The sequence below is a fragment of the Amblyomma americanum genome, chromosome 4 (genome assembly GCF_052857255.1).
Source record: "Amblyomma americanum isolate KBUSLIRL-KWMA chromosome 4, ASM5285725v1, whole genome shotgun sequence".
Classification (NCBI taxonomy): domain Eukaryota; kingdom Metazoa; phylum Arthropoda; class Arachnida; order Ixodida; family Ixodidae; genus Amblyomma; species Amblyomma americanum.
The window spans coordinates 83283439-83395402 of NC_135500.1; the positions used below are offsets into that span (position 1 = coordinate 83283439).

The 111964-nt window shown below is 47.2% G+C and overlaps 1 protein-coding gene, 4 long non-coding RNA genes and 2 pseudogenes across 10 annotated transcripts; 1 reads left to right on the top strand and 6 right to left on the bottom strand.

Moving 5' to 3' along the window:
• Positions 1-1542: 1542 nt before the first annotated feature.
• LOC144128099 (uncharacterized) lies at positions 1543-64117 on the top strand. Of its 5 annotated transcripts, XR_013313683.1 has the most exons (6): positions 1543-1727; positions 13889-13965; positions 22216-22374; positions 35686-35844; positions 49162-49320; positions 62626-64117. It is a non-coding gene; the product is annotated as an uncharacterized LOC144128099 (long non-coding RNA). The 5 variants fall into 5 exon arrangements; XR_013313685.1 differs by lacking the exon at positions 13889-13965 and having other exon boundaries at positions 1543-1777; XR_013313681.1 differs by lacking the exon at positions 13889-13965.
• Positions 7814-13528, bottom strand: LOC144128098 (uncharacterized; annotated as a pseudogene).
• Positions 13972-22217, bottom strand: LOC144128097 (uncharacterized). Of its 2 annotated transcripts, XM_077661181.1 has the most exons (5): positions 18765-22217; positions 18424-18598; positions 16651-16767; positions 14688-14741; positions 13972-14386 (listed from the first exon to the last, which is right to left on the bottom strand). In XM_077661181.1, the coding sequence occupies exons 1-5, from the start codon at positions 19064-19066 to the stop codon at positions 14294-14296; spliced, it is 741 nt and encodes a 246-aa protein (XP_077517307.1). In that variant the 5' UTR covers positions 19067-22217; the 3' UTR covers positions 13972-14293. The 2 variants fall into 2 exon arrangements, with proteins under 2 accessions (XP_077517307.1, XP_077517306.1); XM_077661180.1 differs by lacking the exon at positions 13972-14386 and having other exon boundaries at positions 14421-14741.
• Positions 29555-34055, bottom strand: LOC144128101 (uncharacterized). Its single transcript, XR_013313687.1, has 3 exons — positions 32235-34055; positions 31894-32068; positions 29555-30235 (listed from the first exon to the last, which is right to left on the bottom strand). It is a non-coding gene; the product is annotated as an uncharacterized LOC144128101 (long non-coding RNA).
• On the bottom strand, positions 43029-47531 carry LOC144128102 (uncharacterized). The gene is made up of 3 exons (XR_013313688.1): positions 45711-47531; positions 45370-45544; positions 43029-43709 (listed from the first exon to the last, which is right to left on the bottom strand). It is a non-coding gene; the product is annotated as an uncharacterized LOC144128102 (long non-coding RNA).
• Positions 56880-62629, bottom strand: LOC144128100 (uncharacterized). The gene is made up of 3 exons (XR_013313686.1): positions 59175-62629; positions 58834-59008; positions 56880-57172 (listed from the first exon to the last, which is right to left on the bottom strand). It is a non-coding gene; the product is annotated as an uncharacterized LOC144128100 (long non-coding RNA).
• Positions 64118-75679: 11562 nt separating the features above from the next.
• Positions 75680-77687, bottom strand: LOC144130211 (uncharacterized; annotated as a pseudogene).
• Between the last annotated feature and the right edge of the window lie 34277 nt (positions 77688-111964).

The following is a 111964-nucleotide window of genomic DNA, read 5'->3' on the forward strand; positions in this document are numbered from 1 at the left end:
AGAGGAAGAATAAACTTTATTGTGCTTTGTTTGTGAAAACATCCAAAGTTTCGCGAGGCCCTGTCATGTGGGTATAATTGCCAACATTCACATTTTGGCCTTTGCTATGGCAGTTCGGAATATTGGCATGTGAAAGCATATGAAGGAAGTGGCAGTGTAGCTGTATATTTAGGCATCCGGAGTTCTAGGACATGTCTTATTTGCTGATTCAAGTGGGAGGTTGAGGGTGTATCCCGGTGCAGTGCGGGGGGTTGGAGTGTGGAGGCCACCAAGAAAGGCCATAGTATTCAGTGGAGTGCAGCGGGAGTAGTGGCCCAGCTCTCCGGCGGTAGGAATAGAGCAGGAGTGTGGAGCTGACAGCAGATGTTCATTGCTCCTGTGCCATTGTGCTGAGTAGCAGGAAAGAGGAGGCTCCATTGAGGGCCCATTGCTTTCTTGCATGCAACACCCTGTTCAGTGTTTCTTCCAAGGTGTGAATGTTCAAATTATGTGCCTCAAGTTCGCCACTCTCATTTGCGATTTTTATAGCTGTACTGCGTCTATTAGATGTAAGTAGGTGGCTCACTGCTGCATAACTGGACTAGATTGTGTGATATAAGGCAGTGCCTGCATGCTAATGCAAGTTTTGAGGTGGATTTTTTGGGGGCTTCATCGCGATAGTCTGGCGGTAAGGCCTTCGCGGTTGGGGCTATCGTAGCAGATTTCTTCAGCTCTTATTTCAATCTCTTTGGGGCAGCCATCCAGCAGCCATGATCCACTATCCTTGGACTCGCACGACTACATTTTCGTTCACTCTGTCGTTTTGACAACTATTACGCGTTCCACATCCTGCCTACGTGCATTTTTTTTTCTGAAATGTCCGTTCCCCAATTGACGCTGATTTTTCTCTTTTGCGTTACACCAGTGATTCTGATTTCCAAATAGTTTGTTTTGGACTGCTCAAATGTGAAGCTGGAAACGACTCGCGAGTAAGCCGCGTTGGATGGATGCTCGGGCGGCGGCTCACGCCACCTAGCTGTGACGCGTAATTTCTGGCACGACCTTGATTGCCATGATCCGTCTTAGTGGGGATAAAATTTAATTTTTGCCCTGATTTTAGCTGCCAATCAGGCAGCTTCCGTAATATTGTGAATAAATCAACTCCGTTGCTTTGAACGAGGGGTGAAAGCCCTTTAACGAATGTATAATGTGTTCAGCTAGTTCAGGCGTTTCCTTACGTTGAGTTAGCACTTTGCGGCATCAAAAGTTCACTCACTGCGCCATTCGTCAATTTTTCCAGTGCTCCTGCACAGCATAAGCAAGACCTTTTCACGACCGCTGCACATTTTTTCTGGTTTTTATTGCGAGAACCATGACGATTCCATAATTTTCGATAACAAATTAGCAGCTGTTCACTCAACCCCTACAACACTGCTTCAGTCCACTTTGCCCCCTCGGACGTTATGTGCCATCTCTATTATGGCATGAACAGCATGTTTAACTTTGAAAAGGTAGCACAAGGCTAGAGCATGGCTACAGTGGCATGGCTAGAGGAGGCCATTGCCTCCTCTAGAATGGCTAGGCATGGCGCAGCGGCGCGGGAATTTTCTTTCCTCTGTGACCTCGGTAGAGAAATTGTCATGGCAGTGCCGTTCCTCAGTGGTGTTCATGAACTGTAAAGCCAAGGGAGCCTGTGGCCACTCGGAAGTGCAGCGACAAATGGTCCTGATTCACTTTGCGGCATGCAGGTAAGTTTTACGCGGCGGTTGCGGCGCCGTGGAGGACGCCATCTGTCAAGGTAGGAGTCTCATATGATATTTACATGCTGCACTTGGATATCCAAGTGCAGCAGAAGTAGGGTTGGGTTACTTAACGGAATTGCTTTGATGTGAACACTTCGCAAACTGATTCCGCAGTTGTATTTCGTCGTTGCGTACAAACCCTCCGTTTGCCTGCATTATTGGCCCGTGGAAGGCCATGTTTCTGTCAGATTTCGTCTTTAGCTTGGCCTGTTGCTGGTGATGACATGGGAGGACGAAATGGGAAAGCGTCGGAGTGTCCTGAAGTGGACTGCATCGCCTGGAAACGAACGGAGCGCGGATAGCAGTGCGCTGTTTATCCCTCCTGTCCGCGGGCCGTTTCTTTGCTTCCAAATGACAGCGTGCTTTTACGGGTGGTCGGAGGCGCTGCAAACACGTGCTTTAACTGTGCACACTACTCTAGTTCTTCGCTTATCTGACGTCCCTCTATAGGCGCTGTCGCTCTTAGCTGCGTGAGCCGCCTCGTTGAGTTTCTCGAACTCGCGTCGTTCTGCGGTTGGACGTCGTTATCGCTTTGACTGCGACACCGCTGTTTCAATGTTCGTGCGGAAATGACTTTTGAGAGACGCTAGCTCCGAAGAAACGCCTTTTGCATTTGAGGCTCGCTTCTTTGTAAAAGGTAGGCCTTGCAGGCTCTTTCGTAAGTGACCTAGCTTTGCCGGTAGGGAACCCTGTTCTTGGGGCTAGCTGTCCTGTATAGAATAGCAGTCATTGAAATTCGTTTTGTTAATAGAGCTAACAACCTGCTTAATGCTGGAAAGCCAAGAAACAAAAGTGTCATTCATTTTGTGCAGTAACTCTGCAGAGTTACTGAAAAGATTGCAGAAGATTCTGAAGCGTATATAACCATTCCTTCTTCTGTGACAGCCTCATTGTGAACAAGGGCCCCGTATGGGACCCGAAACGTCATTTTTCATCTTTCGACTTGGTCAGGGACCCAATTTTCATTTGTGAATAAATCAAACTCGGCAGAGTACATCACCATTTTTACTGTGCCTTTGCATTTGTAGCATGCATCTCATCTAGCCGACAAACTATATGCATGCATAGTTTACCTGAGGTGAAAAAATTTGGACAGTCCTGTTGATATTCGTTTTTTCAGAATTCGTCAGGCACAAATGCTTCTTCATTGGGCACTTCACCAGTCTGGAAGTGCCCTGCTTTTACTGGATCTTGTTTGCCGCCTCTTAGTGAAGTAAAATTTGAGCGGCTATATGCAACCTGCAATGGTCAGGTGGCGCTACTGAAGCACTGTTTTCAGGGCCACCAACACCGGCACCAAATTATTTGAGGCGGCCAACGCGGTTGGGTTGCTTTTGAGTCGTACGGCAGGAATTATGTCGGTCGTTATTTTTGGCGGTTTCAAGGCCACCGAAGACCTTCAGAGCTATTTCCGACCAGTGATACTAGTGAAAGGACACCGCGTTTTCATGAATGGTCACGTCTACAGTGTGAAAGAAGTTGACTGGAAGGACCTAGCCGCAAAGTGGAAGGACCTAACTGCCAAGTGTCTCTTAACAAAATAAACATGTTTACGATGTTGAGCTTTGCGTAACTAAACAAAGCTTTTTGTTTGTTCTTGCCTATGCTCATGCTTATTGCCCAAAACACTGAAAGAGAACAAAGTCGGCATGGGATTAATCAGCTGCTTTTGTTTGCTCCCAGCAGCAGCATATTTTCCTCGTGGTTTTGCTCCGCAATTTCACACGTCTTGTTCATAATCATGAATGCTTCACGATTATCGACTGCTTCTGTACATAATGGCAGGCACTGAAGTAGAAATCGGGCAATCTTGCAAGCTGCAGGTGATGTTCTGGTCGCCATTACCTTTAAATTCATGCAGTGCTGGTTGAAGTAAGTTGGAAGCGCCTATTGGTCCATGGATGGATAGATAAGGCTGAACCCTTTAAATCGGGCACTAGTTCAAACCACCTAGCGATGACTTGTGATATTTTACTCTTGTCTTGATTTTAGTCACCAATCAGATAACCTTCGCTTGGTTACTTCTGCGTGCTTAAAATCTACTTTTCCTTCACTGTCCTTAATTCAAATGCTTTGCATAAATCAGCCCCGCTGCTTTCCACTGCAGGGTGAAGTCCTTCACAGAAAAATATCAAGTGTTCAGCCATTTCCTCCTCTCCACAAGCACCACACAATGTATGTATCTCGTGGTACCTGACTCTGTATGTCTTAGTCCGCAAAGCTCCCGTCCTGGCCTCAAACAACAAAGAGCTTCCACTACAATTATCGTAGATATTTTCTTTGGCAATTTCTTGCTTAAAGATCCTGTATGTTCCCAGTGCCGATTTCGTCAGCATCCCTGTTTTCCACAGAGCTCTCTCTGTTTCTTTAACTTTTTTCTTAACCAATAATTGCTAATTTGCCCCCGACTGCTGTCCAGATATTTGTCAATTTTCTAGTTCGCTTTCTCCATTTCGTGTCAACATTCTTTATATGTACAGGTATCTGAAAACTTTCCTAGCCCACTGCTTTTCCACCATTTTTCTTAATCATTCCTCAAATGATATCTTACTGCTAGCTTCTCTGGTCTGGAACGATGCCCATCCCATATCACCCTGTACCTCCTGATTTGGTGTATTGCCATGTGCTCCGAAAGCTAGCCTCTGTACGCCGTGTTCTTTGATTTCTAACCTTGCTTGAACATCTGGCCTCATGCACAGGAACGCATTGCCGACAGTCAGACAAGGAACCATCACCCCTTTCCAGATTCCTCTTGCCACTTCATACCCGTTGTAATTCCATAGTGCCTTATTTTTCATGACAGCTGCATTCCTACTAGCTTTATTCATTACATATTTTTCATGCTCTGTCAGATACTCAGCACCGTTATTTATCCACACCCCAAGATACTTGTACTCATCCACTACTTCTAGTGTGAACTCCTGTATTCTATGCTCGCCGCCCTCATGGTTAAATATCATGACTGCAGATTTTTTCTTACAAAACTTGAAACCTAATCTATCTCCCTCTGTACTGCATATGTCTAACAACTTCTGCAGGTCTTCCTTGTTGTCAGCCATTATCACTATATCGTCCGCGTATATTAGTCCCAGTAATGTCTGTTTAATCAATTCCCCTTGCTTGAAAAAAGATAGGTTGAAGCCTAGTCCGCTCCCCTCTAGCTTGGCCTCCAAACCTTGCAGGTACAACATGAACAACAAAGGGGACAGAGGACATCCTTGTCTACGCCCCCGCTGTATCTCTACAGGCCCTGATACATTTTTTTCCCATTTTATGAGCACTCTGTTACCTCTATATATATCTTTTAAAAGATTAATTACTCCATTTTCCACATCCAATGTGCCCAATATGTCCCACTAATGCTCCTGAGTAACGTTGTCATAGGCTCCCCTAATATCCAGAAATGCTAGCAATAAGGGCCTATGTTCCTTTTCCGAAATTCCTATACACTGTGTCAATGAAAATAGATTGTCCTCCAACCTCCTTTGTTTCCGGAACCCATTCTGTAGTTCCCCTAACACCCCCTCGTTCTCCACCCAAGCCTGCAGTCTATCCTTTATAATTTGCATCACCACCCTGTAAACCACAGATGTCACTGTTATGGGGCGATAGTTACTTACGTCTGCTTTGTCCCCCTTTCCCTTATATATCATGTTCATTCTACTTAATCGCCATTCATCGGGGACTTTCTCATCCACTGTCATTTTGTTCACGACCTGTATTAATGTTTGCTTGGATTTTGTTCCTAACTTCTTTATCAACATAATCGGGATACCATCTGGTCCTGTTGATGTGCCACTAGGAACCTTTTTCTCTGCCCTTTCCCACTCTCCTTGCTCAAGTGAAGCTATTGCTATAACTGGTCTATCCTCCTTCGATAAATTATGTACCACGTGCTTTGCTGAAAATTTTTCCGTCATCCTTGTTCCTATGTGTTTTATTGCTTCATCCCCTTCTAGTCGAATACCCTCATCTGTAACAATAAACCTTTGTTCTAGCCTAGTTTTATTACTCATTGCATTCAGATGTTTCCAGAACTTTTGGGCTGCTTTTCTATCCTTTTTATTTACTTTTGACATCCATTGGGCACCCTTTCTTCTAATTTTCTCATTAATCAAATAGGATGCGTCCCTTCTACACTTAATGTATCCCATTTTCTGTCTACTTCGGGTTTTGGTTCCCCCCTCTTCTTGGAATATCTGTGTTCCCTGGATGCTTCCTTGCGCTTTTCTATTGCCCTCTTGACCTCCTCATCCCACCAACTCTTGGGTTTGCATCTTTTCCCTTTTAGCTTTACTCGCACCTTAGCTAGCTCTAGCTCCAGTAATCGAGTTAATTTGGTATAAGTCCATTCTGTTTCACTATCCTCAAAAATTACTTTCTCGATTTGTTTGGCTGCTACTTCCAATTGCTTTTCTGAGTAAAAATTTCCCCCTGATTGTTCATCTTGCTTCAGTCCTACATTGCTTTTTCTTCTGAAGCTCAACTTGATACGCTTGTGGTCACTACCTAGACTTCTGGAACCATCTTCATCTATGCTCATTACCCCTAATCTATTATACATCCTCTGTGACATTAGTGCATAATCTATCGTCGAGTGCAGACTCCCCGCCTCCCATGTTATGAGCCCCTCACACTTCTCAGTGCTGTTGCATACAACTAAATCATGCCTGTCACACATGTCCTGCAGCATGCTTCCTGTCGAATCCGTGTACCCATCCAGGTCTTCTATGTGTGCATTCATGTCGCCTAATATAATTATCTCGCCCTGTCCTCCTAGCTCATCAATGTCGCTTGCAATACATTCTAACATTTTCCTGTTTTCCTCTTTGGCATTAACCCCTGTCCACAGGTATACAAAGCCAAGGAGTGTTTGCTTGCCTGCCACTGTTCCTTTTAGCCATAAATGTTCCCTGCATCCCAGTCTAAGCCTTTGAAAATTCATACTTTTATGAATGAATGCCCCAATTCCACCTCCCTTTCTGCTGCCCTCTGTTCTATTGCAATATTCCCATGCGTAGTCTGGGTTACGGGGTGGTTGCTCCATGTCTCTAAGATGTGTTTCCACTAAACCATATACCATTAATTCCTCCTGTCTTAACTATTCTTCTATTTCCTCCCATTTCAGTCTATTCCTGCCACATTGCATGTTACTGAAACCTATATCTGAATTAACGTGGCCCTGGCGCTTGCGTCTATTTCTTCTCCTATGGTTCCATCGTCCCTTTGATCTTGGTTCTTCATTCTCTACACTGGTTCCCGCAGAGGTCTGGGTCCCCCCAAAAAAGCTGTTGCCTGGCGACCTATCCTACTGCCCACCCTCTTGCCAGTGGCACCACCGTAGTGAATGCCATCCTCTGTAAAAGGGTGGGGCCTGACCACGTACACTTCCCTGTTGACTTCCATCACCTAGTATCTTGGTCGTCGACTCAATAACGTAATTACCCGGTTAGCCTCAACGACCCTCCTTTCGGTTTCGCCAGCCTGCCTCTGGACCTCTGGGATTGTGCATATGGTCACATGCACACTCTCAGAGGCCTCTCTAAGCCTACGCATCCCCACCTCCAACTGCGTCTCAAGATTCTGGCTCCTCCCCTGCAGTACATCATTGAGACCAGCATGGATGACCACAAGGTGTTCGCCATCCATGCTGCCCACCACCACCTCCCGGGCTCTGGCCATTGCATCCACCATGCACTTTCCCGACTGAGCCTCCACCTGCACCCGCCTGTCTGCCTTCACTGCCGTCAGAACGCCTCCCTCAACCCTCGCTACATTCGAGTCCCCGACCACCAGAACTCTCCTGCGCCCCAAACGTCCGCTTCCTAATTCCATCTGTTGGCCTCCAGAAGAACCGACAACTGAGCTAGTTGGTGCATCTTTAAGCCGTGGTAAAAACAGCGCAGCGACGACAGCGCTTGTCCGTCTTCTTCTGTCTTCTCAGCGCTTGTCCGTCTTCTTCTGTCTTCTCTGTGTCTGTCGTCGCTGCGCTGTTTTTACCACGGCTTAAAGAGGCTGTTGGCCTCCGGATCGCTCTAGCTGGCTCTCCTGCCGCTGTACGCTATTGTCGCGAGTTTCCATGCCCGCTTTAACCTTTTTCATTTCGTTCTCATTTTTCTCACTCAATGCTCGCTGCACTACAGCACTGTACGATCGACGAGCCTCGTCCCCCACCTGACACTTCTCCGAACGGGGGTGCCCAGCCAAAGCCTCCTAGAATACTTTCAGGCCTGCGCACTCGCTCCGTGACGTCACGCACCTTGACCGAGCAGTGCGGGAAAGCATCTGCCGGCGTCGCGCGCAGTGCATGCGGCACGCAAAGCTCTAAACATCTAAACATCTAAACTTTTTTAATTTTCTCTCTTGAGCTGCGGCCTTCTTAGCCGTTAGCAGGTCCGTCTTCATCTGGACGTAATTTTTCATGTAGGTGTTTGTGGCAGGCCACAAAATGTTGGAAATCACTTTGTCCGGGTGATGTCCGTTGCAGCAAACATCCAACTCTTCGTCATCGCTCAACAAGTGCTTCAGTAAGCAAAGGAGCTGCTCTCTCTGATGGTGTGTGGAATGGAACTGCGCGGCGTTTTCTTTTGTCGTGAATTTTTCAAGCACAATTTCTGTGTGCAGAACAGCGTTCACAACGACAGGCTGCGGAAATTTGAGCGCTCCTCTAGTGAGCCCTTGAATTAGACAGTTCTCGTCCGGTGGAATGTCCCTGTCCTCTCTAGTCAGGTTTCTTGCACAAGCTTCGCAAGGAAGTTTGTTCAAGGCGGCGTGGGCGCAGAAACCAGCTATGTAAATTATTGCGGGCAAACTTTGCTTCTTTGAATTGATGTCATCCCATGTAACCGTGATGTTGTATTGGTCTTGCAATTTTCTGCCTTCAAATGTGATGGTGCTGGACTCTGAGAGTTCTTTCATATCTGGAAATACCAGTGAGTCTTGAAGACGCAGTTTGGTTTCCGACTCAAATATTTGCTGAACAGAAATATGATAATTGGATCCAGCAAGCCGGCGGTAACGTCCAAACCTGCTCTCGAAACTATCTGTTTGAAATTTCCCCAGCAAGACATATTCAAAATTAAGCTCTTCGAGACAGTACCTGCCGAGTTCTATCAACGCATATGATGTCAGCCGGAGTGCTGCATGAGTTTCTGGAGTCAGTGAACCAGAACGGCTGCCACTCATCTTCAGGTCATTCCATGTGTCCAACCAGTCTACAAATTCACCAAGAAATTGCAGCTGCACACCAGTCATGTTTCTGACAGGCTCCTGATAAGGATCTCTGAGGTGTCGGCCCTTTGATGGTGTTTTTGTGTTCACGATGCACCACCACCTGTGTATTAAATCAATGAACTCCGCAGTATCAGCGGCATAAGGAAAGCCGGGTTTCGTACCGGGAGTCTTCAGAGCTTGTGCTACAAAAGGATTGATTACTTTGAGCGCAAGTTTCACATTTTGACGCTCAATATTTGTTGGGTGCAAGGCCTTGTATGTTAGTCCATAGGCAAATTTAGACAGGTTGTGTCGCTCTGAAGTATACAGGTCCCGAAGCGTCTGAAACGAAGCTTTTTTTATGTCAAGCTTTGATTCTGTGCTTTTAAACTCTGGATAAAGAAAAGATGTATCTGGATTTTTTTGATTGAGCCAATTGTTCCTAATGCACTTTAACAGGTGCACAGGATCCACCGCAAAAAACAACGGCCGTGCATTGTCTGCCGGATGAGGATACACTATGTCAATTGCTTTTTTCTTGGAAAATAATGACATTACTTTTCTGTTTATAGAATTGTTATCCCTTACAACCGCAATAACCTTGAGACCGGCTTTTTCAAGCCCTAAAATAACCTTTTTGAGGACTTCATGCAAGTCACTTGCCTCAATGCTGAAAACTGGCAAGATATGTGCCACATCTTTGTGTCCAGAAAGCAACGACTGCATCATAAATACGTGCGCAGTTTTGGCAGCTTCAGAGGAGTTGGATGCTGTTCCCGTGAGGGAACCTCCCTTATACTCAAAATATTGCTGTATATGGATCTCATCTATCATAAGTGTTACCGTCCTCTCATGGGGTTTCAGAAGATTTGCTTTTTTTGTTATATAACTTAAAAAACCCTGATCACTTTGCTCTGCCGCAGGGCTAACGTTGTATTTGTTACAGAGTCTGGTGATTGTACAGGGATGAGGCAAGATCAATTTTCCAGAGCTGCGAACAAATTTGTACGCATGTGGGGAAATTGTGAAAAATATGCTTGACAAGATGACAAGCTCTGAAGAATATCTAAATGCAGTCCGTTCTCTGTTGAGCAGATGAAGCTGTTCTTTTAGAAATCTTAGGGTTTCCATCTTTTCCACTGGCAGAAGGTCATCACTTGAAAGATCATCAAGAAGAGAAAAAAGTAATTGAAAGCAGGCTTTCAGTTTTTCGTCTTTCTCGCAAAGGTCGGGTGCTTTGAACTGCTGCACACTTTTGAGGACGGATTCCAAACTGCGCATGTCTTCAAGTCTGTCGGGAACTGTCATTTCACCACCGCGCAGCTCAACTTTTCTCCAAAAGGCTGATACCTTCAACGAATTATTTACTACCACGGAGCGTTCGATTTCTGGGGGGCTGAATTCTCGTTGACGTGAAAGAATGCTACGGCGGCGTCAGTTTTTCGCATCACCCAGAAGTCTGGGACGTGAAGACCTTCAAGGAGAGACAGAAGTTGCCCATACGACGAGACTTTGTTCCTGCGCTCCTCTTCTTCATGTGTCGCAAGTGACATCTCGATGGCGTCTTGCAGACGAGTTGCTTCGCGTCGTCTCTGTTTTGCATCGGGCTCCTCACGAATCGGTGCAGAATTAGACAAGTATGATGCGCAATTTGGCAGTATCGTAGGTACCGCGTCAGGAGTGAGTCGGGTGAGGTTCATCGCAACTTCTATTGTCTTTCCATCAGCATCTGTGTACGATGTTGTAGACCGGAGGTATTCGGGCTTAAAATGGAGCTCGCACACCTGCATAAAAGAGGAATGTTCCCTTTGAGTATATGAAATTTTTCTACGTCCTGTTTTCTTTTTTTCTTTTGCGATGTAAGTGCTGTTGTTACTACCACAGATTGGCTAATTACTGCTATTGGTGCTGCTTATAAGTGCTGCTGTATGTCAGTTAACTGCCATTAACTGCAGCACGCCGTGTATCGAACTGGTTGCATGCCGTATGCTTAATGCATCCGAATGTATATTATCATTTGACATTAACCGTGATTGACATATGGGAAAATTATATTACCTTTGGATCCCGCAGTGTGTCGATGTCCAAATCATCACGCCGGATGGCCTGCTTCCATTTTATCCTCCGGTCGTCTTTTGGGAATGAGAAGACACGGACCTTCGGACCGCCGTCATAATTTCCACGGCAGTTCGGCACGCAACAGCGGCCCATCCTGGACTGCCGGAACTTTCACTGACACTTTCACGACGCAGATATGCAGCACACAACACACGTTTGCAGAAGGAAATCAGACCACGCTACGAAAAGAAACACGTGCTTAGCTTCAGAGTCAAGCTGCCGTGACAGGACACTGCACGCAGCACGTGTGTACTGACAAGCCTAGGCGGTAGTGCACCAACTTGTTTGACCGGTCACCCTACTGCCCGACCGGTCAAGGTGGGGTGACGTCAAAGGGTGCGAGGAGGAAAGTGCGGAGGCCTTAAAAAATTCGAGGAGGCTTTGGCCCAGCCGGCCGCGACCTGAGCGCTTCAACCTGTTTTTCTAGCTGGGTCCGCTTTTCCCGCTCTTCTTTAATCTCGCCTACCATTCGCTTCAACAGGGCGGCATTATTCTCCTCCTTTTTAATCAAATCGGCGACCTGAGCTTCCAGCTTAATCCGTGCCTCTCGTTCGACCTGCCGGTCCGCATTAAGTGCATTAAACCCAGCTTCCCATTCCCCTTTTAACGCATGAACGGCGTCCCCAAACCGCTTGCACATCTTACACACGAAGCTAGCCTCACCCGCCTCGGCTAATCTCCCGAACCCTGTCCCATCTAAGTAACACCAACGGTCGCACTCCTGGCACTGTACTAACTCCCCGTCCTTGTCCTCCTTAACTTTCCTAGCTTGCTGATCCATCGTCCGGCCGACTACGCCTTGTGAAAGCCCGCCAAAATTCCTATGCCGATTGCCCTCGGCCCTACGCAACGTAAAAGCACACGTAAAAACGATAAGCAGCAAACTGGCACCCCACACGTAGCTGCTGACTGCGGTTGCTGAGAAGCGGCGGCGGCCCGATAACGCAATCGCATTCTACGGGAAGCTCAAGCGTCCAACAAGTTTTCTTTTTACTTTCAAATGCGCACTCGGCGCTGAAGGGAGCGTTGGTAGTTGATGGAAGGGCCGCTGTTCCAGTCGAGGCGGCACCCCCATTCGGAACGGCAGCGGTGCCAGGGAGTGTCAGTAGCCGATGGAAGAGCCAACGCCATTCGCGTGTAGTTTCTCTTTGACTCTGACGCATTTGACTACAGCCGGCCGTGTTTCACAAGTGTTTAATGTAGTGCTTCATCAGTCATCATTTGTGCTCCAGATCGGGCAAGTGGCCGGCACTCGTTCATGGCTACATTCAAGATGGCTGCCATTCTTTACGCCGAAGAAACAAACAGCTGCCCGGCGGGCCACAATTTCGACGTTTGCAACGGGTGATACAGGTGTGGCAGCTGCAGCAAGGCAAAATTTTCAGCTGTTCCATGATCTCCATGATCTCCATCAATAAATGAAGCTGTGACTCACCGATCCATCCTCTGGTAGATGGAGAGGTGTCCAAGAAGAAGATTCCATAATGTGCTCCTCAGCTTGATATGCAGGCCACTCACACACTTAAAAATTCATTGGTTTATTGATTCATCATTGCATACAATATACCATGCAGATCAGTTGGTAGATATTAGTAAAAATTGCCACGGCGAAATCAAGCTAAGTTCATTCACACAGTCTGGGTGCCTGCACATGCTGTGTTAAAGATTATGCTAATAATGCATGCTGTGGATGGGCCACTCACGCTATCAAATACGCTCTTGGCATATGCACAAGCATTTGACATTCATGGTGTTGAATTCTGCTTCAGAAATAGGCACATTTGACAGGCCCATTTACAATTACTGGCCTCCTTCTTCGTGGCGTCCCAACAGAGGCTGGGGCGGTTGGCAAAGTCGGAAGTTCCTGCATAAGATAAACTGTTTAGTAATGCAGCCCACCTTAGAATGCCTGTTGCCCGGTTCTCCTCCGCCATGCATCAAGGCATAAGAAGGAAAGCAGGACATGAGGCTAATCACAAAATTACTCGGCATGCCCACTACTGGGCCACGCAACAGCTTCAGTGCATATGTACTCAATGCCTTTCGATGTCACTGCAAAAGAAAAACGCTCGCACATTGTTAAACTCGTATCACCTAGCATGTTAAGGTAATGTTATATGTCTACACATTTTATTTTTTTTATACACTCAGTGTTGCAGAAATAAAGCAGGGTTAATAGCACAACTGTGTAGAAGCGTGAATACTTACAGCTTTAAAAATTATTGTATTAAATTTTGTGTCGTGCAATCTCTTTTTCTGAATGCCCACTGGAACTGACGTTAAAGAGGTTGGCATGTACCCATATAAGAAGTATTTCATGAAAACTTATACAAGGAACAACTGAAAAAGAAGAAAACATGACAGTACAAATTTTTCATGTAGCACGCATGCCAGTTTGCACTGAATACTTTCTACATAGCTGTCAATGACCATGTCCAAAATCAGTAAAACCAGTTTGGAATAACAGGAGAAAATTTTTTGAAAAGATATCACTGACCTGGTGTAGTATGTCTTGCATAGCCAAATTTTTCTTGATACTGACAGATTATTTGTAGTGGAACTCTGACGAGATGACTATATTGATTTGTGTAACGAACATAAGCAATGAAGGCACATGAAAGAATATTGTGGCAGTTACTAATGTGCTTATGTGGTTCCACAAAAAGGTACCATCCTATATGAAGGATCTTTGCAGAACCTACTGCACTCTGCTACTGTCTCCGGTAAGCACGGGGCCTGACAAACAACTGCAGGTTCTACTACACTTTACATTGCAGAATTGCAACGACATCCTACCTCATGCAGTGAATAAACCTGGATGGAAACCACACAGGACGATATGAAACTTACTGGTGTAAGTTGAAAGGCTTGAGATGGCCCTGGCAGAATGTCCTGCATTGTGGCCACATCCATAGATGCCTGTAAAAAAATTTTGTTCAGGAGAAATGTGTGTGTACCGAGACATAACAAGCGTTCAGTTTTAAGCACCTAGTGAAAAGTGGAGAAGCATCACACTACTAGACCGTTTTGAGTTATGTCTGAAGGAATAAAGATATGACTGGTGTGCTGAGGTGGCTTGGTCAAAACTTCCTCTGAGCCTGCGCCAGGAAGCTTTCTTTTACATAAAAATTCACCCGTTTCGTGACTCGTGCTGCGAGATAAACTCAGACACTGTCAATCTTCTAGCAGTTGCTGTCACAAAATGGTATATCGTAACATACCTGTTGTGATGGGCCTGGTAAAGTTTCCTGGCTTTCAGTGACATCCATAGGTGCCTGTGAAAAAAAATTTTATTCTTGAGAAATATGCTTCTACCAAAGAATAAGATGTATTCAGTTCTAAGCAACTACTGAAAAATAGAAAAGCATCACACTGCTAGGCTGTGTTTTCAGTTCTGTCAAAAGGATTATAAAAACTGACTGTGTTGAGGCGATTCAGAGAAAACTTCCTCTGAGCCAGTGCCAGGATGCATTCTGTTACAGAAATCTTTTTTTTGGTCGCTCGTGCTGCGACATAAACGCAGACACTGTTGTTCTTCGAATTGATGCAGTCACAAAATGGCATATTGTAAAATACCTGTTGTGATGGGCCTGCCAAAGTCTCCTGGCTTTCAGCGACATCCATAGGTGCCTGTAAAAAAAAATTTATTCTGGAGGAATGTCATCATCGTCATCATCAGCCTGACTACGCCCACTGAAGGGTGAAGGCCTCTCCCATGTCTCCAATTAACCCTGTCCTTTGCCAGCTGCGGCCACCGCATTCCCGCAAACTCCTTAATCTCACCCGCCCACCTAACTTCCTGCCACCCCCTGCTACGCTTGCCTTCTCTTGGAATCCACTCTGTTACCCTTAAGGACCAGCGGTTATCTTGCCTTTGCATTACGTGCCCTGCCCAAGCCCACTTCTTCCTCTTGATTTCAACTAGGATGTCATTAACCCACGTTTGTTCCCTCATCCACTCTGCCTACTTCTGGTTTCTTAACGTTACACCTGTCATTTTCCTATCCACAGCTCACTGTGTTGTCCTTAACTTAAGCTGAACCCTCTTTATTAGCCTCCATATTTCTGCCCCATAGATGAGTACCGGTAAGATACAGCTGTCGTAGACTTTTCTCTTGAGGGATAATGGTAAACTGCCATTCATGATCTGGGAGAACCTGCCATATACGCTCCACCCATTCTTATTCTTCTAGTTATTTCCCTTTCATGATCTGTATTAGCGGTCACTACCTGCCCTAAGTAGGCATATTCTCTTACTACTTCCAGCACCTCGCTACCAATTGCGAACTGCTGTTTCTACTTTGGTTTTCTGCATATTATTTTTTAGCCCCACCATTCTGCTCTGCCTGTCTAACTCATTGATCATGCTTTGCAGTTCTTGTCCTGAGTGGCTTAGCAAGGCAATGTCATCAGCGAATCGCAAATTACTCAGGTATTCTCCATTAACTCTTATCCCCAAATGTTCCCATTTCAGGCCGCGGAATACCTCCTGTAAACAGGCAGTGAATAGCATTGGCAAGATCGTGTCTCCCTGCCGGACACCCTTCCTTATTGGAATTTTATTGCTGACTATATGGAGGACTATGGTAGGCGTGCAATCGTTATAAATATCTTCCAATATTTTCACATAACACTCATCCACACGCTGATTCTGCAGTGCTTGCATGACAGTTGAGGTTTCCACTGAGTTAAATGCTTTCTCGTAATCAATGAAGGCCATATATAGGGGTCGGTTATAATCTGTGCATTCCTCTATCACTCACTGATAGCGTGAACATGATCTATTGTTGAGTATCTTTTACGAAAGCCTGCCTAATTATTTGGTTGATTAAAGCCTAAGGTTGTCCTGACTATTAGTGATTACCTTAGCAAATACTTAGTAGGCAATGAACAGTAAGCTGATCGGTCTGTAATTCTTCAAGTCCTTGACGTCTCCTTTATAAAGATAATGTTAGCATTCTTCCAAGCTCCTGGTACTCTCGAGGTCACAAGGCATTGCATATATAGGATGGCTAGTTCTACTAGCACAATCTCCCCTCCCTCCTTCAACAAATCTGCTGTTACCTGATCCTCATCAGCTGCTTTCCCGCTTTTCATTCCTACTAAGGCTTCCGTTACTTCCTCTTCTCTTACTGCTACGGGATGTCCCATTGCTGTGCGCTGCGGCTTCTCTCATTAACGTTCTGATTGCATTGGCTACTGCATAGATTTTTGTCTCTTTGGCTATTTGATATCTTATCCATATTGCTAATGATAGTGCCCTCTTTGTTAACGCATACATCATGTACCAAGCATACAAGGTGTTCAGCTTTAAGCAGCTAGTGAAAGATGGAGGTGGAGCATCACACTTTAAGACTGTTTTGAGTGCTGTCTGAAGGGTTAAGAAATATGATGACTAGTGTGTCATGGGATTCGGATAAATCTTCTGGTGAGCCCGTGCCAGGAAGCAGTGTTTGTAGCTCCTACTCCAACATATACACAGCCACTGTGATGCTTTGAATAGCTGTAGTAGTCACAAAACAGCGCTGTTTGAAAATACCTGTTGCAGTGGAGACGCTGGAGATGTGTGACTTTGTGTTAGTGCTTGCTGGGCGCCATGCTGAGCAGTGGCAGCAACAGCTGTGCCATCGCCTGGCTGCTGTGAAAGGGGTTCCTGCTGTAAATGAATAATGAGGTGCATCACATGCTCGCAGTGGAACGCCAGCCTTAGCTAAAAAGATGCATGTAATTCAACAGACAGATGTACCAGCATGTAATTCAACAGACAGATGTACCAATCTGAGACTGTCAATATGGAACACAGCCAGTGGGCGAGAGTGCACCCATTTCTTAAGAAAGCAACAGCAGAGAAATGCATTGTTAGTACAGCAGGTCTACCATATTTTTGAGAAGGGAGAGTGGGGTGTCTCTCCTCAGGCTCACCCAGCTATACCCCATGAAGTGTGTATGCTATGTGTATGAGGAATTATATATGCAGAACTGCCGTATCTGTATAATAAGGGAGCTAATTATACTCATTGGCATCCACCCAAGCGGCTAAAGGAAAGCTATAAATTGTTTCCACAGAAACTTCGCAAAAAAAACGGGATTCCCCTAAACATTTGGCCAAGCTTTCTGCCTGTGTTTTGTCTTTTTTTCTTTGTCTCATGCTTCCCTTTTTCCTTATGTGTATGACATTTACCGTATTTACTCGCGTAATTTGCGCCCGCACATAGATTGTGCACCCCAAAAAGTTCAAACTTTTAACCCGATAAAAAAAAAAACTACTCGCACATTTTGCGAACTATGCTGAGCCAGACCACCAGCATGTACGCGGGTGCGAACTGTGCCGTTTACCCGGCTTGCTCGCGCTGGCGGTCGCTGTCCCGGACGAACAGTTGCGCGCGCTCCCGAATCCAAAAATACCGTACCGTTTGCTATACGGTTTGCCGCTAGTCAGTCGGGCCACACGCAAGGGCCCCGTTTTATTGCCCGTTATCTCCTCCCACGGCTGACTTCGCGATTGAATCTTTGCGCGTTTATTGCTTTGAGCTAAGCACGTGCGGTGCCGTCATGTCATGCCACCCCGCGGGGAGCTATAGCGTGGGGAAGGGGGGGGGGGGGGGGGACGTGTCAACCTTGTTGCCATGGGGCGAGGGGTGCCAACCTTTTTTTAGGACATGTTCGGATAACTCGCTTGCGTGTAAATTGCGCACCCTCTTTTTGGAGTCCTAATTAAAGAAAAAAACGTGCGCAAATCACGCGAGCAAATACGTACGGTGCTCTATGCCTTATGGAACTTCTTTGTGATTTCCTTTGTAAACGAACTATAGTTTTAAGGAATTACAGTGCTCTCTCAGTGACACTTCCCAGGTGCTATGGCCGAGATGACAACAAAAAATGCACCGCCTACTGCTAGGCGCAAACATTTGCACACTACAAGTAATAATTAAATAGAAATGATGCCCCAAGGAAAACTGTGGTGTGCTCGATGCTCTTTTTTTTATTTTCTTCTAATGATGGAGTGCGTAAGCTAATAAATAAATAATCATGTACAGTAAGCAGAATTTCACCAGAGCCATATATAAACCGCAGCCAGTTTAGGAGTATAATGACACAATTACTTTTTATCAGTGCAGGAGTACTGTAGCCGCGCTACTCGATCATAACGTCTAGCTAAAGCCATTTATTCACAAATCGTTCTATTTCTTGCACGAACACCTAAAACATCATATTGAACGCATGCTTATGCAGTCAAGTTATAATAAAGCACCTTCTCAATAAGAGCATTTCTTTCCAATCTCTTGAGAATGTATAGAAGGTGGATCCTCACCTGAAGGGGGACGGCATCCGCACGTATACGAACTACGAGCAGCGACATCCGATCGAAGTGCTCGGGCAGGAAATGTTTTGAACATACGCAGGTCCATTTTGCTGGCTCCCAGTCTCTTTGGCCTGGTCTAACGGCCTCAGTCCACTGCCTCCTTCGCTCTGGATCTTTCGGAAACCTGTTTGAGAACAATACTATTCACTGCACTCGGACAAAGAGCCACCAATAAGGCCGGGGCGGTACGAATACCACATTCACGCCGTGTCGTGCGTTATGTTCTGCGAGCATGCATTTTACTCATTACGCATTCAATTAAATACGAAAACAAAATGCAGTATACTTACGTGTGGAAAGTGACGCCCGGTTCTTGTCCTGGCGTGCGCGACCGACACCCAGGAACGCAGCAGCTGGGCATCGCAGCGTCTTTGTTGTCAATGGAAGCAGAAGTCTCACTTTCCGCCGTGTCTGACAGCTGCCGACAGCTTGGCGCGGCGCGAAATCGTCTGCTCGCGCCGCTCGCGTTGATCTTCGCGGCGCTCGCATGCCATTGGCTGAGAAAACGGCCAAGTGTCATGGCAGAGCCCTCGCTTCCGGCTTCAAAAAAATGTGACGTAGCAGCCTCTCCTCTTTTCCTTCTTTCCTCCATGTTTGTGGCCGTCAGCGTGAAAACATGGCGTGAACTCTCATGTCGATGGCAGTAGGGATTGCTGACGATGACCTCGGGAAAAGGGCAGTTTTGGTTTCACTTTCGAAGCGCAGAGTCGAATTTTCTCTTGTGGCGTCACAAAACCACTCAGTTAAGTTATTTAAAGGTCGCGAAAATAATACGGTTTTACCTGGAGGCATTTTGACGTCCTCTATGTGGCTTTGCAAGGTCCTTTCCTCTGGAAGAGGCCAGCCAGTTTCCCGCAGGTACTCGTAACCACGAGAGCCACATTCAAGTCGCAGCTTCAGTGCTCCTTCCACCGTAGCTTTGGTGCAGGATGAACCTCTCATGGTGCCCTTCCCCAGCATATAGATCTGGTCTTCTGCGAGAAGGCGTCCCAGGGATTCTCTTAGCTGGTCCCGTTCAGACTCAGCCTTTCTCCGTCTCTTTGCCTCCAAGTCTAGACGGCATTTCATTGCATCTAATTCATCGCAGTCAGAATTACCCAAGTCATTTCTTTCTGATGAAGTAGCTTCAATGAGGCCTGATGAAGAATCATTTTGCACACTGTCATTCAGTTTGTCTTTCCAGAAAACTTGCAAGCCAGTCTAGCACAGGTTCAGAATGCTTTTCTTTTAACCAACGCTGCAAAAGACAACCAGCAGCAGCACAAACCTTTCTCTTCCAAAAGGTGAATGTCACCTTGGCTGCCAGTGTCGGTTTCAAGGCCTGGCTGCGCTTCATTCCCTTTAAGTGAGGAGTGGTTAACATTGGGGCCTGCAGAATAACAAAAGAAACCCTCGAATTTTATGATCAAAATCGTTTGAATTGTGGGAGTTCTTTCTAGGCCGTCGAGCCTCCTTTGAGGTCTAGGCCGTGAACTCTGAGCTCCCGGTATTACACACCGTGCGCGGCCGTTCTCGCGGCGGCGCAGCGGAAATGCAAAATAAACGCATCACGGAACAGGACGCTTTGCCCGGGACCAAAGGTTTATTGGTTCTCCCAAAGTCGCTGACTGCTTGAAGCTTGATCTGTGACCCTTGCAGTCTGGCTTGGTCGTGCGGCTAATGGGTCAAGATGGCGACAACAAAGAGGGAAGAAGGGGCTGAATTACCTGACGTCCTCTCGCTGTCGCAGCTCGTTGAAGTCTCCCTTCGGCCATGGCTGGTATCCGCCGATCTCGGCGCACTTGCCCATTGTCACATTCGGCCAATCAGCGACTGCTCCGGCGGCACCTGGTGGTGCGCGCTTGCGACCGGTTTCGAGCAAGGAGGCGGCTCAGTGCTCTCGAGCAGACCCTCTGGCTACTTGCCCGTGGGGAAGGAGGAAAGCGTCCGCTTTCCTACGTCTCCACGGTGCGCCTCGCTGGCCAGGGAGCGGTACGCCACTCCGAAACTCCCACACTCCTCCTCCCTAAAGACCGAACGTCCCCTGGTGCTCCTGGGGATGGCGTCGCGGCAGGAGGCTCGCTCCCTGGCCCGGGTTGTGCGACCAGGACTCGGGGCTCCGGGGCGACAGCCATCCGGGCCCGAACCACCTCGGCGTCGAGGTCGCTCCCCTCCAGATGCTGCCGGTGGTAGCGGGAGGCAACGTGCGTGCGCCGGCTGACGACCAAGCCACTGCACTCCGGCCAGTACGCGGCCGCCGGCTCCGGTGGCATCACGGCTTCCGGGTCGCCGCCAGGTGGTCCGCGATGGTGCTGCCCCGGAAAATGCAGGGGACCGGCTCCCACGCTAGGCCCGCCTCCACTTGCAGCTGCCGGTCCCACGACGCCACGCTTACGTAGGAGCAAGGTGATCAATGGTCGTCTGCCTGTTTTGGAATTCCCACGTGATTTGTCCCTCACATTTAGTTTCTCTATATACAATAACTGGGGGAGGGGGAAAAGATTGATAGGAGAGCGTAGGCGTGCAGTCGCAGTGTCAATGCCAGTTGGCATATGCTGCCCTCCCAGGCCTAGAGGCGGCAAGAGAGGCCGTTGCCTCCAGGAAGGAGAGGAGGTGCCGGAAGGCCTTGGTGGGATGGTGGCCGCCAGGGAACAGGTGTTCCAGTGAAGAGCTGGGGAGGCCCGAGGTGTGGAAGCCCACCTCCATGATGGACTTGGCAGGCATGAAGGCAGGGCATTCACACAGCAGGTGCTGGGCTGTCTCCGCTGGGTCGTTGCACAATGTGCACCCAGGGGAGGCAGTATGGCCGAGACGGTAAAGGCGAGAGCTGGTTTAGGTGCAGCCCACCCTGAGTCTTTTGTGCCGGTGCTGCGCTCCGCTATTTCAGCACGCCGCGACCGTCTGCACTATTAGGGTACTGCCGCACCTAGCAGCTAAGAAGCTCTTAGCTGTCTCATAAGTGATTCCTTCATTTTTATTTTTGTCGTTGCTGTAAAAAAGAAATGTGCAAGTTTGTGCATGCCTTAGGCTACAATTTATTTGCTTTATATATATATATATTTTTTTTTTCAGAACACCTTACTGTCAAGAAAGTTAGTGGTTCGAGCTGCTAATCCAGTTTTTTTCTTAATAAACAATTTAGCATACAGCCGCCAATTTCACAATATAATATTTGTCATTATATAAAAAAACTGATTAGTTAATTTCAATTAATGATCTAATTATTACGCTCTATCACGTACGTGATGTCCACCTCTCGGTAAAACCCAACTGCACAGACCGCACATGCGTATATCTAGTTTTTAAACTAGAAGTTCTTTAAAGGTGGAAAAAAAAAAACACCGTCTTCTGCTCATTGTGGTAGCTTTATTATATATTGTGTTTCGCTTAAAACTTTCACACACAGGTATAATGACACTCACAATAATGTTGCTCTGTTAAGTTCTACCACGTGAGTTAGCATTTGCCTGCATAAATGAAGTATTTGTACGGCTAGTCTGACCATTACAGTAACAAACGATGAGACACCAGCAATGAAGTGTTTGCAAACCATTTTTATTGCTTTTGGGATAAAACTTACTTGTTCTTAAGCGTTACTGCTTTCCGGGCTGCGGCCTTCTGCTGCGCATTGTCTTGTATGGCGTCATTTCTTAGTTTGTAAAAGTTGTTTAAAACAGTGTTGGCTGCAACGCGAACTACCAAGCGCAGGAGAGTTTGTGCAGTGTGGCCATTTTCACATGTCTCAATGTCATTTTCTTCCAGGAGGCAAATCGTCTGTGAAATCACTACACCACGTTGATTACTACAGGAGAGAAAATGTTCCATGTTGGCTCCGAAAGACGACTTCTCTGGAACTAGTTTTGTTATCAGTACCATGTGAACTGTCAATGGCTGGGGAAACTTGAGCCCTCCTCTTGACAGGTTAGCTATCATGACAGTGTTTTCCGCTTCGATCTCTCGATTTTCAATGACCAATGTGCTGAAGCAAGTAGAACATGAAAGCCTCTTTAAAGCAGCATGAGCAGCATATCCTGCAATGTAAACAATAGCATCCGTGTCAGAGTGGGCACGTGTAATATTGTCGTCGCTGACAGCCACAGAAAAGTTGCACGCCACAAGATCTTCACTTACGTCTTCACACTTTGTTTCCTCGCGTGGTAATGTCAAAAGTTTTTGAAGACGAAGCTTCTCACATTCGTAGAGCTGACGCATGGAAATGTGGTACTGTGATCTTGCCAGCTGGCGGGTAACTGCCGAACCGGTCTTCTAGCACGTCCGTCTGAAATTTGCCCAGCAGAACATACTTGAAGTGAAGTTCCTCTAAGCAGTAGCGCGAGAGTTCTACCAGATAATAGCATGTCACTCGCAAAGCACTGTGTGTCTCTTTCGTCAGCGAGCCACTGGTGATGTTGATTCTCCCCCAAGCGTCCAACCAGTCGACAGCGGCACTCAGGAAAACTGTGTGTCATCAACAGACCTTACAGGGTCTTGCACGCTGTCCTTTAGCCTGTGGCCTTTGAAAGGGGTCTTAACGTTGACTATTTGCCACCATGTGAGGATAATGTCAATGAAAAGAGCAGTCAACTCAGCTTGAGGAATCCTGAACGCGGAACCATGTGTTCTGAGGGCATTTGACACAATCTGATTAATGACGCCGAGAACGAGCTTTACATTTTGCCGCCCCATTGAAGTTGGATTCACGGCTTTTGTGTTCAGTCTGTAAGCAGCCTTCACAAGCGACGTCTTCTCTGAAGAATAAAGCTGCTGCACAGCTGCGAAAGAAACAGCTTTCATACGAGGAGGCCCGTCAGGCATTGTTCCACTCAAGTCCATTTCAGAGAAATAGAGGCATGTTCCAGGGTTTTTCTGGTTAATGCAATTGTTCCTGACGCACTTCAAGAGATGAACAGGATCGACCACGTAGAAAAAAGGACGAGTGTTATCGTCTGGATGGGGATAGACAGTGCTATGTCAACTCCCCTTAGCCTGATTCTAACACAGGGTGCGCTCCAATATTCCCAAGTAGACAGCTACTTAGACGTCTAGCCGGACAGCCGCCATCTTGGGATGTGTTCGATTTCTCACAAAGCCGTCTAAGATGACTGCTTCGCCAAAGTCTACATTGATGCAGGCTAACTTGCTGTCTAAAGATGGCAGAGCTGATGTACGCGAATGAGCGAGTCGTGCTCTTGCAGGTGTCGGACTGTACCCGGAGTATAGGAATGGAAAAATTTGAGTCATTCCATTATGTTATTTGGTAGGTCCAGTGCAGCTTTGGGGAGCTGCAGGCTGGTCTGCCAGTGGGGGTGGCCAGGGGGGGTCTGCTGGTGTTGGCCTGGTTTTGAGGGCCTGGGCGTAGGACCCTGCCCTGTCCGGAGGTTGGTTCAAATGGCTCTCTGGAAAACAGGTTCTGGTGTGGCAGTGATGGCTGCCGCCACCCGTCGTTCTTCTTGCCAGCGGCGACATGCCGGATTGTCTGTGGGATGGGCCCCTCCACAGTTAGTGTACCGGGGTACTGGAGCATCACAGGCACCAGGCCCATGGTGGCATCCACAGCGGCGGCAGAGTTGCGGTAGAGTGCAGCTGGCCGTGACATGGTCAAGGCGGCCACATCAACCTCACTGGATGGGACGCGGGAGGGCCGGACGGACAGGCAGTCACAGCTTGTAGATTGCCACGTGAGGTGGCAGCTGTGGCGCCCCTAAGGTGATCTGGAGGGTATTGGGCTAGCCACGACGTACCCCCAGGATAGGCACGGAGCACTCCAGGGCTGCAGGCAGGTCAGCATCCCCCAGGTCAGCAGGCACGCCATGGATGAAGCTCATGGAGGTGCCCTTGTTCGCAGCAGGTCGTGGCCGGACTGTTATCCGGCAAGGCTGTGGATGCCGAGAAGAGCCCCCATTGCCTGTGTGGTGAGTACATCCACGGCAACAATGTTACATGAGGGTTGACCTTCACAAAGGAGACTCCCGGTGTGGAGGAGAGCTCCACAGCTATGCGGAACTCTTTCAGTGTTGCTGGAAGGAGCCACCTTTTGTTCCGGGGACGGAAAATGATAGTCCCCACTTGACTATCCTTTTTCTCAGGGGGGAGAGGGGGGTGGTGTGGACACCGATGGCACCCACAAGATTCTTGGACGAACCATTCCCCTTCCTCTGTGCCTTGGTTAGCAGAGGAGGAAGTATCCACAGCTGGGTGGGTGCTAGAAGGCTCGTCAGGGTTGGTGTCCTCTTGCGAGTCCTCAATATGATACTCAGAGGACTGAAGGGTGCCCTACTGGTTCAGTGTCCTCTGCTGGGAGGGGCGGGAAGTGAGCCATTTCCGTTCCTGGCAGGCAGGAAACCTGGAGCGAGAGGGGGGGCCGATGAAAGAGGCCCTTGACGATCATAGCATTATCTTTGATCATCAGTGCTGTTTTCGCAAGGGCTACTCATGCGACACCCAACTTGCCGATTTTATTTACGACATACATGCACTGACTGATGCTGGTTTTCAAGTTGAAGCAATATTTTTCGATTTTTCTTAAGCATTTGATCGCATTCCTCACCAAAGGTTGTTAAACTTTCACAGCTGAACGTTCACTCTTATATTATTGCATGGATAGCTGATTTCCTCTCATCTAGAATCCAGTTCACAGCAGTTAACAACTCAAGCTCATGTTTTGCTAATGTTATGTCTGGAAGCCAGTTTACTTTTTCTCATCTATATTAATGATTTACCCAGTTACATGACGTCTATAATCAGGCTATTTGCTGATGATTGCGTGCTTTATCGATGTATAACCTGCAACGCTGACAACCAATTACTGCAGTCTGCTCTAGAAGCGATAAGCACATGGTGTTCTAATTGGTTAATGCCATTAAATCTTTCCAAATCTAAGGTCATGTCATTCACCAACAAGCCTCATGTTCCTATCACCTACTCTCTTCATAGCTATAGTGTAGAACTCTCCACATGTTACAAGTATCTTGGCGTGAACCTTCAGTCTAACTTATCATGGAAGCATCACATTAATCTCACTCTTGCCTCCGCTAATCATACTTTCGGACTTCTCAATTATAATTTGAAAGAGGCCGCAACACATGTAATAAAAAACTTGCGTATACCACATTATTCAGTCCGAAACTCTTAATACACGTCTGCCATTTGGGATCCTCATCAGACTTATATCATAAGTAACATCAAAGCCTTGCAAAAAACTGTGCTGCGCGATTCATCTTTTCTGATTATTCATGTTACACCAGTGTCACCTCATGAAGTTTACAGCCGAGTAAGAAAATTTCCTGCCTATCACTTTTCCGTAACCTTTATCACCATCCTTCCCTTCATGGTGAATTCTTTCAGCCACTGCCTGTTACCTTTCCATGTCGTGATCATCCTCACATAGTTAAGCACATTAACTACCAGTAATTCCACTATGCATATTCTTTTTTATCGTGCACAATAACTGAACTTTACCATCACACACTGCCATATGTGACCTAAATAAGTTCCAACACCTTAATCACGCATGTTTCAACAACTAAAAAGGTTTTTTTCAGCGTACTGTCTTCTGTCTTGTCTTCTTTTATTTTTCATATATACTTCAGCACACTTTTTCCGGCGTTGTCTTTTCCTTGCGGTGCTGTTATCTGTTCCTAAAATTCTGCTGTTATGTGCATTGTTCCGAATCTTCTTGTGGATGTCTATTTTTCATTTATACTTGTGAAACCACAACGGTGGCCAAGTGGTTGAGCATCCGTCTCGTATGCGGGAGGTGCGGGGTTTGGTCCCCAGTGCCGCCGGATATTCACCGTTGATACAATGGGTACAAGCTTTCCCCTGCTCTGGTGCTCGGCTTATTTAGGGTGAAATGCTTGGGAAATAGGTCTTTGACCCCAACTTGAGAAAAAGAAAATTACCTTGTGTCATGGCGCTCTTTGGCCATAGATGCCTTTGCGCCATAAAAAGAAAAAGATATTTGTGATTTCGCCAGTTTGGTTTATTACATTATTATAACCTTGAAACAATGTCTTGTACCCGCTTCCACCCCCCCCCCCCCCCCATGTAATACCCTCGGATGAGGGCCTTTGGGGATATTTTGAATAAATAAATAAAATAAATATACTAAACATTCATTATGAATGCTCAGTATTTGTTGGTTTGCGTTCATGATACAACAGCATGTGATTACTAGTAGTAGTGTGTATTTTAAAATTAACAAAAAGGAAGGTAAAAGATTTTTGCCAGTCCCGGCATCTGCCATCGATACTGTAGCACCTGAGCTGGGGCAGCGGAAATACAGGACAGCAGGCAGTTTGAAGAAGTGAAATGAAAGAGGTGAGCGGACAGTGAGAAAGGATAGAGGAAGAGGTGATAAATACACTATTTACATAGTACATTTGTACAAGTCGCGTGCGTGCAGAGTTAACTAAAGAACGGAAAAACATGTGCACAACAGTTTGCACTCAACAGCTGGAGCAGGGTGCCCAGCTGTTAATCGTCCTAGGTTGCACATGCGGAGCGTTCGGTCACTCCACGGCACTACCTGACGCAAAACAGACGGGACGTCAAGCCCCTCTGTTCGAGAAGTGCACAGAGGCTCACCAAGGTTCGCTCACGGGTGCGCGCACTGCCCTGCAGCCACAATACCGATATTTTACAGGCATAATTTCTAATCAGTAAACATGCATGTGCACTACAAGAGTAGTATGTGAATAAGGAGTGGATGCAGGTCACCAGTAACATCACTGTTGCTTTCAGAGTATTTAAGAATAGAAAGCACAGTGCAAAACACAGGATATGAAAGATTTGTGAAAAATTGCATTTATTATTTTTTTGCAACTACCTTTGTAGCTATGCTCAAGTCATTCAAACAGGTTACTACTTTAGCTCAAGTGTTTTACAATCCGGTCAACATCGGAGTTCAGTTTTGTTGCCACTTTTGTGTAATTTATATGTAAACAGTGTCTTCTGATATCACTCATTTTAGGTTATTTCATATGCATACATTACCATTCATCTCTGTAGTCACTTCTCTCTTAACTTTGCTATGGCCTGTTCAGAAGTGGACACTCTTCTTTTATAAACTGGTAATGAAACAACCAAATCTCTGCCGATCAGCAAAAAACTAAGCGTCTGTTTTTGTAGCTCTCATGAAAAGCTAAAGATTTTGCCACCTTATGCCAGATTTGCCAGATTTATGCAAAATGTTTCAGTTGCCTGCAAGGTGGTTCACCAGGGCATTCCTTACTGCTGCTACTCCCGACGGCTCTAATCGGCTACTCGTGTATACTGGTTGGGGACACCTTTCGTTTGCGCTTTGCACCGCACTCATCCATCCTGCATCACACTGATCACTGAATTGCTTGCAGACGTGTAGCACACAAGCAGCTCGGACCACAATGTTCACATTGTGAATATCGCACTCGACGCCCTTTAACAGCATTCGGAAGCGTGCCTTAGCACGTCCAAACGCATTTTCTACAACACATGTCTGGCACTTGATATATGGTAGTTGAAGGTCTGTGCGGGCGACCCAGCAGTTCCAGGAAAGGGTTAGGGTTTCATTACATGCCTCTGCAGGGCGAACGCTTGGTCAGCAAGACGCACTGGACCAACTTGCACCCCTTGAATTGTCTTTGTTTCAAATTGAAACAGATCTCTGTCTAAAATACGGGGAAGTCGTGAGATCTGAAACACTGCAGTCATTATTTCTTCCAAGACTCCCACTGTTGGTGTACAAACACTTGTACCTGTGTTCAACCACAGCGAGGAGGATGATGCTGTACCACCGTTTATAGTTAAAATAATCTGTCGCCTCTTCCTTTGGAGGGCACACCTCGATGTGGCAGCCATCCAGGGGCACCAACACCTTGAGGAAAGCCACGAACTGCAGCGAACTGGCGCATGTGCTCCTGCAATTCATGCAACTTTGGGAAACCCACGAATTGCGCTTCCAAGTTGTGCACAATTACGGCGCAGAACACGCAGAATATCATGTTCACGGAGGCAGGGCTCACGCCAAAAAGGTTTGCTACAGTCCGCTCTTCAGCTGACGTTGCGAGGCGGAAAAAGCCAATCGCCACGCGTTTTTCCAGAGCAGTTGCCTTTCGCATGCTGGTGTCTTGCCGACGCATGTTCTCGCAAACGCCCACAATATAGTGAAATGTGGCGTGGTTCATACTGAAATTATCGCGGAAGCCGCTGTCCGGAAGATAGGGCAGCGTCGTCTCGTACCACGAGTTTGGGCATGGATACATCCATAACGCTCGCTGCCGCGTGCACTGAAGAACCGCCGCCAACAAAAGGCGTTTCGATCGCCTGCTTTTCGTTTTCAGCATGTCGATTTCGGCGCTCAGAGGCTGCATGCGGAGGCGTTGAAGTGCTGCCTGATGCGTAGCGAAAGCAGCCCAAAATTCAACGTCGGCGTCGTCCCCACCATCCGCCACAGGCCCGCGTGAAGCCATCGCTGCCTGAATGCTGAATGTTAACACACACACACTCACAATACACGATATTGCACACACAGAACGTAAGCAGGCAATTAGACTCCGCACGTGACTGCACCGATCACGTACACGAGGTGCGCTTGCAATCAAAAGAGGCCCAATGCTCCCACGACGGCTCCCAGCAAAGTAGTGGCTACAAGTGGCTATTATGTCGGCTAAAAAGTCAGCTAAAACCATCGTTTGTAGACTTTTTGCTTTTCGTTAATGTCCGCCACATGCGTAACCAAAGCACTGCCCCGCAGGGGGTAGCGTGATAAACAACCATTTTTTCTTTCATTTATCCTTTTTAAAGTAACCGTATTTAATAATACACTGGTATAGGTGCAGTCACAAATTCTCAATGGAGGTGATCACATGGTGGTTTCCGTCACACCAACCGACATGCCCAAACTGCGTGTAAGCGCGGCCAACTACGGCCTGTGCTAACCATAGTTAAGTCCTATAACCTCAGTTAAGCTTAACTATAGTTAGGCTGCCCATGTAAAGAGGGTATTATGGGCACAAATTAGCAGAGCCATAGACTTATTTCGAAAAAGAGCAAACTGAGGCATTCTTCTAAGCAAGTGCGAAAAGCCATGGAGAAAAAATGAGCATTCTTCCAAGCTCCTGGTACTCTCGAGGTCACAAGGCATTGCATATATAGGATGGCTAGTTCTACTAGCACAATCTCCCCTCCCTCCTTCAACAAATCTGCTGTTACCTGATCCTCATCAGCTGCTTTCCCGCTTTTCATTCCTACTAAGGCTTCCGTTACTTCCTCTTCTCTTACTGCTACGGGATGTCCCATTGCTGTGCGCTGCGGCTTCTCTCATTAACGTTCTGATTGCATTGGCTACTGCATAGATTTTTGTCTCTTTGGCTATTTGATATCTTATCCATATTGCTAATGATAGTGCCCTCTTTGTTAACGCATACATCATGTACCAAGCATACAAGGTGTTCAGCTTTAAGCAGCTAGTGAAAGATGGAGGTGGAGCATCACACTTTAAGACTGTTTTGAGTGCTGTCTGAAGGGTTAAGAAATATGATGACTAGTGTGTCATGGGATTCGGATAAATCTTCTGGTGAGCCCGTGCCAGGAAGCAGTGTTTGTAGCTCCTACTCCAACATATACACAGCCACTGTGATGCTTTGAATAGCTGTAGTAGTCACAAAACAGCGCTGTTTGAAAATACCTGTTGCAGTGGAGACGCTGGAGATGTGTGACTTTGTGTTAGTGCTTGCTGGGCGCCATGCTGAGCAGTGGCAGCAACAGCTGTGCCATCGCCTGGCTGCTGTGAAAGGGGTTCCTGCTGTAAATGAATAATGAGGTGCATCACATGCTCGCAGTGGAACGCCAGCCTTAGCTAAAAAGATGCATGTAATTCAACAGACAGATGTACCAGCATGTAATTCAACAGACAGATGTACCAATCTGAGACTGTCAATATGGAACACAGCCAGTGGGCGAGAGTGCACCCATTTCTTAAGAAAGCAACAGCAGAGAAATGCATTGTTAGTACAGCAGGTCTACCATATTTTTGAGAAGGGAGAGTGGGGTGTCTCTCCTCAGGCTCACCCAGCTATACCCCATGAAGTGTGTATGCTATGTGTATGAGGAATTATATATGCAGAACTGCCGTATCTGTATAATAAGGGAGCTAATTATACTCATTGGCATCCACCCAAGCGGCTAAAGGAAAGCTATAAATTGTTTCCACAGAAACTTCGCAAAAAAAACGGGATTCCCCTAAACATTTGGCCAAGCTTTCTGCCTGTGTTTTGTCTTTTTTTCTTTGTCTCATGCTTCCCTTTTTCCTTATGTGTATGACATTTACCGTATTTACTCGCGTAATTTGCGCCCGCACATAGATTGTGCACCCCAAAAAGTTCAAACTTTTAACCCGATAAAAAAAAAAACTACTCGCACATTTTGCGAACTATGCTGAGCCAGACCACCAGCATGTACGCGGGTGCGAACTGTGCCGTTTACCCGGCTTGCTCGCGCTGGCGGTCGCTGTCCCGGACGAACAGTTGCGCGCGCTCCCGAATCCAAAAATACCGTACCGTTTGCTATACGGTTTGCCGCTAGTCAGTCGGGCCACACGCAAGGGCCCCGTTTTATTGCCCGTTATCTCCTCCCACGGCTGACTTCGCGATTGAATCTTTGCGCGTTTATTGCTTTGAGCTAAGCACGTGCGGTGCCGTCATGTCATGCCACCCCGCGGGGAGCTATAGCGTGGGGAAGGGGGGGGGGGGGGGGGGGGACGTGTCAACCTTGTTGCCATGGGGCGAGGGGTGCCAACCTTTTTTTAGGACATGTTCGGATAACTCGCTTGCGTGTAAATTGCGCACCCTCTTTTTGGAGTCCTAATTAAAGAAAAAAACGTGCGCAAATCACGCGAGCAAATACGTACGGTGCTCTATGCCTTATGGAACTTCTTTGTGATTTCCTTTGTAAACGAACTATAGTTTTAAGGAATTCAGTGCTCTCTCAGTGACACTTCCCAGGTGCTATGGCCGAGATGACAACAAAAAATGCACCGCCTACTGCTAGGCGCAAACATTTGCACACTACAAGTAATAATTAAATAGAAATGATGCCCCAAGGAAAACTGTGGTGTGCTCGATGCTCTTTTTTTTATTTTCTTCTAATGATGGAGTGCGTAAGCTAATAAATAAATAATCATGTACAGTAAGCAGAATTTCACCAGAGCCATATATAAACCGCAGCCAGTTTAGGAGTATAATGACACAATTACTTTTTATCAGTGCAGGAGTACTGTAGCCGCGCTACTCGATCATAACGTCTAGCTAAAGCCATTTATTCACAAATCGTTCTATTTCTTGCACGAACACCTAAAACATCATATTGAACGCATGCTTATGCAGTCAAGTTATAATAAAGCACCTTCTCAATAAGAGCATTTCTTTCCAATCTCTTGAGAATGTATAGAAGGTGGATCCTCACCTGAAGGGGGACGGCATCCGCACGTATACGAACTACGAGCAGCGACATCCGATCGAAGTGCTCGGGCAGGAAATGTTTTGAACATACGCAGGTCCATTTTGCTGGCTCCCAGTCTCTTTGGCCTGGTCTAACGGCCTCAGTCCACTGCCTCCTTCGCTCTGGATCTTTCGGAAACCTGTTTGAGAACAATACTATTCACTGCACTCGGACAAAGAGCCACCAATAAGGCCGGGGCGGTACGAATACCACATTCACGCCGTGTCGTGCGTTATGTTCTGCGAGCATGCATTTTACTCATTACGCATTCAATTAAATACGAAAACAAAATGCAGTATACTTACGTGTGGAAAGTGACGCCCGGTTCTTGTCCTGGCGTGCGCGACCGACACCCAGGAACGCAGCAGCTGGGCATCGCAGCGTCTTTGTTGTCAATGGAAGCAGAAGTCTCACTTTCCGCCGTGTCTGACAGCTGCCGACAGCTTGGCGCGGCGCGAAATCGTCTGCTCGCGCCGCTCGCGTTGATCTTCGCGGCGCTCGCATGCCATTGGCTGAGAAAACGGCCAAGTGTCATGGCAGAGCCCTCGCTTCCGGCTTCAAAAAAATGTGACGTAGCAGCCTCTCCTCTTTTCCTTCTTTCCTCCATGTTTGTGGCCGTCAGCGTGAAAACATGGCGTGAACTCTCATGTCGATGGCAGTAGGGATTGCTGACGATGACCTCGGGAAAAGGGCAGTTTTGGTTTCACTTTCGAAGCGCAGAGTCGAATTTTCTCTTGTGGCGTCACAAAACCACTCAGTTAAGTTATTTAAAGGTCGCGAAAATAATACGGTTTTACCTGGAGGCATTTTGACGTCCTCTATGTGGCTTTGCAAGGTCCTTTCCTCTGGAAGAGGCCAGCCAGTTTCCCGCAGGTACTCGTAACCACGAGAGCCACATTCAAGTCGCAGCTTCAGTGCTCCTTCCACCGTAGCTTTGGTGCAGGATGAACCTCTCATGGTGCCCTTCCCCAGCATATAGATCTGGTCTTCTGCGAGAAGGCGTCCCAGGGATTCTCTTAGCTGGTCCCGTTCAGACTCAGCCTTTCTCCGTCTCTTTGCCTCCAAGTCTAGACGGCATTTCATTGCATCTAATTCATCGCAGTCAGAATTACCCAAGTCATTTCTTTCTGATGAAGTAGCTTCAATGAGGCCTGATGAAGAATCATTTTGCACACTGTCATTCAGTTTGTCTTTCCAGAAAACTTGCAAGCCAGTCTAGCACAGGTTCAGAATGCTTTTCTTTTAACCAACGCTGCAAAAGACAACCAGCAGCAGCACAAACCTTTCTCTTCCAAAAGGTGAATGTCACCTTGGCTGCCAGTGTCGGTTTCAAGGCCTGGCTGCGCTTCATTCCCTTTAAGTGAGGAGTGGTTAACATTGGGGCCTGCAGAATAACAAAAGAAACCCTCGAATTTTATGATCAAAATCGTTTGAATTGTGGGAGTTCTTTCTAGGCCGTCGAGCCTCCTTTGAGGTCTAGGCCGTGAACTCTGAGCTCCCGGTATTACACACCGTGCGCGGCCGTTCTCGCGGCGGCGCAGCGGAAATGCAAAATAAACGCATCACGGAACAGGACGCTTTGCCCGGGACCAAAGGTTTATTGGTTCTCCCAAAGTCGCTGACTGCTTGAAGCTTGATCTGTGACCCTTGCAGTCTGGCTTGGTCGTGCGGCTAATGGGTCAAGATGGCGACAACAAAGAGGGAAGAAGGGGCTGAATTACCTGACGTCCTCTCGCTGTCGCAGCTCGTTGAAGTCTCCCTTCGGCCATGGCTGGTATCCGCCGATCTCGGCGCACTTGCCCATTGTCACATTCGGCCAATCAGCGACTGCTCCGGCGGCACCTGGTGGTGCGCGCTTGCGACCGGTTTCGAGCAAGGAGGCGGCTCAGTGCTCTCGAGCAGACCCTCTGGCTACTTGCCCGTGGGGAAGGAGGAAAGCGTCCGCTTTCCTACGTCTCCACGGTGCGCCTCGCTGGCCAGGGAGCGGTACGCCACTCCGAAACTCCCACACTCCTCCTCCCTAAAGACCGAACGTCCCCTGGTGCTCCTGGGGATGGCGTCGCGGCAGGAGGCTCGCTCCCTGGCCCGGGTTGTGCGACCAGGACTCGGGGCTCCGGGGCGACAGCCATCCGGGCCCGAACCACCTCGGCGTCGAGGTCGCTCCCCTCCAGATGCTGCCGGTGGTAGCGGGAGGCAACGTGCGTGCGCCGGCTGACGACCAAGCCACTGCACTCCGGCCAGTACGCGGCCGCCGGCTCCGGTGGCATCACGGCTTCCGGGTCGCCGCCAGGTGGTCCGCGATGGTGCTGCCCCGGAAAATGCAGGGGACCGGCTCCCACGCTAGGCCCGCCTCCACTTGCAGCTGCCGGTCCCACGACGCCACGCTTACGTAGGAGCAAGGTGATCAATGGTCGTCTGCCTGTTTTGGAATTCCCACGTGATTTGTCCCTCACATTTAGTTTCTCTATATACAATAACTGGGGGAGGGGGAAAAGATTGATAGGAGAGCGTAGGCGTGCAGTCGCAGTGTCAATGCCAGTTGGCATATGCTGCCCTCCCAGGCCTAGAGGCGGCAAGAGAGGCCGTTGCCTCCAGGAAGGAGAGGAGGTGCCGGAAGGCCTTGGTGGGATGGTGGCCGCCAGGGAACAGGTGTTCCAGTGAAGAGCTGGGGAGGCCCGAGGTGTGGAAGCCCACCTCCATGATGGACTTGGCAGGCATGAAGGCAGGGCATTCACACAGCAGGTGCTGGGCTGTCTCCGCTGGGTCGTTGCACAATGTGCACCCAGGGGAGGCAGTATGGCCGAGACGGTAAAGGCGAGAGCTGGTTTAGGTGCAGCCCACCCTGAGTCTTTTGTGCCGGTGCTGCGCTCCGCTATTTCAGCACGCCGCGACCGTCTGCACTATTAGGGTACTGCCGCACCTAGCAGCTAAGAAGCTCTTAGCTGTCTCGTAAGTGATTCCTTCATTTTTATTTTTGTCGTTGCTGTAAAAAAGAAATGTGCAAGTTTGTGCATGCCTTAGGCTACAATTTATTTGCTTTATATATATATATATATTTTTTTTCAGAACACCTTACTGTCAAGAAAGTTAGTGGTTCGAGCTGCTAATCCAGTTTTTTTCTTAATAAACAATTTAGCATACAGCCGCCAATTTCACAATATAATATTTGTCATTATATAAAAAAACTGATTAGTTAATTTCAATTAATGATCTAATTATTACGCTCTATCACGTACGTGATGTCCACCTCTCGGTAAAACCCAACTGCACAGACCGCACATGCGTATATCTAGTTTTTAAACTAGAAGTTCTTTAAAGGTGGAAAAAAAAAAACACCGTCTTCTGCTCATTGTGGTAGCTTTATTATATATTGTGTTTCGCTTAAAACTTTCACACACAGGTATAATGACACTCACAATAATGTTGCTCTGTTAAGTTCTACCACGTGAGTTAGCATTTGCCTGCATAAATGAAGTATTTGTACGGCTAGTCTGACCATTACAGTAACAAACGATGAGACACCAGCAATGAAGTGTTTGCAAACCATTTTTATTGCTTTTGGGATAAAACTTACTTGTTCTTAAGCGTTACTGCTTTCCGGGCTGCGGCCTTCTGCTGCGCATTGTCTTGTATGGCGTCATTTCTTAGTTTGTAAAAGTTGTTTAAAACAGTGTTGGCTGCAACGCGAACTACCAAGCGCAGGAGAGTTTGTGCAGTGTGGCCATTTTCACATGTCTCAATGTCATTTTCTTCCAGGAGGCAAATCGTCTGTGAAATCACTACACCACGTTGATTACTACAGGAGAGAAAATGTTCCATGTTGGCTCCGAAAGACGACTTCTCTGGAACTAGTTTTGTTATCAGTACCATGTGAACTGTCAATGGCTGGGGAAACTTGAGCCCTCCTCTTGACAGGTTAGCTATCATGACAGTGTTTTCCGCTTCGATCTCTCGATTTTCAATGACCAATGTGCTGAAGCAAGTAGAACATGAAAGCCTCTTTAAAGCAGCATGAGCAGCATATCCTGCAATGTAAACAATAGCATCCGTGTCAGAGTGGGCACGTGTAATATTGTCGTCGCTGACAGCCACAGAAAAGTTGCACGCCACAAGATCTTCACTTACGTCTTCACACTTTGTTTCCTCGCGTGGTAATGTCAAAAGTTTTTGAAGACGAAGCTTCTCACATTCGTAGAGCTGACGCATGGAAATGTGGTACTGTGATCTTGCCAGCTGGCGGGTAACTGCCGAACCGGTCTTCTAGCACGTCCGTCTGAAATTTGCCCAGCAGAACATACTTGAAGTGAAGTTCCTCTAAGCAGTAGCGCGAGAGTTCTACCAGATAATAGCATGTCACTCGCAAAGCACTGTGTGTCTCTTTCGTCAGCGAGCCACTGGTGATGTTGATTCTCCCCCAAGCGTCCAACCAGTCGACAGCGGCACTCAGGAAAACTGTGTGTCATCAACAGACCTTACAGGGTCTTGCACGCTGTCCTTTAGCCTGTGGCCTTTGAAAGGGGTCTTAACGTTGACTATTTGCCACCATGTGAGGATAATGTCAATGAAAAGAGCAGTCAACTCAGCTTGAGGAATCCTGAACGCGGAACCATGTGTTCTGAGGGCATTTGACACAATCTGATTAATGACGCCGAGAACGAGCTTTACATTTTGCCGCCCCATTGAAGTTGGATTCACGGCTTTTGTGTTCAGTCTGTAAGCAGCCTTCACAAGCGACGTCTTCTCTGAAGAATAAAGCTGCTGCACAGCTGCGAAAGAAACAGCTTTCATACGAGGAGGCCCGTCAGGCATTGTTCCACTCAAGTCCATTTCAGAGAAATAGAGGCATGTTCCAGGGTTTTTCTGGTTAATGCAATTGTTCCTGACGCACTTCAAGAGATGAACAGGATCGACCACGTAGAAAAAAGGACGAGTGTTATCGTCTGGATGGGGATAGACAGTGCTATGTCAACTCCCCTTAGCCTGATTCTAACACAGGGTGCGCTCCAATATTCCCAAGTAGACAGCTACTTAGACGTCTAGCCGGACAGCCGCCATCTTGGGATGTGTTCGATTTCTCACAAAGCCGTCTAAGATGACTGCTTCGCCAAAGTCTACATTGATGCAGGCTAACTTGCTGTCTAAAGATGGCAGAGCTGATGTACGCGAATGAGCGAGTCGTGCTCTTGCAGGTGTCGGACTGTACCCGGAGTATAGGAATGGAAAAATTTGAGTCATTCCATTATGTTATTTGGTAGGTCCAGTGCAGCTTTGGGGAGCTGCAGGCTGGTCTGCCAGTGGGGGTGGCCAGGGGGGGTCTGCTGGTGTTGGCCTGGTTTTGAGGGCCTGGGCGTAGGACCCTGCCCTGTCCGGAGGTTGGTTCAAATGGCTCTCTGGAAAACAGGTTCTGGTGTGGCAGTGATGGCTGCCGCCACCCGTCGTTCTTCTTGCCAGCGGCGACATGCCGGATTGTCTGTGGGATGGGCCCCTCCACAGTTAGTGTACCGGGGTACTGGAGCATCACAGGCACCAGGCCCATGGTGGCATCCACAGCGGCGGCAGAGTTGCGGTAGAGTGCAGCTGGCCGTGACATGGTCAAGGCGGCCACATCAACCTCACTGGATGGGACGCGGGAGGGCCGGACGGACAGGCAGTCACAGCTTGTAGATTGCCACGTGAGGTGGCAGCTGTGGCGCCCCTAAGGTGATCTGGAGGGTATTGGGCTAGCCACGACGTACCCCCAGGATAGGCACGGAGCACTCCAGGGCTGCAGGCAGGTCAGCATCCCCCAGGTCAGCAGGCACGCCATGGATGAAGCTCATGGAGGTGCCCTTGTTCGCAGCAGGTCGTGGCCGGACTGTTATCCGGCAAGGCTGTGGATGCCGAGAAGAGCCCCCATTGCCTGTGTGGTGAGTACATCCACGGCAACAATGTTACATGAGGGTTGACCTTCACAAAGGAGACTCCCGGTGTGGAGGAGAGCTCCACAGCTATGCGGAACTCTTTCAGTGTTGCTGGAAGGAGCCACCTTTTGTTCCGGGGACGGAAAATGATAGTCCCCACTTGACTATCCTTTTTCTCAGGGGGGAGAGGGGGGTGGTGTGGACACCGATGGCACCCACAAGATTCTTGGACGAACCATTCCCCTTCCTCTGTGCCTTGGTTAGCAGAGGAGGAAGTATCCACAGCTGGGTGGGTGCTAGAAGGCTCGTCAGGGTTGGTGTCCTCTTGCGAGTCCTCAATATGATACTCAGAGGACTGAAGGGTGCCCTACTGGTTCAGTGTCCTCTGCTGGGAGGGGCGGGAAGTGAGCCATTTCCGTTCCTGGCAGGCAGGAAACCTGGAGCGAGAGGGGGGGCCGATGAAAGAGGCCCTTGACGATCATAGCATTATCTTTGATCATCAGTGCTGTTTTCGCAAGGGCTACTCATGCGACACCCAACTTGCCGATTTTATTTACGACATACATGCACTGACTGATGCTGGTTTTCAAGTTGAAGCAATATTTTTCGATTTTTCTTAAGCATTTGATCGCATTCCTCACCAAAGGTTGTTAAACTTTCACAGCTGAACGTTCACTCTTATATTATTGCATGGATAGCTGATTTCCTCTCATCTAGAATCCAGTTCACAGCAGTTAACAACTCAAGCTCATGTTTTGCTAATGTTATGTCTGGAAGCCAGTTTACTTTTTCTCATCTATATTAATGATTTACCCAGTTACATGACGTCTATAATCAGGCTATTTGCTGATGATTGCGTGCTTTATCGATGTATAACCTGCAACGCTGACAACCAATTACTGCAGTCTGCTCTAGAAGCGATAAGCACATGGTGTTCTAATTGGTTAATGCCATTAAATCTTTCCAAATCTAAGGTCATGTCATTCACCAACAAGCCTCATGTTCCTATCACCTACTCTCTTCATAGCTATAGTGTAGAACTCTCCACATGTTACAAGTATCTTGGCGTGAACCTTCAGTCTAACTTATCATGGAAGCATCACATTAATCTCACTCTTGCCTCCGCTAATCATACTTTCGGACTTCTCAATTATAATTTGAAAGAGGCCGCAACACATGTAATAAAAAACTTGCGTATACCACATTATTCAGTCCGAAACTCTTAATACACGTCTGCCATTTGGGATCCTCATCAGACTTATATCATAAGTAACATCAAAGCCTTGCAAAAAACTGTGCTGCGCGATTCATCTTTTCTGATTATTCATGTTACACCAGTGTCACCTCATGAAGTTTACAGCCGAGTAAGAAAATTTCCTGCCTATCACTTTTCCGTAACCTTTATCACCATCCTTCCCTTCATGGTGAATTCTTTCAGCCACTGCCTGTTACCTTTCCATGTCGTGATCATCCTCACATAGTTAAGCACATTAACTACCAGTAATTCCACTATGCATATTCTTTTTTATCGTGCACAATAACTGAACTTTACCATCACACACTGCCATATGTGACCTAAATAAGTTCCAACACCTTAATCACGCATGTTTCAACAACTAAAAAGGTTTTTTTCAGCGTACTGTCTTCTGTCTTGTCTTCTTTTATTTTTCATATATACTTCAGCACACTTTTTCCGGCGTTGTCTTTTCCTTGCGGTGCTGTTATCTGTTCCTAAAATTCTGCTGTTATGTGCATTGTTCCGAATCTTCTTGTGGATGTCTATTTTTCATTTATACTTGTGAAACCACAACGGTGGCCAAGTGGTTGAGCATCCGTCTCGTATGCGGGAGGTGCGGGGTTTGGTCCCCAGTGCCGCCGGATATTCACCGTTGATACAATGGGTACAAGCTTTCCCCTGCTCTGGTGCTCGGCTTATTTAGGGTGAAATGCTTGGGAAATAGGTCTTTGACCCCAACTTGAGAAAAAGAAAATTACCTTGTGTCATGGCGCTCTTTGGCCATAGATGCCTTTGCGCCATAAAAAGAAAAAGATATTTGTGATTTCGCCAGTTTGGTTTATTACATTATTATAACCTTGAAACAATGTCTTGTACCCGCTTCCACCCCCCCCCCCCCCCCCCCCATGTAATACCCTCGGATGAGGGCCTTTGGGGATATTTTGAATAAATAAATAAAATAAATATACTAAACATTCATTATGAATGCTCAGTATTTGTTGGTTTGCGTTCATGATACAACAGCATGTGATTACTAGTAGTAGTGTGTATTTTAAAATTAACAAAAAGGAAGGTAAAAGATTTTTGCCAGTCCCGGCATCTGCCATCGATACTGTAGCACCTGAGCTGGGGCAGCGGAAATACAGGACAGCAGGCAGTTTGAAGAAGTGAAATGAAAGAGGTGAGCGGACAGTGAGAAAGGATAGAGGAAGAGGTGATAAATACACTATTTACATAGTACATTTGTACAAGTCGCGTGCGTGCAGAGTTAACTAAAGAACGGAAAAACATGTGCACAACAGTTTGCACTCAACAGCTGGAGCAGGGTGCCCAGCTGTTAATCGTCCTAGGTTGCACATGCGGAGCGTTCGGTCACTCCACGGCACTACCTGACGCAAAACAGACGGGACGTCAAGCCCCTCTGTTCGAGAAGTGCACAGAGGCTCACCAAGGTTCGCTCACGGGTGCGCGCACTGCCCTGCAGCCACAATACCGATATTTTACAGGCATAATTTCTAATCAGTAAACATGCATGTGCACTACAAGAGTAGTATGTGAATAAGGAGTGGATGCAGGTCACCAGTAACATCACTGTTGCTTTCAGAGTATTTAAGAATAGAAAGCACAGTGCAAAACACAGGATATGAAAGATTTGTGAAAAATTGCATTTATTATTTTTTTGCAACTACCTTTGTAGCTATGCTCAAGTCATTCAAACAGGTTACTACTTTAGCTCAAGTGTTTTACAATCCGGTCAACATCGGAGTTCAGTTTTGTTGCCACTTTTGTGTAATTTATATGTAAACAGTGTCTTCTGATATCACTCATTTTAGGTTATTTCATATGCATACATTACCATTCATCTCTGTAGTCACTTCTCTCTTAACTTTGCTATGGCCTGTTCAGAAGTGGACACTCTTCTTTTATAAACTGGTAATGAAACAACCAAATCTCTGCCGATCAGCAAAAAACTAAGCGTCTGTTTTTGTAGCTCTCATGAAAAGCTAAAGATTTTGCCACCTTATGCCAGATTTGCCAGATTTATGCAAAATGTTTCAGTTGCCTGCAAGGTGGTTCACCAGGGCATTCCTTACTGCTGCTACTCCCGACGGCTCTAATCGGCTACTCGTGTATACTGGTTGGGGACACCTTTCGTTTGCGCTTTGCACCGCACTCATCCATCCTGCATCACACTGATCACTGAATTGCTTGCAGACGTGTAGCACACAAGCAGCTCGGACCACAATGTTCACATTGTGAATATCGCACTCGACGCCCTTTAACAGCATTCGGAAGCGTGCCTTAGCACGTCCAAACGCATTTTCTACAACACATGTCTGGCACTTGATATATGGTAGTTGAAGGTCTGTGCGGGCGACCCAGCAGTTCCAGGAAAGGGTTAGGGTTTCATTACATGCCTCTGCAGGGCGAACGCTTGGTCAGCAAGACGCACTGGACCAACTTGCACCCCTTGAATTGTCTTTGTTTCAAATTGAAACAGATCTCTGTCTAAAATACGGGGAAGTCGTGAGATCTGAAACACTGCAGTCATTATTTCTTCCAAGACTCCCACTGTTGGTGTACAAACACTTGTACCTGTGTTCAACCACAGCGAGGAGGATGATGCTGTACCACCGTTTATAGTTAAAATAATCTGTCGCCTCTTCCTTTGGAGGGCACACCTCGATGTGGCAGCCATCCAGGGGCACCAACACCTTGAGGAAAGCCACGAACTGCAGCGAACTGGCGCATGTGCTCCTGCAATTCATGCAACTTTGGGAAACCCACGAATTGCGCTTCCAAGTTGTGCACAATTACGGCGCAGAACACGCAGAATATCATGTTCACGGAGGCAGGGCTCACGCCAAAAAGGTTTGCTACAGTCCGCTCTTCAGCTGACGTTGCGAGGCGGAAAAAGCCAATCGCCACGCGTTTTTCCAGAGCAGTTGCCTTTCGCATGCTGGTGTCTTGCCGACGCATGTTCTCGCAAACGCCCACAATATAGTGAAATGTGGCGTGGTTCATACTGAAATTATCGCGGAAGCCGCTGTCCGGAAGATAGGGCAGCGTCGTCTCGTACCACGAGTTTGGGCATGGATACATCCATAACGCTCGCTGCCGCGTGCACTGAAGAACCGCCGCCAACAAAAGGCGTTTCGATCGCCTGCTTTTCGTTTTCAGCATGTCGATTTCGGCGCTCAGAGGCTGCATGCGGAGGCGTTGAAGTGCTGCCTGATGCGTAGCGAAAGCAGCCCAAAATTCAACGTCGGCGTCGTCCCCACCATCCGCCACAGGCCCGCGTGAAGCCATCGCTGCCTGAATGCTGAATGTTAACACACACACACTCACAATACACGATATTGCACACACAGAACGTAAGCAGGCAATTAGACTCCGCACGTGACTGCACCGATCACGTACACGAGGTGCGCTTGCAATCAAAAGAGGCCCAATGCTCCCACGACGGCTCCCAGCAAAGTAGTGGCTACAAGTGGCTATTATGTCGGCTAAAAAGTCAGCTAAAACCATCGTTTGTAGACTTTTTGCTTTTCGTTAATGTCCGCCACATGCGTAACCAAAGCACTGCCCCGCAGGGGGTAGCGTGATAAACAACCATTTTTTCTTTCATTTATCCTTTTTAAAGTAACCGTATTTAATAATACACTGGTATAGGTGCAGTCACAAATTCTCAATGGAGGTGATCACATGGTGGTTTCCGTCACACCAACCGACATGCCCAAACTGCGTGTAAGCGCGGCCAACTACGGCCTGTGCTAACCATAGTTAAGTCCTATAACCTCAGTTAAGCTTAACTATAGTTAGGCTGCCCATGTAAAGAGGGTATTATGGGCACAAATTAGCAGAGCCATAGACTTATTTCGAAAAAGAGCAAACTGAGGCATTCTTCTAAGCAAGTGCGAAAAGCCATGGAGAAAAAATGAGCATTCTTCCAAGCTCCTGGTACTCTCGAGGTCACAAGGCATTGCATATATAGGATGGCTAGTTCTACTAGCACAATCTCCCCTCCCTCCTTCAACAAATCTGCTGTTACCTGATCCTCATCAGCTGCTTTCCCGCTTTTCATTCCTACTAAGGCTTCCGTTACTTCCTCTTCTCTTACTGCTACGGGATGTCCCATTGCTGTGCGCTGCGGCTTCTCTCATTAACGTTCTGATTGCATTGGCTACTGCATAGATTTTTGTCTCTTTGGCTATTTGATATCTTATCCATATTGCTAATGATAGTGCCCTCTTTGTTAACGCATACATCATGTACCAAGCATACAAGGTGTTCAGCTTTAAGCAGCTAGTGAAAGATGGAGGTGGAGCATCACACTTTAAGACTGTTTTGAGTGCTGTCTGAAGGGTTAAGAAATATGATGACTAGTGTGTCATGGGATTCGGATAAATCTTCTGGTGAGCCCGTGCCAGGAAGCAGTGTTTGTAGCTCCTACTCCAACATATACACAGCCACTGTGATGCTTTGAATAGCTGTAGTAGTCACAAAACAGCGCTGTTTGAAAATACCTGTTGCAGTGGAGACGCTGGAGATGTGTGACTTTGTGTTAGTGCTTGCTGGGCGCCATGCTGAGCAGTGGCAGCAACAGCTGTGCCATCGCCTGGCTGCTGTGAAAGGGGTTCCTGCTGTAAATGAATAATGAGGTGCATCACATGCTCGCAGTGGAACGCCAGCCTTAGCTAAAAAGATGCATGTAATTCAACAGACAGATGTACCAGCATGTAATTCAACAGACAGATGTACCAATCTGAGACTGTCAATATGGAACACAGCCAGTGGGCGAGAGTGCACCCATTTCTTAAGAAAGCAACAGCAGAGAAATGCATTGTTAGTACAGCAGGTCTACCATATTTTTGAGAAGGGAGAGTGGGGTGTCTCTCCTCAGGCTCACCCAGCTATACCCCATGAAGTGTGTATGCTATGTGTATGAGGAATTATATATGCAGAACTGCCGTATCTGTATAATAAGGGAGCTAATTATACTCATTGGCATCCACCCAAGCGGCTAAAGGAAAGCTATAAATTGTTTCCACAGAAACTTCGCAAAAAAAACGGGATTCCCCTAAACATTTGGCCAAGCTTTCTGCCTGTGTTTTGTCTTTTTTTCTTTGTCTCATGCTTCCCTTTTTCCTTATGTGTATGACATTTACCGTATTTACTCGCGTAATTTGCGCCCGCACATAGATTGTGCACCCCAAAAAGTTCAAACTTTTAACCCGATAAAAAAAAAAACTACTCGCACATTTTGCGAACTATGCTGAGCCAGACCACCAGCATGTACGCGGGTGCGAACTGTGCCGTTTACCCGGCTTGCTCGCGCTGGCGGTCGCTGTCCCGGACGAACAGTTGCGCGCGCTCCCGAATCCAAAAATACCGTACCGTTTGCTATACGGTTTGCCGCTAGTCAGTCGGGCCACACGCAAGGGCCCCGTTTTATTGCCCGTTATCTCCTCCCACGGCTGACTTCGCGATTGAATCTTTGCGCGTTTATTGCTTTGAGCTAAGCACGTGCGGTGCCGTCATGTCATGCCACCCCGCGGGGAGCTATAGCGTGGGGAAGGGGGGGGGGGGGGGGGGGGGACGTGTCAACCTTGTTGCCATGGGGCGAGGGGTGCCAACCTTTTTTTAGGACATGTTCGGATAACTCGCTTGCGTGTAAATTGCGCACCCTCTTTTTGGAGTCCTAATTAAAGAAAAAAACGTGCGCAAATCACGCGAGCAAATACGTACGGTGCTCTATGCCTTATGGAACTTCTTTGTGATTTCCTTTGTAAACGAACTATAGTTTTAAGGAATTACAGTGCTCTCTCAGTGACACTTCCCAGGTGCTATGGCCGAGATGACAACAAAAAATGCACCGCCTACTGCTAGGCGCAAACATTTGCACACTACAAGTAATAATTAAATAGAAATGATGCCCCAAGGAAAACTGTGGTGTGCTCGATGCTCTTTTTTTTATTTTCTTCTAATGATGGAGTGCGTAAGCTAATAAATAAATAATCATGTACAGTAAGCAGAATTTCACCAGAGCCATATATAAACCGCAGCCAGTTTAGGAGTATAATGACACAATTACTTTTTATCAGTGCAGGAGTACTGTAGCCGCGCTACTCGATCATAACGTCTAGCTAAAGCCATTTATTCACAAATCGTTCTATTTCTTGCACGAACACCTAAAACATCATATTGAACGCATGCTTATGCAGTCAAGTTATAATAAAGCACCTTCTCAATAAGAGCATTTCTTTCCAATCTCTTGAGAATGTATAGAAGGTGGATCCTCACCTGAAGGGGGACGGCATCCGCACGTATACGAACTACGAGCAGCGACATCCGATCGAAGTGCTCGGGCAGGAAATGTTTTGAACATACGCAGGTCCATTTTGCTGGCTCCCAGTCTCTTTGGCCTGGTCTAACGGCCTCAGTCCACTGCCTCCTTCGCTCTGGATCTTTCGGAAACCTGTTTGAGAACAATACTATTCACTGCACTCGGACAAAGAGCCACCAATAAGGCCGGGGCGGTACGAATACCACATTCACGCCGTGTCGTGCGTTATGTTCTGCGAGCATGCATTTTACTCATTACGCATTCAATTAAATACGAAAACAAAATGCAGTATACTTACGTGTGGAAAGTGACGCCCGGTTCTTGTCCTGGCGTGCGCGACCGACACCCAGGAACGCAGCAGCTGGGCATCGCAGCGTCTTTGTTGTCAATGGAAGCAGAAGTCTCACTTTCCGCCGTGTCTGACAGCTGCCGACAGCTTGGCGCGGCGCGAAATCGTCTGCTCGCGCCGCTCGCGTTGATCTTCGCGGCGCTCGCATGCCATTGGCTGAGAAAACGGCCAAGTGTCATGGCAGAGCCCTCGCTTCCGGCTTCAAAAAAATGTGACGTAGCAGCCTCTCCTCTTTTCCTTCTTTCCTCCATGTTTGTGGCCGTCAGCGTGAAAACATGGCGTGAACTCTCATGTCGATGGCAGTAGGGATTGCTGACGATGACCTCGGGAAAAGGGCAGTTTTGGTTTCACTTTCGAAGCGCAGAGTCGAATTTTCTCTTGTGGCGTCACAAAACCACTCAGTTAAGTTATTTAAAGGTCGCGAAAATAATACGGTTTTACCTGGAGGCATTTTGACGTCCTCTATGTGGCTTTGCAAGGTCCTTTCCTCTGGAAGAGGCCAGCCAGTTTCCCGCAGGTACTCGTAACCACGAGAGCCACATTCAAGTCGCAGCTTCAGTGCTCCTTCCACCGTAGCTTTGGTGCAGGATGAACCTCTCATGGTGCCCTTCCCCAGCATATAGATCTGGTCTTCTGCGAGAAGGCGTCCCAGGGATTCTCTTAGCTGGTCCCGTTCAGACTCAGCCTTTCTCCGTCTCTTTGCCTCCAAGTCTAGACGGCATTTCATTGCATCTAATTCATCGCAGTCAGAATTACCCAAGTCATTTCTTTCTGATGAAGTAGCTTCAATGAGGCCTGATGAAGAATCATTTTGCACACTGTCATTCAGTTTGTCTTTCCAGAAAACTTGCAAGCCAGTCTAGCACAGGTTCAGAATGCTTTTCTTTTAACCAACGCTGCAAAAGACAACCAGCAGCAGCACAAACCTTTCTCTTCCAAAAGGTGAATGTCACCTTGGCTGCCAGTGTCGGTTTCAAGGCCTGGCTGCGCTTCATTCCCTTTAAGTGAGGAGTGGTTAACATTGGGGCCTGCAGAATAACAAAAGAAACCCTCGAATTTTATGATCAAAATCGTTTGAATTGTGGGAGTTCTTTCTAGGCCGTCGAGCCTCCTTTGAGGTCTAGGCCGTGAACTCTGAGCTCCCGGTATTACACACCGTGCGCGGCCGTTCTCGCGGCGGCGCAGCGGAAATGCAAAATAAACGCATCACGGAACAGGACGCTTTGCCCGGGACCAAAGGTTTATTGGTTCTCCCAAAGTCGCTGACTGCTTGAAGCTTGATCTGTGACCCTTGCAGTCTGGCTTGGTCGTGCGGCTAATGGGTCAAGATGGCGACAACAAAGAGGGAAGAAGGGGCTGAATTACCTGACGTCCTCTCGCTGTCGCAGCTCGTTGAAGTCTCCCTTCGGCCATGGCTGGTATCCGCCGATCTCGGCGCACTTGCCCATTGTCACATTCGGCCAATCAGCGACTGCTCCGGCGGCACCTGGTGGTGCGCGCTTGCGACCGGTTTCGAGCAAGGAGGCGGCTCAGTGCTCTCGAGCAGACCCTCTGGCTACTTGCCCGTGGGGAAGGAGGAAAGCGTCCGCTTTCCTACGTCTCCACGGTGCGCCTCGCTGGCCAGGGAGCGGTACGCCACTCCGAAACTCCCACACTCCTCCTCCCTAAAGACCGAACGTCCCCTGGTGCTCCTGGGGATGGCGTCGCGGCAGGAGGCTCGCTCCCTGGCCCGGGTTGTGCGACCAGGACTCGGGGCTCCGGGGCGACAGCCATCCGGGCCCGAACCACCTCGGCGTCGAGGTCGCTCCCCTCCAGATGCTGCCGGTGGTAGCGGGAGGCAACGTGCGTGCGCCGGCTGACGACCAAGCCACTGCACTCCGGCCAGTACGCGGCCGCCGGCTCCGGTGGCATCACGGCTTCAGGGTCGCCGCCAGGTGGTCCGCGATGGTGCTGCCCCGGAAAATGCAGGGGACCGGCTCCCACGCTAGGCCCGCCTCCACTTGCAGCTGCCGGTCCCACGACGCCACGCTTACGTAGGAGCAAGGTGATCAATGGTCGTCTGCCTGTTTTGGAATTCCCACGTGATTTGTCCCTCACATTTAGTTTCTCTATATACAATAACTGGGGGAGGGGGAAAAGATTGATAGGAGAGCGTAGGCGTGCAGTCGCAGTGTCAATGCCAGTTGGCATATGCTGCCCTCCCAGGCCTAGAGGCGGCAAGAGAGGCCGTTGCCTCCAGGAAGGAGAGGAGGTGCCGGAAGGCCTTGGTGGGATGGTGGCCGCCAGGGAACAGGTGTTCCAGTGAAGAGCTGGGGAGGCCCGAGGTGTGGAAGCCCACCTCCATGATGGACTTGGCAGGCATGAAGGCAGGGCATTCACACAGCAGGTGCTGGGCTGTCTCCGCTGGGTCGTTGCACAATGTGCACCCAGGGGAGGCAGTATGGCCGAGACGGTAAAGGCGAGAGCTGGTTTAGGTGCAGCCCACCCTGAGTCTTTTGTGCCGGTGCTGCGCTCCGCTATTTCAGCACGCCGCGACCGTCTGCACTATTAGGGTACTGCCGCACCTAGCAGCTAAGAAGCTCTTAGCTGTCTCATAAGTGATTCCTTCATTTTTATTTTTGTCGTTGCTGTAAAAAAGAAATGTGCAAGTTTGTGCATGCCTTAGGCTACAATTTATTTGCTTTATATATATATATATATTTTTTTTCAGAACACCTTACTGTCAAGAAAGTTAGTGGTTCGAGCTGCTAATCCAGTTTTTTTCTTAATAAACAATTTAGCATACAGCCGCCAATTTCACAATATAATATTTGTCATTATATAAAAAAACTGATTAGTTAATTTCAATTAATGATCTAATTATTACGCTCTATCACGTACGTGATGTCCACCTCTCGGTAAAACCCAACTGCACAGACCGCACATGCGTATATCTAGTTTTTAAACTAGAAGTTCTTTAAAGGTGGAAAAAAAAAAACACCGTCTTCTGCTCATTGTGGTAGCTTTATTATATATTGTGTTTCGCTTAAAACTTTCACACACAGGTATAATGACACTCACAATAATGTTGCTCTGTTAAGTTCTACCACGTGAGTTAGCATTTGCCTGCATAAATGAAGTATTTGTACGGCTAGTCTGACCATTACAGTAACAAACGATGAGACACCAGCAATGAAGTGTTTGCAAACCATTTTTATTGCTTTTGGGATAAAACTTACTTGTTCTTAAGCGTTACTGCTTTCCGGGCTGCGGCCTTCTGCTGCGCATTGTCTTGTATGGCGTCATTTCTTAGTTTGTAAAAGTTGTTTAAAACAGTGTTGGCTGCAACGCGAACTACCAAGCGCAGGAGAGTTTGTGCAGTGTGGCCATTTTCACATGTCTCAATGTCATTTTCTTCCAGGAGGCAAATCGTCTGTGAAATCACTACACCACGTTGATTACTACAGGAGAGAAAATGTTCCATGTTGGCTCCGAAAGACGACTTCTCTGGAACTAGTTTTGTTATCAGTACCATGTGAACTGTCAATGGCTGGGGAAACTTGAGCCCTCCTCTTGACAGGTTAGCTATCATGACAGTGTTTTCCGCTTCGATCTCTCGATTTTCAATGACCAATGTGCTGAAGCAAGTAGAACATGAAAGCCTCTTTAAAGCAGCATGAGCAGCATATCCTGCAATGTAAACAATAGCATCCGTGTCAGAGTGGGCACGTGTAATATTGTCGTCGCTGACAGCCACAGAAAAGTTGCACGCCACAAGATCTTCACTTACGTCTTCACACTTTGTTTCCTCGCGTGGTAATGTCAAAAGTTTTTGAAGACGAAGCTTCTCACATTCGTAGAGCTGACGCATGGAAATGTGGTACTGTGATCTTGCCAGCTGGCGGGTAACTGCCGAACCGGTCTTCTAGCACGTCCGTCTGAAATTTGCCCAGCAGAACATACTTGAAGTGAAGTTCCTCTAAGCAGTAGCGCGAGAGTTCTACCAGATAATAGCATGTCACTCGCAAAGCACTGTGTGTCTCTTTCGTCAGCGAGCCACTGGTGATGTTGATTCTCCCCCAAGCGTCCAACCAGTCGACAGCGGCACTCAGGAAAACTGTGTGTCATCAACAGACCTTACAGGGTCTTGCACGCTGTCCTTTAGCCTGTGGCCTTTGAAAGGGGTCTTAACGTTGACTATTTGCCACCATGTGAGGATAATGTCAATGAAAAGAGCAGTCAACTCAGCTTGAGGAATCCTGAACGCGGAACCATGTGTTCTGAGGGCATTTGACACAATCTGATTAATGACGCCGAGAACGAGCTTTACATTTTGCCGCCCCATTGAAGTTGGATTCACGGCTTTTGTGTTCAGTCTGTAAGCAGCCTTCACAAGCGACGTCTTCTCTGAAGAATAAAGCTGCTGCACAGCTGCGAAAGAAACAGCTTTCATACGAGGAGGCCCGTCAGGCATTGTTCCACTCAAGTCCATTTCAGAGAAATAGAGGCATGTTCCAGGGTTTTTCTGGTTAATGCAATTGTTCCTGACGCACTTCAAGAGATGAACAGGATCGACCACGTAGAAAAAAGGACGAGTGTTATCGTCTGGATGGGGATAGACAGTGCTATGTCAACTCCCCTTAGCCTGATTCTAACACAGGGTGCGCTCCAATATTCCCAAGTAGACAGCTACTTAGACGTCTAGCCGGACAGCCGCCATCTTGGGATGTGTTCGATTTCTCACAAAGCCGTCTAAGATGACTGCTTCGCCAAAGTCTACATTGATGCAGGCTAACTTGCTGTCTAAAGATGGCAGAGCTGATGTACGCGAATGAGCGAGTCGTGCTCTTGCAGGTGTCGGACTGTACCCGGAGTATAGGAATGGAAAAATTTGAGTCATTCCATTATGTTATTTGGTAGGTCCAGTGCAGCTTTGGGGAGCTGCAGGCTGGTCTGCCAGTGGGGGTGGCCAGGGGGGGTCTGCTGGTGTTGGCCTGGTTTTGAGGGCCTGGGCGTAGGACCCTGCCCTGTCCGGAGGTTGGTTCAAATGGCTCTCTGGAAAACAGGTTCTGGTGTGGCAGTGATGGCTGCCGCCACCCGTCGTTCTTCTTGCCAGCGGCGACATGCCGGATTGTCTGTGGGATGGGCCCCTCCACAGTTAGTGTACCGGGGTACTGGAGCATCACAGGCACCAGGCCCATGGTGGCATCCACAGCGGCGGCAGAGTTGCGGTAGAGTGCAGCTGGCCGTGACATGGTCAAGGCGGCCACATCAACCTCACTGGATGGGACGCGGGAGGGCCGGACGGACAGGCAGTCACAGCTTGTAGATTGCCACGTGAGGTGGCAGCTGTGGCGCCCCTAAGGTGATCTGGAGGGTATTGGGCTAGCCACGACGTACCCCCAGGATAGGCACGGAGCACTCCAGGGCTGCAGGCAGGTCAGCATCCCCCAGGTCAGCAGGCACGCCATGGATGAAGCTCATGGAGGTGCCCTTGTTCGCAGCAGGTCGTGGCCGGACTGTTATCCGGCAAGGCTGTGGATGCCGAGAAGAGCCCCCATTGCCTGTGTGGTGAGTACATCCACGGCAACAATGTTACATGAGGGTTGACCTTCACAAAGGAGACTCCCGGTGTGGAGGAGAGCTCCACAGCTATGCGGAACTCTTTCAGTGTTGCTGGAAGGAGCCACCTTTTGTTCCGGGGACGGAAAATGATAGTCCCCACTTGACTATCCTTTTTCTCAGGGGGGAGAGGGGGGTGGTGTGGACACCGATGGCACCCACAAGATTCTTGGACGAACCATTCCCCTTCCTCTGTGCCTTGGTTAGCAGAGGAGGAAGTATCCACAGCTGGGTGGGTGCTAGAAGGCTCGTCAGGGTTGGTGTCCTCTTGCGAGTCCTCAATATGATACTCAGAGGACTGAAGGGTGCCCTACTGGTTCAGTGTCCTCTGCTGGGAGGGGCGGGAAGTGAGCCATTTCCGTTCCTGGCAGGCAGGAAACCTGGAGCGAGAGGGGGGGCCGATGAAAGAGGCCCTTGACGATCATAGCATTATCTTTGATCATCAGTGCTGTTTTCGCAAGGGCTACTCATGCGACACCCAACTTGCCGATTTTATTTACGACATACATGCACTGACTGATGCTGGTTTTCAAGTTGAAGCAATATTTTTCGATTTTTCTTAAGCATTTGATCGCATTCCTCACCAAAGGTTGTTAAACTTTCACAGCTGAACGTTCACTCTTATATTATTGCATGGATAGCTGATTTCCTCTCATCTAGAATCCAGTTCACAGCAGTTAACAACTCAAGCTCATGTTTTGCTAATGTTATGTCTGGAAGCCAGTTTACTTTTTCTCATCTATATTAATGATTTACCCAGTTACATGACGTCTATAATCAGGCTATTTGCTGATGATTGCGTGCTTTATCGATGTATAACCTGCAACGCTGACAACCAATTACTGCAGTCTGCTCTAGAAGCGATAAGCACATGGTGTTCTAATTGGTTAATGCCATTAAATCTTTCCAAATCTAAGGTCATGTCATTCACCAACAAGCCTCATGTTCCTATCACCTACTCTCTTCATAGCTATAGTGTAGAACTCTCCACATGTTACAAGTATCTTGGCGTGAACCTTCAGTCTAACTTATCATGGAAGCATCACATTAATCTCACTCTTGCCTCCGCTAATCATACTTTCGGACTTCTCAATTATAATTTGAAAGAGGCCGCAACACATGTAATAAAAAACTTGCGTATACCACATTATTCAGTCCGAAACTCTTAATACACGTCTGCCATTTGGGATCCTCATCAGACTTATATCATAAGTAACATCAAAGCCTTGCAAAAAACTGTGCTGCGCGATTCATCTTTTCTGATTATTCATGTTACACCAGTGTCACCTCATGAAGTTTACAGCCGAGTAAGAAAATTTCCTGCCTATCACTTTTCCGTAACCTTTATCACCATCCTTCCCTTCATGGTGAATTCTTTCAGCCACTGCCTGTTACCTTTCCATGTCGTGATCATCCTCACATAGTTAAGCACATTAACTACCAGTAATTCCACTATGCATATTCTTTTTTATCGTGCACAATAACTGAACTTTACCATCACACACTGCCATATGTGACCTAAATAAGTTCCAACACCTTAATCACGCATGTTTCAACAACTAAAAAGGTTTTTTTCAGCGTACTGTCTTCTGTCTTGTCTTCTTTTATTTTTCATATATACTTCAGCACACTTTTTCCGGCGTTGTCTTTTCCTTGCGGTGCTGTTATCTGTTCCTAAAATTCTGCTGTTATGTGCATTGTTCCGAATCTTCTTGTGGATGTCTATTTTTCATTTATACTTGTGAAACCACAACGGTGGCCAAGTGGTTGAGCATCCGTCTCGTATGCGGGAGGTGCGGGGTTTGGTCCCCAGTGCCGCCGGATATTCACCGTTGATACAATGGGTACAAGCTTTCCCCTGCTCTGGTGCTCGGCTTATTTAGGGTGAAATGCTTGGGAAATAGGTCTTTGACCCCAACTTGAGAAAAAGAAAATTACCTTGTGTCATGGCGCTCTTTGGCCATAGATGCCTTTGCGCCATAAAAAGAAAAAGATATTTGTGATTTCGCCAGTTTGGTTTATTACATTATTATAACCTTGAAACAATGTCTTGTACCCGCTTCCACCCCCCCATGTAATACCCTCGGATGAGGGCCTTTGGGGATATTTTGAATAAATAAATAAAATAAATATACTAAACATTCATTATGAATGCTCAGTATTTGTTGGTTTGCGTTCATGATACAACAGCATGTGATTACTAGTAGTAGTGTGTATTTTAAAATTAACAAAAAGGAAGGTAAAAGATTTTTGCCAGTCCCGGCATCTGCCATCGATACTGTAGCACCTGAGCTGGGGCAGCGGAAATACAGGACAGCAGGCAGTTTGAAGAAGTGAAATGAAAGAGGTGAGCGGACAGTGAGAAAGGATAGAGGAAGAGGTGATAAATACACTATTTACATAGTACATTTGTACAAGTCGCGTGCGTGCAGAGTTAACTAAAGAACGGAAAAACATGTGCACAACAGTTTGCACTCAACAGCTGGAGCAGGGTGCCCAGCTGTTAATCGTCCTAGGTTGCACATGCGGAGCGTTCGGTCACTCCACGGCACTACCTGACGCAAAACAGACGGGACGTCAAGCCCCTCTGTTCGAGAAGTGCACAGAGGCTCACCAAGGTTCGCTCACGGGTGCGCGCACTGCCCTGCAGCCACAATACCGATATTTTACAGGCATAATTTCTAATCAGTAAACATGCATGTGCACTACAAGAGTAGTATGTGAATAAGGAGTGGATGCAGGTCACCAGTAACATCACTGTTGCTTTCAGAGTATTTAAGAATAGAAAGCACAGTGCAAAACACAGGATATGAAAGATTTGTGAAAAATTGCATTTATTATTTTTTTGCAACTACCTTTGTAGCTATGCTCAAGTCATTCAAACAGGTTACTACTTTAGCTCAAGTGTTTTACAATCCGGTCAACATCGGAGTTCAGTTTTGTTGCCACTTTTGTGTAATTTATATGTAAACAGTGTCTTCTGATATCACTCATTTTAGGTTATTTCATATGCATACATTACCATTCATCGCTGTAGTCACTTCTCTCTTAACTTTGCTATGGCCTGTTCAGAAGTGGACACTCTTCTTTTATAAACTGGTAATGAAACAACCAAATCTCTGCCGATCAGCAAAAAACTAAGCGTCTGTTTTTGTAGCTCTCATGAAAAGCTAAAGATTTTGCCACCTTATGCCAGATTTGCCAGATTTATGCAAAATGTTTCAGTTGCCTGCAAGGTGGTTCACCAGGGCATTCCTTACTGCTGCTACTCCCGACGGCTCTAATCGGCTACTCGTGTATACTGGTTGGGGACACCTTTCGTTTGCGCTTTGCACCGCACTCATCCATCCTGCATCACACTGATCACTGAATTGCTTGCAGACGTGTAGCACACAAGCAGCTCGGACCACAATGTTCACATTGTGAATATCGCACTCGACGCCCTTTAACAGCATTCGGAAGCGTGCCTTAGCACGTCCAAACGCATTTTCTACAACACATGTCTGGCACTTGATATATGGTAGTTGAAGGTCTGTGCGGGCGACCCAGCAGTTCCAGGAAAGGGTTAGGGTTTCATTACATGCCTCTGCAGGGCGAACGCTTGGTCAGCAAGACGCACTGGACCAACTTGCACCCCTTGAATTGTCTTTGTTTCAAATTGAAACAGATCTCTGTCTAAAATACGGGGAAGTCGTGAGATCTGAAACACTGCAGTCATTATTTCTTCCAAGACTCCCACTGTTGGTGTACAAACACTTGTACCTGTGTTCAACCACAGCGAGGAGGATGATGCTGTACCACCGTTTATAGTTAAAATAATCTGTCGCCTCTTCCTTTGGAGGGCACACCTCGATGTGGCAGCCATCCAGGGGCACCAACACCTTGAGGAAAGCCACGAACTGCAGCGAACTGGCGCATGTGCTCCTGCAATTCATGCAACTTTGGGAAACCCACGAATTGCGCTTCCAAGTTGTGCACAATTACGGCGCAGAACACGCAGAATATCATGTTCACGGAGGCAGGGCTCACGCCAAAAAGGTTTGCTACAGTCCGCTCTTCAGCTGACGTTGCGAGGCGGAAAAAGCCAATCGCCACGCGTTTTTCCAGAGCAGTTGCCTTTCGCATGCTGGTGTCTTGCCGACGCATGTTCTCGCAAACGCCCACAATATAGTGAAATGTGGCGTGGTTCATACTGAAATTATCGCGGAAGCCGCTGTCCGGAAGATAGGGCAGCGTCGTCTCGTACCACGAGTTTGGGCATGGATACATCCATAACGCTCGCTGCCGCGTGCACTGAAGAACCGCCGCCAACAAAAGGCGTTTCGATCGCCTGCTTTTCGTTTTCAGCATGTCGATTTCGGCGCTCAGAGGCTGCATGCGGAGGCGTTGAAGTGCTGCCTGATGCGTAGCGAAAGCAGCCCAAAATTCAACGTCGGCGTCGTCCCCACCATCCGCCACAGGCCCGCGTGAAGCCATCGCTGCCTGAATGCTGAATGTTAACACACACACACTCACAATACACGATATTGCACACACAGAACGTAAGCAGGCAATTAGACTCCGCACGTGACTGCACCGATCACGTACACGAGGTGCGCTTGCAATCAAAAGAGGCCCAATGCTCCCACGACGGCTCCCAGCAAAGTAGTGGCTACAAGTGGCTATTATGTCGGCTAAAAAGTCAGCTAAAACCATCGTTTGTAGACTTTTTGCTTTTCGTTAATGTCCGCCACATGCGTAACCAAAGCACTGCCCCGCAGGGGGTAGCGTGATAAACAACCATTTTTTCTTTCATTTATCCTTTTTAAAGTAACCGTATTTAATAATACACTGGTATAGGTGCAGTCACAAATTCTCAATGGAGGTGATCACATGGTGGTTTCCGTCACACCAACCGACATGCCCAAACTGCGTGTAAGCGCGGCCAACTACGGCCTGTGCTAACCATAGTTAAGTCCTATAACCTCAGTTAAGCTTAACTATAGTTAGGCTGCCCATGTAAAGAGGGTATTATGGGCACAAATTAGCAGAGCCATAGACTTATTTCGAAAAAGAGCAAACTGAGGCATTCTTCTAAGCAAGTGCGAAAAGCCATGGAGAAAAAATGAGCATTCTTCCAAGCTCCTGGTACTCTCGAGGTCACAAGGCATTGCATATATAGGATGGCTAGTTCTACTAGCACAATCTCCCCTCCCTCCTTCAACAAATCTGCTGTTACCTGATCCTCATCAGCTGCTTTCCCGCTTTTCATTCCTACTAAGGCTTCCGTTACTTCCTCTTCTCTTACTGCTACGGGATGTCCCATTGCTGTGCGCTGCGGCTTCTCTCATTAACGTTCTGATTGCATTGGCTACTGCATAGATTTTTGTCTCTTTGGCTATTTGATATCTTATCCATATTGCTAATGATAGTGCCCTCTTTGTTAACGCATACATCATGTACCAAGCATACAAGGTGTTCAGCTTTAAGCAGCTAGTGAAAGATGGAGGTGGAGCATCACGCTTTAAGACTGTTTTGAGTGCTGTCTGAAGGGTTAAGAAATATGATGACTAGTGTGTCATGGGATTCGGATAAATCTTCTGGTGAGCCCGTGCCAGGAAGCAGTGTTTGTAGCTCCTACTCCAACATATACACAGCCACTGTGATGCTTTGAATAGCTGTAGTAGTCACAAAACAGCGCTGTTTGAAAATACCTGTTGCAGTGGAGACGCTGGAGATGTGTGACTTTGTGTTAGTGCTTGCTGGGCGCCATGCTGAGCAGTGGCAGCAACAGCTGTGCCATCGCCTGGCTGCTGTGAAAGGGGTTCCTGCTGTAAATGAATAATGAGGTGCATCACATGCTCGCAGTGGAACGCCAGCCTTAGCTAAAAAGATGCATGTAATTCAACAGACAGATGTACCAGCATGTAATTCAACAGACAGATGTACCAATCTGAGACTGTCAATATGGAACACAGCCAGTGGGCGAGAGTGCACCCATTTCTTAAGAAAGCAACAGCAGAGAAATGCATTGTTAGTACAGCAGGTCTACCATATTTTTGAGAAGGGAGAGTGGGGTGTCTCTCCTCAGGCTCACCCAGCTATACCCCATGAAGTGTGTATGCTATGTGTATGAGGAATTATATATGCAGAACTGCCGTATCTGTATAATAAGGGAGCTAATTATACTCATTGGCATCCACCCAAGCGGCTAAAGGAAAGCTATAAATTGTTTCCACAGAAACTTCGCAAAAAAAACGGGATTCCCCTAAACATTTGGCCAAGCTTTCTGCCTGTGTTTTGTCTTTTTTTCTTTGTCTCATGCTTCCCTTTTTCCTTATGTGTATGACATTTACCGTATTTACTCGCGTAATTTGCGCCCGCACATAGATTGTGCACCCCAAAAAGTTCAAACTTTTAACCCGATAAAAAAAAAAACTACTCGCACATTTTGCGAACTATGCTGAGCCAGACCACCAGCATGTACGCGGGTGCGAACTGTGCCGTTTACCCGGCTTGCTCGCGCTGGCGGTCGCTGTCCCGGACGAACAGTTGCGCGCGCTCCCGAATCCAAAAATACCGTACCGTTTGCTATACGGTTTGCCGCTAGTCAGTCGGGCCACACGCAAGGGCCCCGTTTTATTGCCCGTTATCTCCTCCCACGGCTGACTTCGCGATTGAATCTTTGCGCGTTTATTGCTTTGAGCTAAGCACGTGCGGTGCCGTCATGTCATGCCACCCCGCGGGGAGCTATAGCGTGGGGAAGGGGGGGGGGGGGGGGGGGGGGACGTGTCAACCTTGTTGCCATGGGGCGAGGGGTGCCAACCTTTTTTTAGGACATGTTCGGATAACTCGCTTGCGTGTAAATTGCGCACCCTCTTTTTGGAGTCCTAATTAAAGAAAAAAACGTGCGCAAATCACGCGAGCAAATACGTACGGTGCTCTATGCCTTATGGAACTTCTTTGTGATTTCCTTTGTAAACGAACTATAGTTTTAAGGAATTACAGTGCTCTCTCAGTGACACTTCCCAGGTGCTATGGCCGAGATGACAACAAAAAATGCACCGCCTACTGCTAGGCGCAAACATTTGCACACTACAAGTAATAATTAAATAGAAATGATGCCCCAAGGAAAACTGTGGTGTGCTCGATGCTCTTTTTTTTATTTTCTTCTAATGATGGAGTGCGTAAGCTAATAAATAAATAATCATGTACAGTAAGCAGAATTTCACCAGAGCCATATATAAACCGCAGCCAGTTTAGGAGTATAATGACACAATTACTTTTTATCAGTGCAGGAGTACTGTAGCCGCGCTACTCGATCATAACGTCTAGCTAAAGCCATTTATTCACAAATCGTTCTATTTCTTGCACGAACACCTAAAACATCATATTGAACGCATGCTTATGCAGTCAAGTTATAATAAAGCACCTTCTCAATAAGAGCATTTCTTTCCAATCTCTTGAGAATGTATAGAAGGTGGATCCTCACCTGAAGGGGGACGGCATCCGCACGTATACGAACTACGAGCAGCGACATCCGATCGAAGTGCTCGGGCAGGAAATGTTTTGAACATACGCAGGTCCATTTTGCTGGCTCCCAGTCTCTTTGGCCTGGTCTAACGGCCTCAGTCCACTGCCTCCTTCGCTCTGGATCTTTCGGAAACCTGTTTGAGAACAATACTATTCACTGCACTCGGACAAAGAGCCACCAATAAGGCCGGGGCGGTACGAATACCACATTCACGCCGTGTCGTGCGTTATGTTCTGCGAGCATGCATTTTACTCATTACGCATTCAATTAAATACGAAAACAAAATGCAGTATACTTACGTGTGGAAAGTGACGCCCGGTTCTTGTCCTGGCGTGCGCGACCGACACCCAGGAACGCAGCAGCTGGGCATCGCAGCGTCTTTGTTGTCAATGGAAGCAGAAGTCTCACTTTCCGCCGTGTCTGACAGCTGCCGACAGCTTGGCGCGGCGCGAAATCGTCTGCTCGCGCCGCTCGCGTTGATCTTCGCGGCGCTCGCATGCCATTGGCTGAGAAAACGGCCAAGTGTCATGGCAGAGCCCTCGCTTCCGGCTTCAAAAAAATGTGACGTAGCAGCCTCTCCTCTTTTCCTTCTTTCCTCCATGTTTGTGGCCGTCAGCGTGAAAACATGGCGTGAACTCTCATGTCGATGGCAGTAGGGATTGCTGACGATGACCTCGGGAAAAGGGCAGTTTTGGTTTCACTTTCGAAGCGCAGAGTCGAATTTTCTCTTGTGGCGTCACAAAACCACTCAGTTAAGTTATTTAAAGGTCGCGAAAATAATACGGTTTTACCTGGAGGCATTTTGACGTCCTCTATGTGGCTTTGCAAGGTCCTTTCCTCTGGAAGAGGCCAGCCAGTTTCCCGCAGGTACTCGTAACCACGAGAGCCACATTCAAGTCGCAGCTTCAGTGCTCCTTCCACCGTAGCTTTGGTGCAGGATGAACCTCTCATGGTGCCCTTCCCCAGCATATAGATCTGGTCTTCTGCGAGAAGGCGTCCCAGGGATTCTCTTAGCTGGTCCCGTTCAGACTCAGCCTTTCTCCGTCTCTTTGCCTCCAAGTCTAGACGGCATTTCATTGCATCTAATTCATCGCAGTCAGAATTACCCAAGTCATTTCTTTCTGATGAAGTAGCTTCAATGAGGCCTGATGAAGAATCATTTTGCACACTGTCATTCAGTTTGTCTTTCCAGAAAACTTGCAAGCCAGTCTAGCACAGGTTCAGAATGCTTTTCTTTTAACCAACGCTGCAAAAGACAACCAGCAGCAGCACAAACCTTTCTCTTCCAAAAGGTGAATGTCACCTTGGCTGCCAGTGTCGGTTTCAAGGCCTGGCTGCGCTTCATTCCCTTTAAGTGAGGAGTGGTTAACATTGGGGCCTGCAGAATAACAAAAGAAACCCTCGAATTTTATGATCAAAATCGTTTGAATTGTGGGAGTTCTTTCTAGGCCGTCGAGCCTCCTTTGAGGTCTAGGCCGTGAACTCTGAGCTCCCGGTATTACACACCGTGCGCGGCCGTTCTCGCGGCGGCGCAGCGGAAATGCAAAATAAACGCATCACGGAACAGGACGCTTTGCCCGGGACCAAAGGTTTATTGGTTCTCCCAAAGTCGCTGACTGCTTGAAGCTTGATCTGTGACCCTTGCAGTCTGGCTTGGTCGTGCGGCTAATGGGTCAAGATGGCGACAACAAAGAGGGAAGAAGGGGCTGAATTACCTGACGTCCTCTCGCTGTCGCAGCTCGTTGAAGTCTCCCTTCGGCCATGGCTGGTATCCGCCGATCTCGGCGCACTTGCCCATTGTCACATTCGGCCAATCAGCGACTGCTCCGGCGGCACCTGGTGGTGCGCGCTTGCGACCGGTTTCGAGCAAGGAGGCGGCTCAGTGCTCTCGAGCAGACCCTCTGGCTACTTGCCCGTGGGGAAGGAGGAAAGCGTCCGCTTTCCTACGTCTCCACGGTGCGCCTCGCTGGCCAGGGAGCGGTACGCCACTCCGAAACTCCCACACTCCTCCTCCCTAAAGACCGAACGTCCCCTGGTGCTCCTGGGGATGGCGTCGCGGCAGGAGGCTCGCTCCCTGGCCCGGGTTGTGCGACCAGGACTCGGGGCTCCGGGGCGACAGCCATCCGGGCCCGAACCACCTCGGCGTCGAGGTCGCTCCCCTCCAGATGCTGCCGGTGGTAGCGGGAGGCAACGTGCGTGCGCCGGCTGACGACCAAGCCACTGCACTCCGGCCAGTACGCGGCCGCCGGCTCCGGTGGCATCACGGCTTCCGGGTCGCCGCCAGGTGGTCCGCGATGGTGCTGCCCCGGAAAATGCAGGGGACCGGCTCCCACGCTAGGCCCGCCTCCACTTGCAGCTGCCGGTCCCACGACGCCACGCTTACGTAGGAGCAAGGTGATCAATGGTCGTCTGCCTGTTTTGGAATTCCCACGTGATTTGTCCCTCACATTTAGTTTCTCTATATACAATAACTGGGGGAGGGGGAAAAGATTGATAGGAGAGCGTAGGCGTGCAGTCGCAGTGTCAATGCCAGTTGGCATATGCTGCCCTCCCAGGCCTAGAGGCGGCAAGAGAGGCCGTTGCCTCCAGGAAGGAGAGGAGGTGCCGGAAGGCCTTGGTGGGATGGTGGCCGCCAGGGAACAGGTGTTCCAGTGAAGAGCTGGGGAGGCCCGAGGTGTGGAAGCCCACCTCCATGATGGACTTGGCAGGCATGAAGGCAGGGCATTCACACAGCAGGTGCTGGGCTGTCTCCGCTGGGTCGTTGCACAATGTGCACCCAGGGGAGGCAGTATGGCCGAGACGGTAAAGGCGAGAGCTGGTTTAGGTGCAGCCCACCCTGAGTCTTTTGTGCCGGTGCTGCGCTCCGCTATTTCAGCACGCCGCGACCGTCTGCACTATTAGGGTACTGCCGCACCTAGCAGCTAAGAAGCTCTTAGCTGTCTCATAAGTGATTCCTTCATTTTTATTTTTGTCGTTGCTGTAAAAAAGAAATGTGCAAGTTTGTGCATGCCTTAGGCTACAATTTATTTGCTTTATATATATATATATTTTTTTTTTCAGAACACCTTACTGTCAAGAAAGTTAGTGGTTCGAGCTGCTAATCCAGTTTTTTTCTTAATAAACAATTTAGCATACAGCCGCCAATTTCACAATATAATATTTGTCATTATATAAAAAAACTGATTAGTTAATTTCAATTAATGATCTAATTATTACGCTCTATCACGTACGTGATGTCCACCTCTCGGTAAAACCCAACTGCACAGACCGCACATGCGTATATCTAGTTTTTAAACTAGAAGTTCTTTAAAGGTGGAAAAAAAAAAACACCGTCTTCTGCTCATTGTGGTAGCTTTATTATATATTGTGTTTCGCTTAAAACTTTCACACACAGGTATAATGACACTCACAATAATGTTGCTCTGTTAAGTTCTACCACGTGAGTTAGCATTTGCCTGCATAAATGAAGTATTTGTACGGCTAGTCTGACCATTACAGTAACAAACGATGAGACACCAGCAATGAAGTGTTTGCAAACCATTTTTATTGCTTTTGGGATAAAACTTACTTGTTCTTAAGCGTTACTGCTTTCCGGGCTGCGGCCTTCTGCTGCGCATTGTCTTGTATGGCGTCATTTCTTAGTTTGTAAAAGTTGTTTAAAACAGTGTTGGCTGCAACGCGAACTACCAAGCGCAGGAGAGTTTGTGCAGTGTGGCCATTTTCACATGTCTCAATGTCATTTTCTTCCAGGAGGCAAATCGTCTGTGAAATCACTACACCACGTTGATTACTACAGGAGAGAAAATGTTCCATGTTGGCTCCGAAAGACGACTTCTCTGGAACTAGTTTTGTTATCAGTACCATGTGAACTGTCAATGGCTGGGGAAACTTGAGCCCTCCTCTTGACAGGTTAGCTATCATGACAGTGTTTTCCGCTTCGATCTCTCGATTTTCAATGACCAATGTGCTGAAGCAAGTAGAACATGAAAGCCTCTTTAAAGCAGCATGAGCAGCATATCCTGCAATGTAAACAATAGCATCCGTGTCAGAGTGGGCACGTGTAATATTGTCGTCGCTGACAGCCACAGAAAAGTTGCACGCCACAAGATCTTCACTTACGTCTTCACACTTTGTTTCCTCGCGTGGTAATGTCAAAAGTTTTTGAAGACGAAGCTTCTCACATTCGTAGAGCTGACGCATGGAAATGTGGTACTGTGATCTTGCCAGCTGGCGGGTAACTGCCGAACCGGTCTTCTAGCACGTCCGTCTGAAATTTGCCCAGCAGAACATACTTGAAGTGAAGTTCCTCTAAGCAGTAGCGCGAGAGTTCTACCAGATAATAGCATGTCACTCGCAAAGCACTGTGTGTCTCTTTCGTCAGCGAGCCACTGGTGATGTTGATTCTCCCCCAAGCGTCCAACCAGTCGACAGCGGCACTCAGGAAAACTGTGTGTCATCAACAGACCTTACAGGGTCTTGCACGCTGTCCTTTAGCCTGTGGCCTTTGAAAGGGGTCTTAACGTTGACTATTTGCCACCATGTGAGGATAATGTCAATGAAAAGAGCAGTCAACTCAGCTTGAGGAATCCTGAACGCGGAACCATGTGTTCTGAGGGCATTTGACACAATCTGATTAATGACGCCGAGAACGAGCTTTACATTTTGCCGCCCCATTGAAGTTGGATTCACGGCTTTTGTGTTCAGTCTGTAAGCAGCCTTCACAAGCGACGTCTTCTCTGAAGAATAAAGCTGCTGCACAGCTGCGAAAGAAACAGCTTTCATACGAGGAGGCCCGTCAGGCATTGTTCCACTCAAGTCCATTTCAGAGAAATAGAGGCATGTTCCAGGGTTTTTCTGGTTAATGCAATTGTTCCTGACGCACTTCAAGAGATGAACAGGATCGACCACGTAGAAAAAAGGACGAGTGTTATCGTCTGGATGGGGATAGACAGTGCTATGTCAACTCCCCTTAGCCTGATTCTAACACAGGGTGCGCTCCAATATTCCCAAGTAGACAGCTACTTAGACGTCTAGCCGGACAGCCGCCATCTTGGGATGTGTTCGATTTCTCACAAAGCCGTCTAAGATGACTGCTTCGCCAAAGTCTACATTGATGCAGGCTAACTTGCTGTCTAAAGATGGCAGAGCTGATGTACGCGAATGAGCGAGTCGTGCTCTTGCAGGTGTCGGACTGTACCCGGAGTATAGGAATGGAAAAATTTGAGTCATTCCATTATGTTATTTGGTAGGTCCAGTGCAGCTTTGGGGAGCTGCAGGCTGGTCTGCCAGTGGGGGTGGCCAGGGGGGGTCTGCTGGTGTTGGCCTGGTTTTGAGGGCCTGGGCGTAGGACCCTGCCCTGTCCGGAGGTTGGTTCAAATGGCTCTCTGGAAAACAGGTTCTGGTGTGGCAGTGATGGCTGCCGCCACCCGTCGTTCTTCTTGCCAGCGGCGACATGCCGGATTGTCTGTGGGATGGGCCCCTCCACAGTTAGTGTACCGGGGTACTGGAGCATCACAGGCACCAGGCCCATGGTGGCATCCACAGCGGCGGCAGAGTTGCGGTAGAGTGCAGCTGGCCGTGACATGGTCAAGGCGGCCACATCAACCTCACTGGATGGGACGCGGGAGGGCCGGACGGACAGGCAGTCACAGCTTGTAGATTGCCACGTGAGGTGGCAGCTGTGGCGCCCCTAAGGTGATCTGGAGGGTATTGGGCTAGCCACGACGTACCCCCAGGATAGGCACGGAGCACTCCAGGGCTGCAGGCAGGTCAGCATCCCCCAGGTCAGCAGGCACGCCATGGATGAAGCTCATGGAGGTGCCCTTGTTCGCAGCAGGTCGTGGCCGGACTGTTATCCGGCAAGGCTGTGGATGCCGAGAAGAGCCCCCATTGCCTGTGTGGTGAGTACATCCACGGCAACAATGTTACATGAGGGTTGACCTTCACAAAGGAGACTCCCGGTGTGGAGGAGAGCTCCACAGCTATGCGGAACTCTTTCAGTGTTGCTGGAAGGAGCCACCTTTTGTTCCGGGGACGGAAAATGATAGTCCCCACTTGACTATCCTTTTTCTCAGGGGGGAGAGGGGGGTGGTGTGGACACCGATGGCACCCACAAGATTCTTGGACGAACCATTCCCCTTCCTCTGTGCCTTGGTTAGCAGAGGAGGAAGTATCCACAGCTGGGTGGGTGCTAGAAGGCTCGTCAGGGTTGGTGTCCTCTTGCGAGTCCTCAATATGATACTCAGAGGACTGAAGGGTGCCCTACTGGTTCAGTGTCCTCTGCTGGGAGGGGCGGGAAGTGAGCCATTTCCGTTCCTGGCAGGCAGGAAACCTGGAGCGAGAGGGGGGGCCGATGAAAGAGGCCCTTGACGATCATAGCATTATCTTTGATCATCAGTGCTGTTTTCGCAAGGGCTACTCATGCGACACCCAACTTGCCGATTTTATTTACGACATACATGCACTGACTGATGCTGGTTTTCAAGTTGAAGCAATATTTTTCGATTTTTCTTAAGCATTTGATCGCATTCCTCACCAAAGGTTGTTAAACTTTCACAGCTGAACGTTCACTCTTATATTATTGCATGGATAGCTGATTTCCTCTCATCTAGAATCCAGTTCACAGCAGTTAACAACTCAAGCTCATGTTTTGCTAATGTTACGTCTGGAAGCCAGTTTACTTTTTCTCATCTATATTAATGATTTACCCAGTTACATGACGTCTATAATCAGGCTATTTGCTGATGATTGCGTGCTTTATCGATGTATAACCTGCAACGCTGACAACCAATTACTGCAGTCTGCTCTAGAAGCGATAAGCACATGGTGTTCTAATTGGTTAATGCCATTAAATCTTTCCAAATCTAAGGTCATGTCATTCACCAACAAGCCTCATGTTCCTATCACCTACTCTCTTCATAGCTATAGTGTAGAACTCTCCACATGTTACAAGTATCTTGGCGTGAACCTTCAGTCTAACTTATCATGGAAGCATCACATTAATCTCACTCTTGCCTCCGCTAATCATACTTTTGGACTTCTCAATTATAATTTGAAAGAGGCCGCAACACATGTAATAAAAAACTTGCGTATACCACATTATTCAGTCCGAAACTCTTAATACACGTCTGCCATTTGGGATCCTCATCAGACTTATATCATAAGTAACATCAAAGCCTTGCAAAAAACTGTGCTGCGCGATTCATCTTTTCTGATTATTCATGTTACACCAGTGTCACCTCATGAAGTTTACAGCCGAGTAAGAAAATTTCCTGCCTATCACTTTTCCGTAACCTTTATCACCATCCTTCCCTTCATGGTGAATTCTTTCAGCCACTGCCTGTTACCTTTCCATGTCGTGATCATCCTCACATAGTTAAGCACATTAACTACCAGTAATTCCACTATGCATATTCTTTTTTATCGTGCACAATAACTGAACTTTACCATCACACACTGCCATATGTGACCTAAATAAGTTCCAACACCTTAATCACGCATGTTTCAACAACTAAAAAGGTTTTTTTCAGCGTACTGTCTTCTGTCTTGTCTTCTTTTATTTTTCATATATACTTCAGCACACTTTTTCCGGCGTTGTCTTTTCCTTGCGGTGCTGTTATCTGTTCCTAAAATTCTGCTGTTATGTGCATTGTTCCGAATCTTCTTGTGGATGTCTATTTTTCATTTATACTTGTGAAACCACAACGGTGGCCAAGTGGTTGAGCATCCGTCTCGTATGCGGGAGGTGCGGGGTTTGGTCCCCAGTGCCGCCGGATATTCACCGTTGATACAATGGGTACAAGCTTTCCCCTGCTCTGGTGCTCGGCTTATTTAGGGTGAAATGCTTGGGAAATAGGTCTTTGACCCCAACTTGAGAAAAAGAAAATTACCTTGTGTCATGGCGCTCTTTGGCCATAGATGCCTTTGCGCCATAAAAAGAAAAAGATATTTGTGATTTCGCCAGTTTGGTTTATTACATTATTATAACCTTGAAACAATGTCTTGTACCCGCTTCCACCCCCCCATGTAATACCCTCGGATGAGGGCCTTTGGGGATATTTTGAATAAATAAATAAAATAAATATACTAAACATTCATTATGAATGCTCAGTATTTGTTGGTTTGCGTTCATGATACAACAGCATGTGATTACTAGTAGTAGTGTGTATTTTAAAATTAACAAAAAGGAAGGTAAAAGATTTTTGCCAGTCCCGGCATCTGCCATCGATACTGTAGCACCTGAGCTGGGGCAGCGGAAATACAGGACAGCAGGCAGTTTGAAGAAGTGAAATGAAAGAGGTGAGCGGACAGTGAGAAAGGATAGAGGAAGAGGTGATAAATACACTATTTACATAGTACATTTGTACAAGTCGCGTGCGTGCAGAGTTAACTAAAGAACGGAAAAACATGTGCACAACAGTTTGCACTCAACAGCTGGAGCAGGGTGCCCAGCTGTTAATCGTCCTAGGTTGCACATGCGGAGCGTTCGGTCACTCCACGGCACTACCTGACGCAAAACAGACGGGACGTCAAGCCCCTCTGTTCGAGAAGTGCACAGAGGCTCACCAAGGTTCGCTCACGGGTGCGCGCACTGCCCTGCAGCCACAATACCGATATTTTACAGGCATAATTTCTAATCAGTAAACATGCATGTGCACTACAAGAGTAGTATGTGAATAAGGAGTGGATGCAGGTCACCAGTAACATCACTGTTGCTTTCAGAGTATTTAAGAATAGAAAGCACAGTGCAAAACACAGGATATGAAAGATTTGTGAAAAATTGCATTTATTATTTTTTTGCAACTACCTTTGTAGCTATGCTCAAGTCATTCAAACAGGTTACTACTTTAGCTCAAGTGTTTTACAATCCGGTCAACATCGGAGTTCAGTTTTGTTGCCACTTTTGTGTAATTTATATGTAAACAGTGTCTTCTGATATCACTCATTTTAGGTTATTTCATATGCATACATTACCATTCATCTCTGTAGTCACTTCTCTCTTAACTTTGCTATGGCCTGTTCAGAAGTGGACACTCTTCTTTTATAAACTGGTAATGAAACAACCAAATCTCTGCCGATCAGCAAAAAACTAAGCGTCTGTTTTTGTAGCTCTCATGAAAAGCTAAAGATTTTGCCACCTTATGCCAGATTTGCCAGATTTATGCAAAATGTTTCAGTTGCCTGCAAGGTGGTTCACCAGGGCATTCCTTACTGCTGCTACTCCCGACGGCTCTAATCGGCTACTCGTGTATACTGGTTGGGGACACCTTTCGTTTGCGCTTTGCACCGCACTCATCCATCCTGCATCACACTGATCACTGAATTGCTTGCAGACGTGTAGCACACAAGCAGCTCGGACCACAATGTTCACATTGTGAATATCGCACTCGACGCCCTTTAACAGCATTCGGAAGCGTGCCTTAGCACGTCCAAACGCATTTTCTACAACACATGTCTGGCACTTGATATATGGTAGTTGAAGGTCTGTGCGGGCGACCCAGCAGTTCCAGGAAAGGGTTAGGGTTTCATTACATGCCTCTGCAGGGCGAACGCTTGGTCAGCAAGACGCACTGGACCAACTTGCACCCCTTGAATTGTCTTTGTTTCAAATTGAAACAGATCTCTGTCTAAAATACGGGGAAGTCGTGAGATCTGAAACACTGCAGTCATTATTTCTTCCAAGACTCCCACTGTTGGTGTACAAACACTTGTACCTGTGTTCAACCACAGCGAGGAGGATGATGCTGTACCACCGTTTATAGTTAAAATAATCTGTCGCCTCTTCCTTTGGAGGGCACACCTCGATGTGGCAGCCATCCAGGGGCACCAACACCTTGAGGAAAGCCACGAACTGCAGCGAACTGGCGCATGTGCTCCTGCAATTCATGCAACTTTGGGAAACCCACGAATTGCGCTTCCAAGTTGTGCACAATTACGGCGCAGAACACGCAGAATATCATGTTCACGGAGGCAGGGCTCACGCCAAAAAGGTTTGCTACAGTCCGCTCTTCAGCTGACGTTGCGAGGCGGAAAAAGCCAATCGCCACGCGTTTTTCCAGAGCAGTTGCCTTTCGCATGCTGGTGTCTTGCCGACGCATGTTCTCGCAAACGCCCACAATATAGTGAAATGTGGCGTGGTTCATACTGAAATTATCGCGGAAGCCGCTGTCCGGAAGATAGGGCAGCGTCGTCTCGTACCACGAGTTTGGGCATGGATACATCCATAACGCTCGCTGCCGCGTGCACTGAAGAACCGCCGCCAACAAAAGGCGTTTCGATCGCCTGCTTTTCGTTTTCAGCATGTCGATTTCGGCGCTCAGAGGCTGCATGCGGAGGCGTTGAAGTGCTGCCTGATGCGTAGCGAAAGCAGCCCAAAATTCAACGTCGGCGTCGTCCCCACCATCCGCCACAGGCCCGCGTGAAGCCATCGCTGCCTGAATGCTGAATGTTAACACACACACACTCACAATACACGATATTGCACACACAGAACGTAAGCAGGCAATTAGACTCCGCACGTGACTGCACCGATCACGTACACGAGGTGCGCTTGCAATCAAAAGAGGCCCAATGCTCCCACGACGGCTCCCAGCAAAGTAGTGGCTACAAGTGGCTATTATGTCGGCTAAAAAGTCAGCTAAAACCATCGTTTGTAGACTTTTTGCTTTTCGTTAATGTCCGCCACATGCGTAACCAAAGCACTGCCCCGCAGGGGGTAGCGTGATAAACAACCATTTTTTCTTTCATTTATCCTTTTTAAAGTAACCGTATTTAATAATACACTGGTATAGGTGCAGTCACAAATTCTCAATGGAGGTGATCACATGGTGGTTTCCGTCACACCAACCGACATGCCCAAACTGCGTGTAAGCGCGGCCAACTACGGCCTGTGCTAACCATAGTTAAGTCCTATAACCTCAGTTAAGCTTAACTATAGTTAGGCTGCCCATGTAAAGAGGGTATTATGGGCACAAATTAGCAGAGCCATAGACTTATTTCGAAAAAGAGCAAACTGAGGCATTCTTCTAAGCAAGTGCGAAAAGCCATGGAGAAAAAATGAGTGCTTACGCTCAGAGGCTGGGGTCGTGTAGGCGACTGCTCTGCAGAGATTTCTGTACCAAACTTCTTTTTTCTGTTATTCAATTTCTTTATTATACGTCAGATGGCGCCACATGCCCATGTAGTAGTAAGATGGGTGGAGCTTGGAGTAAAACAAAAGCGTCCAAAACCGAAACTGTACCAGAAAAAAAAATATTTTCTGGTGTGTTGCCTGTGGGCAACACTTTTCAATAAATGGTTAACCCAATAATTCCCAGTTCTAGAAAACGCAAGGAAAGCTGGAAAACAAGTTGTTTACCTGCATTTAGAACACAAATAGCGACACAAACACCATAAAAATATTCAAGAATAATTTTTTATTAGGAACTACAGCTTGTTGCATATATGCAACACTGGGCAGTAATGAAACAACACATAAGGGGAGCTAAACCATAGCTGCATTTACAAGGTTTTTATCCGCTGCAAGAAGCCAGGCAGTGGTACAATGGCTTGAGCGGGCTTGACGGTGGTTGGATTAAGCCTGGTGGAAATGGGTAAAACAATTTCGGGCATTATTGAGACAGAGGTATGTCTGGCACTTGGCACAAGAAATGAAGGTGTATCCCCCGTTGCATGCCTTACACCTGTTTCTGCGCTCGTTCCAAATAGGCCAATGCTCTGTTCCGTCTTTCCTCACGTCTCGGGGAATTGCACTGAAGACCTTCCTTATGACTGGGAGATTGTTCTCAGATGGTCGTCCTGGTGCCCGTTTTCTGTAAAGTACCAATCCAGTCGCGAGCTCGGAGAGAAAAGTACGCAAAGGCATTGTCCTGTTGCCTTGCTGTTGGGCATGACGTTTATGCAGAAACCATGAATTCACTGCAGCCATTTTTACAGTGTGCCAGAATATGTACATGTACCAACGTTTTGCCCGCATCGGAAAGCGATAACTGTAGCACATCTTGTCTAGAAGGTCAACGCCGCCCATTGACATATTGTACTGAGGCACAATAGCGGGGCACTCAACAGTAATGTGTGACTTTTGCTTCTTGTCCCACCTTTTTACGCTTGTTGTTGGTTCAACGCCAATACAATTGGAGACGAGCGTCACTGACCTGTTGTCGAACCACTTCACGGCAACGATGTCTTGATCGCCGCATGATGCAACGCAGAAGTCAAGTGTGCCACGGCCTTTCTTTTTCATTTCTTTTTCGTTCATCAGCTTGCACGATTGTAGTCTATTCTCTCTCACAGTGCCGATGTACGAAATTTTTCTGCGCGTTAGCTCGCTTACCAGGTGAGGACCCGAAAAAAAGTTATCAGCAATAATGAGGTTGTTGTTACGGTCAGGGAGACTTGAACATAGCTGGATCACAACTCCTGCCCCAAGACCGAGTTCATAACCACCTTGATCTCCATAAAAACCCTTGCTACATGCCGGATACACGTCAAAGTCATAGCAAAGCCCGGACTCTCCTTCTCGGGCCCAAAGCTTGAGTCCCCACTTGCACTTTGGCTTATTTGGCAGGTACTGCCGTATAGGCGACCTCCCGCGGAAAGGGATCAGAACCTCATCAACACAAGACTTGTTTTCCTGCGTAATTTTCAACATGTTTTCACGCAGGTCTGAAAGCCAGGGGCGCACTTTCCAGCATTTGTCTTCCATCGTCGCTTCTGTTGCAGCATCATTGTCAACGAAGTGCAAGTGACTCGTGATTTTCTCGAATCGGTTCTGGGACATGATTTGTGCCACAAGCTCATATTTGCTTCCTTGTTCCCAGTATGCACGTACTCTGTGCATGTTCACTAGGCCCATGCGGAAAAACATTCCGAGCACAGATGTGAGTTCTTCAAGTGTCATGTTCAGAGAAGTTCCATTTTTTTGCAAGTAGTACTTGTTAGTTTCTTCAACGACATGTGTCAGCATCGTTCTAGATACAAACAAGTCAGAAAGCTGCTTTGCTGTGAGAGGCTCAGACGGAGGCAAAGGGAAGTCATTTTTGAAGCAGGTTCCAGGCTGCTGAAATGATGTCTTCTTCCACGTGTAGCGCTTCTTTGCATATGCTGCTTTCATGCCTGTTGTGGGCGCCAGCACCTCTTCCTCGAACTCAGAAGAAACACTTTCTTCGTCACTGCTACGGTCAAAGGTTGCCTCATCCGCTTCATCACTACTGCTTCATCGGATATGTCACTCTGGTTGCAATCGATGTGACGAATCAGGTTGTCATTTCCAAGGAAACGCTTTCGTAGCGTTCTCGGTAACCCATAGAACATAGAAGGCGTGATGGCAGCCTGAAGATTTGATTAAACTAAATTTTAAACAACTGATGCACGCAAAAGGCACAGAATATGTCTTTTACGCAACAATATGAGATCATAGCGCTGCTAATGTGAAGAAAACAGCCATGTTGCATATATGCAGCCGTGGTTCAGTGGGACACTACTGCCCGCCGTTGCACATGTGCAACATGGCATAAACAAAATATTTAACCTCATCTAATGCCGGAAAGACGAAACATTGCATGCGACACAAACAATAAACATCTGTGCTTTACAGGTAAGCAATGTAAGGTTCTTGACTGAAAGATTTTATTAGTTATTTGAAATATAAACGTACCTGCTCGCCGGCGCTTCCGAGAGCCATGGGGGACGCCATTTTGAATGAACTTTTCTGGGCACAACGCTGCCCCCAGTGGTGGAATTATGAACTGCTGAGATAGAGAAACACCTAATTGGAAGAGTAACGTCAACTTTTTGCCGGAGCCTCGCCATATGATTCTTTTGTGGGTTGATAAACTGCGCGTTGCATATATGCAACAGTGGGCAATAATGGGTTAAGCGGAACTGGCAACCATGCTTGCCAAATACTTCATGATGGCTGCAACAGCTCCGTAACTGAACAGGCCGATTCGGATGGTAATTTGCACCTTTCTAGGGCTGTAGTCTGGAGACCTGTCTTCCTTGTGCCTCCTAGAGACTTTATTTTTTTGCATTATTGCTCAGAAAGACTGTTGTTCACTTCTTCTTCAGCCTTCTCTGGTCCTTTTCAAGGCCGCGACAAATGAGGTTGCAGCCTGCAGTGTAGCTGAGGCCCACCGCCGCACTCTTATTGGTTTCCCTTCTGCCTTGGCTGAATATTGCAACATCTTCAGCAACTTGTCCGAATTGCAGAATGCAGGCACTTACATGAGTTCTTTTGTCTTGCCATCAGCACAGCTCTCCAGCAAGGTATCATTGCTCAGTGGAGCAAACACTGGCTCCAGTGCTGCGCGTTTGGAGCCCTTACCAATGGCGATAGCACGATTGTACTTGCACCATGAGCTTCAGCCATTAGACACATGCAGTGGTCAGGGGAACTTCCATCCAGGACGTGTGCCAAAGCGTGGCTTGGATTGCCGTTTCATTTCTGGCACGTCATGCGTATTTTCTGTGATTGTGGTTAGTGATTGTTTTAATTTTTTTGGGTCAGTTTCCCTCTGCACCTGAGTGCTTCGCCCTGTGCCTTTTTCTTGTCAACGAACCTTTGTAGCGCAGTGCCCATACACTTGTGCACATGGTTAAGGCAGTCCTTTTTTCTAATGGGGACAAACGCATTGATGTTTTCTGCCTTCAAGGCATGGAATGTGTGGCTGTCTGTGGCACAAATTACTGTTGTGTAGCGCAGCCCAAGTTTGGAGAACAAACGCTTGAACATCGTAAGGGCTGTCTCCACTTCCATTCGCCCTGCATTGCAATCTGTTCTTGTGGCACTCGTGGTCTGCGGCCCAGTCTTCATAGCTTTCATCTGAAGGTTTGGGACCGATGGTGCAACCGAGGCAGAAGTTTGAAAGCACAACATGGTCAGTCACCAATCGGTGTACATTTCGATGATGCAGCCCACCTCGTTATGTGATGACCGCCTTCTGGTCATCCACATTTTCCCGCTGTTTTCTCCTTTTCTCCGCACAGACATGCAAAATAGCCGAATGCTACTGGCTAGACCCATAGGGTAGAGCCCGCGTGCAGGATGGTGGTCTAGCGCAGCACGGTGCGTAAAATATGCGAGTAAAAATTTTTTTTTATAAACCCGGATAAGTTAAGGGCATGCAAATTACGTGAGGGCGCAAATTATGCGCGTAAATAGTTGGTCCATTCGATAGAGGCCTGCTTCGAGATCTCGTTGTTTTGCGTCTTTTGCAACGGACATAGGGGTCTCTTTTGCCATGCGGAATGTGAGGTACAGCACAGCTGACCGCAGCAGTTTTACATTAGGGCGGCCTAGGCAGTGTTTGTGGGCAAAAAAACTGGATGAATTACCTGCGTTCACACGCAGAGCAGCAGACCCTTGCAACGCGGTGGTGCCGTGCATTTGCAAAAGTTGCTTTCTGCATATGTTGCACAGAAACTGTGCTCGCCTAACCTTCTTTGAAGCGTGTTAGTATGTCACCACTTTCCCAGTACTCCGGCATCGCCGGACGGACTGCCGAACTTGTGGAGGGTTGTGGTCGTACTGCCAATGGTTGAGGTGTGAGACGCAAGCTTTTCACAAACCGTTTCGTCGTCCATGATGCGGCCCACAGAATTTGGGGCCCCAGCGAACCGACGACATTCTAAAGACTGCAATCACCAACGCTTACAAAATATTGTCAGATGGAAATTGCAAGACTGATTCTAGAGCGTCTGGAATCACTTCCAAAAAATCTGAAGTGAATCGAGTGTACAAAATGCAGTGCTTATACAGGTTTTGGGCATGGAGGAGGGAGAAAGTTTAGGAGAGTAGTCCTTGCGAAACCACATGAAACCACGGCGCTGTGTGGTGTGCTGATGCCGTGGAAGGAGAAAGGGGGGGTGCTGATGTCAGATAAGGGAGGTTGTGCAGCTGTGAAGGAATGCACGGACATACTTGCAGTCCTATGGCATGCAACAACTGAAAGCTAACATCAGCGATGGCGTCAGTCACTTCATTGAGGGTTGATGGTACTTTTCATATTTCAAGCATATAATTAAACAGTGGACTCTTACCTCTAAGTACACGACGACGTTTTCACTCACTTGAGAAACGCATTTTGCTGTCTTTCTCGTCGATTGTCTGCTCCACAGAGTAGATGTGACTAATCAGCTTCCCCCGTTTACGAGGTTTGCTTTGCGGAAGTGAGCGTCAGTCTGAACGATCATGAAGCCGAATAAGCGAAACGAGCTACTACACTTCATATGTTCACCCTCCGGCTCGGCTGCAGTACGAATAGGCCTAGCGAGTCCGCTGGGTTCGTATTACGTGACGGCAAGAAGGTGAAAGCACGACTACATGACAGATGGCGATGGAATGATCTTGCAATAGCTTGATGGCGATGATCCTGATGGCGATGGAATGAGCTTGCAATAGCTCATTGTGTTGCTTTGGTAATGTAGTATGTTGAAATATTCTTGAAATTTATTTATTTTAGCCCATAATTGTAAAAAAAATTCAGGAACACCTAAGTGTATAATTTGGGCGCCATGTGTCAACATTCTGAATTTTTTTTTCAAAAAATGTTGAAGAAATATTTTATAATCAAATAGATAGCAACATTCTACACACTTTGAAGAGGCTGTGTGCAAAATTTCATCCAAATCTGATTATTGAAAGTGTTTGAAATTTGTAGCACGAAACGTAAAAAATGCTGAAAACTACAAATGGAGAAAACTGCATTTGAAAGTTTCAAACATCAGTATTTTTCAGAAACGTCACATAAGCACATCAAACTTCATTGCAAAATAGAGAAATATAAAGCAAACACTGCAAAATTCATTAGAACTCCCCTGGCCCGTAAGTTGACCCCTCAAGATTTTCTCGAACAGTCTGTGAGGGGCGCTCTCATCATATTACGGCGATGCGCTCGGGCTTCAGCGGTTTGGTGGAGTGACATTTTTTTCACCCTTCTCTGGTCCCGGGAATTGCCCAAGACAACAAGCTCTTCTGGTGGCAGCACGCCAAGCTCCTGAAGCACTTTTTCAAAGCTTGCATGTCCCCTGTTGTACCATAGAACAGCAATGGCAGTTGCTGTTTCCACAGCAGTCCTGGAAGCGAACCTGGTTTTCGGGCACAGCAGCCAGATTTTGCTGTTCAGGGACTCCGCTGCGTTTTGTGTCTTCCCCTGCAAGCAGTGGGTGAGCAGCTTTTCTTCGGTGCGGCGCTTGTATATGGGCAGCAGAGCTAGCCCCTGTGCCTTTGTCAGAACTGGGATGTGGTCCGGTGCAGGCTGTTCCAGCGCTTCAGCCCGTCGGTGCTTGCACCACGATTCCACTCCTTTGGGGCAAAACTTGTGGCTATTAGCATTATTAGTAGAACAGGAGTGAAAATATGATGCCCAAATGGCATGATACATTTTCTGGACATCACTCCTGTTGCTTGTGATCACTATCTAGTAGTAGTTTTGCAACTTCTGGATCTGCGTATCCATCAACTTCTCACCACGTGGAGGAGGTGTTGTCAACTTCGTAAGTGCAGTGCCTAGGCGCTTGGCCACGTGGTTCGTGCAATCCTCCTCAAGGGAGGTTTCGCCATACACTTTTGCCTGAGATACAGCACTAAACGCTTTACTGTCCCCATCACTTAGAAATTTAGTGAAGCGCGGTGGTTTCCTGTGAGGGCGTCCGCTTCCATATCTGCACTGCTGCCTCCGTTTCCATGGCGTGAGAGGAGCATTCAGTGCTCTTCTCACAAACAGGGCCATGGAACGCCTGCCAGATTTCTTCCTCTTCACTTCCAAGGTCTTGGTGCCGACTGCACGCAAGACAGAAGTTCGACAGGACCTCTAAATCGAGGCACAAACCACTGTCTACTGACACAGCGGTGCCAACTCCATTATGGCTCTTGTGGCCCCGTTTTTGCCAAGTATCATCAAACATAACGGCAGTATCCATGTCATCCACCATCTCTTTCGTGAAAACTCTGGCCTTCTCCATGTTTTCTGCCACGGCTTTCATGGCCGCAACATGAACTTTCTTGCCGATCGCAGTAAAGTTTTTGTGATGTAATGGGTTTGGCAGGCCAAGAATAGCACAAAATCGCGACTGGTGTTTGTGCCCGATGCCAATCGCGCGCGCAGCCACCACCAGTTTCACGTTGACGATGAAGCTGTCGTGAGAGCTTCCACTCTGATAGTCCCGATTTCCGCTGGTGCCATCCGCAAATTCACTGGGCACAACGTGGCTCGAGGTGTGCACAGCAGAAAGCACCGATGTTGGGCACTCGCTATTTTCACAATGCAGCTCAAGAAAACCTGAAAGCCCCTTTTGCTTTCCTGTCAGTTCGCGTACCGCAAGGGTACAGGTGCGGCACGTAGGGCAAGCAGCACCGCTTACCAGCACCATAAGCGCGCTGATTTCGCATATCGCAGCACTCGCAGAATGTCGACCGCATGCTGCTTTATCTTCCTTGAAGAGTCCAGTCTTCACCTCCGAGCCGCTGACGAAGTTCACCGTGTCGTCGATCTCGTCCGAGTGCCTGTTGGCCTGGCTAGGGCTAGCTGGTGTCGGGTGACTGCTTTCCGTTGCCGTTTTCCGGTGAGGTTTGCGATGGCGTCCTCGGTACGGGTTGTTCCTCCGAGACTTTCGAGCTCGGCAATTGTGCTTTTGCGAGTTGTCCATCGCGAACGAACAAATGCTAAAAGGCCGCAGAGCTCGATCGAGACGCCGTACTGACCGTACAAAGCGAGAGCAGGAAAGGAAGGAGGTAGACTTCACCACAGCATCGCATCAGTCCGGGCCAATGGCGGCCTTGCTAGAGCACCACGTGATCAGTAGAGCCGCTGGAGCATGCGAGAAAAACGTGTTTTTCTTATTATTTTTGGCCAAACACGAAACTGCAGGAGGCGCTGTCTACGAGAAAAAAGGCTTACTCAACCTCTACCAGCAAACGGCAGTGGTGGGCAACGCACTGTTTTCGAGATGCAGCTGCTCGAAAGTTGATGATTTGCGCGAAAAACGGCACTTTCTTGAGCCACCGTGGTTGAATAAAATAAACTTTTTACTAATTTCGCGATCGAATTTTGCCTTGATCTTTTGGCGAGTTGTAGCTGAATGTCCAAAGATAATTTTACAGGCAAAAACTCAAAACTGAAAAATTACTCGGAAAACTCGCTTTTTCGACGCACATCTCCTCTTAAAGTGACGCAAAAACGGCTTTATATTATTGAACAACACAACTTCAGGCCCATTGCAAAGTTTTTTTGCATTTTTTGATACGATACGCTGGTTATTGCCATTACCTTTGAATGAGTGCGATCCTTGCGGGGCGATCGAGAAAAAATTTGCGATTTCTCACATATTCTTTCTGAGCAATGCAGCGCTGGCTCGTCATATTTATGCCAATTTTACCGGTCTAAATTAACAGCTGGTGCTTTTGCGCACCGTGAATTCTGCAAGCACTTTGGCCCTGTGACCTCCAGGTCATTTCGGTAAAACGATTGCCAAGAAGAGCAGATTGATTTATGTAGCAAAAGCCTGGTGCCATTCATACAGCTCATTTCCGGAAAGCCACTGTTGTTTCCTACGTGACACGCAGTGTTTCTGCGTTAATGAAATTAACGGGATGTGGCCGGCAAAAATGGACGAGATGTAGCCCGCACAGTATCATTTAGTTATTAGGTGTAACTGTCCAACGCCAAGCGAGACTAACAGCAAAAATGGGAGTCCTCGCATGCTCCATCTGGTGGTAAGGCAAAAAATTGTCGAAAACGCAAGCCATCTGATGGTGGCTCATGACACTGTTTAACACAACACATTTGAAGAAAATTCTAGAGACAGCTTTAGTTCGCAGCCATACGTTCGGAGTTTGCATGCACCCCTCACCTTATCTGGGTAAAATGAAGTTACACACGGGCACACACACACTCTGCAAGGCTTTGGTAAACATAGTGCATGTATTGCATGGTGTAATACTGACTTAAGAGAGGTCAAAGGGACAGCCGAGGAGCAGTTCATACTATGTTGTCCTTAAATGCCTTCATTGACAACTTCTCCGAAAGGTGTACCTCCGCCAGCTATGTACACATGTTTTGTCATACCCGTGCTTCTCTTTTTATGTTCACCTCTAAAACCGTGTTTCTAATGTATCCTTAATCCCTTGTTATGTAACCAAACCAGTGAAGCGTTAACTTGTGTTGTTTCACACGTGCATTTACGACATTAATCATGCCCCTTTTTATAATCTGTTTATCATAGGCACTCTACAGATCCTTCTAAGCATAAAAAATACAGCAAAAAAAAAAGACAGGACTAAAGGAGCGGACAGAACCAGGCCCTGACTTACGGCTGGTGATATTATTGCTATGATGGCGTTATAAATAGGAGAACCAAAGCACAATCAACACGTTGCATTGCATCGCTGATTGAGTACGTCAAAAACACGGAAAGAGGTAAAACCAGCACTAGTAATTTAGCCGCTCAGATAATCAATTTCTGAGTGAGTGCAAGAGATGGCTTGCTCACGAACTTTTCTTGCTTTCGATGAATCAGGACCACAAACTATTTCCCGCGTGCACTGGTCCCTATGCTTGTACAAAATGGTTGTCCTGCTGAATGATAGGGGCCATTTGCACTCAAGCCAATGTAAAGCAAGATTAGTTTTAGGGGGTGTTGCCAAGGAGCATTCATGTTCTCTTTAGTGGTCATTCATGCATCTCCCTGTTTGTCCTATGTAGCGTAGTCCACAGGATAGTCGTTTTGTACGCTACATTTTTCCGGCATGGCACATAACAGAATTCATGGTTCTTCTCAAATTCGGCAGGTGGTGTTTCACAGTTGACTCTTTTGCAAAAACGCTTCAATTTTGTTAGGAGTGGAAAAAGACAACACGCACACGGCTTTCCTGGCTATTTTTTTCAAGTTGTGGGGTGCCTTATGTACATAAGGTATTAACGCAAAAATGCTGCTCTGCACATCTTGCACTCACAGAATGAGGAGGATATTATGTAATGAACACAGACCTGTCAAACAAATGCCACATTTTCGGAAGCTTGCCGGCAAAGACAACCGTCTCTATTGATTTATTCATCAATATTTCTACCTCGAACTGGGGAGAAAACACCATGGTTGCATGCGTCCTCGAGGGCCGCTAAGAGAGCCGCCGACAAGTGGAGCGCCCTCAAGCGCCAGCAAGTGTCTGGGCGTGCTGGCACAGACGATAGATGCGTTGACACCACGATGCTTGGACACCGGTTCCTCCATTCGATCTGCTCGCCTGTGCCCGGCACCTCTCCGGCCGCTGCTCGCCTCCGCCGTTGTTTTCGTTTGGCACAAGGCCATCGCTAGTGGCCAAAAACTTTTCTCTTTCAAAAGACCTTCTGGCACTTCAGCAGGTTTCCGCCTGGAATGCGAGAATGTCGACGATTCATGCCTTGAGCTGCTTGGCCTTCAGTGTCTTTTGTGGTCTATCAGCTTCTCATCGACGCAGATCGCATATCGTGGCATTGTTGCACTGATCAGGGGTGTGTGTAAGCTGACCTTGGAGGAGTTTATCGCTGAGCGATGCATGCAACTCGATGGCATCGGCATGAACGCGCTTATTAGAAATTGAAAGGCGCTGCAAATTCAGAGCATGGTTAGGCTCCCAAACCGTTCTAAATATTGAAGCATGGTAAAAAATATTGAAGCATGGTAGGGGACAATTGCGTCGGAGGATGCAGCTATCATGGTTTATTTCATACTGACAGATGCGGGCAGGTCCAGCTGTTCACTCTGACAAGCCCAATTCGTAACCGTTGAATTTAGGGACGGTTGTACTAGAGAAATACAAGCTGTAAACAAGATTATCAACGAAAAAAAATGTCGAACGCGACGCAAGGGTTCTTCGGCGTTCATGCGCCTGAGCCTTTCCTTGAGAGAGTGGTGTGTGCCTTGCTGCTTGCAGAAATGCGAATGACGCACATAATTTTCCAGAAGATCAGATCCCTTTTGGGTTCTTGTGTTTTCACTTCTATATCTGCAATTTCCTCTAGCGTTGCCATTACATGCCCCATGTAAAGCTCCATTTCGTTTTCATTGTTGCTCCATGGTTCACTACAAGGGTGCAGTGCTGAAGTGCGCACATTGCCTCGAGTGACTTTTGGTGTCGGTGAAATGGCTGCCACTTGTTCATCAGGTTGTTCGCTCACTCTCACAGAGAGCTCGTGGCCAATTGCTGTAACTAGTGAGCAGTCTTCGCCCCGCAGTCCATCAAGCAGTGCAAACTGGAGTCGCATCCTGAGCAGGTGGAGCAGCTGGTGGCAAAGGAACAACTTGCTCCACTGCTTGTCCAAGGAAGCTGTCCAGGCAGGCTCCTTTTTTATAAATGCCCAGACTCTTCACAGGTGGTTTGACCCAGTTTCTTGGGCCACTTGTACACGACTTGTGCGTGCAATTCACACAGTCTACAACTGCTGCTATATGCTTGCAGCGGCCTCCATTCCCTGCCTTGCAGCTGCACACTGCATCTTTGAGGGCAAGCTCTGGATCCTGCCAGTAATAATAAAAAGAACATTTTAAGCTCATTTTGAATCAAAGCATGATAAATTAGAGCATTGGCTCTAATTACATGGAAGGAAACAATCGCTTTGTACGCAGGTTAAGTTGGTCAATAACAACTGCTCGATGCAATGAAGCATTCTTTTTGTTGAGACCAAGCTCGGCTTGTGATATGAAAAGCAAGGTGAGCAGCAAGTTTTTCGAGACAGAACCCGACAACGCAAGGAGGTACCTCTTGCAAAAACAAACTGTTTACCATACTGACTTCATTTCCAGCATAAAAGTAATCGATCATGCCACAACCATGATGTGTGTTCTTTTCACCAATCGCGGTGGCTCGGGGGTTGGGCACTTAATCCGGAGAGCTCCGCTACAGCATCCCTCATAGCACGTGTGTCGGTTCGGGTCTTTGAAACCCACAATTTAAAATTTTACTACTCTGGGAACACAGATCGAGGGGACACAGAGTGCAGGGAGGCAGTCTCTGCAAAAAAAAGCGCCAGATCAAACATAATTGTAGCTAGAAATGGCAGTCTACCGCTAATTCAACGACACATCACGGCATTTGCCGCGCGCGGCTTTATTGCTGGCCGCTCAATCGGGCGTGCGAGGAAGGCACCAGTTGCTCATTGCAGAGAAATAAAATAGGCTATGCAATCTTTCTCCAAAGACGTAAGGCGGTGAAAATCATTGGCGATCAGCGTTCAGCATGTGCCTGTTTACAAGTGTGTCGCCGAAGCGTTCGTCACGCACGGCTTTATTTCTGTCTGCTTGAATGGGCTAGTGAGGCAGGCACCAGTTGCACACTCCAGAAAAAATAAAGTGGACCTATGCGAACGCTCTCCAAACACATCGCTTAAGCACAGACACAGATTTAAATGAAGCAATGTACACACGATCAGCTCCATGTCGTAGCCGGGCTTTGTGACACTTGTTTGCGGCAAGCATTTTGCACGGATGCGGATCGGATTATCCCACACAGCTGTGATGTCGAACACATGTCCACTTTCAGTTTAATTCCTTTTCGGAAGCTTTGTCCGGCCGTTAGGTGGCTTTCAGTGGCGCCCCTATAGGCGGAGCTCGACGTGTATAGAATCACTCCCTGACCCTGGCGCCATTCTCTCATCGTCCCAGCATGGCGAGCTTGCATATTAGGGCCCTCACAAAGCTGAAGCTATGTTTAGTCACGCGCCACAAGCTAAGCAGCGCTCGTGTCACGAGACAACCGTTGTGGCACGCACTGACGTCACTAAGGACGGCTCTGCTGTCGCGGACGACAACGAGCTGGGTGCTGACGTGCAACTATAGTCGAGTACAACTTAAGAAGGCAGCGGCATTTTCCCCTCAAAGGCGGATGCACACGAGCCTCCGCCAATAGGCGCGCACTTCAGGTGACGTCATGAGCCGGACGGCCGGTGACCCCGCCGACGGAGAACATGCCTAACATGGCCGCCCTCGCTTCGAACTGGGCCGAGTCGTGTCAGCTGTGTGCGTCTCCCTTCATCAGAGTGAGTTCGAATTGTTTGTGGGCGTCTGTCATGTCGGAAATATTATTGCAAGCTTACGATGCACAACTTGTGCCGCGTGCGTTTGTTCTGAGCCGTGAGGCGACGGAAAAAGGTTTCAGCGAACATCGGTGACTGCGCTGCGCTTCGTCTGGAAACAGGATCCCGCAGCGGCACACCGCTGCAAACAAACATCATGCGTGTTTGTTCTATGGTGTTTTGTTTTGCTCCTAAGTGAAGTTACGACGAGGAGAATTTGCTGAAGAATTTGCCCTGCGTTTCACGTCGGACGTGGCGAAGTGATGGAGCAAAACCATTCTCAGGATAAATGAGAAAAGCGTGCGTGGATGAAACCAACCTACGAGTTCCTCAACCGAAAAGATTTGCGGAAGCAACCTCCAACGCAAAGATTTGTTGCTGCCAGCTCAGCGCGCAAACGATCGATCGTTGGCAGCAGTATGATAAGATAGCTGAGCGTCTAGCAGGGCGTCGTTCGAGTGTTGTGTAGGGCGTCGTTCGAGTGTTGTGTAGCACCGTCGATTGATCACTTTTCACCAGTGCTAACAATCAGTGACTAACATTCGCTGCTTGAGCGAATGTCATTGGATTATTAACGGCCAGGCGTGTGGAAGCAGTGTTTGTTTCCTTAATGTCAGCCTTTGTACTAATATAAAATTATGACCGATACACTGGTGCCTTTACAAGGGAGCTTGGCATGAATTCGAGTCTCTGTATGGCTTAGAATTCTTCACTCACTGCACGCGCCATCTGTAGAATGCCTGCTGTGACACAATCGCACATCAGTTCTGCTGCCAGCGCTCGACTTGCTTTCCCACAACACAGCTTTGCGCTGCTTTTCGATTGTTATGATATGTTGCTACTAAAACAATTCCAAGACAGTGAAGGCAACAGAGCCATTATGTACATCAAATAAAAGTACGGCAAAGTAGGCACAGATGCTTGTGAACTGACTCCTAATACCTCTACTCGCGTCTGCATTAAATGTGTGTGCATGTTTTCTTGCGTGTTTGTTTATATTTGTTATTTTCCCCTTTTTTGCATTTTAGATCTTAGTTTTCGCGCTCGCGTTTGTGTGCATGTGTGTGAATATGTGAGTTCTTCTGTGCGTGTATGTGTTTATTATTTCTATTTGTGTCCTTTTATTTTTGTGTTTGTCCTTGTAAGCATGCGGCATCCACCTCTTCCTTTACAATTTCATTAACTCGTCTCATTCAAAGCACCAAGTCCTGTGAATAGCAGGGCTGGCCTCTTCGATGTCATTAAATCCTTACATTCTTGTCTACCTTGCCTCCTCAGTCTGCCATCTTGCTGTGTTTTCTCCTACTATTCTGACCTTGCTTCTTGTGCTGTTGTCGCAACGTGATTAACCAACTTGCACTAAAGAAACTTCTATCAGCTATGACGACAGAAACATTGACCGATACAAATATTAAAAGCATCACGTGGCTTGCGCAATAACTTCGTCTCTTACCCCTGTTAATGTGTTTATGCATCAGTGCATACGGCAGCTCGCCAGGAGTGCACATGAAAGGGTGCCATATTGTGCAACAGCATCTTGCGATGTTGTTGCATTCAGTCTTATTAAATAGATGGTTTCGCTGCCCGTCACATGTGGGGTACACATAACATTGTGCAGTGGATTATCATTTCCTGTCTTGACGCTTTCATCATTACAAATGCAGTTTTCTAGTGAATGGAGTCCAGCAAAGCAGTGCTGTGAGAGCTTTTTCAGCTTTCACCATTTATTACCTCACCAATATCACTGTCTGAATCTGGCCGTCATTCTGCCTACGGCTTGTAATGAACAAAGTGACTCATTAAAACACGTTCAACCTTGCTGAGCATTTTTCCGGTACGTAAATATGACAAAAAAAAACGCTAGCAAAGTTATTCACGTTAATAATTGTGCTTGCATTCGCGTTAATGCCAGAGTCAGATAAATAAATTAAAAATTGGCTATGACAAGGCTGCGCTTTTCAGTGCATACTGCTAACAGAGCCATAAAGCGTGCTCTGACTACTGTTATTTCAACATGGGGCCCGACAAACTCGACGATGGCTGCCTGAATGAGCATTTTGGGCCTCAATAAGCTAATGATGTTTTATATTTATTCTCTCTTTCTCATTACTTGTGTGAGCCAGATAACCAAAATAAACAATGCAACCACATGAATGTGCTTTGGCGTGCAAGCTGCTAACAGTGGCTGTCAGTTTCGTGTTGACTACTGGTATCGCAGCAGCACTGGCTATAACATGACTGCGATTTCCAGTGCAGACTGCTAACAGAGCTATAAAGCGTGCCTTGGATACTGTTATTTCAACATGGGGCCCGTCAAACTATATGGTGGCTGCCTGAATGAGCATTTTGAGCCCGCCAAAGATAATCAGAGTTAACAGTTGTGTTTCAATTCAGATATACCAGCATTTAAACATGTTTCTATGCCACTTCTTAAATCGAGCACAATGTGTGCTGGACGTTGCTTATCAGAATTGAGCTTCTATTATAAGGAATACGCCATAAATGGAACTGCTTATTTATTTCAGAGGTCACGGAATGGATGGTTGTCTGTTGCGAACCAACGGGAAAAATTTTGGTAGCCCTAATAAAGGCTGTTCTTGCGTTAAAAGAAGCCGTTATGCTTCGTCTAGTGGCTCAATGCCAGACAGCTCGCAGTCGGAGTCGCTTTCTTCAGTGTCATCTTCACCCAGCTGGATGATGATGGGTTGAATGTGCTCACTCCCAGACGTGTCAAGTCTGAACTTTGCTTCCAAGTCCATCACGTGCTGAATGCTCTTCGCCAAGTCTTCCGCCGCTACGTGCTTGATTTTCTCTCTCAAGATGGCGTCGACCGTGGACAGCTTGAAGTCTCTGTTGTCCGCAGCGATGCCATTTTTGACCTTGGCCCAAACAAGCTCAATGGGATTAAATTCGCAGTGGTACGGTGGGAGCCTGAGTACAATGCAACTGGCGCTTACAGCTGCATTGTCTACGATGTAGCTCAGAAAGTGTGACTTTACAGATGCCACCAGCTCAAGCAGCTGCTTCTTTATCATCCTTTCAGCGTAGGTGATCTTCTTGCTTGCGAGCCACTCCTGTATCTTCTCCTTCTTCCAGGCCGTCGTTGGCAATTTCTCTTCTCGCCGGCTATGGTAAGGTGCATTGTCTAAAACATTGACGCTACCAGCTGGCAACTTCTGCAGAACGCTATTAAACCAGCCCTCAAAGCGATTGCCGTCCATTTCCTCGTGGTAGTCGCCTGTCTTTTGGCCTCATGTCGATGTGCGTGACGATCAGGCGCTGACCTTTCCCAGAAGGTTGTTTTAGACCCGTCGTTAGGCCATTTGCTCGAACGAGCAGGCATCTGCGCTTCTGCACCACGGTGTCTGTCCACACGATCGACCGAGTGTGTCCCGCCGTCACCCATGTCTCGTCCAGGTAGAAGATCTTTCGGCCTTCCGCTAGGTAGCGCTCCACGTCACGGAGGTAGCGATTCCGCCAATCGGTGATGTCATCCCGGTCGATAAGCAGCGAGTTGCGGCTTCTCTCTTCGTGCTTGAAGCCGATCTTGGCAAGCACGCGACGCACAGTCCACCGCCTTAGTGATGGGAGTTCCATACGTTCCGAGAACTCGGTAGTGATCTTCTCGACCGTCGATATCTCGTTGTGGCGAAAGAAATCGTGCACACATGACCTCAGCGCGCACAACGTGAAGCTGTCAAACTTCGCGCTGCGTCTTCTCTTCTCCGCATTGCGTGGGCGCTTTCGGGACGACGTCGTCAGTTTGCCACCCAAAAAATGCGAAGCTTTAACTTCCTTCCTCACCCTGAACACAGTCCTTTCGCTGACACCGAGCATGTCGGCGACAAACTTGCTCGTCTCCTTTATGCTGCGTTCAGGCTCCCTGTTACGCCAAAACGTGTAGCAGTGGAAGACCATGTTGCGTGAATCGCTGTTCAGGATGCGGCCGCTCTTGCTCTTGCCGAGGCTCCTTGATGGTGTGATCATCGATGCGACACAAGGCTCGTTCGGCAACAAAGACTCGCGTTCCGATGTCACCTCGCTGGGCTCCATGGCGGAAAAGAGGTACGGAATGCCGTGCGCGAACATGCGTGAACTCACCAGATTGTAGGTTCGCAACCGCAAAAAAAAAAAAAAGTGGCAATTGAAAAATAAGCCTCACACATTAAAAAAATAAGCTTGTGAAAACACACAAAAAGTACATATGAATCCTATGCTATTGAGCCAGACTGTTTTGTAATTACACGCCCGGTGCCGTCGATCTCGCTCCGTAGCAGACGTACAGCGTTGTAGAAGGCACGGAGTTATTTTTCTCTCGCGATCCGGCATGTGCTGAAGCATTTGCATCATGATAGTTTTACTAAACCACTCATCAAGATACACAACTCTTATTTATACAGAGAAATACGCGTTTTAGAAGCAGTCACAATTTTTTGAGCGGGACTATTTCTATAGTCGCGGAGGCAATTGGCTGCTGCGCTTCGGTCATCTGGGCGGGGCCTCTCCTGTCTTCTAAAGTTGTACCCGACTATAGGAGTGTAATAAAAAAAATTATTCAGAACACAAGAACGCTAAGCGCGTTTCTTGTCTTTTTTTTTAGTGTGCTTGTATTATGTAATGAACACACACCTGTCAGACAAATGCCACATTTCCGAAACTTGCCGGCAAAGACAACCGTCTCCATTGATTTATTCATCAATATTTATATCTCGAACTCGGGAGAAAACACCACGGTTGCATGCCTCCTTGGGGGGCCGCTGAGAGCCACCGACAAGCGAAGCGCCCTGAAGCGCCAGCGAAGTGCCTGGGCGTGCTGGCGCAGACGATAGATGCGTTGACGCCACGATGCTTGGACCCCGGTTCCCCCATTCGATCTGCTCGCCTGTGCCCGGTGCTGCTCCGGCCGCTGCTCGCCTCCACCCTTGTTTTCGTTTGGCACAAGGCCATCGCTCCCAGAGTCCGGGCTGCACACAAATGACATCCCTGTGTCATGATGCACAAACTCTTAACGTATATAGTGCGACGAGATTACATACTTATGAGGAACTAAGCGATATGCCCGAAATACCACTTCCCTACAGCGGCATATTTCTGAGTCATTGCCTTGCGCGACTAAGGATGGATGGAAAACTCAGAGCGCAGCTCTTAGGCGCACTTTCCTGGCTTACGCGCCGCCGCCGTAACTGTCAGAGCTATCGTATAGTGAAGAGCAGCAAGGCCATGTATGAAAGTAGCACGGTAACAAACGGAGGGCGAGAATGAAAGGGGGGAGGAGGGGGCAGCGGAGGAAGAGAGAAGGGCCAAAGTATACAGGGAAAAGTGGAAAAAAAATACAAAAGAAAATAAAATGAAAACCTTCCCTATAGCAGAGTGCCCACTGCTCTGGACGTTTTGCATACACCTTCTCAAAGTACTCAGTAAAGTCACTGAGCTCAACCACAGACTTTGACGCTAGAAATTTTGCAAGAACAGCGTCAAATTCTGGCACGCTTGGGCAAAGCATCAAAGTGTGCAGTTTCCTTGACCAGTGTCTGGTTTTCTCTGCCACTCACTTTACTGACATGCGAGTTCCAATTACATTTCACGTGCCAAGTACAGAGCAAGCGTTTCTGGGGGCTTCCCATTACCCTTGCCCAAGCTTTGCAATATGCTGGCGCATCATCCGACATGAAGTGCTCTGTGCAAAGTGCTTCACCAAGTCTGTCGTTGATTTCCTAAAAAAAACCAACCGTAGTTTCTTCCGTAGTACTTTTTGAGATTTGAGAGAAGGTAGGCACATGGAATCCCTGACCAGTCGTCGCCAGTTCCCTGCGATGTTGTTAGTTGGAGGCAATGAGAATTGGTTGCCATGAGTCAAGTCTATGCACACACTTTTCTTACCATATTCGAGCAGGATTTCCCTCTGAGTGCTATTCATAAGAGCCTTCTCCATGCTTTGTTCTGTAAGCAGCTATCAGCATACAGCAAAGCTGAGGTTTCTTGAAGCTCATCAGTCCACATCCTCATGCTGACAAACTCATCTGGGCCTTTTTGCTCCTCGTTTCCAATATGCAACTTGCGTTTAAATTGTAAACATCATGCCTGTTCCATGTATGGAGCTCATTCAATTCATCTCCCCCAGTTGCGTGAGAAGTTCCATTTCTATGCACACAAATTCTAACCCATTTCACATTGGTAGCACCCAGCACACGTTTTCAGTTTACTATCATAAATAACCTTTTTAAAGGTTGTCAAACCATTCATGTTTTACTAAGCGTACACAAGTCGGGAACATCTTACCACACCCAATATTTTGCTTTTTTTTAAACAAGCAAGCAAGGGAGTACTGCAGTTTGTCCATTTTGGGGACACCTCTTCTGAATGCTATGCCCTAGTAAAACGTAATGATCACCAGAGCGAGTAGGTGTTGCATCCCTTGGAGCCGTACAGTTGAAAGACAGAGTGGAACGATGGCCTTCAGTCAGACATTAGATAGCAACAAAGCAGGGTGGGTGTCATCTAACGGGCAGTCCCAAGTAGCTTAGCAATGGCATTGTAAGCTTCCTAAGCCGAGGAGTCGGTAGCGGCACTGTCACCACCAAACTACCACCACGACTAATGTGTAAATACTGGCACGTACTGGGACAAAGTGGACATGCTGAGCAGTGTGTTTACTAACATGGAGCCACGTGCAACATTAGCTCTTTTCCGTGTCGCAGGTGCCTGATGTTGCATGAACTTCGTCTAAGGAGCACTTAGAGGGGCAGTTGGAAGTCTGCTGCTGCCCTATCCTTGTAAACTGAGGAATGTGAAACGAAACCTTGTGGGCACGCAAAGTGCATAGCCGCTAGGGACCCCAAAACATACAGAAACTCGGCTGGCCACCTGTTGCGCAACCAATTACAGGCTTCGGATTAGAACATTCAGGTTGTGTTTTTCACCATTTTCCCTGCATAATAAAGGTGCATTAGTGGTTTCAGAACAAAACTTATGCACTTCGAAATTTATCAAAAACATAACCTTCACGCATAGTTGTCAGCCTCAGTGATTCGCGACTCCTTTTCGCTTATTTCGTCATCGCGCTTGTACTTGTGAGACTGGCCTGAAATGAGGATGTAGGCTGTGTAATTCTACAGGTATCTGCAATTAAAAACGACCTCTGTGTTTTTCCTCGCATACCAAGCCAATTTAAAAAATAATGGGACTGAGCAGTGTCCTGTACAAATGCCTCGCACAACTTCAGGCTTCAACAGAGCTGGTCTCAAAGGTTGCAGTCGAGCAAGCCGATGATAAAGCAATCTCGGAACAAGCTCATCTTCAGTAGCAAACGATGCGTAGTCTTAGTGCCTAACCATTGTATGGACAGCACTTAAAAAAGAACAAACTCTGTTGTCCAGTTGTTCCATCTGGCGGTGGAAACAGGCTGATTCATATAGGTTCAGTGGATGTACGAAGTGGTAAGTGAATGCCTTCTCGACAACTGATGTGGCCATAAAGTTGGCTTCAGCCTGCATTGTCAATGCAAGAACTGTTCTTGTATGCGGCCCCATGCAGCCTAGCATGGACCGTATGGCAGCACAGAATTCGAAACTTTAACTGCTGGATATTCGTTGATTGGCGACCTTTAACATCCAAGGCATACTGCACCTTTATTGAGAGCACTCTTCTAGAGCCCCTTAAAAATGTATAAATGCATATTAGCTTCGTGAGGCATTCATGTCACGAAGTGCTTTACATATCGGTATAACAAGCTTCATAAGCCAAATGTCGCACCAAGCAGAACTGTTATTTATGTCAGACTTAAGGAAAATAGTATCGAATGGGCTGCTTAGGTCTTAGTATGCCACAAACGTTGGCACACAGTTTGCCTAATAGGTGATGTTATGACAGCTCGAAGGTAATTAATATAGACTATGAGGAGGAGAGGTCCTGATACAGGCTGTTGAGGAATACCCGATGTTATGACAGATTAGTTATTGTTATTAGGTGTAGTGCATGTAATCACCCAAAAACAAGCCTTTTTAATAGGTCATTGCGTATATTTAGTTTACTAATTCTTAAAAGGACGCTGAGGAGAAATCGAAGTTGGCTTGTATCGACAGAATACTAGGGTCCTGATTCAGGGTTTGTGTTACAATAAAGAGAGTCATAATCTGCCGCAGCGGCCACACCTGATTGGTTTAAACGCCGGAAACGGATGTTGTGGTTTGGATGCAGCGAAAAGTGTCGAAGAAACCGGACCGGTGACGTCGAGCACATAGCGGACCATGCTTTCTGTGCCAGCCGCAACGGAGTGATATCCTGCCGCCGCTCTTAGTCTGATTCAAGCCAACATCCGCTTCCGTCGTTTCAACCAATCGGGTGCGGCTGCTGCGTCAAATTATGACGCTTTTTATTGTGATACAATCTCTGAATACTGGCCCAGTTCCTCATCACAGAACACAACTCTCGTTGAAAACACTCTTGTAAAGGTAGAAAAGAGCACGAACTAAAATCCAGGCATCCTCGCTACAGGCTACTCTCGCAAGTGCAAGCATGGTGACGAAATAGGCGAGAAGGAGTTGCGAACCCCTGAGGCTGGCAAACATGATTGAAGGTTACGTGTGCAACATCAGTACTACCATGTACTGATGTTGCTTCAAGCATTGTGACTCCACAAGCCAGGCACCATCAAGTGCTTTGCTAACGCCAGATTTCGATATAGCGACACCTGCACAATGTTCTGCCCTGGGCCTCACCTCAGAAGCAAGCTGCTTGAGGAGCTGTTCATTAGTGAACCGCTGCAAAGTAATGAACAGCTTGTATAACCGCTGGCGCTGCATCCTCTCCAAGTAAGCTGCCTTCAGTTCATTATGCATTCTCTCCAAATGGTGGTTAGTAGTAAGGCCGCTACCTTCCCTATAGCATAGTGCCCACTGCCCTGGACGTTTTGCATGCACCCTCTCAAAGTACTCAGTAAAGTCACTGAGCTCATCCACAGACTTTGACAATAGAAATTTTGCAAGAACAGCGTCAAATTCTGGCACGCTTGGGCAAAGCATCAAAGTGTGCAGAGTTTCCTTGACCAGTTTCTGGTTTTCTCTGCCACTCACTTTACTGACATGCGAGTTCCAATTACATTTCACATGCCAAGTACAGAGCAAGCGTTTCTGGGGGCTCCCCATTACCCTTGCCCTAGCATTGCAATATGCTGACGCATCATCCTACATGAAGAGCTCAGTGCAAAGTGCCTCACCAAGTCTGCCCTTGATTGCCTGAAAACAACCGACCATAGTTTCGTCCATAGTACTTTTTGAGGGAAGGTAGGCACATGGAATTTCTGACCAGTCGTTGCCAATTACCAGCAATGTTGTTAGTAGGAGGCAATTAGAATTATTTGCCATGAGTCGAGTCTCTGCACACACTTTTCTTGCCATATTCAAGCAGGAATTCGCTCTGGTTGCTATTCATAAGAGCCATTTTAAACTTCCCTATGCCTTGTCCTGTAAGTAGCTGTCTATCCGCATACAGCAAAGCCAGGGCCGGATTAAGAAAAATGTGGGCCCTGGGCTAATGCGCATGCAGGCCCCCTTTCCCTATACTGACAGCGTCTCCTGTCACCTGCTACGCTACTGGAAATATGCCATGTTTCATTTTAATTCCACCAAATAAAAAAGAATGAAGTGCGAATCTGCGATCAACGGATTATTACTGTTAATATTATAAGGAAAACAACAAAACTTGCTTGAAATGCATGCTTTTGTAAACACCAACACATATGTTCACTTTGTGATTAATCTGCTATCGGTTTTCAGCAAAAGCTAGGCTTTAAGAAAAGTTTAGTGCACTCAAGACGAACAAGAACGTAGAAAAGACAATAGAGCTCAGATGCCAATCCTTCTGAAGCTAGGCTTTGTTTGCATCACTAAGTTTAATCCCGTGAGGAGACGCATGGTTGTATCCAAAACATTCTTTATTAAAATTCAAGCATCAGACTGCATTAATTATTATACATGTTACACTATAAATATGCAATAGGTATATACAATACTTAAGGCAATACAAACACATAAAAATGCACTAGAATACAGATGAAAATTACCAGCTGTAATTACAAAACATTATTTGCAAATATTTTCGTTAAAGGTAAGACAAGTAGGACGACGCCAAATAAACGTGGCACTATCAAAAGCAACAAAAATACAGTTCTTTATAAGCACGCTAAGTATCAGAAGAACAAACAAGAGACGAACAACGAAGATTTGCATGTCTTGAATTACACAGCTCAGCATTTCATTGGCAACATGGAGGCTAGGAGGCGACACAACGAACTCATTGGAACTATTCATGTATAGCGCAAACAGTCCTCTTTTAAAATGGCATCTTTCTCTCGTTCGCTATGGCGAAATCAGATATATTCTGTTCGAAGGATAGATCACGGAGGAGGTCACTTTCAATGGACATGGTAGCGAGTTCACCTTGTCGTCAAGTTGGCTCGAACGAAGGCGATTTTTAATCAGCGACAACTTGGAAAACGATCGTTCAGCCTCAATTTTTCCGCGGGTATGCTTAAGTACATTCTCAAAGCAATAGGAAGGTTCGGAAACACATCAATAAGCTTTATTTCGTGTAGCAACTTCATTATTCCCAGGGGACTCGTGTCCTCTCGCACAGAGTTGTGCAGAAAGTACGCAAACTGAACGATTTCAGCGGAAAATGCTGGGTCCGAATCATTTTTATAGGTTTTCATTAACTTCACAGCCTGCTGTGCCAGAGATGCCTCGCTCCCAACTTCTGTCAGCAATTTCAAGAATGCAAACCTTTCGCACAGTTCAGTGTAGGCAGCCTTTCGCACGCGCAACGCAGAGCCTAGACTGTCAAGTACAACATTGGTGGTCTCCACGATAAACTTGTTTCTACCTTGTAACGCACTATCGCTTTTTCCGTCCGGATGCTTACTCAAAGCGATGCGTTTGCCCTCATCCTGATAACACTGATTGGTACTTAGCGTGCGTGCTCTCTTTTCGAAGGTATCAGAAAGGTCGGAAAGAATTAACAAAGCCTTCTACAGAGCTCAGCAGGTCTACAGCAGTTGAAATGTCTAGGCTTGGTTTCTGAAGTGCTATGCTTGTTTCGTCAAAAGCGCTCCAAGATTTCACTCCGAAAAGTCGCCATGAATGCAGTCTGCGCCGGCTACAGTGCATGAGAAAGTACCTACGTTCTCTAGTTTCAATGGTTGCTATACGGTGAAGTTTCTTGCTGGCATCACACCAAGCGGAATAATTAGCTTTCTCTCCAGGCCTTATGGTGGCCGTGCCACAGATTCCTTAATAACAACTGATAGTGGAATTTTACATCTTTTGAATCCAGGTGACATTGCCTTGGCAGACAAGGGGTTTTCCCAAATAAGAAGTCGGCTGGCAGACTGTGGTTAATTAGCAGAGACCTATCCTATTAGACGGCACGGGAGTTGCTCGCGCTTTCCTCCCACTGATGAGGCATTTAAAAGTAAATAAAAAATAGCACCTTAAAAGTAAATAAAAAATAGCGCCTCTGCCTGCACGTTATTACGTGGCAGAGGTTTGAAGGGACACAGAAACCACATTTTAATAGTGTGCTCGTTCTTTTTGAATGATGCGCAACACATTAGTAAACCTAAATTTCACATAGAATTTCCCTTCACTCGATAAATAACATGATTTTTAAAGCGAAAGCTTTACTACTCCCCTCCGTAGCTTCTTCGCCGTGTGCGCGGGTTCGACCTTGAACCGAGGAGAAACCACGTGACAGCTATGACGTCACTCAGCCGCCGCTGCCGAAACCAAGCGCTCGCCTCTGTTTCTATAGGCCGTCAGCGTTCATTGTGCTCATTGGCGTTGGCGTCGGCAAAGTTCTAGACTCCGATGATTTTGAGGAAATGAAGGGCGCATAGCTGGCTCCCTGGGTCTGTGGACGCCTCAGTCGCGCTTTGAGGTACATGGCGGTGGTGAGAGAGATGTGGCCTGCATGCGTTAGCGCATGTCACAGACGCCAAGCCGCGTATACTTTCCCGATACACCACAGCTTAGCAAGACCGAGCTTAGCCAAGTATAACTACGCATAACCTTCTGCTTTCGCTTTGTTTGCTTAAGTTTAGCCATATTAAACCTTTGATTAACCTTTCTTCTAGTGGTGTTTCAGTTTCAGCAGCCGCGTGGAGACAGTGCCAGAAAATCGGTAGTGGGGTGGCGCTGAGATGTTCCACTAGTTGTTTCAGTTTCATATAAATTGAAGTGAGTAGTTCCTCACTGACTGCTCTTATGCCTTCCGCAGTTTCTCATAGCTGTCACAAAAGCTCCGCTATGTCTGGTCCGGGATTAGTTTCAACGTCGCCGGCAAGCAACAGCAATTCTGCAAGATGCAGCATGCTACTCACTAACTCAAAAAGCACCTCAGGGTACGGCAGCAGGACAAAGCAGCGTCTGCTAGAGCGATGACATTTACCGAAACGTGTTCTCACCTGCGTGAAAAAGACAAGCAGGTTATCCAGCCACAAGAAAGCCTAGTCGGCTTGCCCTTTTCGGTTGAAATGGCTCCTCTTTGGATCCTATACCTGTTTTAAAAGGAAGGGGAGGGGGGGGGGGCCTCTTCTGAGAAGTTGAAGAACCGCACTGGACCATCTTATGCTATGAATAAAGTTTTAAAGATGCATGGTGATGATGATGAGGATGTCCTCAGGCTTAATGGCACATACCCATGGCGGGGAATTGCCAGGGTGCATGGTGCATATGCGACGGCCGCTTCTAGGATTCATCTTTCGCACGATATGGCGTCCTCTGCACAGACCTGGTTGAAAACAAACGCACGTAGGCGCTGCTCCGGACAACACAGTCTCTGAGCTTTGTGTAAAAAATGTAATAAAAATAAAGAAAGGCGTCCACTGGGCGCATCTCATTGCCCAGTCGTTGTGTCCAGATCTTAGCTCCGTTCAAGCTTTGAAGCGGTACATAATTAGCTTCGCTTTTGGGAGGCTCTGCAGGCCGCGGGACTGTATCAGCTGGAAAGCCGCTCGTATCTTCAATGGCTATCACCGTCGCAACTGTTTCTGGTGAATGATCTACGCATGCGGATCTCAAGAAAGCTGCAGTTTCGTCATAACAAGCCATCCTTGACATCATTGGGTCTGAACCTGCCAAAGATGTCCCCCTGCGCCGATCACAGATTAATTAAAGGTCGTCAACTTCGTGGATCGTTGCAGTCAGCGGCAAACCTTTGTCCTGGACTAAACATTTGCTTCACTTTTGGCAGGTGAGTGTGCATTGCACCTGCTGTAATTCATCACTTTTCGGGTTTTGCCGCTGACTGCACTGTCTTCTTTGTGTACCTTCTTGCTCAAAAGCCATACCGAAAGATGGGAAATTTATGACTTGTGCCTCTGAGAGCAAATTTCACTTAGGAGAAACTGCTCGTCAATTACTGATAACGCCTACAAGAAGATGAGTACAGTAACATGTGTAACGTGGAAGTGTCCTTCATGCAAGGTTCATTTGGTTAAGCAACCTGACGTAGCATCCAACCTTGCTGATGGTTCGTTCTCGCAGCAGCTGTGGGCTCTGAATATGAAAGTGGATTCTTTGACAACTGTTTTCAGCACTGATGGTGAAAATTGGAGAACTATTGTTGGTCAAGGAAACTAGTGAAAAGGTTGCTTCGGCAGTCGAGGACATACAGTCCGCTACTGATTTCCTTTTGTCACGGTATGACTCGGTGCTTGCTACAGTGACCACTAATCAGGCTTAACTTTCAGACCTTCGAACGCAAGTTCAATTGCTCTCAACAGTAGTTATCCAGACACAGGTGATTGACAGGATGAGTGGGGAGATAAATGAACTGTACAGTAGAAGATGTAACTTCGAGATTCACGGCCTTCCTGTCAAATCTGATGAAAACCTGCACTCTTTCTTAAGTACCTTGGCAGGCAAACTAAACATAATCGATTTTTAACCAGCAGATATCTCGGCATTACATCGGCTGCCATCCAGAGGTGACTATATTCCACCAATTCTAGTGCAAACTCGGTAAATTTCTGATAAGCAGAAGTGGCTCGGGGCTCGGAAAGGCCTTCCTGATTTGGTGCAAGACAATCAATCTCCTCGGCTGTTTTTTAAAGATAACGTGTCTTGGGTTAATCGCAAATTGTTCTGACTAGCAAGGTCTAGGGGTGAGGAAAAGGGTTTTGAGTTCGTCTGGACCAAAAATGGTAAGGTTCTGCAAAACAGTCCGAATGCGCACCTCTGATTCACACCAACAAGTTCTGGGATCTTGAAAAACTAACATAACCATTCTGACGTGCGATATCTGAGGTGCGATATCTTCTCTGCAAATCCTGTATTTGTTGGATATCTTTTGCTAGCCATGCAGGAAGCTCACTGATCCTTAGGTTTGTTGTGAATGGATTCCACTACTGTTTCTTCCACTGCTTACACACTACTCAACGGACGTTTGAAAAGCCGTCTCGGGTCTGCACCTCTTAAGTGTTCACTGAATGCAATGACACTCATACTGAAGATTCAGGTTGAGGTCTATGTTTCACACCTGGAGTTAACCAAAGCAATGCATTGTCCCCTCTGAGATTTTGCTGAATATAAGCACATTAATAAATTAAATAAGGAATCACTCAGTAAATTATTTATTTGCTTTCTCGAACAATATGGGACTGAAGTCCTGGCTTGTAGAAGATTTGCACATTTTCAATCCAAATTCGGGGCCGGTACAGAAATGTTACAAATGCTCAGTACTCGCACGAGAAGGTGCCAGAGCCTCTGTGTCCAGCAGGTCAGCGCCGAAATTACCAAAGCCGCCCTCTACAGCAGGGAAGTTCGCTCAAGTGTGCAGTCTTGGTCACAAAACGCGCACTGGCTGGGCCCCTTAGTTGCCATACATAGCTGCCTTTTATTTGGTCACAAAACGCGCACTGGCTGGGCCTCTGAGTTGCCATACATAGCTGCCTTTTATATGGCGTTTTTTCTGCCTCGTCCGATTTTTCTGAAACTGTTTTCTGGCCCCGTGTGCCAAGTTTCGCAGCAGGGCAGTGTTTTGTTGGAGTGAAAATGAATTTTAAAATTTCCCATTTTGCAACCTCTACCGGAAAGATTTATATGAGAAGCCTTGCATGTGTGATGTCACTGGACGCACGGCCGTCGATAATGGCTGTTTTGCTGAAGGACAAAAGTTTAAAGCTGGCTTTTGGCCATTTCAGGCAAATAATGAACCAAGCTCTCGCTTTCTGCCGCTAGTTTTGCGAATCAACGCACCCACGATAGGCTCTGTGAAAGTATCGGTGACGCCATAGTTTGGTCAAAACCCGGCTCCGGCTTCATGTCCTTTGATCTTTTTAAATACTTCTATATTTTTTAACAGCGGTTTTCAGCCCCAGAGTGAGGGGACTCTAATGAATGGGATGTGATTATTAATTCAAAATGTAAAAAAAGAAAAGGCGTTGGTAAGTCAGGAGCCGTATAGTGCAGTCCTCTGCGATTATGCGTTATTCTAATGATTTAATCAAGCGATAACAGGAGCATAATACAACTGGACTAGAATTATTAAAAGTGGAATAAATCCCGGTCCCGACGCTCTTACGTTCGCGAGGCGCTGGCTCCAGTTATGAGGTATGAACCTTATCAGCTCACTGCTGTCTCTGCATGAGCAAAGTCTTTACCTATCATTAAAACAGGACATAAATTTTGAAACGCCAGCAACGCGAAATATGCAGCAAGTACCACAGCGTGCTGCTCTCCCTAATATTCCTACTTGGCGGGAAAGTTGCGCGAATTGCCATAGTTTAATACGCTCCATATGTACTGGAAGGAGGGTTGCAGAAGTCAACAATCAAGCTTTGGTGCAGCTGATATTATCACAGCATATCCCATCTGCGAATCAAGTCATATAGCAGGCGGCCTTGTGCCGCAGGTGTAGACACTCACTGCTGCGAAACAACTACGAGCTGAAGAAGCACAGGAAAGGAGGAACATACATAGCGAGTGTACCAGATGTGAAAAGAATATCTGACAAGTCTCCACTACTACACGGGAGTATCTTAATCACAAACTTAGCAGACGCTGTGACGGTTTCCTGAAAATGCCCTACAATTTAGACCACAGGCTTGCCGTTCGGTAGATAAACAATGCTTTATTGAACAAAATTGAACACATTAAAACTTATGTGGCCGCGAACCGCGACGCTACATAAATGTGTACTTAAACGTCGCGAGGAAGTTTTTTCATACGCGATACGCCAAAAAACATGCAACCAACACGATACAAAATACACTCACGCAGCATGGTGTGCGCAACATGGACTGCGTTTTTCTGGATTTGACTGTACTAAATGCCTCGAAGTCGATGCTCACGACTCCCGTTTGACAGAAGGTGACCTTTGGGCACTCTTGGCTAAAGGGCACCAGTTACTGAACATCTGCGTGTCACCAATTAAACACGCAAAGCAAAAATAAGACATGCTTAACTGCTAGACAGAAAGAACGTGAAATCAAAACTTTTAGCTGCGCGACAGCCTTGCTTCCAATCACCCGCGATTTGTGGTATCATTGCATTTTGGTAGCTGGCATGGCTCGTGCAATTAGCATTAGCCCAGTCACTGTAAGCTGCCGCTAGCAACACTCCGTCTCAATGGAATGCGGCATCAATGTGGAAGCTGCGTCTGACGTCGGTCCGTCAGAGTCCCAATCCCCAACGCTGTAGAAACTTTAGAAGGGTTTGTGACTGGCTCGCGCCGCTGACCTCGGAAATCAGGAGGGCCGAGTATACGGCATGTTGATGCAATTCTATACTAATGACTTACGCATCAATACAAAGCAGAAAGCATGCAACCAAAGGTTTGGCTCTGACCTTCAAAGTCGAAAGTTATGCGTCGCTTGTGCGCACCTGCACTATCGCCCCCACCGATCGAAGGCAGACGACAGGAGAACGCGCGTGCGGAGTTAAATAAACGGTGCACTTGGTGTAAGCGTAGTGGTAGTAGATTCGACGCCATAATTTGAAAAGGAACTGGCCAACCCGTCAAAGCGATCGTCAAGAGGGCTCAAGATCGCGAAGGACTTCACCTCATCAGCGTCACCAACGTATAAAAGGCAAAAGTCACTGGTGGTGCCAGAAGCTACGAACTCCACGTTCGGGGCCCCGTCACTGCATGGAAGGTACTGGAGCCATTCTACCTCCTGGGGCAAGAATTCCACATTGCCGGTGGCCAGCTTTGCGTAGGGTGTCTCTGCAGTATCCTCCCATTCCACCTCTTGGGGCAAGAATTCCACATTGTCGGCAGCCAGCTGTGCGTAGGGTGTCTCTGCAGTCTCCTCCCATTCCACCTCCTGGGGCAAGCGTTCCACATTGTTGGCGGCTAGCTGTGCGTAGGGTGTCTGCAGTCTCCTCCCATTCCATCTCCTGGAGCAAGCATTCCACATTGTCGGCGGCCAGCTGTGCGTAGGGTGTCTGCAGTCTCCTCCCATTCCACCTCCTGGAGCAAGCATTCCACATTGTCGGCGGCCAGCTGTACGTAGGGTGTCTCTTCTGTCTTCTCTCACCCCGTCTGCAGGCCAACCATGTAGAATGCGTCGCCAGATGGCAGGGCGGGGGCACAGGCAGGGTTCGGAGCTCCCGCTGGTGGGGGGCCTGATCCCAGTCGAGGAAGGCTGCGTCTTCAGACACAAGCATTCTCGGCACGTCCAGGGCACGCTTTCAACAAGAGCATTTCTGCACAGCGGGGAAAAACACAATTCCTGCAATTAATGGCTCACGTCAGGCAGAGCCGGGGCCCAGTTGGAAACAAGGAGGCTGTAAATTTTTGTACCTCCTTCCCCCTCCATCATTTATTTCGGACCCTCGCTTTTTCGTTCATAACCACGCACTACGAGTCGGCAGCACTTGCAGTGAAATGAGACTACTATGGTCGTGATATTTTAGTGGCTTAACTGGCTCGTCCAAGCCTTTTTCCAATATGTCAACCGGAAGTTTGTAATTGGCGAACCTCAGTGCTACGTCACCTGCTCATTCTGGTGTCGGGACAAGCATTTAGTTTCAGCCGATGAATGTTGCTGCGACAGGTGGGGTGAATTTTTTTTTTCACCATAATATCAATTACTGCAAAGGCTTGCCTGCCGAATGTTCTTCTTGAGACTTACGCCAGGCATACCCTACAATTCTGGCCAAAAACATTTTTGAACTGGAACAAGTTTACGAACAGAATTTTTTTTTTTAAAAGTGTAAGATTTCATTATAAAAATCAATATATCCGCAGATCTCCCGCACGTAGGCTTGTACTTTTTTACTCTTAACATTATAGCTATCGTCAGGAGCATTCCCCATTGGTTTTCTAAGGCAGTCTTAACTGCTCGATGTAAGCGATAGAAAAACTTTCAAAGAAAGATTTTGCTGCACATCGGAAGAACTGACCATTACCCTTCATATTTCCATAATAATACCTAACAAGTTTTCAACATTCAAAATTTTTTGTTCAGGATTGTTGGGCTTGCACCGGCGCAGGGGGATTTCATCTTCATCCCGTAGTCTTGTGCGAGCTATATGTGTCATTATTTTACGTATTATTTTTAACGTACACGTTCAAAAAATTGTCTAGCGGAAGTCTGATATGCGTATTTCTTGTTAGCTATACACCAACTTGTCTTTTTCGCAGCACTACAATGGGGAGAGTGGCTCCTGCGCAGCTGCAACTTACAAAGATGAGTGAAAAAACTCTGTGTACACTAGACCATGAATATAGTATAGGTGTGTTCATTTACAAAAATGTGTCTTACTTTAGTGACAAAAAATAGCTTCAGTTATTAGCTCAGTACAGGCAGGACAGCTGAAAGATTCCTCTGCCCTGCAGTCAGCACGGCTCATGACAATGGAGATGGCGACATAAAGAGCTGTTTCCGGAAAAAAAAAAATTACATTACAAGGGCGGCGCAGTAAACCCTTGCGATAGGCTAAAGCAAAAAAGGGACTCCATTTGTGATAGAAATTTCTTTATCATTCCCCGAAGGATAGAAATGGTGCCTGGCAGTATGCCTGTGTTCCTGCAAGCCGGGCTAATAACGGAAGCCCAGACGATTGCCCTTTCACTTTCGTCACCCCATTAACGCTCTGCAACTTGGGGTGGCGAGGAACGGCCCATTGTCCTAGGTGCCCGGGGACCTTATCCGGGAGACTGGTGCAGATGCAGATCACATTCTCTATGGCTGTAATACTCCCATAACCCTTCCCTAATTCCCGTACTCCCATCTTCCTACTGGATCGCTGGCTAAACTCCAGCCAACTTGGTCTCCACCTGCGAGTGGTTGTTGCCACGAGGCAGCAAACTTTGAGCACATTAAGTGTGCCCGCGCAGTTTTCCCACAGCGTTCAGGCATTGTGCCGCACGCCTGCGGCACGGAGACAGAAGATGTCGGCAGCGCTTGCTTGATGCCGGCCATGGGGAAGGCAAAGCTGCACTTTTAAAACAGGCGTGAAAGACTGTCAGGGAGACCCCCGTTACTGCCCATTGCGATGGGTTGCTTCCGATGTTCAGAAATGTTGTAGACGCAAATAATGCGATAGCATCAGAGCTCGTGTTCACAAGAAAAGCCATCTGTGTCACGAAAAAGCAGGTGGCCCACATTTCATAGTGGGTAGTCTGCTCACCATGGCAGCACCGAAATTAATTTAAATAAATTCAATTCAATTTTCACCGGCCTACCATGGCACTGCGCGTCAGTTCATTGGTCGAGAGATGGACAGCCTCCCGAAGAACTATCTGCGCAGGACAACCTGGGTGTCACAAGCCCCACCGGTAGCTGTATTTGAAAGAGCCGCCTGCGAGGGAAGTGGTGTATCGCTTAACCGCTGCACCGCTGCCGAGTTCTGATACCAAGACTCCCCATGAAATGTGAATCTACGACAGAAGTGAGTACTTGCGCTGGAGGGATCTCTAATGCTATCTCTGACGGGAAGGCTATAAGCGCCGTCCAATATTGCTTGCCTCGTTTATATACAACTTTGGAACATTTAGGTGCGGCATGATCATGGAGTCCAGGCAGAGTAGCTAGAAACGGCGCTTTGGCGGAAAAGCGGAGGTAGTTGAGGCACCCACCTAGGACTTCTTTCGGGAACCTCCTGTACCGGAAGCCATTCCCTGCAGGCTGGCCGCCCCAACTGTGCACTTCGTGGAGGTCCACTTTGGCTAAGTCAGCAAGGAAGCATGTTTTCGCATAAATTCGCCCGCATTTGGTGGGGAGATGCTTGTACCTCAGCCATTCCTGGAAACAAGATGGATACATATGATGCCACGACGAAGACATGTGCTACTTACAACACTGCCATTGCAGGGCCCTCGTACACTGATGTGAAAAAATGGTTGCAGTTCTGCAAGGTGCAAGTGCTCAATCGTGTATTCAGTTACTACTTCCCCAGCCTGCTTTATTTTACGATTGTGAAAGAAGAAAAAAAAATCGTGCTCGGACAAGGTCCTGTGTGGGCGGAAGCGAAGCCTTGCAAATGGTGTTCCAGCTAAAAACAAATGAAGATTAAAAACAAAAGACGGAGCATTACATGCGAATGCATCCAAACGAGTGCTGTTACATGTCCACATTATTTTTTTAGTCAGCATAGCTAATTATTAAGAATGATTAGCTAAAATTTTAACTACTTGCTTCAGGAACAAAGTGTCAGTAGGAAAGTTGCAGACAACCTTGAACAACAAGCAGCTGGAATGTTTGCAGTAACGTGTGCTTTGTGTTTCCTTTTTTTTTTTGCGGCCTTTAAAGAATTTTCTGCGAAATACGAAAACGCATCACGTGACAGCACCGCTCCCATACGCTCTGTCAAAGATCTAGATCCTTTATCTTAGAAGGGCTGTCCTCGACGGGCGTTGGAGCTTGAGGTGGCCGCAGGAGATGAGCCAGCAACTTCTGATAAGTTGTGTTTCGAAAGTGAACCCGCATAACGCGTTGCTGTCAGACCGCAGCGGCTAGCGGTGGTCTTGAATGTGTGTCGCGCGTCTACCGCTGGTGGAAAAAATATCCTTCCTCTAAAGAAGCTTTTCAGCTATATACGAAATCAAGCCAGAACGCAGACTACTTTGTGCGTGTACACGCACGCACACGCACGCACGTGCGCACACACAAACGCGCGCGCGCGCGCCGCGCACACACACACGCACGCGCACACACACACACACACACACACACACACACTGACATGCGCTGGTTTTGAAAGACAAATGAGCGGTTGCTGGCGGCCATATCTTGGCGCATATCTCATGGCCACAGCCTGCGCCAAGGTCTATAGGGGAAAGCGCTGTGTCTTTTGAGAAAAAAATTTTAGATAGTGCTGCTGTCATGTGGTAGTGCTTGTATTTCGCAGGTTTTCGAAAACCCTTAAAAAAAAGACCTACGTAAAGTCTGTCTTGTTGCAGATCCGGCATGTCTTGTTTTCCAAAGTTATCTAAAAATTACTGTTGAAATTCTGTTCCTGAAGACAAGAGTTGAAAAGTTAGCTAATGAGTCTTATCTAGGCAGGCTGGAAATATACTAGGCGGACTAGGCCAAGCGACTCCCTACGGTACTGTCAATTTCGCTCGTGCAGGACGCCCCGTCTTTTGAAAGCCTTGATTTCCCTCTGCTGGGACATCGTGTGTACTGTACCAGCCGTGCATGTTCAACACATTTTACGAGTTAACGTTATCACCATTACAGTGGGCATTAGTTATCGCCATTACAGTGGTCGTTAGATTCACAGTCGTTATTTTTCTACCTTTCCACGCATAGCACTACACGTGCACATAGATAAAGCCGCACCATGAACATGGCGTAGCCCTTCTCCTTCGATGTTTTCGAAGCGTTGCCGTGCTTCCAGAACCTTTGGAATGTGCCATGCATCCAGTAGAGCCATTGGAGCCGCTCGCCGAAGGTTCCATTTTCGAGGTGTTCAAAAAGGAAGCGAAACAGCATGCCATCGTAGAGGCTCGACATCTGCATAATAGGAGAGAAAAAGAGACCTTAGTGACCAAAGCTGGAGAAGAAGCTATTTTATCTATGCTGATTCGATGCTGGTGTGCGTATTTTGTGACTGTAAAGCAGCAGTGTAAATCCCGGACTGCGTGGCGCGACACAGCTCTGTTATTCGCCCTGTGCCCGAGAGCAAGGACACCACGCCATGTTTCAATCCCAAGACTCTGCTGGCTGCACAGGTACATGCGCATAAACAAGGACCACACTAACGTTATCACCATTACAGTGGGCATTAGTTATCGCCATTACAGTGGTCGTTAGATTCACAGTCGTTATTTTTCTACCTTTCCACGCATAGCACTACACGTGCACATAGATAAAGCCGCACCATGAACATGGCGTAGCCCTTCTCCTTCGATGTTTTCGAAGCGTTGCCGTGCTTCCAGAACCTTTGGAATGTGCCATGCATCTAGTAGAGCCATTGGAGCCGCTCGCCGAAGGTTCCATTTTCGAGGTGTTCAAAAAGGAAGCGAAACAGCATGCCATCGTAGAGGCTCGACATCTGCATAATAGGAGAGAAAAAGAGACCTTAGTGACCAAAGCTGGAGAAGAAGCTATTTTATCAATGCTGATTCGATGCTGGTGTGCGTATTTTGTGACTGTAAAGCAGCAGTGTAAATCCCGGACTGCGTGGCGCGACACAGCTCTGTTATTCGCCCTGTGCCCGAGAGCAAGGACACCACGCCATGTTTCAATCCCAAGACTCTGCTGGCTGCACAGGTACATGCGCATAAACAAGGACCACACTAACGTTATCACCATTACAGTGGGCATTAGTTATCGCCATTACAGTGGTCGTTAGATTCACAGTCGTTATTTTTCTACCTTTCCACGCATAGCACTACACGTGCACATAGATAAAGCCGCACCATGAACATGGTGTAGCCCTTCTCCTTCGATGTTTTCGAAGCGTTGCCGTGCTTCCAGAACCTTTGGAATGTGCCATGCATCCAGTAGAGCCATTGGAGCCGCTCGCCGAAGGTTCCATTTTCGAGGTGTTCAAAAAGGAAGCGAAACAGCATGCCATCGTAGAGGCTCGACATCTGCATAATAGGAGAGAAAAAGAGACCTTAGTGACCAAAGCTGGAGAAGAAGCTATTTTATCAATGCTGATTCGATGCTGGTGTGCGTATTTTGTGACTGTAAAGCAGTAGTGTAAATCCCGGACTGCGTGGTGCGACACAGCTCTGTTATTCGCCCTGTGCCCGAGAGCAAGGACACCACGCCATGTTTCAATCCCAAGACTCTGCTGGCTGCACAGGTACATGCGCATAAACAAGGACCACACTCTGCGATGGCACACAAAGATTACTTTGTGTAGGGCGAGTTGGTAGTTGTGCATTGTAAATATTTAATGGCTAAAAAAAAAGCACACACACACACACACACACACAGACACAAGAGAAGACAACTGGAGGGCGCTTGTGTTTTCTTGTCTGTGTGCGTTTGTAGTGCAAAAGCACTCAGACGCTCACCAAACCCGACCATGAATCTTGTAAAGCGATATTACGGTCTTCAGCCGTTGCCTAGTAAAAACGATGGCACTTTGAGTTCCTTATGCATGAAATAAACAAATGAATAAAATAAATACTGCGGTGACTGGGATTCGAATCCGCGGCAACACGAACAGATCAGCTTCGCTAGCCAGTGCACCAGAGCACTATGCTCTCAGTGCTTTTTTATTTTGAACATGGAATTTTATTACAATGTTGCGATGGTTAATGTACGTAAGTTATCTACAAACACTAAGAAAGCGCTTCCAAATTAACACGCCTAAGCAACGAAGCATGAGAAAAGAGCAAAAGCAGAGCACATAGCTAATACACCATAACACACATCTAAGCAACAAAGAACTAGAAAAAAGGCAGTGAATAGCACGGTACTAAGAGTGAATGTCACTCCGTTTCAGACTTGGTCTGGGCATACAATTCTTCTAGGTATTGTAAGCTGGGCGTCCGAGCTTTTACTGGCACTGCCAACAATGGCGTCGAACAACGAACGCACGAACAAGCATTGATGATGGTGATTCACAAATGAGGATCAATTTTACACGAGGTGAAGGGTGAAAACCCTTTGTGATATCTTTTTATTTCGTAGTGGCCGTAATGGTCCTTTCGCAGAGCGCGAACATGTCGTTGAGTAGTTCGTCCAGATGTTTTTTCTCTGTCTTCAAAGCACATTCTGTAATCGAAGCCCAATTTTTCCACGATGACATTGCCATTTAGTCGCTCCCTTGGTGTGCTCTTTTTTCTCCATAGCAAGAGATCTGTGTGCATCTCCACCACTTGTCACAAGACTTTATTACCAACAAGTAGGGTTGTCTTCTGGATCAAGGAAGCAGTGCCTTGTGGGTCGTGCCTTGGCAATGTTATTCACGATCTGATGTGCAAACAACACATAAACTGGCTATAAGATAAAGGACAAGCTGCACTTTTGTTGCACGCGGTGGTGGCGGCAACATGCACTTCTATGGCTTGCTGGCTGTGCCAGCTCTCATTTGGATCATCTGGCAGTTTGTGCCTCTACTCCCCTCCTGAAAGCAAGCTCGTCAGTTCTGACCCGGACGGGTGAGCGCTCCCTTTTTATGAGGTCCTCCTGACCCTGAGGCTATTTGTTCCCGGAATAAGGATGAACTGGGGAAGAGGGGGGGGGACTGTGGTGATCTCCTTTCGCTGTCTCTCCAGTGTGGTTTGTACTAGTCCCTGCATGCACTACCAGTGCCATTACGTCTTGAGCATGAGTGTAACTCATTCATTTGTTTCTGTAACAGGGTAATCTTTCTCCACTTTTTCCTAAATGAGTCTGATATTGGTAAACAGTATTTGCATATTAATTTCAGTGCTCGAGTTTTCAACACCATGCATACCTTGCAAAATTGGATTTTCTTCATAAGTGCTTCTGGCTTTTTGGTCTTCTGCCTGCGCATAGAAAGCTGAGCTTGTAGTTCATTTTTTTTGTTTTTTTCAGACATCTGCAATTCCTCTTCAGCATGCTCACTAGCTTTATTGGTTTTGTCATGCATGAAATCATCAGTCTTGTCTGCACTTTATGCATCATTTTGGTCATTTGTGTCCTGGAAGGGCACTTTGGGACAGTGTTGAGGGCCGGTTGAGGTAGAACAGTGTCTACTATCTAAACTTTGTCCCGGTTACCTGCCCAACAACATACAAATATCTTGGTCTACACATGACACCATCGCTAAATAGGTAACACTTATTGAAACCAGGGGCCGTATTACGTAATTGTCACAAATTCTGTCAAAAGTTATTGACAGTGACGTCAGAATGATGAAACGAAGAGTCGTCATCGCTTGACGCAACGAGGAATCAGGTAATACAGCATTACTGTGCCCCGATAGCATTTTTTTTTCTGGACGAGGGGCCTTCTGCCAAATTTTTGTAAAAAGACTTAAGAAATACGCAGCGATAAAAGTAACTGATATTTTATTTTGCAAAACATTGTGTTTAAAGTTGGAAAATATTATGCAAAAAAAAGTGTTCGAAGTTGTGCAAATAAATTTGGTGCTGGGTAACTTTTGCTGCCGCGGGGATGCGCTGACGGCGGTAAAACATCAAGCTACTGTGCGGTTGACCTAAGCGCGCAGAAAAATTTGATCGAATGCAGTGAAGGCTACGTGCCTGCCGAGTGAACTTGCATGAAGTACTTGGTATTAAATGGACGAAGACAACTTGTTGAAGTCTGTGTTGTTCGGCTCTTTCGATGGATGACAAATATGTCAAAAGGTGAGTTGTTGCAGTGTGAGATGTGTGGTTGTCTGTTTCTTTTCGCCTGGGAAACAAGACGACCACGAAGTGCGATTTGTTGGGAAAAATAGTGCTTTGCCAGCATAAGCGTGTTTTATTTATTTGTAGCTGTGGCACAGAGGCAGCCTCGGGAACCCACCCCTTCTGGGCGCTAACTTTGCAGGTTGCCTCCAACACCTGCCGCATACAGTTGCTTACCATCGATTGTGCGATGTCGACGTGCGCCTCGTAACCAACAGCAGCTTGAAAGCTGCCGGTAGCAAAGAACCGCACTGTACACAGCGCCTGTCGCCGCACCAACAGTGCGCTCGCACGCAAACCTCCCAGTTCATCGGCGACTTTGTCGCACAGCGACTCCACAGTCTGCTTCTCCAGTAACAAAAGGTGTCGAAACAGCTTGTCCGGCAAGTCAAACATAATCAAATGTGTCTTCGTGCGCTCTCCTTCGCCGTTGCTCATGCCGATGCAGCCTCCTCACTCGTATCGCCACTTACACCGTCGCCATTTTCTGTAAAAAACAGCGGTCAAATTGACTGCCTCGAGGCTGTCACAAAAAACTCAATTAGCGCCTGCATAAGTAGGTGTGCAACGTCACCAGTTCTGCCACATCCGTGACATAATCTGCAGTCACCCATGACGCAGAAAAGCAAAATGGCCGCCGGCCACAACCGACCAATAGGAGCGAGGCTAATTGATACCTTTTTGACAACTTTGCTAATTGACAGTTCTGTAATATGGCCCCAGGTGACCGCTATTGCTCTGGCTGTCTCGACAACAGTTCGTGATGAAAACTTCGTCTTTGGGCACATCAGCCATATCTTGCTGTTTAGTGATTCAGCTCCGTTCTGTGTCTGCCATTTCACACATCGCCCGCAGGTTGGGCATGCCGCGCTGGTGACGAGGTTGCTCAACTTGCTGATCTCGCAGAAACTGCGCTTGCGTTTGTCTTCATGCATGCGGTCGCCATCAAACATCTTTAGCTTGCGCTCTGATGCACTGACAAAGTCGTCGGCACTCCAGACAAAGTTCAAAGAATGTGCATTGGGTGCGTCGTCGTTGCCACGGTTAGGACTAGCAGCAGCCGAATCTGCCATCACCGTCGCTCTCCGCTTGCGTTTGGGACGCCTCCCTTTTTACTAAAGCCTCGTCGAGAACTCCCGTGTGTGAAACTCGCATTTCATGCTGACACCCATGGCAGAAAAAAGCACAGAAACCCGGGCAGACGCGTTGGTTCTGGTCTTGGTCACAGCAGAAGAAAGAGCGAGCATGTCTGGTGTGCGTTCGGATGTGGCGCAGCCAATGGCAGGGCTCCGATCTTACCACATGATTTAAAAGGCCAGTCGTGGCATTCAATTTCGACGGGAAACAATGCTTTTCTTTTCGTACTTTTATCAAGAATGCGCCACACCCGAGGGTTATGCCTACTTCCCCGTGAAAATTCAAGAGTGGACGACGCCATGGGGTGAAATGCCGCAAGCCTGAAATTCGGTCAGATTTGCGTTTTCACTATCCACCGCGAACGCTTCAATTGTGTTTTTTACTAACTTCCCGTTTATTCTCGGCTTTGATTTTTTGATACATGAAGAAGAGGCTTGGAGGAATACAAAACGCATGAAAACAGAAAATCGACTTTTTCGAAAAAAATTGAACCTTACTTATATTTGATGGAAACAGTACGTGACTAGAGAATTTCTTGCATGCACAGCAGTCATGAGCCTAGAAATGAGGCCACATACTTCCAGTCTAGGATGGGGCATCCCATGGCCGCATTTCCAGCTGATGAGCTACCTGTGTGAAGTGCATGTGCCTCCAAGGAAAGGTGCCCGTAAAGCTTAATTTTAGAGGAGTATAGACACATTTTGGTGTTGTGTTTTCTTCTCTATAATGATGCGGAAGGCACTGCTATGCATGAATCACCATGTTGTATTTGCCTGTGACTTCTAATTGCACTGCAAGCTGCTTTGTATCCCACAAGACATCATCTACAGTGGAGCGAGGAACTGTGTGTGATATCGATTTTTGTGACAAGGCCATTGGCCCAGTGCATAAGCAGCCCTACTTCGGTGGGTTTAAAGCACTGTGTAACGATGATTCTACACTGCAGTCATTACCGGCAGTGTCTTTTCAAATTTTTGTCCTGCTCAGTGTTCTTCCTGCCTCAACACAACGGGTGAATGAACTTTCCCTTGAAGACAAACTCCTTTTGTTTTTGATCAAGTTAAAACATGGCCTTCCATTTTCCTTTCTAGCAACATTATTTTCCATTCACAGCACGACAGCTTCCCGAATTTTCAAATCAGTTCTTGCAAACCTGAAATCAGCTACAAAGACCTGGATATACTGGCCGTCACGGTTAGCTGTACAACGAATGCCAGCTAGTTTTCGTGAGCTCTACCCCATGTGTAGAGTTATTATTGACTGTACAGAACTTGAAACAGAAATGCCACCGGGCATTGAGAAGCGTAACCTGTGGTTTTCTAACTACAAGGGACGATATACACTGAAATATCTAATTGGCATAGCTCCTAACGGGTTCGAGGCAGGACCACAGATGCAGTAATCACCACTCGGGGCATATTGTCTCTTCTGGAACCCAGTGACGTTATATTGGCCGACAAGGGCTTTCCAGGCATTAGGACTGGGGTTGGCGCACAGCAAGCAACTTTGGTAATGCCACCCTTTGCAACAAGTCCTCAGTTTACCGAGTCAGAGGTGGATGCTACTTATGAAACAGCATCGGTACGCATCCATGTAGAGCGCGTGATACAACGGCTGAAGATATTTCAAATCTTAACTAACAGGATTCCTCATGAATTGGCTGGATATGTTGACGACATCCTTCACGTGGTTGCTGTTATTACTAATGTTATGCCTGGAACCTTCGGAAAGAATGACTGCAGTGACTGACGCGTTGAACCAATATTGAAGTGCCCTAACACATATTCAGGAAAACAAAAATTAGGACGACCTATTACACAATTTTACCATCATGGCAAGTCCCTGAGCTTTGAAACGCCATCCTTCATTAATTGAAATAATGTAACGGCATCCCAGCCTGTCTCTGCTTCAAAAACAATCAAAGCTATTTTTTCTGTCCCAGCAGTGAGTGCATATTCGTTACCTTCCATGCACAGCCAAAGCCAATCCGTTCTTTCCTGTTTTTTTCATTACTGCGCTGTCGGTGTGTTTTGTGATCAATGCATTATCTTTCTATTTTTCTCGTTTTCTTTCTTTTCCCAAAGTAGAACTCTTATGTTATGTGTTTGCTGTTGCAATGAGCAAAA

Coding starts and splice junctions, on each gene's coding strand:
- LOC144128097 (XM_077661180.1), bottom strand. CDS start 19,066: ATGGAGGAAAGAAGGAAAAGAGGAGAGGCTGCTACGTCACATTTTTTT. Junction 18,599..18,764: donor CCGGGCGTCACTTTCCACAC/GTAAGTATACTG, acceptor GTTCTCAAACAG/GTTTCCGAAAGATCCAGAGC. Junction 16,768..18,423: donor CGGATGCCGTCCCCCTTCAG/GTGAGGATCCAC, acceptor ATTCATTTACAG/CAGGAACCCCTTTCACAGCA.